Raw genomic sequence first — 144,179 nt, 5'->3', positions numbered from 1 at the left:
CACCGTTTTATTTTATTTCAGGAAAGAAACAAAAACAAATCAGTGTAAAGGGTTTGCCACCTAGGGGAACCTCTGGTCAATTATGAAATTGTTTGAAAGATAAATGCACAATAAAAGGTGGTTCATCATTTCGGTAAATTTTGAAAAAAAGCAACCCCCAAAGTTCTTTGTTTGTACTTGTTAATTTTATTTCAGAGGTTTTATCCCTCTGAAAACAGCAAAATTCTGTGATAAAGGTTCGCCAACCGTAGGGAAACCTTTGGCCAATTTTTTAACTGGTTTAATTGAAAAATGTACAACTTCATTTTAAAAGGCAATTTTTTTATAATTTGGTAGTTGGTAGTTTTTGAAAATTACTCTCCCCCCAAAAAATATTTGGTTAGAAATAGTTTTATTTCAGAGGTTCCATATTTAACTCTTATAAAGAGCAAACTTCAGTGATATGGGTTCGCCACCCGTAGGGAAACCTCTGGCCAATTTTTTAACTGTGTTTATTGACAAATTTGCCACTTCCTATTGGGTGATTTATCAATATCATTGGTTTTATATTTTTAACTCTGAAAACAAAAGCAAAAATTCAGTGACAAAGGGTTTGCCACCCGTAAGGGAACCCCTGGCCATTTTTTTAACTGTGTTTGATCTAAAATTATGCCACTTTAAATTGACATTTGGTAAATTTTGAAAAATAACTTAAGCCCCCCCCAAATATTTTTTTGTATACAAATAGGTTAGTTTCATTTCAGAGGTTTTATATTTTACATGTGAAAACAGAGGAGCAAAAATGAGTGACAAAGGGTTCGCCACCCGTAAGGAAACCCCTGGCTAATTTTTTTTAAATGTTTGGGTAAAAAGCAAACATAGTTTGTTGATGTATCAAAATCTTTACCTCGTATGGATTCATTGCTACTGTGACGGGGTTTTGTTTCTTTCTGTTTTCTCAGCAAGTAGAACCAGTAGACCTATTTTGCTGAAACTTTCAGAGTTTTATTTCATCGTTCTATATTTTGTCCATTAATCATTGACACAAAAAAAACTTAGGCCCTACCTTTTAGGCGTGTAATCACAAATTTGTTTTTTCAATGCTTGGTTATATTTCATCACTTCTTAATTTCATTTTTGTATCTGGTCTGGTTTCAGATTGACAGGGCATGTGCCAAGTGCGGTCACGATGGACCTCATTTCTACACCAGACAAACACGATCAGCTGATGAAGGACAAACTGCTTCTATTTCTGCCCATCATGCAAGTAAGTCAATCACTACTAAAGCCTGGTTCATACTTCCTGCAAATGCATAGTGAATTTCGGCGACATAGCCCTGTTTAGTTAGCGAATGTTTTGAAGGGGTTGAACACAGTTCAACTGTTGCGAATTATTCATTGCGAGTTTGTGACAACAAAATTTGCTTCGCATTCGCAGAATGTATGAACCTGGCTTTAAGCTTGTAGACCCTTTTAGGTTTATCATACAGTTAGGTTCAAAGGTTCATTTTTTATATAAAAGTTATTTTTTTATTTTTTTATTTATTTATTTACAGGCATCAAAAGATTTGAGTACTCCTGAAGAGAATCAACATCTTCAGATCTGTCCACACTGAGAGGAACTCAAGGCAAGAGCTCACTGGAACAAGGAGATGAAATCACCACAGGCGACGACGACAACGACGACCACCTGATGCCAGAGAGATGTCTTACTGATGAGGAGGCCGATTTGTTGACTGTGTTTAGTCATTGAAAAATGCGCAACTTCATATAAGGTGATTTCTAAGTTTTGAAGCACAAGCCCCCAAATGTTTGGTTTTATATCTTTAACTCTGAAAACAAAAGCAAAAATTCAGTGACAAAGGGTTTGCCACCCGTAAGGGAACCCCTGGCCATTTTTTTAACTGTGTTTGATCTAAAATTATGCCACTTTAAATTGACATTTGGTAAATTTTGAAAAATAACTTAAGCCCCCCCCAAATATTTTTTTGTATACAAATAGGTTAGTTTCATTTCAGAGGTTTTATATTTTACATGTGAAAACAGAGGAGCAAAAATGAGTGACAAAGGGTTCGCCACCCGTAAGGAAACCCCTGGCTAATTTTTTTTAAATGTTTGGGTAAAAAGCAAACATAGTTTGTTGATGTATCAAAATCTTTACCTCGTATGGATTCATTGCTACTGTGACGGGGTTTTGTTTCTTTCTGTTTTCTCAGCAAGTAGAACCAGTAGACCTATTTTGCTGAAACTTTCAGAGTTTTATTTCATCGTTCTATATTTTGTCCATTAATCATTGACACAAAAAAAACTTAGGCCCTACCTTTTAGGCGTGTAATCACAAATTTGTTTTTTCAATGCTTGGTTATATTTCATCACTTCTTAATTTCATTTTTGTATCTGGTCTGGTTTCAGATTGACAGGGCATGTGCCAAGTGCGGTCACGATGGACCTCATTTCTACACCAGACAAACACGATCAGCTGATGAAGGACAAACTGCTTCTATTTCTGCCCATCATGCAAGTAAGTCAATCACTACTAAAGCCTGGTTCATACTTCCTGCAAATGCATAGTGAATTTCGGCGACATAGCCCTGTTTAGTTAGCGAATGTTTTGAAGGGGTTGAACACAGTTCAACTGTTGCGAATTATTCATTGCGAGTTTGTGACAACAAAATTTGCTTCGCATTCGCAGAATGTATGAACCTGGCTTTAAGCTTGTAGACCCTTTTAGGTTTATCATACAGTTAGGTTCAAAGGTTCATTTTTTATATAAAAGTTATTTTTTTATTTTTTTATTTATTTATTTACAGGCATCAAAAGATTTGAGTACTCCTGAAGAGAATCAACATCTTCAGATCTGTCCACACTGAGAGGAACTCAAGGCAAGAGCTCACTGGAACAAGGAGATGAAATCACCACAGGCGACGACGACAACGACGACCACCTGATGCCAGAGAGATGTCTTACTGATGAGGAGGCCGATTTGTTGACTGTGTTTAGTCATTGAAAAATGCGCAACTTCATATAAGGTGATTTCTAAGTTTTGAAGCACAAGCCCCCAAATGTTTGGTTTTATATCTTTAACTCTGAAAACAGAAGAGCAAAAATTCAGTGACAAAGGGTTCGCCACCCGTAAGGAAACTCCTGGCCGATTTTTTAACTGTGTTTGATTGAAAATTGCGCCACTTAAAATTCAAAGTTGATTTGGTAAATTTTGAAAAATAACAGGAAACCCCTCCAAATATTTTGATATACAAATAGGTTCGTTTTATTTGAGAGGTTTTATATTTTACCTGTGAAAACGGAGGATCAAAAATCAGTGACAAAGGGTTCACGTCTGTTAGGAAACCCCTGGCCAATTCTTTTTACACGTTTGGGAAAAAAGGCAAACATATTTTGTTGATGTATCAAAATCTTTACCTCGGATGGATTAATCGCTACCGGACAGGGTTTGCTTCTTTCTGTTTTCTCAGCAAGTAGAACCAATTAACCTACTTTGCTGAAACTTTCACTGTTTTATTTCATCTTTCTAACCATTTGTGAAATCGACCCCAAGATGGTTAGGGTCAAAGGTTCATTTTTTATGTAAAAGTAATTTTTATATTTTTTTTATTGTTTATTTACAGGCATCAAGAGATTGAGTACTCCTGAAGAGAATCAACATCTTTGGATCTGTCTACACTGAGAGGAACTCAAGGCAAGAGCTCACTGGAACAAGGAGATGAAATCACCACCGACGATGACAACGACGACGACCACCTGATGCCAGAGAGATGTCTTACTGATGAGGAGGCCGATTTTTTGACTGTGTTTATTCATTGAAAAATGCACCACTTCATATAAGGTTAGTTAGAAGTTTTGAAAAACAAGCCCCCTACTATTTGGTTTTATATTTTGAACTCTGAAAACAGAAGAGCAAAAATTCAGTGTCAAAGGGTTCGCCACCCGTAGGGAAACCCCTGGCCGATTTTTTAACTGTGTTTGATTGAAAATTGCACCACTTAAAATTGAAAGTTGACATTTGGTAAATTTTGAAAAATAACAGGAAACCCCTCCAAATATTTTGATATACAAATAGGTTCGTTTTATTTCAGAGGTTTTATATTTTACCTGTGAAAACAGAGAGCAAAAATCAGTGACAGTCTGTAAGAAAACCCCTGGCAAATTATTTTTTAAATGTTTGGGGAAAAAGCAAACATAGTTTGTTGATGTATCGAAATCTTTACCTTGGATGGATTCATCGCTACTGTGACAGGGTTTTGCTTCTTTCTGTTTTCTAAGCAAGTAGAACCTCTTTCTGTTTTCTAAGCAAGTAGAACTATTTTGCTGAAACTTTCACTGTTTTATTTCATCTTTCTAACCATTTGTGAAATCGACCCCAGGATGCTTAGGGTCAAAGGTTCATTTTTTTATGTAAAAGTAATTTTTTTATATATTTTTTTATATTTACAGGCATCAAGAGATTGAGTACTCCTGAAGAGAATCAACATCTTCGGATCAGTCTACACTTATAGATCTCAAGACAAGAGCTCACTGGAACAAGGAGATGAAATCACCACCGGCGACGAGGACAACGATGATGACCTGATGCCACAGAGATGTCTTACTGATGAGGAGGCCTATTTTTTGACTGGTTTATTCATTGAAAAATGCGCCACTTCATATAAGGTGATTTATAAGTTTTGAAAAACAAGCTCCCCTACTATTTGGTTTTATATTTTGAACTCTGAAAACAGAAGAGCAAAAATTCAGTGACAAAGGGTTCGCCACCCGTAAGGAAACCCCTGGCCGATTTTTTAACTGTGTTTGATTGAAAATTGCACCACTTAAAATTGAAAGTTGACATTTGGTAAATTTTGAAAAATAACAGGAAACCCCTCCAAATATTTTGATGTACAAATAGGTTCGTTTTATTTCAGAGGTTTTATATTTTCCTGTGAAAACGGAGGAGCAAAAATCAGTGACAAAGGGTTCGTGTCCGTAGAGAAACCCCTGGCCAATATTTTTTACATGTTTTTTTGAAAAAAAGCAAACATAATTTGTTGATGTATCGAAATCTTTACCTCGGATGGATTCATCGCTACTGTGACAGGGTTTGCTTCTTTCTGTTTTCTCAGCAAGTAGAACCAATTAACCTTTTTTTGCTGAAACTTTCAACGTTTCATTTCATCTTTCTAACTTTTTGTGAAATCGACCCCAGGATGGTTAGGTTCAAAGGTTCATTTTTTATGTAAAAGTAATTTTATATTTGTTTTGTTTTTGTTATTTACAGCCATCAAAAGATTGAGTACTCCTGAAGAGAATTAACATCTTAGGATCTGTCTACACTGAGAGGAACTCAAGGCAAGGGCTCACTGGAACAAGGAGATGAAATCACCACCGACGATCACAACGACGACGACGACCTAATGCCAGAGAGATGTCTTACTGATGAGGAGGCCGATTTTTTGACTGTGTTTATTCATTGAAAAATGCACCACTTCATATAAGGTTAGTTAGAAGTTTTGAAAAACAAGCCCCCTACTATTTGGTTTTATATTTTGAACTCTGAAAACAGAAGAGCAAAAATTCAGTGTCAAAGGGTTCGCCACCCAGAGGGAAACCCCTGGCCGATTTTTTAACTGTGTTTGATTGAAAATTGCACCACTTAAAATTGAAAGTTGACATTTGGTAAATTTTGAAAAATAACAGGAAACCCCTCCAAATATTTTGATATACAAATAGGTTCGTTTTATTTCAGAGGTTTTATATTTTACCTGTGAAAACAGAGAGCAAAAATCAGTGACAGTCTGTAAGAAAACCCCTGGCAAATTATTTTTTAATGTTTGGGGAAAAAGCAAACAATGTTTGTTGATGTATCGAAATCTTTACCTTGGATGGATTCATCGCTACTGTGACAGGGTTTTGCTTCTTTCTGTTTTCTAAGCAAGTAGAACCTCTTTCTGTTTTCTAAGCAAGTAGAACTATTTTGCTGAAACTTTCACTGTTTTATTTCATCTTTCTAACCATTTGTGAAATCGACCCCAGGATGGTTAGGGTCAAAGGTTCATTTTTTTATGTAAAAGTAATTTTTTTATATATTTTTTTATATTTACAGGCATCAAGAGATTGAGTACTCCTGAAGAGAATCAACATCTTCGGATCAGTCTACACTTATAGATCTCAAGACAAGAGCTCACTGGAACAAGGAGATGAAATCACCACCGGCGACGAGGACATCGATGATGACCTGATGCCACAGAGATGTCTTACTGATGAGGAGGCCTATTTTTTGACTGGTTTATTCATTGAAAAATGCGCCACTTCATATAAGGTGATTTATAAGTTTTGAAAAACAAGCTCCCCTACTATTTGGTTTTATATTTTGAACTCTGAAAACAGAAGAGCAAAAATTCAGTGACAAAGGGTTCGCCACCCGTAAGGAAACCCCTGGCCGATTTTTTAACTGTGTTTGATTGAAAATTGCACCACTTAAAATTGAAAGTTGACATTTGGTAAATTTTGAAAAATAACAGGAAACCCCTCCAAATATTTTGATATACAAATAGGTTCGTTTTATTTCAGAGGTTTTATATTTTACCTGTGAAAACAGAGAGCAAAAATCAGTGACAGTCTGTAAGAAAACCCCTGGCAAATTATTTTTTAAATGTTTGGGGAAAAAGCAAACATAGTTTGTTGATGTATTGAAATCTTTACCTTGGATGGATTCATCGCTACTGTGACAGGGTTTTGCTTCTTTCTGTTTTCTAAGCAAGTAGAACCAATTAACCTATTTTGCTGAAACTTTCACTGTTTTATTTCATCTTAGAGATCTCAAGACAAGAGCTCACTGGAACAAGGAGATGAAATCACCACCGGCGACGACAACAACGATGACGACCTGATGCCACAGAGATGTCTTACTGATGAGGAGGCCGATTTTTTGACTGGTTTATTCATTGAAAAATGTGCCACTTCATATAAGGTGATTTATAAGTTTTGAAAAACAAGCCCCCAACTATTTGGTTTTATATTTTGAACTCTGAAAACAGAAGAGCAAAAATTCAGTGACAAAGGGTTCGCCACCCGTAAGGAAACCCCTGGCCGATTTGTTTAACTGTGTTTGATTGAAAATTGCGCTACTTCAAATTGAAAGTTGACATTTAAATTTCGAAAAAAAACGTAAACCCCTCCAAATATTTTGATATACAAATAGGTTCGTTTTATTTCAGAGGTTTTATATTTTACCTGTGAAAACAGAGGAGCAAAAATCAGTGACAAAGGGTTCGTGTCCGTATGGAAACCCTTGGCAATTTTTTTTTTTAATGTTTGGGAAAAAAAGCAAACATAATTTGTTGATGTATCGAATTCTTTACCTCGGCTGAATTCATCGCTACTGTGACAGGGTTTGCTTCTTTCCGTTTTCTCAGCAAGTAGAACCAATTAACCTACTTTGCTGAAACTTTCACTGTTTTATTTCATCTTTCTAACCATTTGTGAAATCGACCCCAAGATGGTTAGGGTCAAAGGTTCATTTTTTATGTAAAAGTAATTTTTTTATTTTTTTTATTGTTTATTTACAGGCATCAAGAGATTGAGTACTCCTGAAGAAAATCAACATCTTTGGATCGGTCTACACTGAGAGGAACTCGAGGCAAGAGCGCACTGGAACAAGGAGATGTAATCACCACCGACGACAACGACGACCATCACCTGATGCCAGAGAGATGTGTTACTGATGAGGAGGCCGAGCATCCATCCCAGTATGGGTACTTAAATAAGATAAGGATCCTTTATCACTGACAGTGCCATCAAGATTGTCTCAAGAAACAAAATGAGGCTTGACAACAAAATTAAATCTGGTTCCTTTTTGTAAAAACTTTGAGCGTTTCGAGGGGGTTTTGATCGGTACACGGGAACCAGACAAAATGGCCGAACTGTGATAAAGGTGTTTTATAAAACTGTCAGTGTTGCTTACATAAGTTTGCGATAACTCGTGCTTTATAGCTTGTTTCAAAAAATGAGTATCTGAAATTGAATTGTTAACCGTCGTGAATTGTTGTTGTTGGTCAATCCTCCCCTAACCCCTGGGGTGGGTTGATCGATTGAAAGAACGAACAAGAAACTTGAGTGCACACCTTTTATGATAAAAGCCTTCTAGCTCTGGTTAGGATTATGGCTTACTTAGTAACTTATGGGTCATGACAAGACTAAAACTCCCTTTTGCCTGAGAGTTGGTCATTGCACAAATGTCATCCTCGATACTGTTACTACGAAACACCTGATGCATTACGGAGGCAACATTGCCACTGGTCATTGCCTGGGTGCCCCTTGAAATGTTCTTGCAATTGATCCATAGAGGTGCCCTTTACCAAGAAAAACCACCTTGGTGCACTTGCCCTGTTTAAATGACTGAGCTGTCCTTTTCTGCTAGGGGTTTGCGTCATAGCAAACTAGGAACCTATCAACGTGTTCTCTAGCAGTGGCTTACTGTTGTACCACTACCATAGTGCATGACTTTCATCCCTTTCTGCAAGGGATTGGGTCACAGCAAACTTAGTAAAGTTTTACATTAGTGGCTTACTGTTGTACCACTACCATCACACACGACTTTCATCCCTTTCTGCTAGGGATTGTGTCGCAGCAAACTTAGTAACGTTTTACATTAGTGGCTTACTGTTGTACCACTACCATCACACATGACTTTCATCCCTTTCTGCTAGGGATTGTGTCGCAGCAAACTCAGTAACGTTTTACATTAGTGGCTTACTGTTGTACCACTACCATCACACATGACTTTCATCCATTTCTGCTAGGGATTGGGTCACAGCAAACTAGGTAAAGTTTTAGTTTAGTGGATTACTGTTGTACCACTACTATCACACATGACTTTCATCCCTTTCTGCTAGGGATTGGGTCACAGCAAACTTAGTAATGTTTACATTAGTGGCTTACTGTTGTACCACTACCATCACACATGACTTTCATCCCTTTCTGCTAGGGATTAGGTCACAGCAAACTTAGTAAAGTATTAGTTTAGTGGGTTACTGTTGTACCACTACCATCACACGTGACTTTCATCCCTTTCTGCTAGGGATTGGGTCACAGCAAACTTAGTAACGTTTTACATTAGTGGCTTACTGTTGTGTCGCAGTAAACTAAATGTTGAGGTTCATATGTACATACATGACCTTTTCCCCTTCCTACCTGGGGGAAATGATTGGTACTTTCTATTAAAGCACCTGCCGTGTGACCTCTAAACCCTTCCTCTGTGGGGTAAGGTTACTGTAAACCTTCGCGGATGTATGTCAGAAATGGCCACTTGCCATTTTACCTCTGCCCCCCCTTTCCACCTGGGGTATTTGTTGCAATAACACAGTGATAAATCTTGAATCATGTGTTGTGAATTGTTTTTATAGACTAACAGGCCTGTATGCTACTTTTTTGAAAAGGCAAGGGCACCAGAGCATTTTCTCCTTGGTAAAACGCACCCTATGAGGAAATTATAAATCTGTACTGGATCATTTCAAGGGCACCAAGGCAATGACCAGGGGCATCGAGGCTATCGCCTTCGTTGTCTCCGTGAAGTATCAGGCCTGGATTTATTCATGATTGTGCATTTGACTGCATCTGTGATCCAACTTCACAAAAAGAAGAAGACAAATCATTACGTGAAACATTTCGCTTATCATTCTTTGTGTTGGCCACACACGCAAAATAAATTACTGTCAAAGCTATTCTTAATTTTGGCTTTAAACTTAATTTTGGGACAAGAAATACGACAATGCGAAAAGATTTGTCCTTTTTGGTAATTTGGGTCACAACTGCAAAATATTTGTGTATTTTACATAAATTATCTTAACACTTTATTGAGACATTCCCACGAAATGAGTTCACATTACTTTATATACAAAATGCGTACATTTTTCATATAGAACGCTCGACTTTACTTCCCAAAATACAAAATTCTAAATTCTTATTTTTTTTTTTTACTCTCTTGGCAAATTTTTTTCCCGCTACTTCTTTTAAATTTTTGCTCACTTTAAAAACTCTTCTTTTTTAGATTTTTCCCAGAAATGGAATATCTTAGCAAATTTTACAGAAATTTTTGTTTTCCTCTTTAGGAAAACAAAACTTTCTGTAAAATTTGCTTGTGACTCAAATTGTGGGAGTGTCTCTGGTCCTATATTGATACTTTGATGATTGTGAAGCCAAGTACAACTTGCACTCAATACAGTTAATGCAAGCGGAACACATCCAAAAGTTGTATTCTTGGGACCAATCTTCATGACATACAAGTACGCCATCATTTTAACTAAATTTATTCCTTTTTGGCACGACATGTTTGGATAAGTGTGATGCACACCTGTCCAAACTCAAAATGAAATACGAGTACGTCATCAATTTAACCAAATTTATTCATTTTAGGCATGACATGTTTGGACGAGTGTGATTTACACCTGTCCAAATTCAAAATTAAAAAGTACAATATTTTTTACGAAACAGTCACAAACTTCATTTGAAAATGTTTTTTTTTTTTTCTTTGCATTGCTGCGACAGTAATAGTTAACAGTTCTAAATTTTATTGATTTTTTTTTGCATCAGCTGATACAAAAAAAAATCTAATCTCAGAGATAACTTTATTTCAACTCAAGGATTGTAAATGTTGTACTTGGCTGTTTTTATAATTTGAAAAATTATGTAGTAAATTAATTGGTTACCATTCATTAAATGCTGTAGAAAGCACCACTGAACTGTAGAAGCAGCAGAGTTGTGCAAACGTGTGTGCCGGTCGGTGTGGCTAACTACTATCTGGAAAGTGTGACGACCTAATGATCCAAGAGTTAATGGTTGGGTAAGCATTTTATTAAGTGAAATCTTGTTAATGTGGCGCTGGTAGTCTGTCTTACCGGTGTCCTACCTTACATGATTGACAAACTATTTCAACTTTCTCGATCTCCGACAAAAAAACGAAACCTAAGAAAGAAAGGATTTGGTTGCCTGTTGAAGTCTTTGGGGGCCTGTATCAAAAGTGTCAAGGACTGAGGACCATTGCACTTTTTTGCACATTTTTTACCTGATCATTTTGTTATCCTAAGTTGGTACCCGTCTCTCTATACTGTTGCTGTGTAAACGGGTCTACTTTTTGAGCAACTTCTCTACACTGGACATCCTCTTCTGATCTGAGGGAGCCTCTGAACTTGACGGATGACGGAGACTTCTACCCAGATGTTGGTGCGAGGGTCGGAGAAACGAGATTCTGAACATGGCTATTCACATTTCAATCAGGTACTCAGGCTTTTACATTGGTTTCACTTGTGTTAAGAAGTTTTGACTGTATCAAAAGGAGATATCAAAGATGACATTGGGATTGTGTAGGAAGTTAACAGCGTCCTTTGTAGAAGAAACATCGTCGATTAGATAGATGCCGTTGTGCATTAGGTAATTGTGACCGGTTCTATTCTCAGCCACAGTAGGTTGTATGTACACTCCTTCGTCAGTTAGAATAGTGTTTAGATTTTAGATTTAGTTAAAATTGTTGGTTTTGAGTGGTCAGCTTTATGACAGATTCTAACAGATTCTACAGTAGGTATGTTAACGACAATCGGTTGAGGAAATGATTTACAAATGATGTTGACCAATAGACATTGCTTTTTTAACAAATACTGCCACTGTGGTGTTCATGATTTGTATACATTTTTCATAAACATAGTAATTTAGCTGCAGTAGGTGTTTTCAATCCTTCAGGGTATTAATTATTGATAATTGTGAACAGTTTTTACAACTGGTTAACCCTTTTCCAGCTGAACACGGTGACGACACTCAGGCGGTTTACAAACACTCACAAAATTTGTTCAGCCGCAATGTTTGAATCTTGTTTCTCTAGTTATTTAGGCTGTTAAAGTGACAAAGACACTTGGTCATTAATATTTGACAGGTTCTAAAAAGAGTTGGCAAGTTTAAGATATGTAACCCGTAGAACTGTTGGGAACAAATGCAACCTACTAGTTTTTTGTCAGTACAACAATTGTATTTTATTTTATTTTTAAGATCTCTTTGAAACAGACAATTTTTGTGCGATGTCCATCAATAATTTTAATTCTTTTATGGTTAACATGAGAACGTCTCAACATGTACAACAGCGAAGTGTACAATGGATCAAACTAGGTGTTTATTAGCGTATTAGCAGTATTAGTGTAGACTTATTCAGTTAAATAACCTCAGAACAAACATAGTAATTTGTCACATGGCTAGGTAGTTATACGAAGCATAAACACTAGTCCAGTATTAGTGTAGAATTATTAAACAAATAACTAAATTAGTTATTTCTCAATTTGCTTGTTAGATTGATTTTGTTATGAATATTATGCCAAAAAGACACAGCAGGAATAGGTAATCTAAATAAGACGTCACTTTGTTACTTTAGTCATGCACTGTTTGCAGAATCACAGGTGTCTTTCTAGATGGAAAATACACCAAGTTATCAGCGATCTTATCGTCACTGATAAAACCTTAATTTTCCGACATCGACGTCAGAATCATTTTTATGCAAAAACATTGTAGTTTATGATTTGTACGAAATCATTAGTATGCAGTGGTTGGTTTGCAGATTTACATGAAGTTAATCAGTAGGAGTAGTTGTTGATCCTAGATGTTCAATACTTTATTGGGACTTCATCAGCAATTTGTAGTTCCGTAGGATTCGAAACTTTGTTGTACTTAGGATCTTATCGTCTCTGATAAAACCTTAATTTTCCGACATCGACGTCGGACTCATTTTTACGCAAAAACATTGTAATTTAAAATTGGTGCGAAAATCACTAGCATGCAGTTGTTGGTTTGCAGGCTTACATGAAGTTAATCAGTAGGAGTAGTTGTTGATCCTAGATGTTCAATACTTTATTGGGACATCATTAGCAATTTGTAGTTCCGTAGGATTTGAAACTTTGTTGTACTTAAGAGTTTAGAATTTGTTTAGAGATAGGTTAGTTGTTTTTTTCTCAGTCTAGTTATCCTCCATAAACCCAATGTCATCTACAATATCTCCTGTAATGATACTCAATGCAATGAAGATGCAAATCTGATGTTTGCGTATAACCTCATTTTTGACTTTGAAATTTGACTTCATTTGAACGTGTAATCACACACACTGTTAAAATGTTGCGATGTTTTAACAAATCCAAAACTTATGATTGATTTGAAACAAATTTATGAAAATTTGTAGTACTTCTAATGCAAGTGAAACCTATACATTCCTGAGTATGCTGTTCTGTTTTTTGTGCTTGTCACAAAAATTCACAAAATTGTTCAAGTTCAGCCGCCATGTTGGAATCTTGTTTCTCTGATCAGCGCATCATCATCTGGGTTGAAGTCTTCGTTATTCTGATGGTACAGGACTCAATCGGTGACGGAGTGGGAGCGTCCTTTTACACTTCAACCAAAATTCAAACTTGAAACTTTACTCCAAGAACTTAGCGACGTGTTTGCCCGAACAGGGGGAGACGTCCGATGGTACACTTGATACAGATTCATCAAACATTTTAACGGGCAACAGAATCCTTTCCGACTTGTGTTTTGGACTTTGAAAAAAAAATCTTAAGTTTGTTTTTGGCTTCGGACTTTTAAAAAACAATCTTTTTAGTTTGTCAATCATGTAAGGCAGGATATTGGTAAAACAGACTATCAATGAAACATTAACTTGATTTAACTTAATAAAATGCTTTCCTTCCATTAATACTTAGATCATTAAGTCGCTTCACTTTCTAGATAGTAGTTGGCCACACCGACCGGCACACACGTTTGCGCAACTCTGCTGCTTCTACAGTTCAGTGGTGCTTAAAAAAATCAAAAAAATCCCTAAAAAAACGCCTTTTTTATATAGACTAAGTCAGCCAAAAATATTTCTCGTGCCGTTGTACGGTTCGAAATTAACTGCGTAAAAAGTTTGGCCCTACCCCCCCTATTATTAAAATATTGATCAACCAAGTGCACCCCCTATAGGGGTGCAGAAGAGACTGTATCCCAAAGTAATGTACACCAACAATGTAATCAACTAGAAATTTGCACATGACATTTATACAAGACGTCAAATTCAAATTACCATTAGATTATATAGCTAGGTACATCAAAATGGAATACAGCCCCTTATTAAAGGTATCGTCTTATAGCTTGTTGTGACTTTAAATAACAATAAAATGGAGTCCCATTGTGGACTTAGTCATTTTTTGACCAAATCACTAGCCATTGTTTGTACTTAGTAATTTTTTGAGCAGAAACTCATAGTCAATGTTTGTACTTAGTCTTTTTTTGGACTTAGTCATTTTTTTGACAAAAACACTTAGTAATTACTGACTTTCTGTGTCCTATTGTGGACTTAGTCATTTTTTCGACCAAAAAACTAGCCATTGTTTGTACTTAGTAATTTTTTGAGCAGAAACTCATAGTCAATGTTTGTACTTAGTCTTTTTTTTGGACTTAGTCATTTTTTTGACAAAAACACTTGGTAATTATTGACTTTCTGTGTCCTATTGTGGACTTAGTCATTTTTTCGACCAAATCACTAGCCATTGTTTGTACTTAGTAATTTTTTGAGCAGAAACTCATAGTCAATGTTTGGACTTAGTCATTTTTTTGACCAAATCACTAGCCATTGTTTGTACTTAGTAATTATTTTGGACAAAAACACTTAGTAATTTTTGACTCGCTGTGTCCCATTGTGGACTTCAAAAACTTTCCAAGATTGAGATTATAAAGTCACAGAACAAGCTATAAGATGCGGCCTTTTCAGAAGATACAACATTGGTAGTTGCGCTATTGTAAATTGAACTAATAAGTTTAATGCGGGAATTTAGTGAACATGCATTACCTTCGATTTTGGTAAGCATGCAAGTAAACATTCATCTAAATGTCCACTTGATGTAAAAACTGTATTGAGTTAAACAATAAATAAAGAAATTTGTTTTGAAAACGCTGCAAGTTTGAGATAACGTTTTTTGTGTCAAAATTTGTGCACTCTATATGCAGTATATGAATACCAATGTTGTACCTTCTTTATTAGTAAGAAATGCAACCTGTAAACCATAAAGGAGTCAAATTTAATTAGATTTGTTTGAAAAAAAAACAAAAAACGCTTTGATTCTGTAAATATTCTGAGTACTTGTAAAGCACAAACAAATTTGTTGCAAGTTTGCAGAAACCAAATAGTTAATTCATGAGACTAGTTTTTTGTTAGCCATGTGGACTCCTTTTGGATAAAACAGGTTACATTTCTTCCTTGGTTGATCATTTATATTTCTTAGCTATGGTTGTCTTTTGCCAGCTGATATTTCTTCTAGGATATTTTGGGGGTTTAAGTTGAATTTTGAAACTATACACATTTTCAATACTTTAATAAAAACAAGTATGAATTGAAAGCTGTATTTGATTTTTACAAATACAATTTTTGAACTGTGGCACTTGACAAGTGCATTAAAAGAAAAGAAAAGACATTTTGAAATAATTTCAATGAGGTTTTCAAAAAGTAATTGTACATCAACTGGCATATTTCCAACCATCAGTTTAAGCAACTATCAAAATGAATAGTAAGGAAGCAATAGGAGTGCCAAAAGCACCCACAAAAACAAACATTGTTTTAATTAAAACATTAAGGAAACATAACATACAACATAGTCATAATCAAGTTCTTGAGGTTGGGGTGGGTGGGGGTAATGTCTAACAGTGTGGATGCACTAATTGAGTGTTATTGTTTTCTTTCTTTGGAAGACATTTAAAGTTTGTTCAAATAAAGTCTTGAAAATTCAAATAAACAATCTAGTCTGGTTTGCTTATTATTTTTTGATGAATCCTAATATTTTGACAACTATTGGTTCTATGAGCAGCTTATAACTCTGATGCCTTCTTGGTGTTGATGAACCAATTAAAAATAACTTTTAGAAAATAATTAGGGAAGGTTAGGGATACTTTTGGTAATTAATCAAAAAACAGTCTCCTCACTTGGTGTGCCTCAATAAATGCATAAATAACAAACCAATGGAAGTTTTGGCTCAAATGGTCAGCAAAGTTGAAAACAAATTATGAAAAAAAAAAAACCACATTCCATGCATGAAATTGTGTGCTTTCAGATGCATGAGAAACGCTTCATGCCTGAAGCCTTTCTCAGATTCAATTTTTTGGGGGTGAAAAAAAATTACCACTTTCCCTAAAACTACATTTTACCAAGTTAAAGAGTGTTTTTCCAACATCATTATTTTAAATCAACATGACCAGTGCTCCAACGCTTTCATGGTTATTAATTTTTGAAGTAACTTTATAATCAGAACGATCAGATAAAGTGTACTGCTTTTTAATAGGATGGATCCACAATTATAAAGCTAACTTTGTTTTCAAAATCTTTAGGGGGGGGGGGGTAGAGTTATATATTAATCATGAACAGTAATTCCATGTTTGCAAGTACCAAAATACAGTGTAATCGTTCCTTTTGGTGAACGAAGTTGCAAAAAAAAAAAAATGCTCATTCACAGTATTAGGTAAAGACCTCAAGGGTTGTTTAGTATCGAATTGAAGATGCTTAGCCTGTAATACAGGCAGGATGTTTGGCTCTTGAGGGAAAAGTATGAACATTTCATCGAGAAGAAGGGCTGAACTAAATGAAAGTTTTTAATAGAAATTTAAAACTGATTCTTCAGAGCCCCCACAAAAAAGAAAAAGTCATAAATAATGTGGGTTTTAGGAGGAAAACAAGTATGATGGAAATTTTGGCAAATGTGTTGGTATAAATTATTATGGCCCTATCTAATAATAGAAAATCAACATTTTGGTTGCCTTACAGAATGGTTGAGGCTTTGTACCTCAGTGACTGCTGTTGTGGCTGGAAAGACTGCTAAGATGCAGGGAGAGGCGGCATACACTTCTGATGAAAGGGAAACAGTCAGATTCCACGAACTCTGAAAAAGAACAAAATTATATTTAGAGTATGGATGTAAATTAGTGTTCATACAAAATGAGGGGATATAGAAAGTATAAGGCATTAGCAAATTTTACTTCAGGACAGCATGTTCAGGGGCCTTTAAATTGTCTCCACATATACATGACATGTACAGTACTTCATGTCGTCAAATCTAATTCCCAACACACAAGAAAACAATTCAAAGAAAAATATCAAGCGCCCTGTGATGTTACTCTAAATAACACTTGCAGTGAAGGAATGGGAGAAACAAAAAACGCGTAGTACAAAGCGGTAGAATGTCAGCAAAATCGATGTGGGTCAAATGTTTCAACGAAAATATCCGCCCTAACAATTTTCCTCACTTATATTGAGCGAGAACTCAGTGGTTTTAACACAATCTACGTTTCTTCGATTTGTCTTGGGTTATATCATTAGCTGGACAATAATTTGACTGTATTGCCACGGAGGTGGACATCCATGGTATTGCCAAGACAATCTTGTCTTAGAAACCCCCTCAAAGTTCCTCGTTTGCATCAACACATGAATCACTTACCTGATTAAGAAGATTCTATGAACATCCGAGCAGTTATCATCGTGGAAGTTGTTGAATTTTGATGTCGGTTTTCGATGTAAAATGTTGCAGAAAATCTGCTTTTTTACCACACGCGTGGAGCTGCACATTCGATGCCCGCGCTCAAAAAGAAAATGGCCGCGGGGGAGCGGAGTAAAAAGGGGTGCATAAACCTCGTTCCCAGGGGTGCACCCCACCAAACAATCTCCCATAGCACACAGTGCAAAATGCTAAATATTCAAAAATACATGAAAAATACTTAAAAGTCTCACAGCTTTTAACTTGAAAGGGAAAACTATTGATTGACTCTTGAACTTTTATTATCTGCTCAATTTTATATGGGGAGTCCCTGGGCCCGTCGAGTTATTCTCCCTCCAAGTAAAAACACCCCTTCACAGGTCTAATTTTCAAAACGTCCGAGCATCAATCTTGAAAAATGTCCCTACACCTCTCAGCAAATAGGACCATTTATTTCAGGGCCTATGTCATCCAAAATATCTCAAGCTGGAAGTCAACAACCCCAGGTCACAATTGGGCAACATTTTACACTGAAACACTTTCTGGGGGCTCTCAAATCTGTCTAGAGAACATTTTCAGGGCCTATAAAATATTAATGAGCTCGACGCTCTGTTTTCTCCTATTTGGTGGGGTGCACCCCCAGGGGTGATCGATCTCGCCGCGCCATTTTTTCCCAGCATGCCTTGCTCGATGTGCATGCGCGTGACGTATACAAACGGCATCTTTTTATTGGCCGAAATTTGGAAGAATCATAGGGGGTGAGGCCAGCACTTCATGTGCTCTTCATGGTGCAGTAGGCTTTTCTTTTTTTTTTTTTTTATTGAAAGTTGGGGCGAAACTTTAAAAACTATAAGGGGTAAAGTCGAGCATTTATACCAAATATAGCCTTATGATGTTTTTTTTTTCGAGCAAAAAGTTCACAAGGCTACAATAGCCTTATGATTTTTTTTCGAGTGAAAATTTCTCAAGGTATAATTTTTTATGAGCGAAAAGTTCACAAGGCTATATATAGCCTTGTGAACTTTTTAGAGTGAAAAGTTTACAAGGCCTAAGACTTATGATTTTTTAGCACGAAAAGTTTACAAGGCCTTATGATTCGTTTCAAGCGAAAAGTTCACAAGCCTAGTGAACATAAGGCTTTTGAGCTTTGCGCTCGAAAAAAATCACAAGGCTATCGCCAATTATATAATCTTCAATCGAACAAAAATCACAAGGCTATATATATATATATAGCCTGGGTGAACTTTTCGCTCGAAAAAAAAATCATAAGGCATATAGCCTTGTGTTTGCTCGAAAAAGTCTGTAAATATTTGTAACTGCCGCTGCAAATAGTCCGAGAACGTGTTGGCTTAAATATGATAAATTTGCTGGACTTAACCCTTGTGATTTTTTTTTTTTTTTGGCCAAACTTACCCCTGTTTTTTTTCTTCCAATTTTGAGGCTAAAGTATGATAAAAAAAGAACATACCCCTTGTGTTTTTTTCTTCAATCAATCCCTTGTGATTTTGTTCAATATTTGGCAAAAAAAAAAAAATTAAAATGATGAACTGGCCCCCTGTAACTTTTTTTTCCCCATTTTTTTGATAAAAATGCTGGATTACCCCTTGTGATTTGTTCAATATTGGGCACAACAAAACTTCTTCTTGTGATTTTTTTCTATCTGTGCCCAAGATTAATCAAAAATGCTGGAGTTACCCCCTTGTGATTTGTTCGGTATTTGGCAAATAATTGATAGAAATGGCATGCATTTTTTATAAACTTTTTGCAAAAGGGTAGGTTTAGCATTTTTATAATTTTTTTGCAAAAAATTGAAAAAAAGTTCAGCACTTTTATCAAATTTGGGCCTTTTAAAGGCAGTGGACACTATTGGTAATTAGCATAAAACCTTATTTGGTAACGAGTAATGGGGAGAGGTTGATAGTATCAAACATAGTGAGAAACGGCTCCCTCTGAAGTAACTTAGTTTTCGAGAAAGAAGTAATTTTCAACGAATTTGATTTCGAGACCTCAGATTTAGAACTTGAGGTCTCGAAATCAAGCATCTGAAAGCACACAATTTCATATGACATCTAGTTTTTTTTTTTATTAATTGTTAACTCGCAACTTCGATGACCGATTGAGCTCAAATTTTCACAGGTTTGTTATTTTATGCATATGCTGAGATACAGCAAGTGAGAAGACTGGTCTTAGACAATTAACAATAGTGTCCAGTGTCTTTAAACACAGGTTGATGAGGGCGTCATAAATGCACTCTTCCTAAAGTCAATAACCATATATGTATTAAAGGTTTTATGAAGCTTTTAAAAGATCAAATTCTGTTTCCTTTCATCAAAACTCACCACTGAAACAATATTTTTTTAAGCGGCTGGTATTGGAGTCTACAGATCTGACCCCAAACCCAAAGTTCAACAGTGGCACAATACACACACAGTAGGTGCATGTAATACAATACCTGTTGTAATTGTGCCTAAACCATTCTATACACAATACTGGAGCCAGAACACATAATGAATACTAAGCACGGACCTCAATAAAATCTGACCATTTATGGAAATTGTTCAAGTAGGCCATTGATAGATCTGTGTAAAACCAACACACCGGTCAAAGTTCAATTCTAAATTGGGCCACCACCCAAGATTGGAGACAGAAACTTGTGTAAACTTTGCTTTTATCCAGTTTATTACATTGTTTGCTTTCCTTCTTTTGTTGAACTTTATACTGAGTCTACAAGGTACGCCTATGCGCCTACATGATGGCTGTTGGCATATTTTCCAAATTCCCACACTTCTGTATGCATAGAGAGTAGCACCATTGCATTGCTTATTATCACAACCTATGCCCCATTTTTCTCGACTGTAGCAGAGTAAATCGGAACTTAGTGCACAGAAATATTGAAAGGGACTTTCAAAGGTTTTATTTTTTAGATATTATGGGTGTTGGAATTGGTCATGAATCATGTCAGAATGTCCAATGTGACAATAGAGTGTTTAACCATGGAGGTAGAATTAGACCTCCATGGTTTAACCGTGTGTGACTATAGTATTATGGAGCTATTAAGGTGTGACTGGGTGTTCATGTGTAGAACAAGTTTAAAGGGAAGGTACACATTTTGTTAATTACTCAAAACAAATATTAACTTAAAAACTTACTTGGTAACGATCATTGGAGAGCTGTTGATAGTATAAAACATTGTGGGAAACGACTCCCTCTGAAGTGACGTAGTTTTTGAGAAAGAGGTAGTTTCTCACTCAAATATTAAAAGATTTCTGGCTAGAAGTCTTTAAATCCTTTCTGAAAGCACACAAATTCGTCCACACAAGGGTGTTTTTTCTGCCATCATTTTCTCGCACCTGCGATGACCGATTGAGCACAAATTTTCACCGGCTTGTTATTTTAGTGCTTATGATGGCATACACCAAGTGAGAACACTGGTCTTTCACAATTACCAAACGTGTACAGTGCCTTTAAGTCAGTGACTCTGTGCTGTTGCAAAAGCATGGAGGAAATACAAAAGTGAGGGTTCTAATTTCTGACAACCAATAAATTGCATACTTGCTTTATAGGGTGTCTTAAAAAGGTTTCCAATGAGGAAAAAATAAAAAATAAATGAGTGCCAGCATCTAGAGTTCCTTGGTTCAAATCAGTTTTCTTTTTTTCTGTTTCAACCCAACATTATTTTATAATTCATCTTTTCAATCCTATTATAATAATTCAAAGTCTAGTCTGTATGTATTATGAGGAAATGAAATTAGCTGTTGCAAACTGCCTACCAACCAAAAAGGACAGTGTCTACATGGTATATTTGAAAAACATAGTTAAAGATGCTATGTCAGATTTTTTGCCCCAAACATTAAAAAATAGATTTTTTTGAGTGAATGGTATTTCAAAGAGTATCACCCACTCTAACGAAAAAAGTTTAACTTTTACTTTTAATGGTCAGGAACCATGACAAAAATGTAAAACGTTTCTTATAAATCACATAAGAATTGGTCACGTGATATATTGTCGGGATCCCGACAAAAACTTATTCTGAGTATTTTATTTCACTTCTACTAATAATTGGTGAACTTTTTTTGAGCAATGGCTCAAATGAAAGCTTGTAACTTTCTCAACCCCCATCAAAATACCTATTAAATTTTAAATAAAAATGTTTGGGTCAAATCGGCCAAAAATCTGACATTATAGCATCTTTAATGGCCTGACATTTCTTTCCAATGTATTCAAATGACTATGAGCCTGAATTGATCAACACATATCTATAGACCAGGCATATGAACTTTGTTAACAATAAGTTGTACATTCTTTGAGTATTCTGGCAGGCAAGATACTACACTGGTCCTATGGGAAAATTTCCTTTTTTGTCATAATTTCCACATAAGACCAAGAGTTGTGAAATTAAAAGCAGGGGTGGATTTCACAAAGGTAGTCCTAACTTAGGACTAGTCCTAGGCAATGCTAAGAGATAGGACTGGTCCTAAGTTAGGACCAGTAATTCATCCCAACTTAGGACTGGTCCTATCTCTTACTTAGCATTGCCTAGGACTAGTCCTAAGTTAGGACTACCTTTGTGAAATCCACCCCTTTTGAGATGTGCCCCCTTTCATCAGATCAAAAGTTGATAAGAATTAGACAGTGCAATCTCCATAAAATACGATTTTATATTTTCTTCCATTGAGCTGTGTACAAATCTTGCCTGCCGGAAGTCCAGACTCTCTGGCCCTTTTGTAAACATGTGATGTCACAGGTCACATCTTCTATACAAAATTCAAGAAATTCCAAAATGAATTTAAAACTGAAGTAACGGTACAATTATTTACCGAGATGGCTTTAATTTTAAACCTAGTTGTGAGAGTTCCGCATAATGGTTAACTAATTACTGCCGTAGTACGTGCCAACCTGCTGAAGTGTTTAAGTTTATTTTTAACTGCTCCAAATGTCAGATTGAAATTCAGTCCGCGTTCTGGGGCGAGATCATGGAATGAGAATTCCAAGGGTCGGAAATCGAGACACCAGGAAGATCATTTCTACATATGGTAAGACTTTGTGGATGTCTATGAACAGTTTAGAAGTCTTCTACAAAGGACTAAAGAGGTCATCTTTAAAGGACTAAAGAGGCGATTTTTTTGTTTAAAGCACTTCGACAATATTTGTGTTTCAAAACTAAAATTAAAATTGTTTCAACACTAAAATTTCTCTGTACAATACAAACATGTTGGGATTTTGACCAGCAAATTGCACTCGACAAATGCTCGTGGGTACTACACACTTTCTATGGGAGTGTCGTGGCCGAGTGGTTAAGAGCACCGAATTCAAACTATGGTGTTTCTGATCAGCAGAGTGTGGGTTCGAATCCCCAGCCGTGACACTTGTGTCCTTAAGCAAGACACTTAACCATTGCTTCGTCCTTCGGATGGGATGTAAAGCCGTTGGTCCCATGTGTTGTGTAAACGCATGTAAAAGAACCCAGTGCACTTATCGAAAAGAGAAGGGGTTCGCCCCGGTGTTCCTGGCTGGATTGGCAGCATATTGCGCCACAGCACCTTGTAAACCATTACATGGTGCTTAAGGATTAGGTCTTATATCTCAACAAATTCGCCCCACTCCTTGCAGTAATAATACCTGGCGCTTTGTATCCTTTGGCAAAAGGTGCGTTATAAATACGATTATTATTCTTATTATTTTTGCAGTTTACAAAATTACAGCACCTTAGCAAGTAATATTTAAAGGCACTGGACACTATTGGTAATTGTCAAAGACTAGCATTCACAGTTATTGTATCTCAACATATGCATAAAATAACAAACCTGTGAAAATTTGAGCTCAATCCGTCATCGAACTTGCGAGATAATAACGAAAGAAAAAAACACCCTTGTCACACGAAGTTGTGCGTTTAGATGGTTGATTTCGAGACCTCAAGTTCTAAATCTGAGGTCTCGAAATCAAATTCGTGGAAAATTACTTCTTTCTCACAAACTATGGCACTTCAGAGGGAGCAGTTTCTCACAATGTTTTATACCATCAACCTCTCCCCATTACTCGTCACCAAGAAAGGTTTTATGCTAATAATTATTTTGAGTAATTACCAATAGTGTCCACTGCCTTTAAAGGGAAGCGTTGTACCATCATTAAGTTTAATGTAAATACATTTGTGTTGTGTGTTGTACAAAGAGTACCCGAGCCCTTTAAAGGAGAAAGCCGAGTACATTCCCAAAACTCCAAGGTAACATTATATTCTGTCTTTCTGAAACCATTGAGGAACCAAGACACCAAAGCAAAACCAATAAACGCTTGTATTTGCACAACTCTTAAGGATTTAAAGACACTGGACACTATTGGTAAATGTCAAAGACACGCCTTCTCACTTGGTGTATCTCAACATATGCATAAAATAACAAACCTGTGAAAATTTGAGCTCGATTTGTCGTCAGAGTTGCGAGATAATAAAGAAAGAAAAACACCCTCGTCATATGAAGTTGTGTGCTTTCAGATGCTTGATTTCGAGACTTCAAATTCTAAACTTGTGGAAAATTACTTCTTTCTCGAAAACTACGTCACTTCAGAGGGAGCCATTTCTCACAATGTTTTACTCTATCAACCTCTCCCCATTACTCATTACCAAGTAAGGTTTTATGCTAATATTTATTTTGAGTAATTACCAACAGTGTCCACTGCCTTTAAATCGTCATTATCATCGCATAATGTGTAATCTCCAAGCTGTAGTTTAGGAAATGTCCTGGTGTTAAATTCCAAACCACCCCACCCCCTTTAATTGGGTCTGAAGGTGAAGACTAAAGTAAACAAAGACTTGAGTCAGGGCATTTTCAGATAAGTGTTCAGAGTCTGGTTCCAGACCAGTTAAAGGCACTGGACAATATTGGTAATTACTTAGCATAATTGTTAGCATAAAAAAACTTACTTTGTAACAATCAATGGAGAGATGTTGATAGTATTTTATTGTAAGAAATGGCCCCCTCTGAGAAAAACGTAGTTTTTAAGAAAGGGCTCCCTCTGAAGTAACTAAGTTTTTGAGAAAGATGAACATTGTAATTTCTCACTCAAACATTAAAAAGAACTCAGGCTTGAAGTATTTTATTTGGCATCTGAAAGCACATAAATTTGGGCAACAAGATTGCTTTTTTCTTGCGTTAGTCTCTTGCAACTTTGATGATCAATTGAGTCAAAATTTTCTCAGATTGTTTATTTGATGCATGTTTGTTATAGGGATACACCAAGTGAGAATACTGGTTAAACAATTACCAAAGGTGTCCAAGCGCCTTTAAGAGCTGTGGACGCTATTGGTAATTGTCAAAGACTAGTCTTCACAGTTGGTGTATCTCAACATATGCACAAAATAATAAACCTGTGAAACTTTGAGCTCAATCGGTCATCGAAGTTGCGAGATAAAAATGAAAGAAAAAACAGCATTGTTACGCAAAGTTGTGTGCTTTCTGATGCTTGATTTCAAGACCTCAAATTCTAAGCTTGAGGTCTCGAAATCAATTTCGTGGAAAATTACTTCTTTCTCGAAATCTACGTCACTTTAGAGGGAGCTGTTTCTCACAATGTGTTATACTATCAACCTGTCCCCATTACCCGTAATCAAGAAAGGTTTTATGATGATAATTATTTTTAGTAATTACCGATAGTGTCCACTGCCTTTAAGAGCTGTGGAATGTACTTTGGATGATGGTGCAGTAATCTGACATGTGAATGCTGATAATTTTTTTGATAGTAGATGTGTGAAACTCCCCCGAAAAAAATTACTAAACAAAATTTTACAAGCGTGGACTACTAAGATCATTAACACAAAATTAACTGTAAAAAAAGGAAAAAAGGAATGAAACCAAGCATACCAGATAAATATGTGAACGATATTTTCAATTTCCCTATTTTGTGTCAGCTACATGTACATCTGGTCTTAATTAACATGTTGTTATCATTTTATATTCGCAGAAAAAGGCGAATCTTTATACATAAAATATGGAGAGATATATTTTCAGGATTTTATTATTGTTTTTCTTGTGTTTGAGATGATCAATTGAAACATCCACGCGGAGAAATTCATTAAGTGCACATTTTTGTTACTAACAATTTATGGCTCATTCTCAGATTGGACAGGTTTATTGTGACTAATCTTTTTTATTACAACTAGCTGTATAGAAATCCTGTACAAGACGATGAAAGGTGGCAAAGATATTTAATTGATGGCAAGCATCTGATGCCAGATAATGGCTGAAAAGAACCTGTGTATTGTAGCCAGGTAATTGAAAGTGGTCACACTAGGCAGGTTGCTGCATTGGTGGATACAGCCAGCACTGTTTTAAAGGCAGTGGACACTATTGGTAACTACTAAAAATAATTATCAGCATAGAACTCTTCTTGGCGACGAGTAATGGGGAGAGGTTGGTAGTATAAAACATTGTGAGAAACGGCTCCCTCTGAAGTGTTGTAGTTTTCGAGAAAGAAGTAATTTTCCACGAATTTGATTTCAAAACCTCAAGTTTAGAATTTGAGGTCTCGAAATCAAGCATTAGAAAGCACACAACTTCATGTGACAAGGATGTTTTTTATTTCATTATTATCTCGCAACTTCGACGACCGATTGAGCTCAAATTTTCACAGGTTTGTTATTTTATGCATATGTTGAGATACACCAACTGTGAAGACTAGTATTTGACAGGTACCAAAAGTGTCCACTGTCTTTAAGATGACCATGGATTGATTTTTAACAAAACTGAACAAGATGTCTGGATACACTGTCTGTATATAATAACTACATCTCTAAGAATTGTGTTGAAATACTACTGGATCGATCGATATTTAAAGTGTATAATAATTTACCTGTGTAGAAGTTTCACCTTCTTTAAAAAGTCAAAATCAAAGAGATGTTTTTATGAGTCGCGCAATGTACCAAGATCGATTTCACAAAACTCTTCCTAACTTAGGATTAATCTTAGGACTTATTTCATGGGAAGCTTTTTACCATCATCATCTTGAAACTGTTTTGTAAACAAACAAAAAACAATTATGTAATCTACGATACATGTACTAGTTCTTTTAGGCTCATTTTAAAAGCAGTCAAGTTCCCGGAAACATTTTCAATATTCACTGCATAGCTCTCCTTAAAAAAATAATAGTATCAATGACATACTATCAAAGAATTTCTAAACAAAGAGATCAAAAAAGAATGAATTAACCCCGCATAGCGAAACTTCATAACATGAACAATAATAGAATAGCACCGCCCCCATTTGCCGACCTGATGACTTTTTTAACAAAGATGCATTTTGTTGCTTTTTGTTGAATGACTTCGAGATCTATTGTGGAATTATTAGAGTTCTGACCTTCAAAAGAGTTTTGTACGTACACTGCACAAGTGCAATACACATTGGAAGTATCTGCTTCATTACTGGCAGAACCTGCACCCCTTATTTGGTAAAATGGTACATCTCAAAAAACAATATTTCAAGAAAAATAGAACTGCCTTTTTATTCTTCAATATGGGATGGTGAATTGTTTTTGTTCACTCATCTAATAAATGAATATTAGGTTTCCCCTTTTTTTTAACATCATTGAAGAAATGATTTTTGGGGTTGAACAAAGAATTGACTAGAGTGGGATTCGAACCAACGACCTCCGGATTAACGTGCCGGCGCTCTGCCAACTGAGCTATCTAGCCCTATGTTGGCGGTGTCAATTCTTTGTTTAACCCCAAAAATCATTTCAAAATTGACCCAGTCAGTTTCCCTTGTGGTTTATATTGATATCATTGAAGAAACTCAACACTATTTGAGATTTTCAAGTCAGAATCGCGGAAAGATTGGTTAATTTTCAGGGAACTTTGTATTATGTAATAAGGGAGAGATGGCTGCTCTGGGAATAATCCTGATTGAGGGCACTCACACATTACAAACACATTCACAAATAGTTGACATTTCAAATATAATATGAATAACTCCAGATTTATTTGTCCTTCCTTAATTTCACTGTTGGTTATTCATTTGACAGTCCAGTCTGCTGAAATACAGTACCAGTGCAAACATGTTGTATACTCTAAGAATAAAATGGAAAAACAAAAAGCTAAACAAAAAGTGTTTGTGTAAAAAAAACAGTACAAACAATGGTTTGGGAAAAGCAAATTTATTTGAAAAAAAATACACAAAAATAAAAATAACATCCTGGAGCCAGATGATACACCCCGACTCAAAATAGGACCTCCAAATAATGCCCTTTGTGTATGTTTTCACAACATGCAGCTAAAATTTGAGCTAGGATTCGATTTCAAAAAATGCTTAAAAGATTAACCATACAGATAATAAAATTTAATTGCTTAGCAAGTGTGATGTCATAATATAAATCACTAGGGTGAAAAATACTTATTGAACATACAGCAGGGCCCCATTTCATGGTTCTGCTTAGCGCCGAATTCTGTGCTTATGATCTCAATTCTCCGCTTACGTGTAAGTGCCAAATTTCTGCGCTAGTAACGCAAAATGCCTAGTAACGTTGAGTACACACGTGCACAAGCCAAAATTCCCTGCTAACCCATGAAATACGCTTGATGTAAGCACAGAGTTCCCTCCTTCCACAACCGCCGATTCTTTGCTAATGTTAGGCAGAGCCATGCAAATGAACCCTGGATGCGTTAATGTATTAATTTATGCATTTCTTGTTTTAAACAAAAATACTATCTGAAATAAAGAACATTATTTTGCTTTCCGTGTAATTATTTGAAGTAACAAATTGTCTTACAACTTGTCAGTTGCCAAAACGGAGATACAAACATCAATAATATAATTTTCAAAGCAAACATACGATGTACATGTTTATATTTTTTTTTTAATTTTTCATAATTTTAAACATTACACATGGAATACATAAAAGCACAGTAGGATGTTCAAAGCAATTAGGTGTTTTGGGCTAATTTAAGAAATGATATCTAGTGAATACTAATTGTTATTCTTAATTAGTTAATTTACATATAATATAAAGAAGAAAACAAAGACAGATACCTAAATGTCAGAAAATGTGGCAAAGTAAACTAAAATCACAAGCTTTTAGCTATTTCTGTCAAATGTGTCTATATAATGCCAATAAACAGAAGATAAACTAAACAACAGCAAATAAAGTAGTACAACTACATAGACACCATTTCAAAAACTGTGTCCCTCAATTCCAAATAAAATACGCAAAGAACATGAAGAAGGGAAGAGTAACTGGTAACCAAGCACTGCGTCAAACTAAATCTCAAAACAAATGGCGTGCCATGGCCGAGTGGATAAGAGCACATGACTCTGGTGTTTTTGATTGGCCGAGTGTGGGTTCGAGTCCAGGTGTGACACAGGTTTATAGTGCAGTGAAATATAAATAGTGCTAAACTTTTGAAATTGCAACATTATTGTTTAATGCCCCCCAGGTCCACCTATCTAAGAAATATATTACATTAAAGGCAGTGGACACTATTGGTAATTGTCAAAGACTAGCCTTCACAGTTGGTGTATCTCAACAATATGCATCAAATAACCAACCTGTGAAAACTTGAGCTCATTCAATCGGTCGTCGAACTTGCGAGATAATAATGAAAGAAAAAAACACCCTTGTCACACAAAGTTGTGTGTGTTTATGGTTGATTTTGAGACCTAAAGTTCTAAATCTGAGGTCTCGAAATCAAATTCGTGGAAAATTACTTCTTTCTCGATTACTACTCCACTTCAGAGGGAGCCGTTTCTCACAATGTTTTAAACCACCAACCTCTCCCCATTACTCGTTACCAAGTAATGTTTTATGCTAATAATTATTTTGAGTAATTACCAATAGTGTCCACTGCCTTTAAATGACCAAAATAAGCTCTATATAAAGCACAATGGTGACTGAGTGCAAATGTTGTACAGCGATTGTCACAAACACAACTATGACTACTAATTTTCTAGACTACAAGAGATTCTTTGTCAGATTTGCCCGGCCCTCCGACCTTCTGCGCCTGTCCTAGAAATACTAAGAACAGGTGAATGCTGGCCTTGTCGTACGTATCATTTCTAACACGTACCTACAGAGTACGTGTTAGATGTGCATTTGCTCTAATTTTTTATAGTGTTGGATGTTTTCACATAATCAGGGGATAGTACATGTGTACTTTTTTAACAAACAAAAGAAATAAAATACATCCATGTCAAAGTTTAGCAAAGGTTGCAGGAAGTACCTGCAGTTTAAGCTTGGGCGATATCGATTTATTTTATTCACGATATATCACCGACAATAAATCCCGATATTCGATATGATCGCGATTAATTAAATTTGACATCATCAGTCTTCAAACTCCCAGTGAAAGTTGTAGAAGAGCTGTCATCGCATAAGAGAGGTGTTCTAATGACCTATTCTTCTGGTTTTACTCCAAACCACTAGGGTGCAAGATGTCTCAGCTAGGAAATACATCGCGATATTGCAATACTTAATCGATATTGCGATATATCGCGATTATTTTGATATCGGATCGATTTGGTTTTAATATTTCGATTAAAACCAAATCGATCCGATACCAAAATCGTTTCCAAATAAGTATCGCGATAATCCATAACATCGTGGTATCGCCCAAGCTTACTGCAGTTACAATCCCAGAAAAAGTTAGTGGACCAGTCGTGTAAATAAATATGTAGCGGCTGAAATATCAAAGGAAGCAATTTACTAATCCATGCACATGTTTAGTCTAAATAAAACTGACATTCTTATCGTAAGTCTATAAAGAGAGCTCATGAATTAAGAAAGCCATGAAAAAGCTGACTGGATACTTAACTCAACGGTCAAAGCACGCTCTTTTTGTTTCCGTGAAAGTCCAGTGCTGCGAGCATGTGTGACAGATTTGAGCACAAAGCCGCTAATTATTATTATTTATATGATATTAAATGAATCTGTTTGTATGAGGAAAGGTGTTTTAGGGGCATCCGGGCCCAGGGCAACAAGGCAATGACCAGAGACATGCTGTACAAATGCAATGCCAGAGGGATCCGGGCTGAGACTAGGTACACATTTACACCAGGGCAAGCTCCCCCAGAAAACGACCAGGGAGGACGGGGCACCAAGGCATTGACCAGGGGTGCAAAGGTAATTCCAGTAGACAGTGACTCGGGGCGCAAAGGGAAATTGGCCAAGAGCACCCCCGCATTGACCAGGGGTAACCAAGGCAATGGCCATGGGAAATTAAGACAATGACATAGGGCATTTGGGCATTTGAGAAATGCCCTAGATGCATTTTCATGATGCCTACATTATCTGTCAGACCCAAAAAGTAAAACAAGATTTGTGTTCATAGGGACAACAAATGGAAAACATATCGACCTCAACCAAAAATTTGAATATAAAGAAACTGATACTGTATATGTACAATGAGCAGGATACATTATAAGGCAGCATGTCATGCCATTCTAATTGTCAAAGCATGCCACTGCTTGTGAAAAGACTAGCTTTTTCCAGCAGTGCATGCATTTCAGTGACTGCAGTAGACATGTTAGTCTCTGAACTGAACTGAACTGAACTGAGTCTCTCTCTCTCAGGCATATAAAGGTGCTCTTTGTATCAATTTTGTAATCTTTGACCAACCCTAATAAAACCAGCTGCATAAATGACAGCCTCGCCTATAAATTCCATGTACATTGTACCAAAGAGGTGTGATTATTCCCATTTCAGATTAAATGATTTGCCCAACAAATAAAGCCATTAAAAGTCACATTTAAAACTAAATAATAATATTCACAAATAGTGATTCAGAGAGCTTCTTCAACTCCGAGTACAGTCGACATCACATAAATATAAAGGGTGCAATGTTGAATATCCAACCAGGAGCTTGTGGTTAAAAACATGCCCTTGGTTATTCTTTCTAGTCATACAGTTCATTGTTATCAAAGTGCAGTTTCCTCTTTCAATATTTACATAGCTTACTGACAGGCTCGACAGTCACTGTCGACGCTCTACATTTGTGAAATATTGGTTGTTTTGCCACTAGACAAAAAAACACCCCTTAGATTATTATAAAACCAATCAGGGCTGGATTTCAAAAAGAGTTAAGACTAGTCTTATTTCGAGTTAGGAAGAGTTTATCGTCCTAACTTAATACGTTTATTATATCTCCTAGGACTAGTCCTAAGTTAGGACTAGTCCTAACTAGGACTAGTCCTAACTCTCTGTGAAATCGACCCCGGGACCTAATTTCTTAGAGCTGCTTAAGCACAAAAAGTAGCTAAGCACAACAAAATTATGCTTACCAGAACAGGGTTTCCAACCAAAACACCATGTCACATGCACAATTTGTGACTGGTATCCTGCTCATTTCTGCTGAGCAGAAGATGTAAAAAGTGGGACAGTTCTTTTCAGAACTGAGAAGTCTCTCAAGTTCCGAAAATCTACTTTGTGGTAGTAAAAACAAAGTAGAATGAAAAGCAAAACAAGTTCTCAAAAGGACATACGTAATGTACATGTACGTATAGTGTACATGTGTTACCGCAAAACAAATTGATACCTCAAATTCCACATAGCAGAAAATTGCTAAGCAATATTTTCTGCTTAAAGCAGCTCTATGAAATTGGGCCCAGATCTAACCACTAAATGGAAGTTCAACAACCACTAGTCTGGTTCCTGATAACTAGTTCCTATGGAAAGCATAAAATGAAGGTGGGAGTCCGTGCATTTCAGGAAGATAATATTGAGGAAAAAAACCACTAAGTTTCCTACTTGTTTTAAAATCGCATTCAAAGGGGGATCCTCAACTCTTCTTTTGGGGGAATTCAATTTTAGCAAATTCTAAACTAGGGGAGGGATACTTTGGGCTGCACATTTTTAAAGTAGTGTATAATGTAAATTAAAATATTCTGTTAATTTATGGAGGGTGGTCAAAAAAATGCTTAAAAAAGTACTGCGGCTTCACAAACGAATACTAACATTACAAACGGGGCAGTCTATTGCTCAAACGTTAGAAGAGTTTTTCGGTTAAAAATTTCAACCATATTGCTTTCTTTGTCTTAGCAAGTGGTACAAACCTGTGCAGCTACAAAATTCTGAATAATTTTGCAAAAAGCACATCATTCGCTGAGACAGCCCAAAACCAAATATCCAGAGGTTGCTATTCAAACCAAGTTAAGTTTCCTCAAGAAACGAAAAACAATTCAACATTTGTCCCATATAATATTGTTGATTGTCAATTTCAACTCAATGGGTTACATTGCGATTACAATTTGTTGAAGTTGTAGGAATTACGTTAGTCTGTTATTTCAAATTCTTTAAGGAGTACAGGGGATAAAACTGGACAAAGTTTCAGAGTTTATCAAAAAACTGTGAAGTTGATTTTAGAGTCATTTACAATGTACAAGAATAATCCGTTGGGAAAAAAAAGTACAGGCCTGGAATTTCTTGAAGGCCACGGCTTCCTTTGCCCTGGTTTTGGCCTTGGTGCCATTCAAAAAGTTCACATACATTAGTCACCTTACATGTATGCATATGACATCATTTGAGTAGGGCGCCCACATCTAGAGGTCAAAAGGAAGGTGTTCATTGGCCAATCTTATGCGCGTACAAATCAGCGCGTTTCCATTGTTTCATCGTTGACCTCTAAGAGTGCAGCTTGGTGACATCAATACCAAAGGTTTATGGATTTGATGTGCCCCTTCCAAAGTGAAAGGCCCTGGCCTTAAAAAAAAAAATATGAAATTCCAGGCCTTAAAACAAAAACAAATAAAACCAAAAAAACAAAACATCCGAAACATGATCTAGAAGAATAGCTTGCCTTATTTGAGTCTGTAACCTGTTTTTGTCTTGATGTACAATCGGTCGAGTCCTCTCGTCTTGAACCAGCCAAATTCGATGTCTCGGTCCGAATACTTTGTCTCCTGGTACACCTCTTCTTGCTTCCAGTCCTCCAAATAGCGCTTCAAGCGCCCGTACTTGTTCTCCTCGTCTGGGATTTCGTAGCCCTGTTTAAGAAAAAGGACAACTTATTGAATTCTTGCATTGGGGATAAAAATGAACGCTACATTGTATCTAGCATAGGACCGATACTTCATGGAGGCATTGAGGGTGATTGCACCCATGCCCCCTGGCAATTGCCTTGGTGCCCTTGAAATGCTACAGTAGAAGTTTACAATTTCCTCATAGGAGAGAATGTCTTGGTCATGTTGGTGCCCTTGCTACATGTAGCAGTTGAGATAGAAGAGTGAATCCAGAGGGTGGTGGGTTTTAGTTAAACTTTAGAACTTAACTTAATTGCATATTCATAAATACCTCAGACAGTTTCGCTATTCCTATTGGTGGCGAGCGCGTCACGTGGGTGAGTATAAACCTTTGTTTATGACCGGTAAAAAGTGTAAATTCATGGGCGTGAAACGCGACCTTGTCCCTTTTCTTATAAGACAGTTTCTTCATTCCTATTGGTCAAGAGCAACGGCTGAAACAGTTGTGCCACATCACGCGATACGTGCGATGCGCACAGCATTCCCTTATAAGGAGTTGTTTACCCGAGGACGGCGGAGGACATTACCATTTCATAGCTGGAGGGGTGTTGTGTTGAAAGAAATCATTTAACAATTATAATGATTGCATTTATTTTACTTTTTGACCAAAAAGTGATGATGTTTTTGACCGAAAAGGTATTTATGAATGGGAATCAAAGTGTGTTGAATCGGTTTTCAACTAGTGGTTTAAACCCGCCGAGGCCTGGTTCTTTATAATTTACCTCAATTTCGTCTCGGTAAAATTATCAAGAACCAGGCCTCGTTGGGATTAAACCACTAGTTGAAATTCTCTTCACCACACATTAATTCCCTTAATAAAACATTGGGGAGGAAAGCTCATTGGTTTAAAAACCACAAGTAAAAGAGAGAAGTAAATGTGCTTACAGGCTTTAATAAAATTGGGCCAGGGTCTTAAAGTATTCAGTACTTGAACGATCTGATAAACTATAGATGCCAGCCTGCAATACACACTGTGCACTGTGTGGCTAATGCATCTTCAAGGTACACAGTTAACCCTCCTACTGTCTGACCATTCAATGGTAAACAAACTACCTGGGCCCAATTTCATGGCTCTGCTTACCGTAAGCACAGAATCGGCGCTTACGGAAGCGGGGAATTCCGTGCTTACGGCAAGCGTATTTCACCAGGTAGCAGCGATTTTTGACTTCTGCGCGTGCGTACCCCATGTCACTAGGCATTCTACGCTTACAAGGCTAGTGCAGAAATTCGGCGATTGCACGTAAGCGGGGAATCGTGATTGAAGTGCAGAATTCAGCAGTAAGCAGAGCCATAAAATAGACCCTTCCCATGAAATATGTAAATTGCACATAGCGCGTGCGCACTAACATTTTGGTTGGCAAAACTGAGGGAATATCGCCCTGTTTTGTACACGGCTCATGGCTGCGTGACGCAGACGCGATTGCGCGTCTGCTTAGTGCACAACTCTATGGCAATCGCCAGCCAACAGGGTCTGTACGCATGCGTGAAGGTAATTAGCATATTTCATGGGAAGGGTCCATTGGGCCCTGTATGCCAGCCCACAATGTGGTTAATGCGGACGTAGTACTCAGTCATGACAGTACACCATCCTACTGTCAGATCATTCAACAGTGTTCAATGTCATCCACTGTGGTTTTGAATGGTAATGTAGTCATCTTTAATAAACTATGCCAGCCTGCATGCAATACAGTTTAATAGTGTGTTCGCTGGTTCCCAATATATCTTTCGCTGGTTGAGAGGCAATAACAGGTACCAGTTTTCCATGGCCTGCCGGCGATCTCAGATTCGTGCCGCACCGCTCATTGGTTCGTGTACAAACCTGCACGTACACAGTACACAGTACACATGGTGCAAACACGTGCATTGTTTTTTCAGTAGACTTTCAAAAGTCTCCACACGTGTTATCTTTGCTGCAGCAGCAAGCGCATTACACGCAAACATTATTGAACCATACCACTATAAACGCAGCAAGGAATAAATAATAAATAATAATAATGAAAACTTATAAAGCGCACAAATCCACAGAAGTGCTCATGACGCTAAAATACAAACAACAGCATTAATTAATATACAATAACAACAACACAAATTCAAATGTAAACCTAAGTTGAGAGAAATCTAGAACATGTGGTATAGAATACAATAATACAATTATGCAATATTTAAGAAAAAAACATCCTAAAAGGTAACAAAAATAACAATAATTAAACCATTGAATCAAATGCCTGTTTGAAGAGATGTGTTTTCAGTTGTTTTTTAAATTGGGTCAAAGAAACGGATGATTTTACTAGTGCAGGCAGTTTGTTCCATAGACGAGGGGCAGCATGTGAAAAAGATCGGTCTCCCCATGAATGTTTGGAAATGGGCTCAAGAAGGAGGCTAGAATTATAAGACTGGAGTTTTCGAGGAGGATTGTATGAGCTGAGAAGATCATCAATATATGCAGGGGCATTACTGGTGAGCGATTTATACACCAAGCAAAAATTTATACTTAATAAATGAGGCAAGTTTATACATCTTTCGCTGCTGCTGCATGCATGCGCGATGCCAGGAAGACCACAAGCCGTAAACTGGGCTGGACGGCAATTTATTGTTTAGTTTTTAGGTGCCGTTTTTTTCATGAACGCCGTACGTGTGGATCCGCGATAATAACAATTACAAAGGTAAACTGACATTGTCTGACTAGAGAAGAGGGATTAGAGAAATCCAAATGTATACCCGCAAAAACCTACCCCCCGAATTTTATAGCAAATTCACATTGAACTCGGAGACCACAATTTTGAAAGGAAAAAAAAACGGAATTCCGGTTTAAACCGGAAGATTCTCATGCCTGAAACTCATTGGAGTTTTTTACTAAGTGTACATTAGTACACAAAAATACATGTACATATAGGTGAAATAGTAGGCCTGGACCAGAATATGGATTGCATTTGGACTGAAGTCTATGTAACTATTTACATACAGAAAGGCATTGCAGTACTTGAGATAGTAAACAAACTGCTGTCGTTATCTTATTGTTTGATTATCAGTGAACATGTCCCAGACTCAGTGAGACTATGACCCTGCCAGCCCTGCCTAGGTTCTGCTTGGCAACTAGCTCCTTATCAAGATTGACACCTCCGCTCATTAACATTCTCAAGCCTGTTACATGTACTTCACAGAGGCAACGAAGGCGATTGCTTCCGTGCCCCCTGGTCCATTGCCTTGGTGCCCATGCTCTGCGGTTGAAACTTACAATTTTCTTATAGGGTGCCCTTTGCCAAGGAGAAAATGCCTTGGTGTCCTTGCCCTTTCAAAAACCAAAGCATACATGCCTGAATTGTGTTCACGTTTTTTTTCCTGGAGTCAATAGGGCCTTACTACAGAAAGCAAATCTGACAAAATTTCACCAGGTATCCGTAGAATATTATTGTGGTTTCTGGGTCACCGATCAGCAAGACTAGAGCCTAATTTCATGGCTCTGGTGACAGTGATCAAAGAATCTGCGCTTAGGGAAGCAGGGAATTACGCACTTACTTCAAATGTAATTACACTACAGGTTAGCAGGGAGTTCTGCCTGTGTGGTTAAGTGAGTGCACTCACTACATACACCATGTACACAGCAAGCGCAGAAATTTGGCGCTTACCCTGTACATCTAAGCAAAGAATGGTGATCGCAAGCCTAGAAATTGGTGGTAAGCAGAGCCACGATTCATGGCTCAGTAAGCACATCATTTATCTTGTCTGACATACTTTTCGTTCCCGCATTGTGATGTACTTTTTTAATTGCAAATATGGAAATTCACCCTCGGAAATGATCTTTAACCAAAAAAACCTGGCCACACTCCTTCAGAGAAAAAAAAGTGATGTATTTCAGCAAATACATTCAATAAAGTCAAATGGGATCACGGCTTTTGTCTAAGGGAATCTTTTGAAAGACCACCAAGGCAAAGACTAGGAGCAACAGAGGCCACCACGGCCCCAATAGCCTTAGTGACAATCCTGCCCTACCATCCAATCTTACCCTCCCCAGGCATGGAACGTCATCTTTAAAAGGGCAAGGCCATTTTTTATTTTGCAAAGGGCACTTCCATAAGAAAAACTAAAAGTCAGTGGGAACCTTTTGAAGGGTCAACGAGCCAACATCAGGCAAGAGAGGCCACAGCCCCAATATGCCGTATAGCATCTTGGGAATTAAAAATTAGTCGCGCCTAGTGTCGAAGTCACAACATTTTGAGGCGCCACCATGCGAGTAGTAAATTTCACTAGTCGCCCAGGCCTACTTTTAAAGGACCACCAAGGCCAAGAGCAGGGGCACCAGAGCCCATGCCCCCTTGCAAAATAACCCAAGCTCACCTTAAAGATCTTGCCAGCGACTATGACATGATGAAGCCTTGGGAGTAGTCGAAGGTCTGGCTGTGTCAAGTGGTCTCCATCCAGGTATTTCTTTCCGCTTTCTTCCAGCTTGAGATTTAACTTCTCTAATTCTCGGTTGAGGGCAGTCTTCATCTCTTCTTCCTTGTTGGGATTTGTGTTCTTTAAGTACCTGTTATAAAGAGAGGAACAAAAATAAATAATGATGACGTTTTCTATAGCATAGAAACAAAACTGCCCAAGGTGCTTGCTCCAATTTAGGGTGGCACGGTTGGCGTGTGCATAAAAGCGCTCACCTCTCACCAAGGTGACCCCAGTTCGATTCCCGGTCGAGGCCATATGTGAGTTGAGTTGTGCGTTGGTTCTCTACTGTGCCACGAGGGTTTTCCAGACTATCCGGTTTTTCTCCCTCAGGAAAAAATCAAACACTTTCGATCTGGGCTGTGCTCCATGGTCATAATGGGTTGATGTGGGTGGCAGCTGAATGCGCCCTTGCATGCCTGCTTCTCAAACACGTTGTAGCCGCGTCCTTCGCAATTCAGCTCTAGCTGCGAGTAAGGACGATTAGCCCCCCCAAATTATTATTATTATAAAATTACTATTACAATAAAGTTCCTCTTTCAGTGGTGCACAGGAAAGACTGAAAAAGGGAGCTGCATAAAATAAAAAATGTTGGCAACAAGGCTGGGTGAAAGCAATAAACAAAACAGCAGTGAATCTTCTTTCAAACGTCTCAAAAGTTACAACATCGTGAGAAGCTGCTCCCTCTGAAGTAACAGAGTTTTTGAGAAAGAGGTAATTTCACACTCAAATACTATTAGGCATCTGAAAGCACACAAATTTTGGCAAGGGTGATTTTTTTATATTATTCTCTTGCCACTTTGATGACCAATTGAGTCCAGATTTCTTATTTTATTCATGTAGGGATACACCAAGTGAGAATACTGGTCTTTGACATTTACCTGATTACTAAAGGTGTCAAGGGGTGGATTTCACATAGAGTTTAGACTAGTCTTATCTCAAGTTAGGCAAGTTACTCATCCTAACTTGTAGTAGTAGGACCAGCCTTAAAGGAACACGTTGCCTTGGATCGGTCGGTTGGTATTTGAAAAAGCATTTGTAACCGTTTGTTATAAAATGCATACGGTTAGAAAGATGTTTTAAAAGTAGAATACAATGAATTCACACAAATTTTACTCGAAAATGTGTGGGTTTACTTTTAGTTTGCGAACTAACACGGTCGGCCATTTATGACTCCCAATAAATGGCCGACCGTGGTAGTCGACGAGGTAAAAGGAAAACCACGCAATTTCGAGTGATACTTGTGTGGATCATTATATTCTACTTTTAAAATATCATTTTAATCATGCATTTTATAACAAACGGTTACAAACGCTTTTCAAAGACCAACTCGACCAAACCAAGGCAACGTGTTCCTTTCAAATTTTTAATATCTACTACAAGTAGGACTAGTCCTAACTCTTTGAAAAAATCTACCCCTGTGCCTTAAGGATTCTTGACTTACCCTGTGAATTTTCTGTACAAATCGATTCCAACCTGCTGCAAGGCTTTCTTCTTTGGGATAAGACAGGGTTCCCTGAAGACTTGCTCTAGATAATCTACAATGGTCTGGACGTCTGATATGACACGATCGCTAACTGGGTCGACGAGACATGGCAGTTTGCCCACTGTGAAACAAAATATCTATCATTTAAAATAATGCATCCATTGTTGTTTTCATAGTCTGAACTTTCAACACTTTGTGATATTGTCCAGCGCTAGCCAAGACCAAGGGCAACAGAGGACATGGCCTCCATGAAACACCAGTCTGACTAAAATCGGAGCTTTCAGCCGGCCGAAGGATACGCAGGAGCTACTAGGAGCAAGTTCGGGTGGCCTCCATGAAACACCAGTCTGACTAAAATCTGTGCTTTCAGCCGGCCGAAGGATACGCAGGAGCTACTAGGAGCAAGTTCGGGTGGCCTCCATGAAACACCAGTCTGACTAAAATCGGTGCTTTCAGCCGGCCGAAGGATACGCAGGAGCTACTAGGAGCAAGTTCGGGTAGTGACCATTTGTCAACCACTGGTCAATGTTCCATGGTTACCTATGCATTGAGTACCAGGCAAAATCAACCAATGGTCGACTATAGTCGACTAAAGTACAGTCGCTTCTGCTATGATAAAACTTCAATGAACCCATGGTTCATCCATGATCTTTGGATGAATCGAGGGTTATATTATTGCCAACAAGGACTTCCATGCTTGATTGACTGCCAACAGTTGGCATGTTCCAACCCTAACCATTCTAAATGCAACAGTATGCACCAAATGGAAATAATTGTATCTGTTGTATTTGGCTGTCAACTCGGATGTCATTCTTTGACTGAATTTGTTGCATTCACCAGTCAAGTGACTTCATACTGGTGTTGCATTGAATTGTTCTAGTGATTACGACACACACCTGGGCCCAATTTCATAGAGCTGCTAAGCACAAAAATTTGCTTAGCATGAAATTTCTTCCTTGATAAAAACAGGTTTACCAACCAAATTTCCATGTGATTTTCAGGATAGGCAAACAAAAGCTGAATACCAGTAACAAGCACTATGCAACAAACGGAGATTTGGCTAGTAATCCTGTTTTTATCAAGGAAGAAATTTCATGCTTAGCAAATTTTTGTGCTTAGCAGCTCTATGAAATTGGGCCCAGATCAACTTAAAGGAACACGTTGCCTTGGATCGGTCGAGTTGGTCTTTGAAAAGCGATCTGTAACCATTTGTTATAAAATGCATATGGTTAGAAAGATGTTTTAAAAGCAGTACAAAGATCCACACACATTTGCCTCATAATTTTGTGGTTTTCCTTTTACTTTGCGAACTACTGTAATACGGTCGGCCATTTATAGGAGTCAAACATTTGACTCCCATAAACGGCCGACCGTGTTTGTCGAAAAGGTAAAAGGAAAACCACGCAATTTTGAGTGATACTTGTGATGATCATTATATTCTACTTTTAAAATATATTTCTAATCATATGTATTTTATAATAAACGTTTACAAACGTTTTTCAGAGACCAACTCGACTGATCCAAGGCAACGTGTTCCTTTAATGCGCATACATTAGCCGGGCAAACACCCTTGATCAGTCCTAACACAAACAACATGCCTGCACAATGAAACAAATTCCCTTGTTGCATTTTGTTGCATTTGGTATGGTTCTCATTTCAACTATTTTCTGTTGTATTTGATAGGGTCCAACATGTAGAGGGACCCTAATGGGGTTTATGATCTCAATGCATTAATTGAGTTGAATTTTTTTTATTTTAAGAGAAAAAAATTAGCTGTTGCAAACAACTTACCAACCAAATGGACCGAGGGTATAAATGCAAAAAATAGTTAAAATGTTAAAAAATATTTAATGGGCTGACGTTTCGACCCTAGCAGAGTCTTTCTCGAAGGCTAACACACAACAATTTTAAAATACAACATTTCAGTTCACTCAATATTACAGTCTACCATGACTTAAACTACAGTCAAGGTAAATCGTATGTATAACAACACACATCCTGAAGATGATCAGCACATAAGTCTGATCAAAACATTGAGTCGTTAACCAACGTTTTCAGAACCAACACTACTCAAAAGAGATGTTCACACGGTGTTACCGCAAACATCTCTTAGTTACACTTCCAAATTGTAACCTTTCAAATCCTAACAACACACATCCTTTACCTGATAATTTGTCGAACTCTGGTGATTTCTTAATTGTCTCTGTGATAACCTGGAACTTTGCCATTTCATTGACTTCACTCTTAATGGTAAGAATCATATAGATTTGCTGGCAGTGAACGTCGTCTCCTAAGCCTTTAAGATCATCTCCGGCCTGTGGGGAAAAAAACAGTGAAGTGAACAAATGAAGGTTTACCCAATTTACATGTACAATGTCGGTCATCAGTGGTCAGTGCTGTTTTTGGTCATTTTAAAGGCAGTGGACACTATTGGTAATTGTCAAAGACTAGCCTTCATAGTTAGTGTATCTCAACATATACATAAAATAACAAACCTGTGAAAATTTGAGCTCAATCGGTCAATGAACTTGCGGGATATGAATGAAAGAAAAAACACCCTTGTCACACGAAGGTGTGTGCGTTTAGATGGTTGATTTCGAGACCTCAAGTTCTAAATCTGAGGTCTCGAAATCAAAATCATGGAAAATTATTTCTTTCTCGGAAACTAAGGCACTTCAGAGGGAGCCGTTTCTCACAATGTTTTTATACCATCAACCTCTCCCTATTACTTGTCACCAAGAAAGGATTTATGATAATAACTATTTTGAGTAATTACCAATAGTGTCCACTGCCTTTAATTGATGTTAAATGAAATTCAATTGACAATACGCAAGACATGCTCTTAAATGATATCTTCAATTCAATAGATCTGGTAAAATACTGAACACCAGCTTTTTCTGTAGTGTAAAAATGTACATTTCTGACTTGAGTGGTCGAATAACATGGGCAATACAAAAAATTATAATAACAATTTGGGAGGCTAAGTTTTCAAAGTGATGCATGGGTTCCAGGATGTCCATCCAGATAAGCTATTTGACATGTCAAGAAATGTAAAGGGTCTAAGGGGCCATGATCTGAAGATAAACAAGGAACGTAGTACTACCAGAATTCGTCAGAACAACTTCACACAGAGAGTCTGTAATGTTTGGAACAAACTACCAGCTGCAGTTGTTCATTCTCATTCAACTAACATCTTCAAAAATGGCATTGATGAGTACCTCACCAAAAACATTGACATGTACAGTTTTGCAGGATGTTCACCACAGGATATATGGAAATATTAAGTTCATTCTCTTCTGCTCTCACATTTGACTTCGCTACTTCCATTGCATTCAGTGCTTTTGCAGTAAGTTTTGTGTGAATATGGATGGGCGTTTTATAAGGCTTCATTTAGCCTTCATTATGCAGAGCCCGAATCTACAGGTAAACAGGTAAACAGGTAATCATCCTTACTCCATGAATTCGCAGCTAAGAGCTAATTTGCGAAGGACGCGGCTACACAATGTGTTCGAGAAGCTAGTATAGTAGCAGGTATGCAAGGGCGCCTTTAGCAGCCAGCCAATTAAAAGTTGTTCTTTTAAAAAAAAACTCCATCAGAATCAGATAAACTCTTAAATACAAATTAGGAAAAGTTTTCGTATGGCGCCACCACTTTTTCATTCGATATGAAATAATATAGTATCTAATTTACCTCAATGAGATATCCCTTTTTGTAAAAATGAGTGAAAAAGTGGTGGCGCCATACGGAAAGTTATCCACAAATTATTTTGATATTCTAATTTGACATTGTTTAATTTTAAAAGTTCATTGAACCTGCTGCAATTACAAGACATGTTCAGCAGAGGCGACATTCCATTGACAATCACATGTTGGAACACTTCAAAAAGTGGATCCCTTTTTATTTTAACCAAAATTAAATCAGTAAGCAAGTGAAAGGTAGGCCCCCCGGAAAGTTATCCGGCCCCCCTAAATCACCTTCATTTTTTTTTCTCAATTTAGCCCCGAAAAAGTCCGAAAACCATTTTACCAGTGCGGTGTCCGGAAAAAGGGCAACCATTTTGTTAACTTCAATTTCTTGTTTGCCTTCATTATTTTTGGCAAGCTTTCTCACCCAACAAAAAATGCGAACTATTGAGCTAAAATTTATATTCTCGATCACGGGAAATTTCTGACACCTACCCAGACGTATAACCTCATTTGATCCTCGGGTCGTAAGACCTTCTGGACGGCGGGAGGGGCTTCTTCAACGGCGGGAGGCGGCGGCGGCGGTGCATCTGCCTCGGTCGTTGCATTCTCGGACTCGGGTTCATGATTTTCGTCTCCATTTTCTTCAGGGTTCATATCTGGCGAATACGGTGCCGGCAAGTCCTCTTCTGCGACGTCATTTATCTCCTCATTCTCGTAATTACTGTTGTCTGCCATTTTGGCCTGTTTATTATGGAGAACAGCGTATAAAATGCGACTTTTCAGTCAATTGTCTTCGTTGTGATATTTTAATATTCCACACAAAAGTTTCGGTTATGGCGGCTCAATACCAATGCGTAGGCATTGCGCACAATTGATGCATAATAATGACACACGTAGAAAACATGCAGTTAGAATGTGTGGAACCTCGCCCAGGCCAAAAAGAGCAACATTTGGACACGTCTACTTTAAAAAAGGGGGAAACAAAGTATCAGTACGCTTTGGAATAGCTTTAGTAAATAGATTTATGCACTTGAATCTAACACTTTACTTCACAAAAGTACATAATCAATCTAATTTGATAAACAAAATCAATAATCAAAGTAGTTTATAAATCTATTTTCTATTTTGAATGGTACACTCGTACCGGTGTTTACCTTTGCTGTAAATGGTATGGCCTCGTATCAAGTGTAGCTCCAACGGCGCTGCTACTGTGCTGCAATAAGTTGCTAGTCTCTTTTTCAGCCGTTTTTCTACACTAGGCTAGAGTGGCCTGGAAGAACTTACTTTGGATGCCGTTTGCTTGCTTTTTGGTTTTCTTTGTTGACAAAATATAAAACCTTGTAATAACAATACTTGAAATAAGATCACAAATTGAAATTGAGAGGGCTCTAAAAATGTTCTCTTAGAGGCAAAGTTTTGGTTCAAAACTGTGCAAACACAAACTTTTTTTTTTTTTTTTATGAACCGACTGCTGGCATTACAGGAAGTAATCCAAACCCATATAATATACACCACAGGGGAAACTGACTGATGGGTTAATTTATAAATGATTTTTGGAGTTGAACAAATAATTGACTAGAGTGGGATTCGAACCAACAACAATCATTTACAAATTTAATTAGTCAGTTTCCCCTGTGGTTTATATTGATATCTGAAACAAAAAGTCGTATCCCCTTAAGGTGATCCCCCGTTGGGCGTGATCCCAGGCTACACGGCAGTTAATGGTTACGGCTTCTGACTGGCACCCCGAACAAAGATATTGGAAAAAAGGGACACCGCCAACATAAGGCTAGATAGCTCAGTTGGTAGAGCGCTGGCACGTTGGTTCGAATCCCACTCTAATCAATTATTTGTTCAACCCCAAAAATCATTTAAATTAACTAACTAAAATGTGTGTGTTTTTCTACAATTTCCAAGGAAGGTAGTACTATGATTCTCTTCATCCCCTCTAGGTGTTTTTTCCAAGAAACATTATCTTAAAGGCACTGAACAAGCTTTGTAATTGTCAACGACAGAAGTGTCCAATGCCTTTAAGAACCTTGGGTGTCATTATGTTCACCTTCTTATTGGACTTGACATCTCCACTTGAAGTTAGGAGAGGTCTCAGACATTTCAAAGAGTGCTTCAATGGGAGTTGATTTTCTTTATCGAGTTTGGAAGTTCTTGCCTGCAGGGCTCAATTTCGTAAAGCCTGAAAGCACTAAAACTTGCTAACAGAGAAAAGTATTGCTTAACAGAAAAAGGTTTACCGGCCAAAATTACATTAAGTTTACACTGTTGGGACTGGTGCCCCCACTCAATGTTTTGCTTTGCAAAGAAATTTGCAAAGCAGTATTTTCTGATAAGACAGCTTCATGAAATTGGCCCGACAGCTTCCCACAACCTTGCACACTCAGACCAAACAGAAATTGTTTGTTTGTCCATACAGGGGTCCTCAAAGGGTAGGTTGGTCAATTTATTTATCATTGATTTAATTAATTAAGATATTATATTTGGGATTAAAAACTCTTGAGGTTTTAAAATATTAAACCCCAAATCAAAACACAATTACACTTCAATACGTGTATATTGAACTCTTTTATTAAACGTCTTTGAATTAGTATTTAATACTAACAACTGTTCAACTAAAAACATTTTATGTTGTTGAAGTTGAGATGTATGCTTTACTACTGGAGCTACCAGCTAAAGTACTATAGAAACTGTATAGCATAAAGAAGATTGTATAGAAATTCTGCAGTACTGAAATTTCACCAGAATACAAAGTCAAGAATATACAAACAAGTTTATGATTTAAAGACACTGGACACCTTTTGGTAATTGTCAAAGACCAGTCTTCTCACTTGCTGTATCTCAACATATGCACAAAATAACACACCTGTGAAAATTTGAGCTCGATTGGTCATCGAAGTTGTGAGAGAATAATGGCAGAAAAAACACCCTTGTCGCATGAAGTTGTCAGCTGAGGTCTCGAAATCAATTCAATTTTTTTACTGAAAAATTACTTCTTTCTCAAAAACTATGTTAGAGGGAGCAGTTTCTAACAATATTTCATACTTTCTAAAGCTCTCCATTGCTCGTTACAAATCAGTTTTTGTGCTAACAATTATTTTAAGTAGTTCCCAATAGTGTCCAGTGCATTTTTAATACAGTAATATGAAGTTGCACAGTAATTGATAGAATTGATATCTGTTCCCCGATACTTCCTTTGAGGAAGCAAACTCACATGCTGTAAGTTTGTTTTTACTGGATTAACATTACGGAAGAGGCCTACTTTTGTTTCATGTGCTGAACTCCAATCAACCCCTTTGTTTATTTATTAATTCAAAAAGTGACCGCGACCTCATGCTTTGACCCAAGTTGATGGCCCCGCCGGTGCTGCAGGCAGTCGACCAAAAACACAATTTAGTTAAGTAGGATTTCAAAATTTACATGGGGGAAATACGATATAGTATATGGTTTGTGGTAACACCATGTAATGATAATCTCTGAATGAGTTGGGGTGGTTATATAAAAAGAACCGTTGGTTTCAACTCAGCGTTTCGATCAGTATGCTCTCACCGCAAGCTTTTACAACAACATTTCAGTTGATTACTCGTTCAGATTTTAGCAAAACATGTAAAACCCTGTAAGTTCTATACACAGACAGGCCTGATTTACTTGAGCTATGAAACTTTAGGTAGTATGGCTCATGGACTTGGAGTCTACAGTTAGAAAACACATTCTTTATTTGAGCGGAGACATAAAAGGGTCTATGTACTTTTTGTAGGACAAAAAAACACAATGTCCACAGATTTACATTTAACTTACACAGTTTGAAGATATTGATAGTAGAAAGCTTCCCTGAAAAAAGTACTTGCTGAGGTGCTGTAGTTTTTGAGAAATGAGTATAACAATGTCATGTAAATAATTTTGGTCTCAGTGATCGTGAGACGAAAATTATTTTAGCATGTAAAAACGTATTTTCATGACATTGACTTACTCATTTCTCAAAAACTACAACACCTCAGCAACTAATTATTTAAGGGAAGCTTTCTACTATCATTATCTTCAAACGGTGTAAGTTTAACGTAAATCTGTGGACATTGTGTTTTTTGTCCTACAAAAAGTACCCAAGTCCTTTAACATAATTTTGAGGGCTTCCACCTCTAACCACCACACCCCCCCCCCTCCAGTTACACCACTGGCTGTTTGTAAACATCATGTGTTAAAGAGGTATTTAGACAATGGCGATGTCTTTAAACTAGTCTCAATCTCCAGCAGTTTTTTCATAGTATGACATGCCTCTTGCTTTCTCCCCATCTTGGTCAGTAACAGAGCATAGTTGTACAAAGCGTCAACATCATCTGTAATAAAAACAAACAACTTATTTGTTTTTCACAGGAGTTTGGTGAATACTGCCGCAGCACTGATTTGGACAATGGACACCTTTGGCAATAAGCCATTTGCGAGTTAGATTTTAATAACGTCCGTTACAATGAATTGCTTAGTCATACTGTACCGCTTAAATTTGAATTCCTCAGACTATGGAGACAGTTGCTATGTCAAATGGTTCGGGCAAGCGATTGCATAGCAACCTCCAGATGAGCCAACCCTGGTAATATTGTGTCGTACACATCAATTCTGAATAGTGTATGGGTGTGCATTTATGTAACTACGCAAAATCTTGCCCCAATCAAGTGACATAGCAACTGTCTCTATACACGTAGTCTGAGGAATTCAAACGTAAGCGGTTTATTGTGACTAAGCAGACACTATTCAAATCTAACTTGCAAATGACTTATTGTCAAAATCCAGTACTCTCACTTGGTGTAACGCAATTATGTATAAGATAACAAATCTGTGAAGGACTCAATTGGTCATCGAAGTTGCAAAAGAATTAACTTCGAAGGGGAAAAAACTGCGGCACCTCTGACCAAGGAAGTTTTTTGCCATTTCTTTAGTGATTATCAAATGTGTACGATGTTCCCTTTAAACGCCCGAACAAAGGCTGAACAAAACAAAAACTGACAAGAGTGGGACTAGAACCAACAACCTCTGGATTAACGTGCCCGTGCTCTACCAACTGAGCGTGGGAGTGTCGTGGCCGAGCGGTTAAGAGCACCGAATTCAAACTCTGGTGTTTCTGATCAGCAGAGTGTGGGTTCGATTCCCCAGCCGTGACATTTGTGTCCTTAAGCAAGACACATAACCACTGCTTTACATGGTGCTAAGGATTAGGTCTTAAATACGGTTATTAATATTATTATTATTATCTAGCCCTATGTTGGCAGTCTCCCTATTTTTTCAATATCTTTGTTCGGGGGTGCCTTTGTTCAGGGGTGCCCAAATAAAGGGGCAGAGATTGATAATACAATAGAGGGGGTGCTTACCTGGAGTGCACTGTAAGCTTAAGACAAGCATTTGAAATGCTTCAGGATTCTTCATCTGACCAATCAGAATCAGTGCTTTATTGTTGTAGGCTTTGGTCTTGATCTCTAGAAGGCTGCTGCTGATTGGCTCAAGCTTTCGGACTTTTGTTTCTTCGCTAGGACTTGGGTTACTTCCATTATCTTTGAAAAGATCATCACAAAAAAAGTCAAGGATTTTACACAATTACGTTAGTGTTGGGAATCGCCTTTGTTGCCTCCATGGAGTATCGGGCCTGCTGATTGTTTGTGTTGGGGTTCTTTCTCATGCACAAGCTAAAAGACTGATGTAGCCTTTCCCCCCCCCCTTTCTTTCAAGGCAGTGGACACTATTGGTAATTACTCAAAATAAATATTAGCATAAAACATTTACGTGGTAATGAGTAATGGGGAGCTGTTGATAATATAAAACATTGTGGGAAACGGCTGCCTCTGAAGTGAAGTAGTTTTCGAGAAAGAAGTTATTTTCCACGCATTTGACTTCGAGACCTCATAATTAAGAATTTGTGAGGTCTCAAAATCAACTTCGTGTGACAACGGTGTTTTTTCTTTCATGATTATCTCGCAACTTCGACGCCTAATTGAGCTCAAATTTTCACAGGATTGTTTTTTTCAATATGTTGAGATACACCAAGTGAGAAGACTGGTCTTTGACAAATTACCAAAAGCGTCAAGTGTCACAGAGAAATGAGTAAACAATGTCACAATTAATACGCGAAAGTTTTCAATTTTGTTTTCTTAAAAACTTGACAACTAATCAGCTGAAACTTCTATACGCAAATTGTATTTAGTGGTTCATGTCATTGCCCAACAAAATTATCTAAAAAAGGTATCAAACCCTTTCAGGATGTCTTTTCTTAAGTACCTAAGAACGAGTCTATTCTTCTTCTTTTTCTCTTTTGGGAGTCATTCCCCGCCTCTGTAGAAGTCCTCTTGCCTGTCTCAAGACGATCGTCTTCCTTTGAGTGTCGTTCAACACGCTCCTCCTCCTTCCTTTCCACCCCAGCAAGATGGTTCAGTAACTCGTTGTTTATTCGCAAAGCATCTGGTAACTCTTGCTTCTTGATCAGACAGTTTGCTTTTAGTAAGAGAGCGTTCGCAAGGTACATCTTCTGATTAACTTTTTCCGTTTTCTCAGCCTCCTCAGAATGTCTTGAAGCGATTCTCTCAAATCTCACAGACGGGGATCTGAAAGGGAATTCCGATTCTGACATCAGTGTCGATTTTGATATTCTACCGTCCGACGATTTAAAGTTCTGAGTTGTGCTGGACGAAGGAAGCATATTGTGGTCCCTGTCTCCATGACGACTGTTGCTATGGTTACTGGTGCTTGGCAACGCATCTTCTGGGGACTCCAGTTGCCTCCTGGCACGATCTGTTTGGCTGGGCTGAGGCTCAGGTTTGGTCTTTCCCTTGTAGCCCATTTTGGTGAGGAGTTTGTCGAGGAGTGAGATGGACTTGTCGATGTTATTGTTATAGTACAACGACAAAGCTGCTTCAAGATAAATCTTTCTAACAGAGGGGAGACCTGAAGAGCTTTGCAAGCGGCTGGTAGATGACTACAACAGAAAAAGAATTGAATTAAAAATATTAGGGATACCAAGTACGCCCTCAGTGTTCCTTCTTTCTTTGTGACGTGTCGTGGCCGAGCGGTTAAGAGCATGACTCAAGCTCTGATGTTTCTGACAAGCAGAGTGTGGGTTCGAATCCCAGTCATGACACCTGTGTCCTTACATTTTGAATTATGAGACCCACTCTTTTTACACAGCACCATGTAAAAGTTTACAAGGTGATGTGGCGCAATATGCTGCCAATCAAACCAGGAACACCAGGGCGAACCCCTTCTCTTTTCGATAAGTGCACTGGGCTCTTTTATGTGCGTTACACAACGAACGGGACCGACCGCTTTAAGCCCCATCCAAAGGACGAAGCATCATGGTTAAGTATCTTGCTTTAAGGACACCAATGTCATGACTGGGACTCGAACCCACACTCTGCTGAACAGAAACACCGTAGCTTGAGTACGTTGCTCTTTACCGGAAGGCCACGACACGCCACAAGAATACTGTAGTGCTTGTTAAAATCTAAGCTCCATGAGTTTTCTTTTCACCTACCTTGTTGGGTAATAACGAGTCTGCCTCCTCATTCAGTAGCTCCTGGTACCTTTGGACAGCATCACTGTATCTGGAATAAACCAAAGGCATAATGGGAGTTGAGGCATTGCATTGGTGAGGGATCAATATATATCTGGTTTGCCCTGACACCAATGTGTGTATCTACTTGCTGGGTAGATTATATTTGTTTTTTTTAACCAGCAAGTCAAACCACAGAGCATGTCTTAAAGACACTGGACACTATTGGTAATTGTCAAAGACCAGTCTTCTTACTTGGTGTATCTCAACATGTGCATAAAATAACAAACCTGTCAAAATTTGAACTCAATTGGTCGTCGAAGTTGCGAGATAATAATGAAAGAAAAAACACCCTTGTCACACAAAGTTGTGTGCTTCAGATGCTTGATTTCGAGACCTCAAATTCTAAACCTGAGGTCTTGAAATCAAATTCGTGGAAAATAACTTCTTTCTCCAAAACTACGTCACTTCAGAGCGAGCTGTTTCTCACAATGTTTTATACTATCAACCTCTCCCTATAACTCGTTACAAAGTAAGGTTTTATGCTAATAATTATTTTGAGTAATTACCAATAGTTTCCACTGCCTTTAAAGGAACACATTGCCTTGAATCGGTCGAGTTGGTCTTTGAAAAGCCTTTGTAACCGTTTGTTATAAAATGCATATGATTAGAAAGTTATTTTAAAAGTAGAATATAATGATCCACACAAGTATGACTCGAAATTGCATGGTTTTCCTTTTACCTCGTCGACAAACATGGTCGGCCATTTATGGGAGTCAATTTTTTGACTCCCATAAATGGCCGACCGTGTTAGTTCGCAAAGTAAAAGGAAAACCACGCAATTTCGAGGCCAATGTGTGTGGATCATTGTATTCTACTTTTAAAACATCTTTCTAACCATATGCATTTTTTAACAAACGGTTACAAACGCTTTTCAAAGACCAACCTGACTGATCCAAGGCAACGTGTTCCTTTTATTGCTCGCTTGATTGTATCGTCACCAGAATACAGTCACTCCTGTAGAGTGTCAAGGCCAAACGGTTGAGAGCATCAAATTCAAGTTCTGGTGGGTTCCAATCCGTGTCGTGATCCCTTAATCTCTTAATAAAGCCATTGGACACTTTCGGAACAGAACAAAATTAAAAGTTTTGCATTTTGAGATACACCAAGCATGCCAAGTGAGAAGACTGGTCTTTGACAATTACCAATAGTGTTCAGTGTCTTTAAAGCCATTGGACACTTTCTGAACAGAACAAAAATTAAAAGTTCACAGAGTTACAAATAACTTACAGGGTTTTACAGAAGGTAATGGTGAAAGACTTCTCTTGAAATATTAGTCCATGAAATGCTTTACTATTTGATAAAACATTAAAACAATATAAATTCTCGATATCGAGAGTTACGGATTTATTATAAACACCTGTCATGACACCGCGAAACGTGCGGAAACAAGGGTGGGTTTTCCCGTTATTTTCTCTCGACTCCGATTACCGATTGAGCCTAAATTTGCACAGGTTTGTTATTTTATATAAAAGTTGTGATACACGAAGTGTGGATCTAGGACAATACCGTTTACCGAAAGTGTCCAATGGCTTTAAGCAAGATGCTTTGCTATAATTGCTTCTCTCCTTCCAGGGGTATGAATGGATACCTGCGAGTGTGTAAAGGTTGATTTTGAGTTTGAAAAAGCCTTCTGAGCGCACAGCAGCTCTGGTTGTATACTCCCCAGGGAGCTGAGAACGCTTATAGGAATATTATTGACTTAATAACCTGAGCAGCATCCATGGTAAGCCCATTGAGACGTTTTTTGTAAAGCGCACTGAGACGGTTATTGTAAGCGCATTGATACGTGCAAAGCGCATTGATACGATTATTGTGAAATGCGCTATATGTGTAAGCCCTAAATTCAACCACCACTAACAGCGTATTTCTTATAATTTCAGGCTCCAAGGAACAAAGCTCCTTCCAAACTTAACCCCATTTTAACCCCATTAATCTTCATTTAAAAAGCTGCCGTCCAACTTCCTTTCCCACGCACTCCCCATAAGTCACTCCTAGGGTATGTGCACCTGATACCCCAATGGACCATGCACTTGACCGCCACCAACATCTGGTCAGTGACTACACTCCTCCCATGCCCTTAGTTTCATCGCAAGTCCATTCTTGATATAGTTCTGGTTAGCCCATGTGGCCCAGTCCAGTTTCCTCTGTTATGTACTACCAGTCATAGGATAGACTAATAAATTCCTATAATACAGCCAGTATACAGTACGTGTCTGCCTTCCCTCTTTTCTGTCGTCTCGAACATCTTTACTTATCGGCCCACTCACAGACTCAGGTAGCACCCATCAATTAACGTGTTACACTAGTTACAGGTAAGCTTGGGCAATATCGATTTATTTTAATCACGATATATCGCCGACAATATATTGCGATATTCGATATAATTGTGATTAATTAAATTTGACATCATCAGTCTTCAAACTCCCAGTGAAAGTTGTAGAAGAGACAGTTATAGCATAAGAGAGGTGTTATAATGACCTACATGTATTCTTCTGGTTTTACTCCAAACCTATGGGTTGCAAGATATGTCTCAGCTAGGAAATACATCGCGATATTGCGATACTTAATCGACATCGCGATATATCGCGATATATCGTGATATGTCGATTTTTCGGTTAAAACCAAATCGATCCGATATCGAAATCGTTTCCAAATTAGTATCGCGATATTCGATAATATCGTGGTATCGCCCAAGCTTAGTTACAGGCACCTTGAGTTGGAGGCACACAAAGTCATTCTCTGGATAACCAACTCACAGGCACAGAAGACGAGGAAGATCAAAAATTAATTACACTGGGGTGCTGCAAAAGGACACCGGTGTAGAATCACCAGACGAACTGGCCACCCTCATGCTAGCCTGAACATCTGACGTCACACTTCGAGGCTCGTAAAAAACGTCAGAGACCGGCATCAAAACCGGCGCAAATCGGCGTGTTTTGACCTTTGTCCCCATACTGTATATTTCAGATAGAGATACGCAGTCCAATTCTATTGCGGACGTGACAGGAATGAACTGTTTGGGTATCTATGGAAAGCTCATGTCACTGTGCCTGTTTATCCAATATCATTGTATCCAATGGAATCACTGGATCTGAGAGGCTGGGACCTATCTTTGAGGTCGTTCAGACACAGTACTAAAGTTGGATTAACTCATGGTTCAACCCGATCGAGTTCAACTCTGTGTGTCTGAACGGTTCTAAAGTTAGTCCGAATCGAGTTCAACCCACAAAAGATAAACCGTCCAGGGAGGGGGTTTATCTTTAGACCGCTTCTGTGTGTGAACGACTTAAAAAAGACCACATCCGGTTAAACTCACAACAGACGACCCATTGACCTCCGTAATCATTATGTAAACACCCGGTGACCAATGAACAGGCCAATTAACAGGATGGTAGAGTAACGGGGTCGCGTTTGCTTTGACCTCTTAAAACCAAAGATAAACCGTATCGGGTTTAACTCAGTGCTGTCTGAACGCAAGGGGGTTTTATTGTTACGACCACCCCCTGCTGCTCCTAGAAGTTAAACCGGTTCAGGTCTAACTTAGTAAGCTGTCTGAACATACCCTACATTTCTGTGGTTAAAGACAGGCGCCCAGTCTACCCTCATGCAAGACCAAATTACTTCGAGGTCGCCTGTTGGCGACCGAGGGAGTGTAACAGTATCAGTACCTTGTGATATCCAGGGACCTCCTTGCCACTGTATACATGATAAACCCAACGCTAAGAGTTTCTTGACTGAAGCTGAAACAACCATCCGTATGTAATGAGGCGGTTGCTAGGCAACCTGAGATGATGTCATCAGCTCCTTCATCAGAATCTGGGGATGACTTTGTGTCTTTGAGAGTCTAAAAATATGAACACAAAAATACCCAAATTTGTAGCAGGTTTGAGTGCGCCTAGCAGAGTTTCATGTACAATCCAGCTAGGTTGGGTGTAGCTTGGCACACTCGGCTACATCTTTCGAGACCACACCCTTCCTATATCCTAGGCTTGATTCAAGTCTCATTCTCGTTTGAGAGGTCCCTAAGCTATTACCTCAAGGTGCCCGCTCGCCGTCAAAATGTGGTCTCGAGAATGGGACTTGACGAGGTCGTTTCTTACTCTGCACATTGTTATTGGAAAATCTCTGCACGTGGTTATTGGAAAATCTCCCCAAATGGGGAGATGTACAAAACCAATGGGAGCGTGGAAGCGCTGCCCTGCCGGTAAAATATTCATTATACTCTGTGACATCACAGTAGAAGACGTTGTAAGGCACGCGCCTATACGCAGCACGCACGTGGGGCTGATAAACTCATTAGCAGGCAAGGGGGTGTCGGTGTCATAAGTTATAAGTCGTTTGACTTATGCAGTCAGATTTTAAAAGGTATGGGTGTTGAAAGGTTTAAAAGCTTGCAATCTCAGGCCTGGAATTTCATCTTTGAGAGGGCAAGACCATTTGCATTTTGCAAAGGGCACTTGCACTTTGCACTGGGAAACCTTTAAAGGCAGTGGACACTATTGGTAATTACTCAAAATAATGATTAGCATAAAACCTTATTTGGTAACGATTAATGGGGAGAGGTTGATAGTATAAAACAATATGAGAAACGGCTCCCTCTGAAGTAACGTAGTTTTCGAGAAAGAAGTAATTTTCCACGAATTTGATTTTGAGACCTCAGATTTAGAATTTGAGGTCTCAAAATCAACCATCTACATTAAAGCACACAACTTCGTGTGACAAGGGTGTTTTTTTCTTTCATTATTATCTCACAACTTTGACTACCAATTGAGCTCAAATTTTTACAGCTTTGTTATTTTATGCATATGTTGTGATACACCAAGTGAGAAGACTGGTCTTTGACAATTACCAAGAGTGTCCACTGTCTTTAAGTCTATAGGAAATTTTTGAAGGGGCACCAATGCCAATAGCAGGGCCATCACTCTGTGTCCTCTGTGAAATTCCAGGCCTGCAATCTTGACTTACAAATCTTACCTTAAGAAGAATATTAAGTGCCTCAAGCTCCGCGTCATGAAGTTTCAGACGGCGATAAATGAGGGAGACATTGTATAACGGACAGAGGTACGAAAAGTCAACCTTCAACGCTCCTTGAAATATCTGTCTAGCCGTGTAGGATTTGTTCTGTCAAGACACAAGAAAGATAACAATAAAGAGAAACTGGTAAAACTTACTTGGCAATGAGCAATGGAGAGATGTTGATAGTATAAATCATTGTTAGAAACGGCTCCCTCAAGTAACGTAGTTTTTGAGAAAGAAGTAACAGGACAGTAACAAGAAGTAACAAGAAGTAACAAGAAGCAGGACAGTTCTTTTCAGAACTAAGAAGTCTCCCGAACCTCCGTTTATCTACTCCGCGGCAGTAGAATAAAGCAAGACAGTTCCCTAAGAACAACACTTGGCAAGTAGATACACACATGGTGTTACCGCAAACCAAATAATTATACAAGAAGTAACTCGTCACTCAAATATTAAAAGACTTCAGCTGAAGCCTTTTATTATGCATCTGAAAGCACACAAACAAAGTAATGCCACAAGGGTATTTTTTTCTTTCATTTTTCTCTTGCAATAGTGGTGACCAACTGAGAGCCCAAATTTTCACAGGTTTGTTATTTTATGCATTTGTTAAGATACACCAAGTGAGAATACTGGTCTTTGACAGCTACCAAACGTGTCCAGTGCCTTTAACGTGTCCAGAGCCTTAAAGCCATTGGACCCTTTCGGTACAGAAAAAAAAAATAAAAGTTCACAGATTTACAAATAACTTACAGGGTTTACAGAAGGTAGTGGTGAAAGACTTCTCTTGAAAAATTATTATTCCATGAAATGCTTTACTTTTTGAGAAAACAGTAAAACAATATCAATTCTCGATAAGGATTTATTTTAAAAACATGTCATGACACGGCAAAACGTGCGGATACAAGGGTGGGTTTTCCCGTTATTTTCTCCCGACTCCGACGCCCAATTGAGCCTAAATTTGTTATTTTATATAGAAGTTGTGATACACGAAGTGTGGGCCTTGGACAATACTGTTTATCGAAAGGGTCCAATGGCTTTAAGCAATTTGGGGGCTTTTATGGATGTATTTTATGACACAATCAAACTCTTGTATAACCCTTTCAATACCACATTGTTTATTGCAAGCGCTGAACCGGATACCGCATTGTGGACAAAGGTCACAATGCTGTGTACCGTATTTTTTCACACTAAAAAATATATAACGTAATTTGCAGTGTGTACTGTTTTCAATCTTGAATTTCTGTGGGAAGACATTATTGTTTGGAAAAACTTTGTGCATGCAATTTGTAGCATATGAAATAACCTTTCCTACGATGTCAAATTTGTATATTATTATCTTAATTTTGTTTGCAAGATTTCTGGCTAAAACGAATTACTTCTATTTTTATTCAGGATTTCTGTCTCAAAAAAAACGACAAGACTTTCAACCTAATTTTCCTCAAGAAAAGTTTGTAAAAACTACTCAGAAAATATAATTGTTTTTATTATAAGCTTCTATTTCCATTTGTACCAAAATCGGAACCTATTTTGCTGAAAAATCTGTTTTGAAAGTGTTCAGCTACCACGGTCACTTCGACCAGCACGAGTCGGTCGGGGCCCGCCCGCCATGCACGCCCAAGCCCACGGCGTTGAACGGGTGACGTGCTCGGTCCAGTTAGCTACCGTTGTTATATAGTCCGGTTTTGTCATCATCTGACTGCATGTCTGGTGATGATATACCATGATTGGCTGCCAAATGTTCACTAGATTCTCTCTCAGAACTTCCCAAGTCTTTTTATAGAGTCACTATAGGCAAACATATAAGCCAAAACCTTCGTGCAATGAGGAGACATGATGGTGATTTTTGTCCAAAAAAAAACGGAAGCGTGAAATCTTCAAACGTACTTTTCTCAGAAAATCATAATGGCGACCCCCTATACAATACATACCATTGCAATGCTTGGTAAACAAGCAACCCGTCTATATAAAACCTAACAACAGAGGGCGCCAAACAAAATAAATACAATCTCTCAAAGGCAAGGCTTTTTTCTGTCGAGTTTTCTCGACATTGGGACGGAGCGACTACACAACGCACGGTCGAGTTTTCTCGACCAATGGTAAGGAAGCGCTTGCACTGCGCGGTCGAGTAAACTCGACAATGGTATTGAAAGGGTTGAAGTTGTACTACTGATGACTTACAATAGTTGCCGTGCAACAGCCAACCAGGTTGAGCGATTCCACTTTGACACGTTTAGAGATGACATCACAGTCCCTAATGGCCGTCAGAGGCATAAGCTTTTTTATGGAAGATTTGACATGTCCTTCTTGGTACAAGCAAAATCCTTTCAAAGAAAAATTAGAAAACATGACGACTGATTATTTAAGTGGCAAAGTCCTCAATTAAAGACCTATTTATACTTCATGCATGTTGCAAGAGCAAAAAACATTTTACGCTGACAAAGTGAACCCTTCACTGACAACGTTAACCCTTCTACAGTCTAAACCCCGGTTCATACTTCATGCGAATGCGAATTCGACGTGAATTTGACGTCACAACTATTCTTCGCAGCGATATCCGCAAGTGAGTTGAACAGAGTTCAACTGCTGCGAATATTCGTTACGATTTTTGTGACGTCAACATTCGCTTCCCATTTGCATTCGCAGGAAGTATGAACCGGGCTTCACCATTCAATAATATCGGTTGCGGTTTTGCACAGCCTGCAATAGGGCTGTATGCTTCGTTTTTGAAAGGGCAAGGGCACCAAGGCAATTTCTCTTTGGCAAAGGGCACCCTATGAGGAAATTGTAAATTTCTACTTGAGCATTTCAAGGGCACCAAGGCAATGACAAGGGGCAACGGAGGCAATCGCCTCCGTTGCCTCCGTGAAGTATCAGGCCTGTATAATATGGTGAATGCATCTACAGAGACTTACTCACCTTGGATAAATATTCGAATCAAGTTGAGTGGTTCTGGAAGTCCTGATCGGTCTCTGTTTATTTGAGCAAGGCAGCCTTCCCATTGGCCAGTTTGAAACAGGCAAACAACCAATAGGAATTGTGTTAGATCTGCAGCATGGACGCGAGACGTACCTGTGTTAATGGAAAAACAGAAATAAAAGAGACGCATGAGTTCTTTTTGAAACATTTTTTGTTGATGCATACTGACTATAGTCATGATGTTTCGTTAGGCTGGGTCACACTAAACTTATTATCAAAATTCTAGAATTATTCCTAAATAAAATCGTACAACAGGTTATGTCTTGCTAGAACGTATAGCTTTGGCCGGAGAATGTCTGTAATGTGACCCTAGTCAGTTAAATTCAGGGCCCAATTTCATAGAGCTGCTTAAGCACAAAATTTTGCTTAAGCGAAAAAATCCTTGCTTAGTGAAATCAGATTACCGGCCAAGAGTCCACTCAATTGTTATGCTAAATAAACAACAGCTAAATACCAGTCACAAGCAATGTATATGGCATAAAAATTTGGCAAGTAACATGTGTAAAAGAAGCGAGTTATTTTCGTGCTTAAGCAAATGTTTTGCTTAAGCAGCTCTATAAAATTGGCCCCTGGTCATGAGTTGGGTCTGTCTGTGAACGGGATAAACATGCTACAAATTGACCCAGTCTGCGTGCACACAAACATCCCAATGATGCCCCGCTCCTATAACACGCCTCTGGTATGGTCCAAGTACAGCAATTATGTTTGTAATGTCCTTCTCGTTATAAGTACATTGCCACTCCGTCTCATTTCAGGACGGGATGGTCACCCACAATTTTTTAAGGGGGCTCAAAGTTCTGGAGCACCATTTGTGAACCTCCAAACCGGTCCGAGCCTGCCCATGAAGTTCGTAAACAGACCATAAACAGTTGCTACTATGTTTAAGCCCGTTTGGCTAATTTTTTTCTGCTAAGCAGGAAATATTTAAGCAATATTTTCTGCTTAAGCAGCTTTATGAAATTGGGCCCTACAGCCAATTTCACAAAACGCTCGGATTAAACCTATCACTATCACAAAGTAACTTGTCCTAACTCGTCCTAACTTAAGATGGGTTCAATGCGTCCTAATGCTATGAATTCCTACGATTAATGCTATGAAGTCCTACGATTAATCTTAAGTTAGGAAGAGTTTTGTAAAACCGACAGCTGGATTAGCTTTGACAAGGTCCCTTACCATTGTCTTGCAGAGCGTTAACATCCACAGCTAAGCGACCAGTTTGTAGACTCAGCAGTAACACAAGTGAGGAGACCTAAAGAAAAATCACGTCCAAAAACAAAACAACAAACAAACTAAGGCATGGGTTTCACCTTTGATTTGACAAGTGTGACAAAAAAAGTTATCAAAATACTAAACCACAAGGATAACTGTCTAGGTAAACTTTAGTTGAATGATTCGGTGTTGAACAGACAAATTTACTAGAGCGGGATTTCAACCAACCAATTCCTGGTGAACATTTATAGAAATACAATAATAATAATAAAATAATCGCACTGCTCCAAAAACATCAGGTATACTCTACCTTTGATTGAACTTGGATTATTGATGATACCAAAGCCTACATCCGTATGGACTGTACAGAAGGCAACCCTGTTTCAGCCCTAGGAGTAGGTGGCTCCTAGTGGATGATACCCAAGCCTACATCCGTATGGACTGTACAGAAGGCAACCCTGTTTCAGCCCTAGGAGTAGGTGGCTCCTAGTGGATGATACCCAAGCCTACATCCGTATGGACTGTACAGAAGGCAACCCTGTTTCAGCCCTAGGAGTAGGTGGCTCCTAGTGGATGATACCCAAGCCTACATCCGTATGGACTGTACAGAAGGCAACCCTGTTTCAGCCCTAGGAGTAGGTGGCTCCTAGTGGATGATACCCAAGCCTACATCCGTATGGACTGTACAGAAGGCAACCCTGTTTCAGCCCTAGGAGTAGGTGGCTCCTAGTGGATGATACCCAAGCCTACATCCGAGAAGGCAACCCTGTTTCAGCCCTAGGAGTAGGTGGCTCCTAGTGGATGATACCCAAGCCTACATCCGTATGGACTGTACAGAAGGCAACCCTGTTTCAGCCCTAGGAGTAGGTGGCTCCTAGTGGATGTTACCCAAGCCTACATCCGTATGGACTGTACAGAAGGCAAGCCTGTTTCAGCCCTAGGAGTAGGTGGCTCCTAGTGGATGATACCCATGCCTACATCCTTAGGGGCTGTGAAGGGGTAACCCTGTTTCTGCCCAAGGAGTAGGTGGCTCCTAGTGGATGATACCCATGCCTACATCCTTAGGGACTGTGAAGCGGGTAACCCTGTTTCAGCCCAAGGAGTAGGTGGCTCCTAGTGGATGATACCCATGCCTACATCCTTAGGGACTGTGAAGCGGGTAACCCTGTTTCAGCCCAAGGAGTAGGTGGCTCCTAGTGGATGATACCCATGCCTACATCCTTAGGGACTGTGAAGCGGGTAACCCTGTTTCAGCCCAAGGAGTAGGTGGCTCCTAGTGGATGATACCCATGCCTACATCCTTAGGGGCTGTGAAGGGGTAACCCTGTTTCAGCCCAAGGAGTAGGTGGCTCCTAGTGGATGATACCCATGCCTACATCCTTAGGGACTGTGAAGGGGTAACCCTGTTTCAGCCCAAGGAGTAGGTGGCTCCTAGTGGATGATACCCATGCCTACATCCTTAGGGACTGTGAAGCGGGTAACCCTGTTTCAGCCCAAGGAGTAGGTGGCTCCTAGTGGATGATACCCAAGCCTACATCCTTAGGGACTGTGAAGAGGGTAACCCTGTTTCAGCCCTAGGAGTAGATTGTAATTTGCAACGGCCCCTGATAACAAAAATTGTAGCTTACGATATTCACCTTGAACTGGCCTTCAGGGCTTGTGTGTCTGGCGACTTGAATAAAAAAAAACTTAAAAAATTAACCTTTTGTGTGTCACCTCTAGATGCTCTTGACTGCAGCTTTAAGGCTTGGTTGAGAATCTGTATTGCATCTTGATGCTGATGATTGGCCACGTGAGCTAGACTGGCCACACAGCACTCCAGCAACACAGATGAGATTACATCGGCTGGTACTGGGGTAAAATATAAAAAGTAATAAAAGACTTGGGAAAGTCATAAAAAGGTCTGAGTTAGAGGTACTGGACACGTTTGGTAATTGTCAAAGACTGGTATTCTCAATCGGTGTATCCCAACACATGCAGAAAATAACAAATCTGTGAAAAATTTGACTGAATTGGTCATCAAATTTGCAAGAAAACAATGAAAGAAAAAACACCCTTGTTGCACAAATTTGTGTGCTTTCAGATGCCTAAAAAAAGGCTTCATGCGTGAAGTCTTGTGTGAGAAATTACCTCTTTATCAAAAGCTACGTTTCTTCAGAGGGAGTCGTTTCTCACAATGCTTTATGCTATCAACAGCTCCCAATTGCTCGTTACCAAGTAAGTTTTTATGCTAACAATTATTTTGAGTCATTACCAATAGTGTCCAGTGCTTAAAGGAACACGTTGCCTTGGATCGGTCGAGTTGGTCTTTGAAAAGCATTTGTGAACGTTTGTTAAAAAATACATATGGTTAGAAAGATAATTTAAAAGTAGAATACAATGATGCACACAAATGTGCCTCGAAATTGCGTGGTTTTCCTTTTACCTCGTCGCCTAACACGGTCGGTCATTTATGGGAGTCAAATGAATGGCCGACCGTGTTAGTCGATGAGGTAAAAGGAAAACCACGCAGTTTCGAGGCACATTTGTGTGGATCATTATATTCTACTTTAAAATTATCTTTCTAACCAAATGCATTTTATAACAAACGGTACCAAACGCTTTTCAAAGACCAACTCGACCGATCCAAGGCAACGTGTTCCTTTAATGACAAAAGTCAAAAACTCACAGGTTGGTATACAGGGGTATCTTTCCTCACCCTTTACTATAGGATCCCAGGTCGAATCACACTGGGGGGTACTTTGTGGATTGGGTTTTTAGTTCCTTCATGTACATGTACATGCTCCTGCCTGCATGGGTTTTCCCTGGAATAATTGTCTGGGATTTTACTCCCACATCTCAACATGAAACTTCCTTCCTGTTAATCCTGGCCAGCATGAAATGGGTTGTCTCTGTCCCTAGTTCCCTGCTCTTCCGTCTCCCACCCTGTCTTCCTGTCCTTTCCCAATCTACCCTACTCTCTCATCTATTCTTCACATGTTTCTTGTTGTATCCAAACCTTACGTCAGTCATCTTCATTCAGGACCAGTGCTTTAGTTGTCATTATTTACATGTAGCATGTATGCCTTCATGTAGTTCTGTTCAACATATGTTTTTCTTCTTCCTATAACTATAATCTTATTTGCAATTACATGTATTGTTACTGTTCAAGTTGTGAAATGGCCGAATAAATAACAACAATTATAAAATAATGTCTTTTATAACACCCCTTACAAATATTCTGCCTTTTCATTGGTTTAGAGCGCGTCACATGATATGTCTGAGTTTAACTAGACGGCGGCCGTGTGATAGTGCATCGTTTGCCGTGTGATAGTCCGACGACTATCACACGGCGTGCAGTACCCAGATGTTTTTTTACCCACCTCGAACCCAATTTGTTGTGCATCTGTGTAGCTGCAACGCGCGTACGAATGTTACATGTACGAAGATGATAAATAGTCTGTTGGGGTGTTATCAAACAAATATTGACTGCTTTAACTCGAGTGCGCCGAGGGAAAATGGAACGGTCGGGGGATCACCAATGGAGTCGTAGTTTTAACCAGCACTCAAAGCAGTCAATATTTGTATACTATCCATGGGGTTCTAGGCTAGATCACTTTTCTGAGAGTCCTTGGCTTCGCAACCAGAATAAATAATAATCCAAAATAACTTACGTAGGTGAGCAAAGCCGGTGATTTTGATGAGAAGATCTTGTAGCTCGGCTGATCTGTCTTCATTTACTCTCATCGCTGAACACACTGAGGAATGGAATATAACCCAGTCATTCAATCAGGAGGTATAGAGATAAACATTAAAGACACTGGACAATTGTCAAAGACCAGTCTTCTCACTTGGTGTGTCTCAACATATGCCTAAAATAACAAACCTGTGAAAATTTGAGCTTGATTGGTCGTCGGAGTTGCGAGATAACTATGGAAGGAAAAGACACCCTTGTCACACAAAGTTGTGTGCTTTCTGATGCTTGATTTCGAGACCTCAAATTCTAAACTTGAGGTCTCGAAATCAAATTCGTGGAAAATTACTTCTTTCTCGAAAACTACGTCACTTCAGAGGGAGCCGTTTGACACACCAATAAAATTACCCTACCTTTACATACATGTAGAACACTGGCAAATTTTGCACAAAAAAAGAGAGAATTATACTGAATTATTCAAAGAAAGATCAAGAAGACTTTTGAAACATCTCGTAAGGATCCTTACCCCTATGAAAGCAAGTACGGGCAATCTCCTTAATCTGGTTCAAACCGGTTTCAGCAGGATCAGTGGCAGCTTGATAGATCCGGTTTGAGCCGGATCGTGGCAGTTCTCTGGAGTTTAATCGTTGTAGGAGTAATACCGAGGTGTTGAATGATGCAGCGAACTCGACTGGGAGGGATTTCATTGATGAAGGTAGACCTACAAGGAAACAGATGAGAACAAATTTAAGTCTTTGTCGGGCACAGTTTTCGTAGATATGATAAGTTGGGCTTCTGAAGTGACACTCTCAAATTTCTCATGGCTTGCATTGTGGCTCATATTGGATGACAGACAACACCTCCGCCAGACAGCTCGACTGATCAAACAACTCAACAGTTGAGACAGCTCGACTGTTCAGACAACTCGACCGTTCAGACAACTCGACGTTGAGAAAATTCGACAGATGGCCAAGACAAGTCGACGGTTAAACGGTCGACCTCCGACACTGACATGTTTACACAAATTTCCGGTAATTCCTAACCCCAACACTAACCCTAACTTTAACCCTTTACACTAACCCTACCCCTAACACACCCCCCCCCCCCCCCCCCAACTTCCCTGTGCGCACCCGGGACCAGTCGCAACTACGGGACCAGTCGCAACTACGGGACCAGTCACAACTACAGTTTGGACCAGTCACAACTACGGGACCAGTCACAACTACAGTTGGGACCAGTCACAACTACGGGACCAGTCACAACTACAGTTGGGACCAGTCACAATTACAGTTGGGACCAGTCACAACTACAGTTTGGACCAGTCACAACTACAGGACCAGTCACAACTACAGTTGGGACCAGTCACAATTACAGTTGGGACCAGTCACAACTACAGTTTGGACCAGTCACAACTACGGGACCAGTCACAACTACGAGACCAGTCACAACTACAGTTGGGACCAGTCACAATTACAGTTGGGACCAGTCACAATTACAGTTGGGACCAGTCACAACTACAGTTTGGACCAGTCACAACTACAGGACCAGTCACAACTACAGTTGGGACCAGTCACAATTAAGTTGGGACCAGTCACAACTACAGTTTGGACCAGTCACAACTACAGGACCAGTCACAACTACAGTTGGGACCAGTCACAACTACAGTTGGGACCAGTCACAACTACAGTTGGGACCAGTCACAACTACAGTTGGGACCAGTCACAACTACAGTTGGGACCAGTCAAAACTACAGGACCAGTCACAACTACAGTTGGGACCAGTCACAACTACAGTTGGGACCAGTCACAACTACAGTTGGGACCAGTCACAACTACAGGACCAGTCACAATTACAGTTGGGACAATTCACAACTACAGTTGGGACGATTCTAAAGTTGGGGCGTAACATTCTTACCGTGCATCACCGATGTGATTGCGCAGAATCCATCTATTGCTCTAGAGACATCAGGTTCACCATCCGTGGATAACAGCTCCTCCTGCTAACAGAGCGAGAGAAGATATCAACGTGATGAGTCTGAGGTTGAGCAAAGTAACCCCCAACCAACACCATGGCACATACTCTTATTATGTATGTTAAGCCCACCTTGTTCGGCTGCTGTGGCTCTCTTTCAAAGGCACTGGACACTAATTGGTAAATACTCAAAGTAGTTATTAGCATAAAAACTTCTTTAGTGACAAGCAATGGAGAGCTGTTGATACACTGTAGTTTTAAAATAGTGTGAGAAACGGCTATCCCTGAAGTAGGCCTAACGTAGTTTTTGGGAACGAAGTATTTTTCCGCTACAATTATTGAATTTGATTTTGAGATCTCAGAATAAGATTTTGAGGTCCCGAAGTCAAGCATCTGAAAGCATATTATCTCTCATCTTTGACGACAATGAGTTCAAATTTTCACAGGTTTGTTATTTTGTGCAGATACACCAAATTACTTCTTTCTCGAAAACTATGTTACTTCAGAGGGAGCCATTTCTCACATTGTGTTATAATATCAACAGCTCCCTTTACTCGTAATCAAGAAGGGTTTTATGCCAACATTTATTTTGAGTTATTACCAATAATGTCCACTGCCTTTAAAACTTAATAATGGTTTTATAAATACATGTTACATGTATTTTGTACTCAACCCTCATTGTTAAAATGAGATACTTATTTCTTTTGCTTTCTTTGGCAACAAAATGGTAGAATAGAAACTAGTGAAAAAGTGGTGGCAGAATACGGAAGTTTTTCCTTGAGAAGCAGCAACATCCTGCTGCTTCCGATTCTCAAGTAATGTACTGAGCCTGAGTGAAGATTAAACGACATGACACTACTGACAGTGACACTCCACAGTTCAGTTGACACAACAACAAAACACACAGTAATTAAACCATGATTAAACATACTTCTTGAAACTATATGAAGGCTCCCCCTTGAGGAGCCTTAGTTATAGTTGCGATCGTAACTAGGACTAATCGTAACCCTCCTGCTGACGGCGTACCTACGGCGTACGCCGTAGGCAGGAGGGATAGTACGTTATCGCAACTACCTTACCTTAGTTATAGTTTAAGTAAATTAAACACACACCTATTAATGTAGACCAAGTAACTGGGGCGCTGTATTCCTTTTTTGAAATTTTGTCATAATCGGTCATACATCGTACAATTGTAAGATTTATGACAAGTCGATTGTGAATGAAAAAAGGGGAACTTAAATTGAAAAGTTGTCAACAAAAATCACAGTCACTGACTGTGATTTTTCATGGAGGAAGGAAGAGAAGGAGCTCGAACGAAGGGACTTCAAATGTCGAACCTGTAGTACCGCGGTCGTTTAACGACACCTCGTAATCACCCACATACCTAATACAGACAATGGGCGACCTGGCGTATGTGAGTTTGCGCGTGCGAACTTGGTTCTTCACTCAACTATGGTGTCGTATGTGGTATGGATATAAATTAAATAATACAGAAAAAACATAAAAATTGTGCACACTTTCGCCCTCCAAATCGAAAAACACAATTGAACACCACCCACCCTCGTATGCTAATACCCAAATTTTGAACCACCGCTAGTTAGCGAAAGTCACAAAAAATGTAAAAATATGCCATGATGTTTCCGTTATGCCATGATGTTTCCGTGAAACACCACGAACGGTAAATGAACCTTATAAGTTATAATTCACAATTCTTGTCTCCAATGATTCAACTTAACACGAAGGCAACGGCGCAGTCTGTCGGTACCACACCTTCTGTACAAAGAGATCTAATCCTGCTCGTTAATCGGCCGTCCAGCTGGAGGTCTCCTATCTTTTTCCACTGGTCAGACAGGGGCATTGTCAGGGTATTCTTTTGTTACTCTGTGGTTTTGCGGGTCGTTCGAGCTCCTTCTCTTCCTTCCTCCATGATTTTTGTTCATAACTTTTAATACATCACACAGAAACGACCAAAGATTCTTTCTCTATGATTACATGAAGATTACAACAACATGGCAGTTGACACTTGACAGACAACACAACACTTGTTACAAAGCAAACAAAACACACTGAACTGAACAGTAAAAACCAGCAGTACGCAATACAGTGCACACATGGTGCACTCAAAAAGCAGTGACTGAAAAAAGGGAACTTGCTCAGCAACTCACTTTGTAACTGCAGACAAGTAGGTTATTTTCCACCAGACATTGAGCCACACCAGACGTCTTCGATTCTGCAACTGGTATACCTTCCAACAAAGACCTGCAAGTCTTGAATCTTCCTCCAAGGAAGTTATCAATCACATCATTCAGAACTTTCTCCATCTTCGTTTCTCACGGTGCCAGCGCAGAGTTTACTTTTTGCATTTTGACGGCCTTTTGTAACTACCGCCCTCTGTTGGTGAATACCAGCAATTAATATTTTGTTTGTTATTCGGGTTCAACCTGGGGTGATCAAAATCGGCCGTAATCATTATTAATAAATTTTCCCTTACTAGTGTGCCCAACAAAGCCCATGTATAGCATACAGTGAAAAATGCTAATAGATTATCAACAATTAAAAATAAAACAATTAGAAGTCTCGCATTGACTCTTGAACGTTTTTCCTCTGCTTTGCAGCGTGAGCGTCCCAGCGGCCAGAGAAAGTCCCTCCATCCATGGCCGGATATTTCTACCTCCATGGTCCCTCCAAATAAAAATACCAAACGTCCGAATAACATCAAAATATTGTGAAAACACGGGCCAAACACCTCTCGGCATAGGAACATTTCCCAAAATTATATCAAAACTGGAAGTCACCCCCAGGTCACATTTATTTGGCAATTGTTTTATAATGAAGGCCTACTATTACTGGGCCTCTGTTACCCCCCCCCCCCTTTTTATTCAGGCGCTGAAACTTTTTTTAGAGCCTTCCCAAGGGCCTACTGCAAAATTAATTGATGAGGCTGACGCTCCGTTTTCTCCCTATAAAATGATGACCGACTCCCTGTCCGCTGACCACGCCACGGCCCGCTTCGGTCCGTGACCACGCCCTGGCTCAGGTCCTATATCTGGTGACCACGCCCCAGCCCCGCGTCTGCTAACCACGCCTCGGTCCCACTCCTGTCCGCTGACCACGCACCGTCCGAGTGGGGACGCTGTCCGCTGGCCATACCCAGTCCCCATTCCTGTCCGCTATCGCCTCTGTCCCGCTCCTGTCCGCCAACCACGCACCGTAAGTGGGGACGCGTCTCCACTCCTGTCCAATGACCAAAAATACCCAGTCCCCATTCCTGTCCGCTGACCTCGCCCATGCCTCACTCCTGTCCGCTGACCACGCCCCGACCCCGCTCCTCGCTGACCACACCCTGTCTACAGACCACGTCCCCGTCCCCGCACCTGTCCGCTGACCACGCCCCGTCCCCACAAATCTCTCAGTCCGTTTCTTGTTTTCAGAGGAGACACATTGTTACGTTATAAACCTGTAATGGGAACCCGCCAGGTGATGCCCATTTCAAAGCTCTACAAAAACCCGACCCCACTGTCAGTTTGTCCGAAATTTGAGCCATAGAATGAAAATCATACCCCAATAATAACCGATAACGGCAGAAGGGAAGATGAGGAAAAAGGCAATAAAAATCAAATTTACGATTGTTTGCTCTAAATTACACTTAATTGTTGACCAATTATTAATAGTTATACGAACAAATGATTGTGCCTAAAAATAGAGTTTATTTGGATATGATACACGTGGTAATATTTTTTCAGTCATTTTTAATAACCGTAACGAAATTCCCCTTTCGGTTGAAAAGACTTTTTACAACAACTGTTTTTGTTCCACAGAGCAATTTTCACCATTTCACCCTATGGGGGTGGGAGCGGGTTACTGGAACCGGCCCTCCGTATTTCCAAATTATTTCTCGCGTGATTTTTTTTTATGAACTTGAAAAAAAGGTGTTAATTTCACCAAGTGGATGACTAGCACTTTTCCATTATTACGCATGGTAGCGATCTGTTTTTTATTTACATGTCATTGCTTTCCTTAGTTTTCCAACCTGGGCCCAATTTCATAGAGCTGCTTAAGCACAAAATTTTGCTTAAGCAAAAAAATCCTTACTTAGTAAAATTTAGATTAATTGTTATGCTAAGTAAGCAACAGCTAAATGCCAGTCATAAGCAATGTATATGGCATGACATTTTGGCCAGTAACATTTGTAAAACAAGCGAGCTATTTTCGTGCTTAAGCAAAATTTTTGCTTAAGCAGCTCTATGAAATTGGCCCCTGGTTTGGCATGAAAACTCGGGCTGTGACGTGAGCACAATGTGACCCCGGTCCTAATGGTGCTAATGTGGTATTCTCCCCCCCCCCCACCCCCGCCCACCCCCATCCTCCCATAAATTGTGATTTATTGGCAAATCTTATCCAGCGGTAGGCCTACATCTTCCCCCTCAACACAAACATGTCACGCGGGACTCGCGGCTAAATTAACGGTATCTTATTAACCCGTTAAAAGCAGACAACTGAAGAAGACCCGAAAACCAACACAGTGTAAAAAACGTGTAATTACATCAGATATCCATCATTCAGAGAGACTAAGTGAAAATTAATTACAGCGAACGTTATTAAACCGTGATTGATAGATGAGGGATTAGTTATTACAAGTGAACAAAATATAAATGGCCAGCTTAATTACCTCGTACCCCCCCCCCCCCCCGCCTCTCCTCCATTTTGTCCCTAAGTGACAAGTCCACGGTTGGCCAGTTATAGCTCAAGATCAACTGCTGGATGGTCGTATTAGACCGGGGTGTCTGATTCCGTTTTCCAACGCTATAGTACGAAGTGTGTACCTGATATTCTCAGAACAAAATAGGTGCACAAAATGTAGGGACGTTAAACCCTGTTAGACTTCTTCTTTTGGGTCCATCATCTACTCTTCAAAATGTTTGGCCAGCATCTTAAAGTCATCTCGTTGCTGACATCAGGTCTTCTCGAGGGCTGGACATCGTAAGTGTGGCATAGATTGGGGACTTTTACACACGTCCACAAAGTATCTTCCAACGCTTATAGTACGAAGTGTGGACCCGAGAACAAAAACAGGTCCACACAATGTGTGGACTTTAAACACTATTAGACTTCTTCTTTCGGGTCCATTATCTACTCTTCTATTGGCCAGGATTGGGCGCATCTCACACCATCTCGTTTGCTGCCATCAGGTCTTCAATGCATTCAATACTGCTCCTCGAGGGCTGGGCATCGTAAGTGTGGCATAGATTGGGGACTTACTAACTTCCACAACGTATTTTGGACCCGAGAACAAAAGACGTCCACATAATTTAGGGACTTTAAACACTAGTAGGCTTCTTCTTTCGAGTCCATCATCTACTCTTCAAATGTTTGGCCAGGATTAGCCACATATTACAGCCATCTCGTTTGCTGCCATCAGGTCTCGTTTGCTGCCACTCAAGGGCTGGGCATCGTAGGTGTGGCATAGATTGGGGACTTACACACGTCCACAGAGTGTTCTTACAGTGTGTTAAAGATTTTCCGTGTATAGAACAGAGGAATAAACTCACACAGTGCTCCACCATCAAGCAGTATGTGTGGGATGCGAACTCAACAAAAAAACCTGCCCCATCAGAACAAAAGAGGTCCACATTGTGTAGGGACTTTCAACACTCAGTAGACTTAGTGGCGTCCACACTGTTATCCACAGTGTTGGAGAATAGGATTTTCATTGTACAGAAGGAATGACCCACACAGTGACACTACAACACAGAGCTATTTTGACAAACTTTCCATTCTATCACCAAGCAACATGTTGGGTTAAGCAAACTCAACCAACCCACCTCACCTGAACATCTGAACAAAAGAGGTCCACATTTTGTAGGAGCAGAATGTGGACAGAATGTTTAAACACTATGTGGACTTAGACACGTCCACATCGTGTTGAAGAAAAGGATTTTCCGTGTACAGAACAGAGGAATGAACTCACACAGTGCGTGAACTGCAACCATACTGTGCGCTCTATCACCAAGCGGGATGTTGTGGGATGCAAACTCAACAATAATCCTGCCCCATCTGAACATCTGAACACATTCTGTAGGGCAGAATGCGGACAGAATGTTGAACACTATGTGGACTTAGACACGTTCACACAGTGTTGAAGAAAAGGACTTTTCCGTTCACAGAAGAAAGGAAGAATCACATAGTAAGGACCACATAGTAACAGCAACACAGAGCTGTGTGACCAACCCTATCACTAAGCAGAATGTCGTGGGAAGCGAACTCAACCAACTTGCCCCATCTGAACATCAAACTCAGTGAAGAGATCGCATACATGTTCCGTCTGACCGAAAAACCATATATGTTTGGATTCTGTGTTGTGTTGGATTTAGTCACCATACTCTTACAGGGCTTCACTTGTTACGTTTTCTGGTGCGGTGGGTCTAGACTATCCTACCCGACCACTAGACTTTTGTTCAACCAGAGTTTTGCTGAGCTTTGCGTCGTTCTGGGACACGCTCTCAACATCTTGGCCCCGAGCCCGGTTGATCTTCTACCGCCTACCATAGCCTCTGAGGCCCTCTGTCGTTTATGGCTGTCCAGGTTCCTCCTCTGGGGTTTATACAGCGTTGCTCTGCACAGTCTCCTACTCTCAAGTTTTGAACGTTACCTAGCAACCGTGCATCCGATCAAACACAGGACCAGTTTCGGGACCTCACAGGCGACAACTGGCATTGCTATCGTTTGGGTGTACGGGTTTGCCTGGTCATCAGTTCTGATCGCCTATACGACCATCAATCCAGAAACGGGTTTGTGCCACACTTCGGAAGGTCCAGTTGCGATCCCGTTTGGGATCGTACTTAGTCTGTGCGGTGTTTCTCTACCCGCTATGCTTCTCATGTTTTTCTTCTTCAGCATTTTCTGGAGGCTCCGCAAGACCAGCTTGAAGAAAGGAAAAATCCACGGAGCCGTGTTCCGAAAAGCGAAAATTAACACTCTAGTCTCAATGGCCATTGTCTGCACCAACTACCATTTGATGTTTATCCCCACGTATGTGATCTGCTTCTTCAAAATATTCACCGTTCTTGAAGACCCTGGGCCCGTGATTGACATCTCACTAAGGATGTGTGTTGTCATGCCGATTATTTGCGTGTTTTGTAACCCGTGGATTTTCTACTTTAAGAACCCGGGGTTCCGCTATGCTTTTAAGAAGGCTTACCTCTCCGTTCGTAAAAAGTTTAAGAATGAAGTTGACGTTGTTGCATAATGGAGTCCGCAGATTAACTTACGACACCTCGATGTGTGGCTTTTAAGCAAAAAGCAATTTTGTTATGTTCCTTTAAACGTGGATGGATTTCACTAGTACTGAAAAACCACAACAGTGGGTTTCTCCACATGTCACTTTTATTGTATTTTCTTATAGTTTCCCTATAAATCAGCATTACGTTGACTAAAACCAATCTATGAGTATAACTGGTGAATTTAGTTAGCTATGCTGTCATAAAAAGTCTTAACATGTGTTTGGATTTCACCTTCTGGCCAGCGACGAACTAGGGTAAAATGGAGGGGGGGGGGGGGGGGGGGGGGGGGGGGACAAACAGGGGTGCAATATTTTTTCTTAGGCCACTTCTGGACAATCAGAACTATAGATTCCAGGTGCATTTCTAACAAACCAATGCCCCTATTACAGTGCTCTTATTACACCATTTACTAATAGCGTACCTGTCATGAGCAAACATTTTTGTCCGGGAGTGAATGGAGAAAAAGTTTTGAAAACATTAAATTTATCACATTTAAAGCTTATGAAATGTAAAATTTTACTCTGGAAATAGCTTATTCAAAAAGTCAATATTTCAAATGATGGGGGGGGGGGGGGGGGAGGAACGATCCTTAAAATTACGCCACTACTGATGTTTTTGTGGAAAAGGAAAGATATTATATGTTTAGTAACCATTGGTTAATTTGCCTTTAAATTTTGTAGTATTTTTATCTGATATAGGTAAATAATTTTGTGGACCTATTGTTTTAAATATTGTAAGTTAGCAGATAATAAATATGGAGCAAAACAATGTTAAGAATGGTAAATCAAAATTTATTTTGCAAGGGATTAGCAAGATGAGATGACACAATTTTCTCAAAGCTTAATTATTACTTTTTTTTACTTACAATGCAATAGTTACATGTATGTCAATCTTTTAAGGCATTGGATACGATTGGTTATTACTCAAGATAATTGTTAGCATAAAAACTTATGTGGTAGCGAGCAATGTATAGTAGTATAAAACACTGTGAGAAATGACTCCCTCTGAAATAATGTAGTTTTTGAGAAAAAGGTAATTTCTCACTCCAAAAACAAAAGACTCCAACTGAAGCCTTTTATTACGCATCCGAAAGCACAGGCGCAAGTAGGGTATTTTTTCTTTCATTATTTTCATGGAACTGTGATAATTAAGTTAAAATGTTCACATATTTTTTATTTTATGCATACATGTTGGGATACACCAAATGAGAACACTGCCGTCGAACTTAGGATTAATCTTAGGACCTAGGACGATCTTAGTATCCATAGACGTTAGGATTGAACCCATCCTAAGTTAGGATGAGTTACTCACTCTAACTCGAGATAGGATTAATCCTAGCTGGTCTATGACCATTGCCAAAGGTGTCCAGTGCCTTTTCATTTATTTGCCAATAGATGATAATAAAGAGTCGTCTATTTAAGAGTCCGATTTGGTAGGTAGTGCTGCAATCCAAATGGTAAAAATACTTTTTGTATTTTTAAAACTGGTTTTGAGAGTGTTTTAAAAGTCAGGCATGTTCTATGTGCAAATGAAAGTTCGCGAGGACAAACATCTGAAATCCATTGGACCGGCATCGGCAGAATGTTCTGCTGGACCATAACATCATTTTGCCCAGTGATCTCAACATTAGTACGTGTACCTGGGCTGTCCAGTGATCCCTACTTGGGCTATCAAGTGATCCCTTCTTGGGCTATCAAGTGATCCTACCTGGGCTGCACAGTGATCCCTATCTGGAATGTCAAGTGATTTCTATCTGGGCTGTCCCATGATTTCTATCTGGGCTGTCCCATGATTTCTATCTGGGCTGTCCCATGATTTCTATCTGGGCTGTCCCATGATCCCTATAATGGGCTGTCCAGTAATACATGTACATGTACCTATCTTGGGCTATCACGTGATCCTACCTGGGCTGCACAGTGATCCCTATCTGGGCTGTCCAGTGATCTCTATCTGGGCTGTCCAGTAATACATGTACCTATCTTGGGCTATCAAGTGATCCTACCTGGGCTGCACAGTGATCCCTATCTGGGCTGTCCAGTGATCTCTATCTGGGCTGTCCAGTGATTCCTATCTGGGCTGTCCCATGATTTCTATCTGGGCTGTCCCATGATTTCTATCTGGGCTGTCCCATGATTTCTATCTGGGCTGTCCCATGATTCCTATCTTGGCTGTCTGGGCTGTCCCATGATTTCTATCTGGGCTGTCCCATGATTCCTATCTTGGCTGTCCCATGATTTCTATCTGGGCTGTCCCATGATTCCTATCTTGGCTGTCTGGGCTGTCCAGTGATTTCTATCTGGGCTGTCCCATGATTTCTATCTGGGCTGTCCCATGATTTCTATCTGGGCTGTCCCATGATTCCTATCTTGGCTGTCCCATGATTCCTATCTGGGCTGTCCCATGATCCCTATAATGGGCTGTCCAGTAATACATGTACATGTACCTATCTTGGGCTATCACGTGATCCTACCTGGGCTGCACAGTGATCCCTATCTGGGCTGTCCAGTGATCTCTATCTGGGCTGTCCAGTAATACATGTACCTATCTTGGGCTATCAAGTGATCCTACCTGGGCTGCACAGTGATCCCTATCTGGGCTGTCCAGTGATCTCTATCTGGGCTGTCCAGTGATTCCTATCTGGGCTGTCCCATGATTTCTATCTGGGCTGTCCCATGATTTCTATCTGGGCTGTCCCATGATTTCTATCTGGGCTGTCCCATGATTCCTATCTTGGCTGTCTGGGCTGTCCCATGATTTCTATCTGGGCTGTCCCATGATTCCTATCTTGGCTGTCCCATGATTTCTATCTGGGCTGTCCCATGATTCCTATCTTGGCTGTCTGGGCTGTCCAGTGATTTCTATCTGGGCTGTCCCATGATTTCTATCTGGGCTGTCCCATGATTTCTATCTGGGCTGTCCCATGATTCCTATCTTGGCTGTCCCATGATTCCTATCTGGGCTGTCTGGGCTGTCCAGTGATTTCTATCTGGGCTACCAGTGATCCCTATAATGGGCTGTCCAGTAATACATGTACCTAGCTGGGCTGTAGTGGTCCTAATGCTGCCCAGTAATCCCTATTTGGGCTGTACGGTGATCCCTATCTGGGCTGTCCAGTGATCCCTGTATGGTATGTAGTGATTCCTATGCTGCCCAGTAATCCCTACCTGGGCTGTTCAGTGATCTGAATTCCTAAATGGGTAACGTCTCATGTACTCTCTTCTTGCAATCTGCCCATCTCTTCCTCCGTCAACTCAATCCCAAGATCTTTCTTCAAGATGGCTATATCCTTAAGTTGTTCCTCCCTAAGATGAAACGTAAACTCTTGTAGGGCTTCCTTCCGCTCTAAGAAAGCCTGCTCACAGAGGGCCTTTTTCTCCAAGTAGCGCTTGGTTTTCTTCCTGATAAGATACTTTGGAGGCGGGGAGTATGTAATACCGAGCTTCTCCAGTAACCGCTCTGAGAGCTCAAAGTTTATCTTGCGCAGGTGTTTGATGTTTTTGCGACGTCTGTCGATCATCATGAGCATGATTCTTTTGTTCCCTTTATCCTGCATAACAAAAAATAAGATTTATTGCATTGGCTGAAAAAGAATCGCAACTAGTTTTGGTTTCCAGACAGTGGCATGTTAGGCGCTGGCCGCTGGACGTTCATTTGAATAAGCCATTTGCGTGTTCGATTTGAATGTTGTTTTGTACAATGACATGCTCGATCACAAGTCACCCCTTAGGTTTGAATTCCTCAGACTTTAGAGACAGTTGCTATGTCATATGATTTGGGGCAAACTTTTGCGTAGTAACGTAAGAGACGTGAACACACAGACATGTTTATGGTGCAGACCGTGGACTTCTCTTTGTTCTCCCATTTTTCAGATGTCCCCTTTGGTTTTGTACACAAAATCTACCGAGGACTGTCCCCGGTGTGACTTTTTCCCGGATCCCTTTTGTTAATGTCCTCGGTTATCAATGGTAGACATGCCCACACGTACACAATTCTGAATGGATCAGGGTCTGCTCATCTGGAGGTTGCTCCATGTACACAAAAGCTTGCCCCGAATCATGTGACATAGCAACTGTCTCTATAGTCTGTGGAATTCAAATGTAAGCGGTAACTTGTGACTAAACAAGTCAATGGGCCGAATAAATAAAAACTAGCATTTGCTTTTACTAGCCTTTTTTACTTAAATCCTTATAAAAAAAAGTAAGACTTAATTGCTAGTATTTGGTCGAACTAGTGGGTAAAAGCAATGCTTGAGGGACGAGCTTCTTATTGAGATGTAAATAAAACCGACATTTTACTATTACCTGAATAGTTGCACAAGATACTGGGCCGTATAAAGGCCAGCATTAACAAATTTTGATAAGTTTAAGATCAGGCATGAGAATTTGCCCGAATCTCTATAAAATAACCTTTTACTGGAAAAACACTGCTTACTTGAACGGATTAGTAAATGGTCAGAGAAAAGCACAATAGCGGGGTATTCAGGAGTATAACAATAGAGGCATGGACTCGCAGATCAATAGCGATTAACTGAAATGCAGGCGGGGTAGTTTCCACTTAGTCAAGTTTTTGATGGCGGCAGTGGCTATGATGAGGAAACAGCCAGCCTCTCCACGCCAGAGCTCCAGAGATTGGTACTTTTAGAGCAATTAAAGTACATAACAAATTTATAAGTAACATTTGTAGTTGGATCAATAGGCCAAGGGAAAAATAACCCTTTAATACTGACCCGATACCGAGTCTGTTGTTCAAGTAAAATCTCAAGCTCCTCATACAGTAGCTTGTAAAAATACAAGTAATTGCTACAGTATGTTAGTAAAATGTCGTTTTTATTAATAAGTGAAAGGTAACCCCACGAGCAAAATGTTCATGCCTGATCTTTTACTTTTCAGTCTTCTTGCTGATGATGGACCTATAACTTGATAAGTAATTGCTAGTTTTTATTTATTCGGTCCATTGTACCAGACATTATTCAAATCTAACTCGCAAAGGGCTTATTGTGTGTGTACTGTTGACCCAGTATGCAAAAACTGACATTACAGGTTTGTTTGATGAACTGTGTTCAGTCTTGCAGAAATGTTTCAAGTTCAGTGCTGAGTTATTTCACGAAAATTACAAATTTTTTTGTCGACCATGGAATACACAAGATTTTGTTTTAATAAACGATGGAACATGAAAGATTTACTTACCCTTGGGAACTGCTGGACATGTGGCGCTAGATTCCTTATTGTTACCGTGCATTTTGCAACTGTAAGAAAGATGGAAATAACGTCATGTTAAAGACACTGGACACTATCTATAAGTAATTGTCAAAGACCAGTCTTCTCACTTGGTGTATCTCAACATATGCATAAAATAACAAACCTGTGAAAATTTGAGCTCAATTGGAAGAAGTTGCAAGATAATAATGAAAGAAAAAACACCCTTGACACAAGAAGTTGTGTGCTTTCAGATGCTTGATTTCGAGACCTCAAATTCTAAATCTGAGGCCTCAAAATCAAATTCGAGGAAAATTACTTCTTTCTCGAAAACTACTTCACTTCAGAGGGAGCATTTTCTCACAACGTTTTGTACTATCAACCTCTCCCCATTACTCGTGACCAAGTTAGGTTTTATGCTAATTATTATTTTGAGTAATTACCAATAGTGTCCACTGCCTTTAAAGATTCCCGAGAATTTATGGCGAAAAACTGAGGCAGGGTCAAAAGACTCAAAACTGCAACCGTTTATAAAAGCAGTCACAATATACAAAACTCAGCACTGCACAAGGCAGTTTGGGCCTCATAAAACCCAATCCATAAAATATCGCCCACAGCGGAAAGATGGAAGGCGAAGAAAGAGATCACGTGGCAAACCTGACCATTCAGGAACCTGTTTGAGTTACAAGCCCTGTTGAATTTTGGACTCCTCCCCAGCCCCCCCCCCCCCACAAGTTTTAGCCCTGAAGCATCAACCCATGAACCCCTTCTCGTCATGAAATAACGCTCCGAAATTTTTAACTTTTTGCCTGATTTAATGAGGCTAAAAGATAAATTTGTTATGACACCTGCGTTTGTGGAATTACCTGCGCTTGTGGAATACAGAAAAATATAGCGGGTTTGCGTCCCATATCAAACTCAGCTGGTGTGATAATATACAAATAATGAAATATTTTCATTCGTTGAAAGATGGAATGTTCTATTCAACGAGGCGGAGCCGAGTTGAATGGAAAATTCAAGCTTTCAACGAATGAAAATATTTGCACTATTGCACAAATGAAAAAACATTCATTATTTGTTTTATATAACACCCAAGTAGATCTTTGTTATTTTGATTGGAGGATACAACTTTCAAAACAAACAAAGCGTAGGCCTTCAATTTTTAATTGTGAAATTACACCCATTTCTTCTGGGTCGGCCTGTTGGATTCAACAGTGACAATGTGCGTTCTGTACAGCTATTTTAAGACACGCAGACGCCGAATATATGTTCCCTGCAGTAACACTGCTGCGTTACCAAAGACACGCGCACGCAGTGATGTTTTTACTCAGCGTGCAATAGTACTTTTAGGATGGAACGGAAAATGCACGGTGAGTGCTGTAGCGTGCAATAGTAATTTTATTTGCTATCACGTGACGGTCAATCTTTCAATCAAATGGCAAGGATCTGCTTGGGTCAGGGTGTTATATAACATATTATACACATAATGAATGTTTATGAGTGCAATGGTGCGAATATGTTCATGAGTTGAAAGATGGAATGTTTTATATAACATCCAAGTAGATCTTTGTCATTTTGATTGAAAGATACAACTTTCAAAACAAACAATTTCAACTGTAGAAGCTGAATGCTAGTAATTTTACTATGCCTTCTTGCAGTATCACCTGCTGCGTTACCAAAGACACGCGCACGCAGTGATGTTTTTACTCAGCTTTTTCGTTCCATCCGAAAAGTACCATTGCACGCTGCCAGCGTGCAATGGTACTTTTCGGATGGAACGAAAAAGCACGGTGAGTGACTCAGCGTGCAATGGTACTTTTATTTGCTATCACGTGACGGACAATCCTCCAATCAAATGGCAAGGATCTGCTTGGGTGTTATATAACATATAATAACTTACTGCTTGTGAAGAGCAGGTTAGCATGGCTTTCATCTGTTGGATCATGATCAATATCCTGCAATGTGTTTACTTCTTGGAGTTTCTTGATCTCTCGCTGCGAATAAAAATAAATGATCAAAATAAATGTCTCACAATCACGATTAAAGTATTTTCATAGATGTTAAATTTGCATCAGGGATAAAATTGAATAATGTTTGGTTTTACACTTGCACATGTGTGTGTAAGCACTGTGAAATCAGTACTTACCCAACTTCTGTATAATTTTTATTAATTTTTTTAAATCACAGGCATAACTACCAAGGTGGGATTCGAACCAACAACCTCTGCCCCATTCTAGAGCAGATGTCTTACAAACTAGACCGACCACTGAGATTGCGAGATAGCTAGAGGTAGTTTGAATCCTATGTTTTTCATTTTCATTCCCCTTTTTAGGCTTAACATATCAGAGTGTGGGTTCGAATCCCTATGTTTTCATTTTCATTCACCTTTTTAGGCTTAACATATCAGAGTGTGGGTTCGAATCCCGGACATGAATCCCGGTCGTGTCCCTGAGCAAGACACTTCCCTATGATTGCTTCTCTCCACGCAGGGGTAAATGGGTGCTTGTGAGGGCAGAGTTGGTTCTTGTGATGGATTAGCTTTGATGCGCTACATATTTGGCGGTACAGGCTGAATACTCCCCAGGGAGCTGAGATGGTTTATAGGATGATTTAAGGCCCAGTGACCAGGAGTAATAATGTTGAAGCGTGATGAGCGTCACTGCGTGACGGACCTGAGCGCTATATAAATTGCCACTATTACTATTATTATTATAAGCCATGTCATACCAGAATATTAACCAACAGATTGTTTGATATTTATATTAACAAATAAATCTGTGTTGAAGTTTTCTTGTACTTAATTTTAATATTTTGTTCACTATGTAATGTATGATTTGTCTGTGAAGATGCATTCACTGCTCGATATTGTAAGCTAACAAATTGCATATATCATTCGAAACTATAGTGGGAGATGTTTAAAATGGTCAGGCAGTAGGAGGGTTGACTCAATGACCGAGTACTGCGCAGAAGCGTTCACTATAGGCCTGGGCGAATTATTCGAATATCCGGTTAATGGTGAATAGGTTTTCCTATCCGTAACCGCGAATGCCTTTTTTTTCTTAACCGAATATCCGCAATGGGCGCGAATACCTATTTATAAACCGGATAGTTCTGTAATTACAACCAAGTAACCGGATATTCTTTAATATCCGAATATCCGCGGACGTCGGGCGACAACTGATAGGAATGTTTTGTCTGAATCCTTATGAAACTTCTATTAAAAACAGCATAAATTAAGTATTTAACTATGCTCACCTCCGTGAAGAGTTAAAACAATGACATTTCTGACATAATTTGTTCAAAGATTACAAAAGTTTTCCTTCACGTAGAGTCAATCACGATCAAAAGAAAAAGCAAATCGCCATCTTTAAATTAGATCCGGTTATTTTTATGAATGAACCGAGTGACACTGTCTAAAACTAATATCAATCCGCCCATAGGATCTCATTCACAAACGAACAGTGCCCTCTAGCGGCCAAAAATAATAATAATATATTTTTTTTATATATATATTTTTTTAATAGCGCCCTCTAGCGGCGAAAAAAACTATTCAAAAAAAAAAAATATCCGGTTAATTTCGGATAGTTGGCCAGCGGTATCCGAATACCAAAATTTCATTATTCGCCCAGCACTAGTTCACTACATGACATATGACAGGCTGGCATAGCTTATCTATCATTCATAAATACCTAAGACAGTTTCGCTATTCCTATTGGTGGAGAGGGCATCATGTGGGGGTGTTTAAACTGATGATATATCACCATTAAAAAGTGATGAAACATGGGCGTGACGCGCGAGCTTGCACCTGTGCGTATAAGACAGTTTCTTCATCCTATTGGTCGAGAGCAACGACCGGGACAGTTGTGCCACATCACGCGATACGCGCGACGCGCACAGCAATCTCCTTATAAGGAGTTGTTTACACGAGGGCCTTACCATTTCATAGCTGGAGGGGTGTTGTGTTGAAAGAAATTATTGAACAATTTATAATTTTTGCATTTATTTTACTTTTTGACAAAAAGTGTTGATGTTTTTTTACCGAAAAGGCATTTATGAATGGGAATCAAAGTGTGTTGATTCGGTTTTCAACTAGTGGTTTAAACCCGCCGAGGCCTGGTTCTTGATAATTTACCTCGCCTTCGTCTCGGTACCGTAAAATTATCAAGAACCAGGCCTCGGCGGGTTTAAACCACTAGTTGAAAACCTCTTCACCACACATTGCATCATTACATTGAAGAATTGGTCACAAAGTAGGAAGAAGGAGGGTTGAGATTATTTGTATTATTACTCCAAGTCAACTTACCCTGGGTGCAAACTCTAGACTGAAGATTCTCTTGACATCCTCACTTGCACTAAAACAAGAACATTTGACAAGAAATGGTGTATGAATGAAGTCTAGAAAAGGGGTTACGTCGTCACAACGTGAGCTAACTAGTTGTAATTAAAGGCACTGGACACGTTTGGTAATTGTCAAAGTTGTGAGATAATAATGAAAGCAACAAAGTTGTGTGCTTTCAGATGCTTGATTTCGAGACCTCAAAATCTAACTCCGAGGTCTCAAAATTAAATTCGTGGAAAATTGCAGTTTTTTGAAAACTACATTACTTCAGAGAGAGCCGTTTCTCACAATGTTTTATACATGTACTACCAACATCTCCCCATTACTCTTTACAAAGTACATGTATGCTAATAAATATTTGAGAAATTACCAATAGTGTCCACTGCCTTTAAGAAGAAGGTTTTGCAAGGAGTACATTCTGAAAGTGTTGAATATCATTTCTGCTTTGTGTTTTTGTGTTTTGCTTTCCTCTTATGAAAACATCATTCCTGTTATGAAGAGTTATTTGGCCAGTCCCAGCCAGCGACCTTGTTGTAACGGAGTCGACAATAGAGAGGTTTCGCAGAGTCACCGATACTCTTACGTGAACGAATACGTCATAATACGTCACCACTTTTTGAGGTCCATGTGACGTATAACCGTTGTACACAAGTTAGAATAGTCGCTCAAAACGTGAATCTGTCGCCATACACGTAAGTAAACATGAGTATATTTTGTTCATGTTTTTGTAGCGGAATGTTATTTTTTAATGCACCAGGTTTTCACCACGTCTATTAGAGGTATCATACATGGATGTAGTTGGACATTTGTTAACCACCATGCTTCAGAAAAAGAGAAATGGACTAAAAAGTACATGGGTGCAGCCATTTGGTTAATAGCGCCCTCTTGAGCCTCAAGTTGAGGGTATTCGTTAGAATTTTACGAAGCAAAACTACACAGCTCACTTGACGTGAACGCGTACGGTTCGATATCTGTTTGCGTATTCGTATCCGCGACTCTGCGAAACCTCTCTATTACATGGTTGTGTACTTACTCTTCTAATTCCTTGATTTCTTCGAAGCCAGACTGTAACCGGCTTGGTTCCATTCCCATATAACGATCAAATGTTTCTTTGAAAGAATAACAAAAAGACCACCATAGTTTATAAAATAAAAAAAACCATGTAAACAATTTCACATCAAAGCATCTCTCAGCTCTCAGGAAAGCCTTTCAATTCAGTTTATTTAGCCATGTATTTCAGAAATGTTGGTACAGATTCTGTACTTGTGTACAGAATACCCCTCTCCCACCCCCAGAAAAAAATCCTTTGGAAAACCCTGAGTTCTCTTACCTTTTTTTACTCTTCTTGAAAACTTTGATGCTGCCTTGGAAGCATAGGTTCTTACTGTTGAAGAATACGATCAAAAGTGACTTGAGTTAATATTTATCTTACATCGCAGACAGATTACAATGTATGAAGGGGATGCCAAAACAAATTCGGTACTAGGCCTAAAGATACATTTTCTAAAAATACATACATAAGCATTCAAACAACTGGGGGAAAAAAACGCAAGAACACTTGGCCTATTTATTATTGATGACAAGTCAAAATGAGAAATTCTTGCATTTTTGCAGCCCCTTCGAGTTTGATACAATTAAAATACTACCTCTGATTTACCAACCAACCAATCATGCCAGTGCAATAAAAATGTCGATGAAAAAAATTGTAAATTAAAAACGAAGAATTTGGTGGAAAAGTTTCCGTATGGCGCCACCACTTATATTCATTCGATATGAAATGATATACTAAAATTACTATAGTCTCTAATTTACCTCAATGAGATATCCCTTTTTGAAAAAATGACTGACAAAGTGGTGGCGCCGGAAAAGTTTCCGTATGGCGCCACCACTTTTTCATTCGATATGAAATAATATAGTATCTAATTTACCTCAATGAGATATCCCTTTTTGTAAAAATGACTGAAAAAGTGGTGGCGCCGGAAAAGTTTCCGTATGGCGCCACCACTTTTTCATTCGATATGAAATAATATAGTATCTAATTTACCTCAATGAGATATCCCTTTTTGTAAAAATGAGTGAAAAGGTGGTGGCGCCATACGGAAAGTTATCCGTGGCGCCATACATAAAGTTATCCAATTTCGGTAATTTCATTAATAATTTAGAATAAAATTAATTAACTTAATAAAAATAAAATTAAATAAAATTTAAAAAACAAAAATTAATAACTTAGAATTCAACAACATTCAACAAAAAGAAATCAACAAAACAGTACAAGAAATCCATACCCATCGTGTGAGGAATGAACTGTCTATGTTGATCCCATGGTTGATCGAACAACTCATCCTGTCTCCTGAATAACCGACAAGAAGCACCGTTTGTTGCTGCACAGGAATTCAATGCAACATTACCACACACCGCTGGGGTTGTTGACAAGTTTCGACAAATCTGTCGAGATAATCCGCAGCCTTCAGTCGTTAGTCGTCGAAACATTGTTCATCAATATCTTGGATAAGTTCCGTAGATATTGCCTGTGTTTGACACCCTCTAAGGTGATCTGGGGAAGATTTAAAGGCGCTTCAAAATAAGAATTTAACCGAGCACACGAGCGGTGCGAGAGGAGGTCGCCATCTTTGATAATTTGTAGCGCCCTTTACGGTCAGATAGAGCCAATCACATTATACTTTTTAAATGCCAGGGGTGCGTTCCACTCGCGCAAAACCATCGGGCGTCGCAAACGTTCGTTTTCGCTCCGTTACAGATGGTTTTCTGGAATCGACGACGAAGTGAAGCCCGGCTTTTCCCAGCAAGATGTTCGATAAGCATAAATAATTCAAAGGTTCGGGAAAGCGACACATAAGTGTTTATTTCGGGCGGAACAGTAACTTGAGATCTGCTCCAGCAGTGCAAACCTTGAAGTTCGAATCCCACCCATTTTATGAAACACATTGGGTTAGGATGAGGGGTTAGGTTTTGATTAAAACAATATAATGAGATGTGTACACCGAACAATACGTGTTTGTAAATATACATGTAAAGTTTTTCTTTATATCTTTTACGAAAGATACCTGAAGATACTCGTGTAGTGGTTAAGAAATGACAGTTCTAGATGTGGTACGCAACCATTACAGAGGGAAACCCCAGTCAATCACGTGGGGTCTGAACAATCAATCCACACGATTCAAACCTTCATCCCTAGATTTAAACTGGAGTGCACTAATAGTTCCACATGCTAAAGTGTTCACCTTAGTTTGTATTTGTGAATTATTCATGTTTGGAGCATTATTGAAGGGTTCCAACAGCCGGTGTGGACGTTTTTGTTATTGTCATTTATGAGGTAGCGACTATTATAGTGCAACTTTTGACATTGCAAACAATTAATTTTTAGCTCCCCATTTAATTGTTTACATCTGATTTCATAAATATACAAGTCATAAAAAAAGTTAATTATTATCTTCGCAAGCATATCAATCTGAAAAGTACAAATCAGTACTTGCAGTAAGTGAGATAATTATGTCAAACAACAGTACAAGATGAAATTTGAATTATCTCCTGTTTGTAGAACGGAGACCTAATTATAATTTTTCGTTCATTTTGATTTGCCATCATGACATCATTAGATGTCAGGTCACGCGGATTCAATGCTTATAGGTAACCAAAGATATATCTCCTGAACCACGTGTCATCGAATCGTAATGTTTGCTCTTTCTTGTAGCTCTTTGGTCGAACACTTACCCTGCATGTGCAAAAGTTGCTGTATCTGTAAAAACAAATTCCTACGATATGGGTGAAGAGCTAAGCTATTTCTTGATTCCTTACGTTTTCTGGCGTCTTGTTCAAAGATAATTTCGACAAGCGTAATTACACCGATCGAATTCAAAACTTAAGGAGTTTCGAAGCGGCTTGGATTAGTGCACCACTGCATGCAATTTCCTCACTTAAAACGCATGAAAACGGCTTTGATCTGTACCCATAATTTCTCATACATACAGATTTTGGAATCGGCTCGGAAGTGCGCCCACCGTTTTCCATACTTAACAGCTTTTTGGAAGCGTATGGGATGAGCACGCACCGCTTCTCCATGCTTACTTACAATGCCTCGAACATTTTCTGGAAACAGTTTTCTGATTATGCATCCACTTTGTTATTCAGTATGTTGACTATCGCTTGAAATGTGCGACGGCCGTTTCATATAATGCTTGAGCAGCACTTAAAACAAGACATCAAATTGTTCTTTGCACTGATGACATGTCCCCTATACAGCTTATTAATAATACAATGGTCGCTTAGAAACGCAATATGTTTTTTATTCGTCATTGTCGAAAGAACCATAAACAAGAAGACACTTGTGTAGAAAAGGAGTAATAAAATATCAATTTAAGATGTGGTGCGCAACCCTGGTAGAGGGAAACCCCAAACAATCACGTAGGGTCTGAACAACCAATCTACACGATGCAAGGCTTCGCCCCTAGATTTTAACTGGAGTCCACATCAGTAAAGGTCACATGGTAATTTGTGCACTTTAGTTTGTACTGGTGAATTATTCATGTTAGGAGCATAATAAGTAATCAAGGGTTCCAACAGCCGGTGGATGTTTTGTTGTCATTAATTTTTGAGCTAGCAAATTAACTATTAGTGCAACTTTTGAAATTACAAACAATAATAGCTCTCCATTAAATTGTTAGATGTTCGGGCAACAGAGCTTTGTTATTATTTTTGCGTTGTTTTCCTATTTGTTTCTGTATAATTCCTCTCCGCATAAATTTTGTTGTACACACTGGGTTTTGCATTTTTTTTTCTGATTTCAAAGCCCTTCCCTGCCGTAGATGCCTTTAAGTTTTATTACAAAATACGTTTTCAGACTGTCACCAAAACGATTACCTACTTGAAAATAGTATTTGAACAAAATAATAGATAAGTAAGTAAATAATAATAATAATGTAATAAATAACCACATAAATAGATAGCTGAAAAGATAGGCCCCCTACCCGGTAAGTCAAACAACATTAAGCTTAAAAAACAAAACTTTAAGAAATAATGAGTAGTAAAATAATGTTATTAAGCTTTAAAGATAGTACTTTTTTAAGAAACAAATAATAGAAAGTATAATTACTCGAGAAACAAAATTAACTTAATAAATTTTAAACAATAATTAGAATGAATAAAGGAGTATTTAAGAGGCTCTTGAACAAGTTCGCTTATAAATGCAAACGTAAGTTCATTAAATTTCGTTTAAAACAGAGGAAATAATAATAATAATAATAATAATAATAATAACAATAAGAACTAGACATTAAGTGTTTGTGAACAAACACAAATGTTGATTATGTGTTAAAATTACCAAGGATTCTATAACTGAAAACAAGTTTGAAAAATACTGTACAGTGTCTTGAGTTACAGTGCCACTTCATGGGGTCACGGTAACCTAAGGCTAATCTCTAACGCCCAAGGAGTCTGTAACTGAAAAAAGTTAGAAAATCGGTTGTGCAGTTCTTGAGATATGGTGCCACTTCTGGTTGACCCGGAAGTAGAGGTCAACTTGGGGTCATGGATTTTCAAAGTTTATTTTTAATGCCTTAGGAGGATAAAACTGAACAAAAAGGATTGAAAATCGGTTGTATAGTACTTGGCGTATGGTCCCACTTCCGGTTCACCCGGACGTAGAGGCCAACATGGGGTCACGGGTTTTCACAGTCAATATTAATGTCAAGGAGTCTGTAAGTGAAAACAAATTGAAAATCGGTTGAGTAGTTCTTGAGATATGGTCCCACTTCCGGTTGACCCGGCAGTAGAGGTCAAATTGAGGTCACGGTTTTTCAAAATTTTTCTCCTATCCCCAAGGAGTCTTATAAGTACAAACAGTCGACATTATTAAAGAAGAATGTCGTCTTCCTGTGATAATTAATCTTGTGAAGTTGACATCCCAAAAGTAGGATTTCTTTTGTTGAAAGGATTTTACTTGTATACGTTTTGTTAACTAGTATTACATTTCCAATAATATTTATAATATTCATGGTCATAAACTACGTTAAACTAAAATAATGGACGAAACAAAATGTCCCACGTAAAACTCCATAAGGTTTGGAACATAATGGTCCCGCAAGTTCAAATACGCGCGAGACTTGCTTAGTCTACACAGAAGGTAATAAATAATTTTTTACAAGCAAATGCAATCGTACAATAATAAAAAACAAAAACTAAAAATCAATGCAAAACACATGTAGGGGATTGAGGGGCCCATAAAAAGCAAACCTTAACGAGTACGGACCCCCCCCCCCCTTTTTTCTAACGAAGAAAGCAATGTAAGCAATTCTATTTAGTGGGTGTAATCTTATGTAGCGGCAAAGCAATTCAAAATTACAGGAAGAACAAACACAAAAACAGTTAGCGTAAAATAAAACTTAACCATATATTTAAATGAAACAGATAAACAAAATACCCAACACCATAATAAAACATAAAAGGGAACACTAGTTGATTGATAAAAATAAATACTAGAGAAAATGGGCCCCACAACTCTTGCTGGGAAAAAAACCATGTCGAAATATACCATTGTTATCCATTAGAGACGTTTTGTATATAGTCACTTTGGTTGGGGAGCGAGGAATCTAGCAAAAACACACAAAAATCCCATGGCTGGGACATCAGTTTATACACCAGACAAATCTATTATATGGATATTCTTTTGAATATTTTATTTTGTGCATATGGTCCGTGATTCATGGTCCGTTGAATATAAGTGGGCGGTTGTATCAACAACAGACTTTTATCCTTTTGATCACCATCAGCCCCATGTATAATAAACTTCAACGGCTGACGATTGCACTTTTGGTATTGTCATTGTTAAACTCCGGTTCCATTGTGTGCTGTCTGTTACCCTCCTCACATAGATTTTCTTGTGAATAGTAGCTGTGTATGATTCATGGTTCGCTGAATAATGTGACAATAACAAACTTTTATCATTTTGAACTGAATGCTTGATTTATTATCTAGAGGTAAATGCTTGAGGCCAGTAAGAGTGTTGTGCACGTATTCCATGTAGTTTTTGTCGGAAACCGTTCGCTAACAGCCATTTATGTTACCCTTTGAAATAAAATCAGAAAATTTATAAGTTTGCTTGTTGCATAAAGTTAAAGTGAAGATGATGCCTGAATTGATTTTTACGATCAGAGTTGGACTCTAGACTGACGTGTTGGACTCCTTGAACACTCCAAGTGGTTCAATAGGTAGTGCAATTCCAATACTTATGCTGATGTTCTCATGATGTCAGCATCAACAGGAAGTTCCAACAACTTTGTCCCCTTGTACAATTAAATATGCAAATATGGGTCACGTGGTTAATTAATTACGATTTTAAATTTTTGAATTAAGACTACACGTTGAGCATCTTCATCTCTGATCCTGTTGGATCGTCTTTCTCATCTTTAACGTCTTCATCTTCGATCTGTTCAAACTTCTTTCCACATCCTGGAAACGCGACCATTTGGCGAAAAGTCATATTCCTAAAATAAAAAAATCATAAAACAACAAAAAATAGTTTTTGTATAGCGCATTTCACAATCACCATCATTGCACTTTCTTTTATACATTAAATCCCTGGTTTATGATTATATTATATATATTTAGCTATTTACTTGTATTTATACCTTTATTGTTTTATGATCATATTATTTGATGGATCTTATTTTTGAGATTTTAATCATTTAGCTTTTTGAAAGCGCCTGGGAGCATTTTTAATGGATTTGGTGCTAAATAAATGTTTTTTAAAATATTATTATTATTTTTATTATTATTTATTGGACCAATAACATCCCTTTATCATGCTGCCTCCATCCTGGTCTTGTTCCTCGTATCGAATAACAACAATGAATGCTAACAATATTTTTGCAAACATGAACCAGGCTATTCTGTTCTTCGAGCTTCGGTTTGGTAACATTGATATCAATGGGAGAAATTCAAGATGATCGCAGGCAGGGCTGACACTCACACTGACCCAAGACGGATCAGACCCCACGGAATCCATAACCGGGTTGGCATCGGAAGTTCCTTATTTGTTTGGCAGCATATTGCGCGGCAGCACCACCCATTCCCATGGTGCTATGTACAAGGAGTAGGTCTCATAATTCTAAGGTAGCCACAGATACCTTGCGGGAAATACTGTATGTTAAAGGCAGTGGACACGTTTGGTAATTGTCAAAACAATAGCCTTCACAGTTGGTGTATTTCAACATATGCATACAATAACAAACCTGAGAAAGTTTGAGCTCAATCGGTCATCGAACTTGCGAGATAATAATGAAAGAAAAAAAACACCCTTGTCACACGAAGTTGTATGCGTTTAGATGCTTGATTTCGAGACCTCAAGTTCTAAATCTGAGGTCTCGAAATCAAATTCGTGGAAAATTGCTTCTTTCTCCAAAACTATGGCACTTAAGAGGGAGCCGTTTCTCACAATGTTTTATACCATCAATCTATCCCCATTACTTGTCACCAAGAAAGGTTTTATGCTAATAATTATTTTGAGTAATTACCAATAGTGTCCACTGCTTTTAAAGCGCCTTGAGCGTCACCGAGTGACGGAAATGCGCGCTTTATAAGAAGCCACTTTAACTTTTACTCACTTGCCAAACGCTTCCGCCTCCTCCATGGTTTGAGGTAGCTTTGCTCCCAGTGTATCGGGCAGTAGAAGCGTGGAGACACCAGCCAGCAGAGCAAAACTTCCAAATACAAGGAACGGAAACTGGAAGAAAGTGACGTCACCAAGATAGAGGACATACGGGGAAGCAATGGAGCCTATACGGGATACGAAGGAGCCCATTCCTACGCCTACATTCCTGGTGGTACGACAAAACGGAGAACATGAACTACAGATGCATCAGTTTGACCATATCAAGCATTAAAGGGATGCTGCAGTGAATACAAATAAAACAGTTAATTTTGCTGTCATTTATTTCTGATATATGTATTGAACATCAATAACATGTGTTTTGTTTATTCCCGACATATCGGACTTGAGTAATTAGCGAATAAGTCATGCCCCCCCCCCCTTTGTGGATTGTTACCGCCCCCTACCATCGACGTCACGTCGGGAATTCAAACATTATCGTCGGCAAAAAGAGTCTGGTCCCTAACTACACGCGCCTACGTACCAGGCCACACAGTTCACACGTCTCTATATGCACACAGCCAGGGGGCCCGACGGCTCGGGTTACCGACATGACGTCACGTTTATGCAAATGAAGGCTCCCTTTTAGGGGCGGGGTGGGTTATTCTAATCTCTTGAAAACCATTTTTTAAATACTTCCGCATTTAATAAAAAAATAAAATAATAAAAAACAGGTTTAAAAAGTCATGTTTAATCGTTTAAATGAATAAAAAAAAAAACACTGCAGCCACCCTTTAAAGCCACTAGACACTATTGATAATTCTCAAAGACCAATCTGCTCACTTGGTGTATCTCAACAGATTATGCATAAAATAACAAACCTGTGAACATTTGAGCTCAATGGGTCGTCGAAGTTGCGAGATAATAATGAAAGAAAAAAAAACACACTTGTCACAGGGAGTAGTGTGCTTTCAGATGCTTGATTTTGAGACCTCAAAATCATTCTGAGGTCTCGAAATCAAATTTCTGGAAAATGGCTTTTTTTTTCGAAAACTACGTCACTTCAGAGGGAGCTGTTTTCTCACAATGTTTTATATGCTATCTGCCTCTGCCCATTACTCGTCACCAAGAAAGGTTTTATGCTAATAATTATTTTTAGTGATTACTAATAGTGCCCACTGCCTTTAAAGGGAAGGTACACGTTTAGTAACTACTCAAAACAAGTATTAACTTAAAAACTGACTTCGTAACGAGCATTGGAGAGCTGTTGATAATATAACGAAGTAACGTAGTTTTTGAGAAAGAGGTAATTTCTCACTAAAATAACAAAAGACTTCTAGCTGGAAACCTGTTATTCTTATCTGAAAGCACACAAATTCGTCCGACAAGGGTGTTTTTTCTTTCATCATTTTCTCGCAACTTCGATGACCAATTGAGCCCAAAATTTCACAGGCTTGTTATTTTATGGTTATGATGGGATACACCAAGTGAGAAGACTGGTCTTTGAAAATTACCAAACGTGTACCCTCCCTTTAAACTTATAGACATTTTCATTTTACCTGACGGGCGTCGGGAAGAGTTCTATAGTGAAGAGGTAGACAATCGCATACGACCCTGAGATGCACAACTTGCCGATCATTGCGATAACTAATACTAAAGTGGCCGAATCTACGGAGAAAAACACAACTAATTTAAAGATCGGGTGATGTTGGGAAACACAATGATTGGAAAATCAGTAAAAACTTCTGCCCTGCAGCCGAGGGCACCCTACTCCGATCAATGACGTATTGTTTGCAACATTCTATATTATGAGCGTTCGTTTAGCTTCCCTGGGTTGACCCGGTCTTCCCCGGTACATTTGAATAGCTTTGACGGGCTCACCCGGGTCAGCCCCAGTGCCCCCTGCTTGTGGAATGTGTCACTTGGGGGGTGACCTGAGTTGCATGCCGTCACCACGAGAGGGCGAGTGTGATCGTTCGTTTAGCTCTTGTCAGGGGCTCATCCGAGTGAGCACCGCGGGGTAGACCCAGGGAAGCTAAACGAACGCACCCACAATACTAAGCCTTTCTATTGCAAAGTCACACACCCGAGTTTTTGTCAACCGAGGTTGGTAAACTATGGAAAGTCAAATGCAAATCGAAAACGAATAGTCATAGTTTGTATAGAAATGTTACATAAATAAAAAAAAAATATGTTTACACTTTTTGGAAACTAACGAATCAACACATTATAAAAGAAATTTTAGCTAATTTAATCTTTACAGAAAATGTTGAATTTTGTCACAATTTTGTTTTAAAGCCATTGGACACTTTCGGTAAACAGTATTGTCCAAAGGCCAACACTTCGTGTATTACAACTTATACATAATAACAAACCTGTGAAAATTTACGCTCAATTGGTCATCGGAGTCGGGAGAAAATAACGGGAAAACCCACCCTTGTTTGTTTAAAATAAACCCGTAATTCTCGACATCGAGAATTGGAAATTGTTTTAATGTTTTCTCAAAAAGTAATGCATTTCATGGAATAATAATATTTCAAGAGAAGTCTTTCACCATTACCTTTTGTAAACCCTGCAAGTTATTTGTAAATCTGTGATTCTTTTTTTCTGTTCCGAAAGTGTATAATGGCTTTTACACGATTGGTTGTTTTGCAATGGAAAGGTCTATAACAAAACGAATAATATTGACATCCTTTATTTAGGTTTTTACATGCCTATAGTGTAGGCCCTTCATGTATGTAATAGGTCGACATGGAAGTTTACAACACTCACCAGTTGGTATGGCCATCGCGCAGAGCAATGACACGCCTCCTGTCGTCATGAATATGCAAATCAGCCACTTCCGTCCGGTTCTATCCAATAGCAGCTGGCATACAATATAGGCGGGAATTTCGACGGCACCGGCGAGAAAGAACGCCAAGTACGGATCTTTGCCGAGATCCTCCGAGAAAAAGGAAAGACCGTAGTAAACAAGATTGTTGCTCAACCTGCAAGTAAAAGGAGAAAATTGTAGTAATATTAAAGGCAGTTGACACTTTTGGTAATTTCTCAAAAAATCCATTATTAGCATACCTTACTTGGTAACGAGTAATGGGGAGAGGTTGGTATTATAAAACATTGGGAGAAACGGCTCCCTCTGAAGTGACGTACTTTTCGAGAAAGAAGTTATTTTTCCACGAACTTGATTCGAGACCTCAGAATTAGATTATGAGGTCTCGAAATCAAGCATCTGAAGGCACACAACTTCGTGTGACAAGGATGTTTTTTCTTTCAATATTATCTCGCAACTTCGACGACCAATTGAGCTTAAATTGTCAGAGGCTGGTTATTTTATGCTTATGTTGAGGTACACCAAGCGAGAAGACTGGTCTTTAACAACTACCAATAGTGACCAGTGTCTTTATCAAGGGGCAAAAATACCTTACCATAGACCCCTTGCAATAGGCCGCAATTTCTGATAAAACGTGCAGGCGTAGGTTTTCATTGGCTGATAGCTGTTCGCAGTGCGTAATGTGTGCACTTTTCATTGGTCTACATCAAAGATGACGTCATGTGCAATACATCATAGTTGGGCGCTTTGTGCAATCAAAAGAATTTGCCATGAAATGAATTAAGAGAAGTTTTTGAAAGCTCAAAGAGTATAATATAATGGTCTACATAAATAATTGTGTGTGTGTTTTAAGAGCTCACCAAATGAAATAAATGATGAGAGTTTTCTTCCTCATGTTAGGATATCTCATCAGATCAATGAAGGTATACGTCTTCACCGTCTTGGTTTCCATTCCAACGATCTGAAATTAATAGTAGATTTAACACTAGACACGATTGGTAATTGTTATAAAGACCAGTCTTCCCACTTGGTGTCGTATCTCAACATATGCATAAAATAACAAACCTGTGAAAATTTGAGCTCGATTGGTCATCAAAGTTGCGAGAAAAAAAACCTTCTCACACGAAGTTGCGTGCTTTCAGATGCTTGATTTCGTGACCATAAATTCTAAATCTGAGGTCTCGATATCAAATTCGTGGAAAATTACTTCTTTCTCGAAAACTTCAGAGGGAGTTGTTTCACACAATGTTTTATACTATCAACAGCTCCCCATTACTCGTATTCAAGAAAGGTTTCATGCTAATAATTATTTTGAGTAATTACCAATAAGTAATTGCCTTTAAGAATCTTGAAATTTATTATTATTATTATAATTAGTATATATTCGGCCAGTTCTCAGGGAAGTCCCCAAACCTACATTATAATTCTGTATGTTCTAGCAATGCAAGAGGTTGTTGGTTCGACTCCAACCCGAGTGATTTGCCTGCTGTGTTTTATTTTACAAAACCCAAGAAAGTACTGAGTATGCAGTGCTCGATACACCTCAGTGTTATGCAAAACTAACATCTTTTAAAACAAAACAGCAATATACCAACAATATAGGAATTTAACAAAATACCCTTTAAAGGAACATTGCAGAATTGGTTTTTGTCAACAAAACAGTTGCTGGCAGTGTAAGCACTTTATTTAATCCACCATACATAAACCGACAAACCTGTATAAGTTTGAGATCGATCGGCCATCTTCGTCACGAGAGAATAGCGAAAACCGATTACAAATTAATTTTGCATTACATCGATGTCAAAATAAAAATGAATAAAACGCTCACTAAGCGATAAACCCCAAACGCGAGATTAGATTATTAGATTATTTATTCTTCATCAAAATGAAATTTCAGACAGAAATATTTCAAGGGATGTTTTCTGCTATCATCATCATCATTAGACCGTGTAAGTTTGAAATAAATCTGTGATCTTTACGTTTTTTGTTTCTTACCAATTCTTTAACGTTCCTTCAATTAACGCATATCAAAGTATGACCTTACCATTATAAGTAAGCTATATTTTAAGGTTCTCGGCATCGTCAAACAGAAAAATTACTTGACAAGATAAAGGATATTGGAGTGTTTACCTTTTCTCCAGTTTGTGAAGAGTAGTCGCGAAACACACTTTCTGGTATCTTCACTTTGTTTATTTTTGCCGCCTTTCTGACGATCTTCTCTACTTCTGCCGTCTTGCCTTTAGATAACAACCATCTTGGAGACTCTGGAACGATACTGAAATGCAATACAAGAATAAACAAACTAAAAAAACACACGCCAAAAACATCAACAACAACGTAGTGCATTCGACTACCTAGCGCTGTTAAAGGCACTGGACATTTTTAGGAACTGTCAAAGGCAACCTCGGTAGTCTAGTTGGTAAGACACTGCTCTAGAATTGCAAGGGTCGTGGGTTCGAATCCCACCCGAGTAACATGCCTGTGATATTTTTTCACAGGACTCGGGAAAGTACTGAGTATACAGTGCTAACACACATCGGTGTATGGGTAAAAACCAAAATTAATATTCTTTATCCCCGATGCAAATTTAACATCTATTATATCGTTGCGGTATCCGCTGCCAAAGACATAGGATTCGAACTGCCTCTAGCTGCCGGGCAACCTCGGTAGTCTAGTTGGTAAGACACTGCTCTAGAATTGCAAGGGTCGTGGGTTCGAATCCCACCCGAGTAACATGCCTGTGATATTTTTTCACAGGACTCGGGAAAGTACTGAGTATACAGTGCTAACACACATCGGTGTATGGGTAAAAACCAAAATTAATAACAGTCTTTTCACTCGGTGTATCTTAAAGGCAGTGGACACTATTGGTAATTAGTCAAACTAATTGTTAGCATAAAACCTTTCTAGTTGACGGGGAGAGGTGATGGTATAAAACATTGTGAGAAACGGCTCCCTCTGAAGTGCCATAGTTTTGGAGAAAGGAGTAATTTTCCATGAATTTGATTTCGAGACCTCAGATTTAGAACTTGAGGTCTCGAAATCAACCATCTAAACGCACACAACCTCGTGTGACAAGGGTGTTTTTTCTTCCATCTCGCAAGTTCGATGACCGATTGAGCTCAAGTTTTCACAGGTTTGTTATTTTATGCATATGTTGAGATACACCGACTGTGAAGGCTAGTCTTTGACAATTACCAATAGTGTCCACTGCCTTTAACATAAATGCGTAACAAACCTGTGACAATATGAGCTGAATTGGTCGTCGGAGTGGCGAGAAAACAATGGAAGAAAAACACCCTTGACGCACATGTTGTGTGCTTTCAGTTTCTTGAATTGAAGACCCCAGCTGAGGCGTCTCATTTTAGTGAAAATTACATCTTTCTCAAACACTACGTAACTTTAGAGGGAGCCGGATCTTATACCAAGTAAGTTTTTATGCTTATTATTATTTTGAGTTTTTACCAATAATTTCCAGTGCCTCTGAATAAGTGAGGCTTTTTTGGGGGGTAGCAGTCACGTTTCAAGGAAGCTTGTAACATTTTACCTTGTTGCGAGGCATGTTATCACTGCAATATATAGACCATGTGAACTTTGTTTACAATAAGTGCTGTGACCCTGTACATTCTTTGGCTAGTCTGGCAGGCAAGAGACTGCACTAGTATTATGGGAAAGTTGTTATTTTGTGTCATATTTTCCACATAAATCCAAGAGTTATAATAGTAAAAGCTGGACAAGTTTTGAGATGTGCCCCCTTTCATCATATTAAAATTTGATAAGAATTGGGCAGTGCAATCTCTATAAAATATAAGATTTTATGTTTTCTTCCATTAGGCTGTGTACAAATCGTGCGTGCAGGAAGTCCAGGCTCGGTGGCTCCTTTGTTAACCTGTCATGTCACAGGTCACATCGTCTATACATTCTCTCTGCAGTTCATAATCATACCGGCAAACTTACAAATAATAAGCCAGGAATATAATCGGTGGGATGGATATCGCCAACTCGATGGTGTGCCAATCCCGCAGTCTCCACGCTATCAACGCCATAGACATGTACCCAATGGTGTAGAAGTAATCGATTATTATTCCTGCAGTGGCTCGCTGGCTCTTGCCTACCATCTCGGTGGCTGGAAAAGAGAATAGCACACCAAGCATTAAGAACAGCAGAGAGGAGAATACACAGAGACGTAGTCTCGAGCCAAGTCTCTCCAGACATGTTGTTATGCTCTTGCTAGCTCCAAACCACAGTCTTCTCACTTGGTGTGTCTCAACATAAGCATAAAATAACAAACCTGTGAAAATTTGATCTCAATTGATTGTCGCAGTTGCGAGATAATAATGAAAGAAAAAAAAACATCCTTGTCACACGAAGTTGTGTGCTTTCAGATGCTTGATTTCAAGACCTCCAAATCTAACATGTCTCGAAATCAAATTCGGGGAAAATTACTTCTTTCTCGAAAACTAACGTTACTTCAGAGGTAGCCGTTTCTCGCAATGTTCTATACTTTTAACAGCGCCCATTAATTACCAAGTAATTTTCTATTCTAATAATTATTTTGAGTAGTTACCAGTTGTGTCCACTGCCTTTAAGGTGGGAATTTATTTTCCTCTTCAAACAGTTTAGATTGTAGGGTGGAGGAAATTATGCAACAGGTACGGAGTTCAAAGAGACGCAGTGGGTGGAATTAAGTTTTCAGATAATGCCAAACATGGCAATTCGCTCCCCTTTCGCAATTCGCGTGAAGTGTGCTAACCGGGCTTTACAAAACATTCACCTATTACTATGGCAACAACAAATGTTCCAGATGCAGAGACACCGAGCAGGAATTGCATGACACAGAAAAGGGCGAAGTGGGTGACGAACGACGCCCCAATTCCGGCAGCAACCTGGGGAACAATAACACAAAATGATACTTTAGAGGTACATCGCAAGCTGCAAAATTTCACCAAAAACGCCCTGGACACTACTGGTATAGCTACTCAAAATAATTGTTTGAATAAAAAACTTACTGGGTAATGAGCACATTTTCTTTTCTTTCATTATTATCTCGCAACTTCGACGACCAGTTGAGCTCAATTTTCACATGTTTGTTATTTTATGCATGTTGAGATACACCGAGTGAGCAGACTGGTCTTTGGCAATTACCAGTAGTGTCCAGGGGTGGATTTCACAAAGAGTTAGGACTAGTCTTATCTCGAGTTAGGACCAGTTACTCGTCCTAACTTAGGACTATCCATGCAATTTGTATATCTCACATGACTAGTCCTAAGTTAGGACTAGTCCTAACTCTTTGTGAAACCGACCCCCTGGTTCTTTAAGAAGTTACCAACATTGATCCACCCCTGCACTCAACAGAGAGTCTCACACTTACCAGGAGAATGATTGCCAGTGTGAACGACTTCTTCCGTCCAGCAAAGTCAGCGAATTGGCCAAAGATTAAGGACCCCGTCATCTTACCGATGAGGACAAGTGTCTTAGATAACTGCCTCTTTACCTTGTTTTCACACACTAAGTCCCACTACAACAGAAAAGGAAAATAATTTGTACTACAACTAATAATTACCGTATTTATAACGCCCTTTTTGCCAAAGGATACAAAGGACTAGGCGAAGTTTTAGATAAAAGACCTAATGCCTAGCACCATGTAATGGTTTACAAGGTGCTGTGGCGCAATATCCTGCCAATCCAGCCAGGAACAGCGGGGTGAACCCCTTCTCTTTTCGATAAGTGCACTGGGTTCTTTAACATGGAGTTTACACAACACATCGGACCAACAGATTTACGTCACATCTGAAGGACGAAGCAATGGTCAAGTGTCTCGCTTAAAGGAACACGTTGCCTTGGATCGGTCGAGTTGGTCTTTGAAAAGCGTCCCGTAACCGTTTGTTATAAAATAGATATGGTTAGAAAGATGTTGTCAAAGTAGAATACAATGATCAACACAAAAATATGCCTCGAAATTGCGGGGTTTTCATTTTACCTCGTCGACAAACACGGTCGGCCATTTATGGGAGTCAAAACTTTGACTCCCATAAATGGCCGACCGTGTTCGTTCGAGACGTAAAATGAAAACCGTGCAATTTTGAGTGATACTTGTGTGGATCATTATATTCTACTTTTAAAACATCTTTCTAACCATATGCATTGCATAACAAACGGTTTCAAACGCTTTTCATAGACCAACTCGACCGATCCAAGGCAACGTGTTCCTTTAAGGACACAGGTGTCACGGCTGGGGATTCAGAAGTCAGAATCAGAAGTCAGAAGCTTTGTGATTTATATTGAAAAAGAAAATGTTAAGGAAAAATATGATATTTGGGGTTGCACAAAGAATTGACTAGAGTGGGATTCGAACCAACGACCTCCGGATTCACGTGCCGGCGCTCTACCGACTGAGCTATCTAGCCCTATATTGGCGGTTTCCCTATTTTGTCAATATTTTTGTTCGGGGGTGCCAGTCAGAAGCCATACAACCGTTAACTGCCGTGTAGCCAGGGATCACACCCAAATTACGATACAACCTGGGAAGCGGCAGCTAGGGGATCACCTTAAGGGGATGCGATTTTTTGTTTCAGATATCAATATAAACCACAAGGGAAACCGACTGGGTAAATTTGTAAATGATTTTTGGGGTTGAACAAAGAACTGACTAGAGTGGGATTCGAACCAACGACCTCCGGATTCACGTGCCGGCGCTCTACCGACTGAGCTATCTAGCCCTATATTGGCGGTGTCCCTATTTTGTCAATATCTTTGTTCGGGGGTGCCAGTCAGAAGCCTTGCAACCGTGAAGTGCCATGTAGCCAGGGATCACACCCAAATTAAGATACAACCTGGGAAGCGGCAGCTAGGGGATCACCTTAAGGGGATGCGATTTTTTGTTTCAGATATCAATATAAACCACAAGGGAAACCGACTGGGTAAATTTGTAAATGATTTTTGGGGTTGAACAAAGAACTGACTAGAGTGGGATTCGAACCAACGACCTCCGGATTAACGTATAATACTTAACAAATCTAAAAACAAAAAATATGTGAAAAAGGACTGCAGTTGTTGATTGTGTGAACTATTTTTAAAAGGGATTGTTTTCGAAGTAGTATGGTTTAGACAGATTAATTTTACCCAAAACATTTGAATGTGTTATCAATTTCTGTACTTCGGTAAAACGTACACACAGAGACAGATATTGACATTAGTATGATAATTTAAAAAAAAATCAGAGGTTAATCGAACTTTATGACAACAATTAGTAACCTATTGATAGCATAGCTAGATTAGGGTCTGCGAAATATGTTTTCAACAAATTTAATAATAACATGGCGTGTCATGGCCTAGCGGTTAAGAGCACCGGATTCAAGCTCTGGTGTTTGATCAGCAGAGTGCTATGGCGCATACAGTAGCCACAGCCACAGCCAGGAACACCGGGGCGAACCCCTACTCTTTTCGATAAGTTCACTTGGTTCTTTTACATGCGTTACATAACACATGGGACCAACGGGTTAACGTCCCATCCGAAGGACGAAGCAATGGTGAAGTGTCTTGCTTAAGGACACAAGTGACACGGCTGGGGATTCGAACCCACACTCTGCTGGTCAGAAACACAAGAGTTGGAATTCGGTGCTCTTAACATGTCATATTTCCAGGTCAAATTGAAGAAGAACAAGGAGCCATTCCAACATGATTTGTTTTGTCCACATACTGCATCTCTTTGGAACTCCTTGCCTGGTGCATGTTTCCATCCATCCTACAATTTAGACTGATTTAAATAAAGGCACTGGGTTTGATTTCACAAAGGTAGTCCTAACTTAAGACTAGTCCTAGGCAATGCTAAGAGATAGGACCAGTCCTAAGTTAAGATGGGTTACTGGTCCTAACTTAGGACCAGTCCTATCTCTTAGCATTGCCTATGACTAGTCCTAAGTTATTATTATTGAACATTTATTTCATCGTTGTCCATTCTTCTTACAATACATAGATTAACATTACATTCAGTTACACAATAACATGTTTATAAATAATAGATTAATAACAATTAGGACAACAATTAGGTTCAGGTGAAGCCGTGACTTTTGTTCCTTAACCTATGGACAGACGAACACAAAAATAACAGCACCAGCACATATTGTACAAACAATAGACTTGACAGGCAAACACAACAACGGCTAATGTAAGGTGTGTTGAAAGATAACATAACCTAGGCAATGCAGAAACAGTCACAATCTATAAATATCCATCAAGTAGTTGCTTTTTTCAAATTTCTTGTAAAGACAGGTAGAGTAATTGATTTTTTAATTGAGTTACTCAGACCATTCCATAACCGAACTCCACGCTGAACAAAACTCTTTTGGTATAATGATGTTCTTTGGCGGGAAACAAACAAATTTGTCTTTGCAGTACTTCGAGTATTATATGAATGAACTTTTGAAGTTAAAGTGAAAAATGAACTAAAACAGCTTGGTAATGCGTTGGCCATAAATTTATACATAACTTTACCCAAATTAAGATGATAAAGGTCGATGATTTGTAGTATTTTAAGATTGAAAAATAATGGAGCTGTGTGTTCGCGAAAACCAGCATTGGAAATTATGCGAACAGCTCTCTTTTGCAATGTAAGAAGTTTATTGCATTGTGACAAGGAACCACCCCATGTAAGAATTGAGTAATTTAGATACGGCAGAACTAAAGAGTTATAAAGTGTTAGTAAAATATAACCGGGTACGAATTTCCTTAGACGATTAATTATACCAATATTTTTAGCTATTTTACTAGTAACTTCACTAATATGATTTCTCCAGGATAAATGTTCATCAATTTCTAAACCAAGAAATTTAGTGTGTTCCAATTTGTTAAGCCCACACCGTCCAAAACTAGAGGAACAGACTGATTATATCTTTTCTGTGCTGTACAGAATATTATATAATTACATTTCAACAAATTAATACATAACTTATTAGCTTTAAGCCAAGTACTTATTTTTACAAGCTCAATAGTTAAATAATTGACAGCTACGTTAACATTTTTGTGGCTGTAAACTAAACTTGTATCATCAGCAAAAAGACAAAATGATATAATGTCAGAGGTGTTGCATATGTCGTTGACATAGATAATAAATAACAAAGGTCCTAAAATAGAGCCTTGAGGCATTCCACATGTAATAGGTTTCTCTAATGAAGTAGCAGAGTTATATGAGACTGATTGTTTCCTATTTGATAAACCACTCCAGAGCTATACCACGGACTCCACAGTGCTCTAATTTATGTATCAAAATGTTATGGTTAACCGTGTCGAAGGCCTTAGAAAGATCCAGAAATATGCCAATAGAAATGTTTCCGTCCTCAATGCCTTCGAGCAGTTTGTTTGTTAAACAGGATGTTGCTAACTCTGTAGAGCGATTTTTTCCGAAAACCAAACTGAGATTCAGAGAGAAGTTTATGCTTAGATATAAAGCCTATTAGTCTTGCATACATTAGTTTTTCAAAGGTCTTCGAGAATGTCGATAGAACTGATATGGGCCGATAGTTCCCGATAACATTCCTATCACCACCTTTATGAATTGGAGTAACTTGAGCTATTTTAAGACCACCTTTGTTAGCACTACCTTTGTGAAATCCACCCCTGGACACTTTTGGTAGTTGCCAAATACCAGTAGTCTCACTTGGTGTTTCTCATGTGACAAACCTGTGAAAGTTTGGAATCAATTGGTTGTAGAATTATGACAGTAATGAGAAAAATGACAGAAAAAACACCCCACTCATATCGCACAAGTTGTGAGATTTCAGATGCCTTGAATTAGAGACCTCAGCTGAGGTAAATTCAAATAATGAGTGAGAAATTACTTCTTTCTCAAAAACTACGTACTTCAGAGGGAGCCATTTCTCCCAATGTTTTATGCTATCAACAGCTCTCCATTGCTCGTTACCAAGTAATTTTTATGGTAAATGTTATTTTGAGTAATGACCAATAGTGAACAGTGCCTTTAAGAGGAATACCATTGCTACCTTCAGCTCCCCTGATATTTTCATAATCAATAATAATTGTTCATCTTGTATAACCCCATACTAAGAGTGGCCTCGTTTTGGGCGAACTTGCATGACAAAAAGTAATTAATAAATAAATAAAATAAAAGTAAAAACATGGAAAGACCCCTTGTTCTGATCATGCTTGACCCAATTAAGGAAGCTCACCTCAGAAACGGCAGTTTTAGTGTACGAAGTCGAATCATACACCCATTCATCGCATGGAATAGTCTCCCGTGGTTCGTCCGGACTACACTCCACACCACCGGGGCCGATGGAAATGTTGTACCGTCTACAGCTGTCCCAGCTCCCGTCATCTTTCCTCGGCACCGCGCACGACATCAAAGCCTCCTGGGAGGTATTGTAGGTGTACCCATCGTAGAGGCTACAATGATGGTCTGGTGAGGCACTAAGGAAGGTATTACCGAGGCTATGCCAGGCACATGGGATGGCCAGGAGGCATAGAGTGAAATAAACCACCTTCTGGTATCTACCAAAATCGCCTAAGTATTTCAGAGCTTCGTCGAAATGCATGGTGACTTCTAAGTTAGTTACGAGCTGTATATAGCCTATGTATGAACTGAGTGCAGACAGGAAGATCTCACCATGAACACACAGCTGCGAAATGGGGCTTGTATTGTGGCGTACAGAAACTAAGAACCATAGTTTAGTCTACGAGAAATTGTCGGAATGAATGTGATCATGTCGACTGAACGCACTAAGGACAAAGGGCAACACAACGGGACAATGGGCAGCACTAAAATGACGCCCTGGGCTTTTTGTTGTACACACTGAATTTTTTGCATTCCTTTTTGTAAAAAACTGATTTCAAAGCGCTTCCCAGTCGTAGTGGCCTCTAAGTTTTATTACAAAATACCTATTTTCAGACCGTCACCCAAAACGATTACCTACTGAAAAATAGTATTTGAACAAAATAACAGATAAGTAAGTAGATAATACTAATGTAATAAATAACCACATAAATAGATAGGTGAAAAGAGATACCCGATAAGTCAAACAAACATTAAGTTTAAAAAATAAAACTTAATAATAATAAAACTTAATAATAATAAGAAGTAAATAGTAGTAAAATATTATGTTTTATGTTAAATAATTATGTAATAAATAACCACATAAATAGATAGGTGAAAATAGATACCCGATAAGTCAAACAAATATTACGTTTCGAAGAAACACATGACGTCAGAAGGTATACACCTTATCAATGGCGGATTGTTTTCCGTGCACAACCTTAAATACAAGCCTTTAAATTTATTCAATCTAAAAACATCTTTTAAAGGCAGTGGACACTATTGGTAATTGTCAAAGACTAGCCTTCATAGTTGGTGTATCTCAACATATGCATAAAATCACAAACCTGTGAAAATTTGAGCTCAATTAGTCATCAAAGTTGCGAGATAATAATGAAAGAAAAGAAAAAAAAACACCCTTGTCACACGAGGTCTCGAAATCGAATTCGTGGAAAAATTCTTCTTTCACGAAAACTACATTACTTCAGAGGGAGCCGTTTCTCACAATGTTTTATACTATCAACCTCTCCCCATTATTCGTTACCAAGAAGGTAGTGCCTTTAAGATGCGTCTATAAAGTTGCATTTCTTAAAAAATTTAAACCAGTACCACATTCCATAAACGTCAGTGTAAAACAACGGCATGCCGTTTCCGAATTGAATTAAGACTACATGTTGAGCATCTTCATCTCGGAGCCTGCTGGATCTTCTTTCTCATCCCGATCGTCTTCGTCTTTGATTTGCTCAAACTTCTTTCCACATCCTGGAAACGCGACCATTTGGCGAAAAGTCATATTCCTATAAAAGAAAATCATAAAATAACAATAACTATAGTTTTTATATAGCGCATTTCATAATCACCATAATTGCGCTTTTATACATTAAATTCCTGGTTTATGATTATATATATTTACCTGTTTACGGAAACGGGTCAGACCCCACGGAACCCATAACCGGGTTGGCATCTTCGCTACCAACTATTTTATTTAGGGGTTCGCTCCGAAGTTTGGCAGCATATTGCGCCGCAGCACCTTGTATTCCATTCCATGGTGATATGTTAAAGGAGTTGATCTCATAATTTAAAATGTAGTCACACATACCTTGCAGGAAAACACGGTATGTGCGCTATATAAGAAGCTACTTTTACTATTACTCACTTGCCAAACGCTTCCCCCTCCTCCATGGTTTGAGGTAGCTTAGCTCCCAGTGTATCGGGCAGTAGAAGCGTGGAGACGCCAGCCAGCAGAGCAAAACTTCCAAATACAAGAAACGGAAGCTGGAAGAAAGTGACGTCACCAAGATAGAGGACATACGGGGAAGCAATGGAGCCTATACGGGACACGAAGGAGCCCATTCCTACACCTACATTCCTGGTGGTAAAGGAAACAGAGAACATGAGAACATACTGATTCACGAGAACATGGAACATTAAGTACTGATGTATCAGCTTCTAAAAATAATTATTAGCATAAAACCTTACTTGGTATTAACGAGTAATTGGGAGCTGTTGATAAAACATTGTGAGAAACGGCTCCCCGGCAAGTAACGTAGTTTTCAAGAAAGAAGTAATTTTCCACGAACTTTACTTCGAGACCTCATAATTAGATTTTGAGGTCTCGAAATCAAGCATCTGAAACCACAAAACTTCGTGTGACAAGGATGTTTTTTTCTTTCATTATTATCTCCAACTTTGATGACCGATTGAGCTCAAATTTTCACAGGTTTGTTATTTTATGCAAATGTTGAGATACAGCAATTACCAATAGTGTCAAGAGTCTTTAAACTTATAGACATTTTCATTTTACCTGACGGGCGTCGGGAAGAGTTCTATAGTGAAGAGGTAGACAATCGCATACGACCCTGAGATGCACAACTTGCCGATCATTGCGATAACTAATATTAAAGTGGTCGAATCTACGGACAAATATATAAATTATTTGATGATCAGGGCCAAATTCCATAGAGCTGCTAAACACAACAATTTGCTCAGCATGACTTTTCTTCATTGATAAAACAGGAATACCAACCAAATTTCCACGTGATTTTCAGGATTAGCAAACAAACAGCTGAATACCAGTAACAAGCAATACGCAACAAATGAAAGTTTGATTGATAATCCTGTTTTTATCAAGGACGAAATTTCAAGCTAAGCAAATTTCCGTGCTTAGCGGCTCTATGAAATTGGGCCCAGATGTTGGGAAAAAACGATGATGGGCCAATGAGCATCACCCTTTTCAGCCTGAACACCTGACGTCACACTGGAGGCCCGTGAATAACGCCAGAGAGTGGCCTCTAGCCTAGGTCATATTCCCGTCCATAATCACCTTTCACCTACATTAATTTCACACACAGTTGATCGAATCAAACATCATTTACATACACGTACAAGAACTGTATACAATACACAGGACACTGTAGGCAGACAACCGAAAGTGAACCTTCCATATCAGTGTTTTAATTGGTCGGAAGTGGTTTTTGTCAGCTGCACCAACAGTAAAGACAGGGTACCAGTGAGTCTACTGCCCTCCAGCCAAGGGCGCCCTACCTAAATACTTACCAGTTGGAATGGCCATCGCGAAGAGCAATGACACGCCCCCTGTCGTCATGAATATGCAAATCAGCCACTTCCGTCCGGTTCTATCCAATAGCAGCTGGCATACAATATAGGCGGGAATTTCGACGGCACCGGCGAGAAAGAACGCCAAGTACGGATCTGTGCCGAGATCCTCGGAGAAAAAGGAAAGACCGTAGTAAACTAGATTGTTGCTCAACCTGCAAGTAAATGGAGAAGATTGTAGTAAATTTAAAGGCAGTTGACACTGTTGATAATTGTCAAAGACCAGTCTTCTCACTTGGTGTATCTCAGCATATGCATAAAATAACAAACCTGTGAAAATTTGAGCTCAAATGGTCCTAGAAGTTGCGAGATAATAATAACAAACAAACACCCTTGTCACACGAATTTGTGTGCTTTCAGGTGCTTGATTTCGAGACTTCAAAATCTTATTCAGAGGTCTCGAAATCAAATTCGAGGAAAATGACTTCTTTCTCGAAAACGACGTTAGTTCTTAGGGAGCCGTTTCTCACAATGTTTTATACTATCAACCTTTCCCTAATACTAGTTACCAAAAAAACTGTTTATGCTTATATTATTTTGATTAATTACCAATAGTGGCCACTGCCTTTAACAAGGGGCAAAATAATCGTATAGATCCCTTGCATTTGCCGCCAACTTTGATGAAACGTGCAGGCGTAAAAGGTTATCATTGGCTAATAGCTGTTCGCAGTGCGTTATGAATGCACTTTTCATTGGTCTACATCAAAGATGACGTCATGTGCAATACATCATATTGGGCGCTTTGTGCAATAACAAGAGTTTGCTTTCAAATGAATCAAAAGAAGTTTTTGAAAGCTCAAAGAGTACACTATAATGGTTTACATTTGTGTTTTAAGAGCTCACCAAATAAAATAAATGACGAGAGTTTTCTTCCTCATGTTAGGATATCTCATCAGATCAAAGAAAGTATACGTCTTCACCGTCTTGGTTTCCTTTCCAATGATCTGAAATTAATTCAAAAACATTTTACCTGACATAATGCTTAAATGCATCAAATGTTTCTTAGATTGTGTATTCTAATTACGAGATAAAGGCAGTGGACACTATTGGTAATTACTCAAAATAATTGTCAGCATAAAACTTTCTTGATTACGAGTAATGGGGAGCTGTTGATAGTATAAAACATTGTGAGAAACGGCTCCCTCTGAAGTAACGTAGTTTTCGAGAAAGAAGCAATTTTCCACGGATTTGATTTCGAGACCTCAGATTAAGAACTTGCGGTCTCGAAATCAAGCATCTGAAAGCACACAACTTCGTTTGGCATGGGTGTTTTTTCTTTCATTTTTACCTCGCAACTTCGACGACCGACTGAGCTCAAATTTTCACAGCTTTGTTACTTTATGCATAATTATGTGGAGATATATACACAAAGTGAGAAGACTGGTCTTTGACAATTATCAATAGTGTCCAGTGTCTGTAAAGATGCTATGTCAGAATTTTACCCCAAACATTAAACAATTGATTTTTTGAGTGCATGGTATTTCACAGAGTATCACCCGCTCTAACGAAAACAACTTTTACTTTTAACGGGCAGGAACCATGAAAATTTTTTAAAACGTTTCTTATAAAACACATAAGAATTTGTCACGTGATATATTGTCGCTGATATTGAGCACTTTATTTCACTGCTACTAATAATTGGCGGACTTTTTCGAGCAATGAATGGCTCAAATGAAAGCTTGTAATTTTCTCGACCCCCATCAACATACTATTGAATTTTAAATCAAAATTTTGGGGTCAAATCGGCCAAAAAATCTGACATAGCATCTTTAACCTGAAATACTTATGCATCAAACGTTTCTTAGATTGTGTAGTCTAAAATTACGGATTAAGTTGTATGCAGCAGGGGTGTTTTTTTCTTCTTGCAACTGTTTTCATGACCAAGTGAGCCCAATATTTTGTATACAGGTTTGTTATTTTATGTATATTGAGTTAATACTGGTCTTTTACAATAAATAACAGTAACTGTTTAGGTAGGCTGGGTACAGTCGAGGGTCGTAGGCTTTGTCTAAAAATACCGCAAACAATTAAAGGCAGTGGACACTATTGGTAATTACTCAAAATAATTATCATCATAAAACCTTAATTGGTAACGAGTAACGGGGAGAGGTTGATGGTATAAAACATTGTGAGAAACGGCTCCCTCTGAAGTGACATAGTTTTCGAGAAAGAAGTAATTTTCCACGAATTTGATTTCGAGACCTCAAGTTTAGAACTTGAGGTCTCGAAATCAAGCATCTGAAAGCACACAACTTCGTGTGACAAGGGTGTTTTTTCTTTCATTATTATCTCGCAACTTCGACGACCGATTGAGCTCAAATTTTCACAGGTTTGTTATACTATGCATATGTTGAGATACACCGACTGTGAAGACTAGTCTTTGACAATTACCAATAGTGTCCACTGTCTTTAAATATGGCTGATATTTCTTGAGTTTGAATAGTATATGGATTTGTGAGTGTTTACCTTTTCCCCAGTTTGTGAAGAGTAGTCGCGAAATACACTTTCTGGTATCTTCACTTTGTTTATTTTTGCCGCCTTTCTGACGATTTTCTCTACTTCTGCCGTCTTGCCTTTAGATAGCAGCCACCTTGGAGACTCTGGTACGATACTAAAATGCAATACAAGAATAAACAAACTAAAAAACACACACCACAAACGTCAACAACAACAACAACACCAACACGGTGCACCCGATTCGACTACCCAACCCCGTTAAAAGCACTGCGGCCGATTTCACGAAACGTTAGGATTAATCCTAACTCGAGTTAGGACGAGTAACCCGTCCTAACTTAGGATAATAATAAAACAGTATTTATAAAGCGCCAAATTACCAAAGGATGCAAGGCGCTGAGAAGGAAAGAAGAGGGAAAAATACAGAACAAAGATAAAGATGACCAGCTACGAAGAGGCAAAAAGGTGGGTTTTGAGAGCACGTTTGAAGGCTGGGACACTGTTTGAGCTTCTGGTAAGGGTAGGTAGAGAATTCCATAGTCGGGGAGCAGCAATTGAAAATGCCCTATCACCTGCGAGTTTATGGGTTTTGTGAACTGAAAGGGATTTACCAGTAGAAGAGCGAAGAGAGTAAGAAGATGTCTGGAGTGAAAGGAGAGAGGAGAGATAATCCGGGGCACAGTGATTGAGGGATTTATATGTGTGGACCATTGTACGGAATTGAATGCGTTGGGCAACTGGAAGCCAGTGTAGTTGCTTGAGAAGTGGAGATGAGTGAGTGAATTTGGGCAGCTTAAAGATAAGTCTGGCACAGCAGTTTTGGAGCCGTTAAAGGCGGGAAACATCTTTCTATTTGGATACGGAAGTGAAGACAAGAAATTTGCCAATATTTCTCTTCCAAATAATTCAAATTCATAAAGGGTTGAAAACATGAAGCTTGTACTAAAATGATCTTGAAGTAAAGCCATTCCATTTAGTATAAAACTTAAGATGCAGTGTGAAGTATAGACTTCGCAATCACTCATCAAAGCAGAGCTCTCAAACAACAGCTGCCACAGGGCGCCGTATATGATAGTTATACGTAGCAGTCACGTTTCAAGCAAGCCTGTAAAATTTTACCGTATTATATGATATCACCCTCCACGTTTTTAACGTGGCGTGTCACATACAGGTGAGGCTAGTCATTAATGCAATGGACAGTTTCCTTCGGTGGTTTATAATTTATAACTTACAAATAGTATGCTAGGAAGATAATCGGTGGGATGGATATCGCCAGCTCAATGGTGTGCCAGTCCCGTAGTTTCCACGCTATCAACGCCATAGACATGTACCCAATGGTGTAGAAGTACTCGATGATTAGTCCTGCATTCGCACGCTGGCTCTTGCCAACCATCTCAGTGGCTGGAAAAGAGAATAGCACACCAAGCATTAAGCAGAGCAGAGAGGAGAATAAATGTAGACGTAGTCTCGGGACAAGTCTCTTCAGACATTGTGTTATGCTTTTGCTCCAAACCGCTTGGTCTTTTAATTTGTTTGACTTTTGTTTGATGCAAGTTTGCCCCAAACGGGCTGAAAAAAACAAACAATTCTTAGACTACGTAAAAAGCTACTATAAGAAAACATTTGAAACAGTGGGGCTTTATGAATTTATCTTTCTCTTTAACGAGTTTAGACTGTATGTAGGATAAAATCATGCAACGAGTTACAAAGTGGTGCAGTCATGGAATAAAATTATCCATTGTGATACAGGTAAATTTTTAGTTTTACAATATGATTACGTCTGTATACCTTTTTATAATGATTTTTTAGTTCTTAATTAACCCTTATATGCAGGCTCACCAAGGTAAATAAAGAGGGGGGGGGGGATAAAAAAAAACTTGCTTTACTTTCGCAATTCGCGTAAAGTATGCTAACCGGGCTTTACCAAACATTCACCTATTACTATGGCAACAACAAATGTTCCAGATGCAGAGACACCGAGTAGAAGTTGCATGAAACAGAAAAGGGCAAAGTGGGTGACGAACGACGCCCCAGTTCCGGCAGCAACCTGGGGGATAACACAAAAACACAAAAACACATTTAAAGATGTACATCGTTAAACTGCATCATTTCACTTTGAGGCACTGGACGCTATTGGTTACTGCTCAAAATAACTGTTGGCATAAAAACTTACTTGGTAATGAGCAATGAAGACATGTTGGTAAGATAAATCAAAGTGAGAAACGGCTCCCTCTGATGAAGTAACGTATTTTTTTTAGAAAGAAGTAATTTCGCACTATTTGAATTGAATTCGAAACCTCAGCTGAGGTAACGAATTCAAGCATTTCAAGACACCACACAATTTGTGCGACAAGAGTGTTACACTTCCGTTGCTGTCTCACAACATCGACGACCAATTTGAACCAAACATTTTCACAGGTTTGTTATTGTATGCATTATGTTGATATACACCAAGTGAGAAGACTTGTCTTTAGCTATTAATAAAGGTGTCCAGGGGTGGATTTCACAAAGAGTTAGGACCAGTTACTCGTCCTAAGTAAGGACTATCCATGCAATTTGTATATCTCATAGGACTAGTCCTAAGTTAGGACTAGTCCTAAATGTTTGTGAAATCGACCCCTGAACAGTGCCTTTATCCTCCATGATTCAATTGAAAAATTTGAACAAAATACAGAATTGACCAGAATTGACCAAGATTTATTCACCAGAAAACCTCACACTTACCATAAGAAGGATTGCCAATGTGAACGACTTCTTCCGTCCAGCAAAGTCAGCGAATTGGCCAAAGATTAAGGACCCCGTCATCTTACCGATGAGGACAAGTGTCTTAGATAACTGCCTCTTTACCTTGTTCTCGCACACCAAGTCCCACTAGAACATAAGCAGCAAATCGTATGAATAACAATAAACACTCGGAAATCGGATAATAATAATGAACCATTTTTGTAGAGCGCATATCACAATCACAGAGAAGTCTCATAATATGCGCTTTGAGATGAAAACAAAAGAGAAGTAAAAGTTAATAGAGATGTGAAGTAAATACAAAAGCAAAATTTAGTTGATACAGAAAGAAGTACTGAAGGCTATTGCAAAAATAAATGTGTTTTTAACTTTGTCTTAAATAAATTCAATGTTTGAGCTTGTTTAATATTGTCCGGAAGACTAATCCATAATTCTGCTGCTGCAAAAGCTCTGGGCCCATAAAATCTGGTAAAAGTCGAGGGATAAACTAAGAGAGACCTGGATTTAGAGCGGATATTACGAACTGAATGATATTTTTGGATGAGTTCCTGGAGATAGGTTGGGCCTTAAACCTTGCAAACATAAGACAGTTAATGAAAGTATCTTATACTGATTGTAAAGCCTCTTTCACATGAGAGCAATATAGCAAGGGTCACTTGCTAAATTGTAGCATGGTTGTAAAAAATTTCACACCATACCTCGTGTGAAAGGAAAACTATTTTTTGTTCTACTGTTCAAGTTCTCACGCAGAGAAAAACATTGCTACATTTTACAACCATGCTAAAATTAAGCAAGAGACCCCAAACTAAATTGCTGTCGTGTGATTTACACGTGTGTTACTTTAAAGGCCAGGCACGTATGCTTCGTTTTTGAAAGGGCAAGGGCACCAAGGCATGTTCTCCCTGGTAAAGGGCACCCTATATGAGGATGTTGTAAATTTCTACTGGAGTATTTCAAGGACACGATGTCAATGATCAAGGGTTAACAGGCATTAGACACTAATTAAATGGTAATTACCAAAAAATAATTGCTAGCAATTAAATGGTAATAACTAAAAAATATTTGCTAGCAGTTAAATGGTAATTACTAAAAAATAATTGCTAGCATACAAACTTTTGGAGAGCTGTTGATAGTAGAAAACCTTCGTAAAGTCAAATATACATGAGTAACAAACATTATTAGTTTTTTCCAATAACAATTAAATCTCAGTGACTTTTTTTTATTATGCACAGCTATATTGGCGTCTTAAAGGGTATATGTACTTTTTCCTAACAAAAAACACAATGTCCACAGATATACGTTAAACTTACACAGTTTGAAGATTATGATAGTAGAAAGCTTCCCTTAAAATTTTACCAACTGAGGTGCTGTAGTTTTTGAGAAATGAGTAAAAGTAATAATTTTCGTCTCCGTTTTAGCATGTAAAAACGTATATTAACCAGTTATGCTATGGTTTTGGTATAATATCATAACTGGTTAAGGGGATTTTACATGCTAAAATAATTTTGGTCTCATGAGACCAAAACTATTTTGTGACTTGTTTTACTCATTTCTCAAAAACTGCACATCCTAAGTTAGTAATATTTGAAGGGGAAGCTTTCCACTATCATTATTTTCAAACCCTGTAAGTACCCGAATCCTTTAAAGGATTTGGGTACTTTTTCAAAATCAGCACCCGAATCCTTTAAAGGATTTGGGTACTTTTTCAAAATGTCCACAGATTTACATTAAACTTGCAGGGTTTGAAGATAATGATAGTGGAAAGCTTCCTTTCAAATATTACTTACTGAGGTGCTGTAGTTTTTGAGAAATGAGTAAAACAATGTCATGAAAATACGTTTGTAAATGATAAAAATAATTTTCGTCTCATGAGATGAACATTATTTTCAAGACATTGTTTTACTCATTTCCCCAAAACTACAGCACCTCAGCACGTAGTATTTTCAGGGAAGCTTTCTATCTATCATTATCTTCAAACTGTGTAAGTTTAGTGTAAATCTGTGGACATCGTGTTTTTTGTCCTACAAAAGTTACATATACCCTTTAAGGCTGGGTCACACTGTAGCGAATAGGGGGTACGGCAAGCTGCGTTAAGCTGCGATTTGCAATTTTGAATTTGCCGCCAATCATCGTGTGGTGCCGTCAACTGTCGCTAACGAAAACCAGCGACCGTAAACGGCCGCAAAAATCAGTCGCGTCCGTCGGCAAATTTTCAACATGTTGAAAATACTACGACGCCCAAAAAGAAATCTTTGTGATTCCGCTCAGATTTCGTTGGAGAACGCAAGCCTCAATTCATTGACGCAGACGGCCGCAATTATCAGTCGCATGACGTTTCCATGCCGTACGATTCCGTCTCTAGTCGTTTGGAGGTCGTCACAATCTCGTTGATAGTCGTTTCCTGAGTGGATGACCAGGACATCACGTGAGGAGTGGGGACGCCAAACTCGACTATTTATACGACCCGCAACACAGACAGACTTTGACGTCGGCCGTTCAGTCACGTCACGTCGCCTCCACCCACCGTCAGCTGCCGTTCCCTGCCGCAAGCCAATCCGCCGAATCGCGTTCTCACCCGTCCGCGAATTTTGATTTTGCCCCTTTCGCTTTGTCGCCAACGTTTTTAAATTCTCACGTTCGTCACATTCCGTTGGGTATTCGCCGCTATGTAAGCCAGCCTTTAAAAGAGTCGTGCACTATTTTGCTTTGTTTAATATCAGAGGGATAATATGGGTGGGTCTGTTTTTTAAATATGATGTTTACACAAAAATCTGCCCAAACAAACAACAAAATAACAACAATAAACCAACGCCCCCGTAGATATATGGAATGATACAGTCTATGATCTCACAGACAAAGGCTCAGCAGGTTACTGCACTGTAAAAAAAAACTTGTGAAATGTTGAAACAAACAAAAATAATAAAATAGATAACAGCAATACACCAACGCCCCGTAGATTTGTGGTATGATACAGGGTGCGTTCGATTAGCTTCCCCGGGTCGACCCCGGTGTGTGGCGTTTCTTTTTCCAGGACGAACGTGTGCAGATAATTACCCACGTTCGTCCTGAAAAAAAAAAAACCGCCACACACCGGGGTCGACACAGGGAAGCTAAACGAACGCACCCATAGTCGTTGATCTCAAAGACTTTGGCTCATCTAGGTTACTGCACTTTAAAAAAATACCTGATGAAATAAAAACAATTTGTCATGTCACACTCGAAAGAAAAAAGTACCCAGTGTTGCGTAAAAATGTTACTCTTTGTGATGTTCAAAAGGGAATGTGGTGGTTTGAAGGGTAAAACGCTACGCAACAGGGGTTATCGATCTATGCATCAACTTTCTCGCCAAACCCCATAGTGTCAAACTGTACTCACCAAATAGCTACCTTAATACTTGGTAGTTGGGCAACATAACCCGAAGTGTTGAGTAAAAAAAAAATGTGCATTTTGGCCGCAAACACGGACCATATTAAAAAACAAATACCCTGTAATTACAACTATGCTGTTGTAAAAAGGCAGTGGACACTACTGGTAATAACGTTAAATAATTATTAGCATAAAACCGTACTTGGTAACAAGTAATGGGGAGAGGTTGATGGTATAAAACATTGTGAGAAAGAAATAATTTTCCAGGAATTTGATCTCGAGACCTTAGAATAAGATTTTGAGGTCTCGAAATCAAGCATGTGGAAGCACACAACTTCGTGTGACAAGAGTGTTTGTTTATTAATATTATCTCGCAACTTCGACGACCAATTGAGCTTAAAAATTCACAGGTTTGTTATTTTATGCATGTTGAAACACAGCAAGTGAGAAGACCGGTCTTAGACAATTACCAATAGTGTCGCATAACTGGGGGGACAGGTCCTTTACGCACGCTGGACCATTCCTATGGAATCAGTTGCCAAAACACATTCGGGATAGTGGCACCGTGGACACTTTTAAAGACAAATTGAAATTTCATTTGTTTCAAACAGCTTTTCAGTAGTTTATTTTGTTTTCCCGATGTTCACTCTTCCCTCTGTTGATTTGTTTCTGTTTTCTTCTTTTCATGCGCTTTGAGCACCCTGTTAGGTGGATACATGCGCAATATCCTTATTGTTATTATTATTAAAAGTGAGTGAAAAAGTGGTGGCAGGATACGAACATTTTTCCAGGGTCGGTAGAGAACGAGACGAATGATATTATTTTTAAGGATCCTTTTGATAGCCGCCCACTCCATGATGCAGAAAAAATGAGAAGTTTAGCTGTAAGAAAATTGTTCGTCTTGAATAAAACATCGTCTGCATGGTGGTGGCTGGGGTAGTGTGGGAAATTTGAATTGAAGATTAAATCAACACATGTTTTAGTTTAGTTTTATTACGCTTTACACTGGTATACAAATTATAGATAAATTAAGATTCAAAGAATCAAAATAGATTGAAATGAATGTGGAAACTTGAGCCCTTGTTCTATCATGCTTAAACCCCATCCCGGGAATCTCACCTCAGAAACGGCAGTTTTAGTGTACGAAGTCGAATCGTACACCCATTCATCGCATGGAATAGTATCCCGTGGTTCGTCCGGACTACACTCCACACCACCGGGGCCGATGGAAATGTTGTACCGTCTACAGCTGTCCCAGCTCCCGTCATCTTTCCTCGGCACTGCGCACGACATTAAAGCCTCCTGGGAGGTATTGTAGGTGTACCCATCGTAGAGGCTACAATGATGGTCTGGTGAAGCACTGAGGAAGGTATTACCGAGGCTATGCCAGGCACATGGGATGGCCAGGAGGCATAGAGTGAAATAAACCACCTTCTGGTATCTACCAAAATCGCCTAAGTACTTCAGAGCTTCGTCGAAATGCATGGTGACTTCTAAGTTAGTTACGAGCTGCACAGGAATCTGTGATTAACTGAGTGCACACTGTGATCCATGAACACACAACTGCGAAATGGGGCTTTTATTGTGGCATACAGAAACTAAGAACCATGATTAATTCTATCAACCAGATGCTACACAGAATAAATGTTTTCCGGTCTACTGACGTAACTATGTCAAATCACTGTGGCGTATAACCTTTGATTGAGAACTTTGTGATTCTACGGCTGAGAAAAGGCTTTAAATAAGGTTTTAAAAAGAGAGTTCGGAATCTTTAACAAAAAGCTCAGGGTGCCACGTGGGCGTTCTCAATGTGGTGCGGTACTGCCCCCCATGTCCTATTGTGACGGTCTTTTATACTATTAAACTAATGGTCTTTATCCCTGAATGCAAATAGTAGGATGGGCTGAAAAAGGTTGACTCAACAGAGGGCGCTATCAGAATAAATTTCTGTGCAATTTCGTTGGTTGACAGAATCTCCGGGCTCTGGCTGGGAAGTAATTTTTTGAATTCAAACTCACCCAGTTTATTTTCAAACTTCATGGAAACAGTACAGGCTTCTGGTGAGATGCCTGATGACAGAAAAAAAACATAACATAAGCAGGAACACCCGGGCGGACAAATGGACAATACAAAGATGTTAATAGGACGCGGTTTTCAGATTTGTTTGATGTGCTTAAAGGCAGTGGTCACTATTGGTAATTACTCAAAATATTTATTAGCATAAAACCTTACTTGGTAACGAGTAATGGGGAGAGGTTGGTAGTGTAAAACATTGTGAGAAACGGCTACATCTGAAGTGCCATAGTTTTCGAGAAAGAAGTAATTTTCCATGAATTTGATTTCGAGACCTCAGATTTAGAACTTGAGGTCTCGAAATTAACCATCTAAACTCACACAACTTCGTGTGACAAGGGTGTTTTTTCTTTCATTATTATCTCGCAAGTTCGATGACCGATTGAGCTCAAATTTTCACAGGTTTGTTATTGTATGTATATTGTATGTATATTATGATACACATACTGTGAAGGCTAGTCTTTGACAAATACCAATAGTGTCCACTGCCTTTAAAAGGGTCCGCAATTTTGTTGGGTCAACAATTTGGTTTTACAAAATGGCGGCCTGTGTAAGTTAACGAGGTAAGAGGAAAACCACACAGTTATTTTTAGGCATATTGTGTGGCTCATTAAAGACACTGGACACTATTGGTAACTGTCAAAGACCAGTCTTCTCACGTGTATCTCAACATATGCATACAAATTAATAACAAACCTGAGAAAATTTGAGCTCGATTGGTCGTCGGAGTTGCGAGATAACCATGAAAGAAAAACACACCCTCGTTACATGAAGTTACGGCTTTCAGATGCTTGATTTCGAGACCTTAATTCTAAACTTGAGGTCTCAAAATCAAATTCGTGGAAAATTACGTCTTTCTCGAAAACTACGTCACTTCAGAGGGAGCCGTTTCTCACAATGTTTTATACTATCAACAGCTCCCCATTACTCGTTACCAAGTGAGGTTTGATGCTGATAATTATTTTGAGTAATTAACAATAGTGTCCACTGCCTTTAAGTTATACTTTTGTTTTATCTTTATAACCTTGTTTTAATTTCATAACGAACAGCCCACGTTTATTTCAAGCTACATTGTGTGTAACTGCATCGGGGATAAAGCGTAATTTAGTTTGTTTAGAAGACTTTCACAATGGGAGGAAAGGGCAACACCACGCCCCCATTGTGCAGCACCAAATGTCACCCTGAGGTTTTTATTGTATACACTAGATTTGCACCCTTTTTGGAAAACCTTATTTTATAGCCCTTCCCAGCCGTAGAATTAGAAGTTCTATTATACTACCAAGGCTTACGCCACAGTGATCAACTATTTATACCGCCAGTAGACTTGCTTTTTATAGTCAAAATAGCCCGAGGCCAAAGCAACGTGCATGCTTCTCTGCTTTAAAAAGTATCTATTGAAAATACCATACATTCACAGAGGTTTTTTTGGTAAAATATTGTCGTTTATTTCTCTCCATGGTTCATTTATGATTGGCACTATTAACAACAACAAAAGAACGTGCACGCAAAATCAAGAAGTATTAGCTTCACTTGCCAGTAGTTATACCCTGGTCACATACGTGAAACAAGTGGTGTAGCAATTTGAGTGGCCAAACCAAAATACAAATATTAAGCCCCGATACAATTCTTAAATCCTGTTAAAAAAAATAATAAAATCTCAAATCTCAAAAACTCAACGGGGTTTTTCTCCGGGGTCGATGTCGATGCACTCTCATTCCAAATTGACCTGTAGGCCTACCAGACAGATTTAGTTACCCTTGAGTCCCATTAGTACCAATATTAAGGGTGTGTTCAAACTCGTTATTGGGTGAAATTGTGTGTCAAACCAACCGAAAAGTCCCGCCGAAGTTCAAACTAAATGGTTGCCATTTTCAACATTTTTCGTCGTAACGTCATGCACCTCGGCCAGCCCCAAGTGACCCCCATTCTACAAGCAGGGCACTTGGAGCTGCTTTGCCTCTTGTTTATGCACTAGGAAATTGCCACTGGCGTCGTGCTTTTCAATGGGGGATATTTTTTGTTCTAAGTCAGTTTAAAAGTGATTTCTTTTTTGGGGGGTGGCATTTCTAAAGAAGAAAAATTGCTACACGGGTGAGCCCCGCGAATGACGTCAAAGCTAATCGAACGCACCGGGGATCGACCTGCGGAGAGCTGCTAGAAAGCCCACGGCCGTCTCACTCACGTTGCGTGTGCATAAGCAAAGTATGCTGAATGTATTTGTTCGTTTTTTCATACCTCCACTGACGAGCTAACGGTTAAGAAACAAAATGGCGTCGCGTCCGTTCGTAAACGATGCAGTGGCCATACAAAGTAATCGACATTTAAACACATAAACAACCCAATCTAGCCCCCTATATATTTGTAAGTATATAATGACACATCTGGACCCAATTTCATAGAGCTGCTAAGCACGAAAATTTGCTTAGCACGAAATTTCTTCCTTGATAACAACAGGATTACCAACCAAATTTCCACGTGATTTTCAGGCTAAGCAAACAACAGCTGATTACTAGTAACAAGCAATATGCAACAAATAGAAATGTTGTTGGTAATTCTGTTTTTATCAAGAAAGAAATTACATGCTAAGCAAATTTTTGTGCTTAGCAGCTCTATGAAATTGGGCCCTGGTGTTCAGTATTGTTGTGTTCAATCTTCAGTCTGGACACCGACGTTGCAATACGCTGCACTCATTTCCAAGACATCTGCTTTCTCTTGCTGATTCTCGCCATCCTCGTGGTCGGGAACCCGACGACAGTTCGGAAGTTTGAACATTTCGCGGAAAGTCATATTCCTGCCACAAGATAATAATAAAAAGAAGTCAAAACTAAGAACTAGAACTCACAAACTATGCTAAGCCGACATCACTAAAGGACCAACCCCCCCCCCCCCCCCCTCTTATCAAAATCGTATTCTTTGTAGATGGAAATTTGCATCGGGGATCAAGAATATTGATTTTGGTTTTACCAATTTCACACCGATGTGTTAAAAACTGTATAATACTTTGCACTTTCCCTAGCTCTGTGAAACAAATCACAGGCATATTTCTTCGGTGGAATTCGAACCCACGACCTTTGCAAATCTAGAGCAGTGTCTTTACCAACTATCTTCTTTGTCATTCGCAAAAAGGAAGCAAACTTACATGGACATTCCAAGAGCCACACAAACGAAGAAGGTAATTATAATAGTGGCTTCTTATATCCGTCACCCAGTGACGGTTAAGACGCTTTAACATACAAAATTGTCCTACATATGTGGTACTATGTTTGATTTATGAGACCTACTCTTTTTACATGCACCATGTAATGGTTTACAATGTGCTATGGCGCAATATGCAGCCAATCAAACCAGGAACACCGGGGTGAACCCCTTCTCTATTTGCTAAGTGCACTGGGCTATTTTACGTGCCTTACACAACAAACGGGACCAACGGTTTTACGTCCCATCCGAAGGACGAAGCACCGTGGTTTGGGCCTTGCTTTAAGTAAACGTGTCACGACTAGGATTGGAACCCACACTTTGCTTATCAGAAACACCATGAGCATTTAATAGTCCGATACGCTTAACCGCTAGGCCACGACACGTCACAATGGGTGCGTTCGTTTAGCTTCCCATGGTCGACCCCGGTGTGTGGCGGTTTTTTCCCCATGACAAACGTGTGCAGATAATTACCCACGTTCGTCCTGGAAAAAAAAACTGCCGCACACCGGGGTCGTCCCAGAGAAGCTAAACGAACAAACCCTACAAAAGAAAGAACACTGAGGGCCCACTTGGTATCCTTGATGTATGTTAGTGTATGTTTTTTAGTTTACCTAGTGATTATTGAACATCAATGTACATACACGAGGTCATGAACATGAGTGCAACGATGTGTATAGAGTGCCCTCGTTGGTGAAGCGTGAAAAAGCCGAATCTATGAACAATCGGTCTGGAAAAAAACCCCGTTTAGAACGTCTTGCACCAAGACTACTTCCTCCCCTACTTACTTGCCAAATGCTTCCCCCTCCTCCATGGTTTGAGGTAGCTTAGCTCCCAGTGTATCGGGCAGTAGAAGCGTGGAGACGCCAGCTAGCAGAGCAAAACTTCCAAATACAAGAAACGGAAGCTGGAAGAAAGTGACGTCACCAAGATAGAGGACATACGGGGAAGCAATTGAGCCTATACGGGATACGAAGGAGCCCATTCCTACGCCTACATTCCTGGTAGATTTAGAGAGAGGTTAGATTGTTTTGGGGTCGACTTCACACTGCAATAATAGACGATGTGACTAATGTTTACATTCAAACCGCCCTATGTTGACAAAACACTGTACACGTCATGTTTCGCCGGGCAAAATTAAAGACGCGTAGTCATGGTAAGATTGCTGCGTGTACTTTCTAGTTGGCTGCCAAGTCACAAAGGTTTTGCCTGGCGGTATACGCCTTTCTTAATATTTATGCATGAGGTACGTCACAATGCTAATCCAAAAACGAGGCGATCGGCGCAGCCACTGCAAGTGATGGGGAACGTACGCCCATAGCCTCATTTCGGGTACGAGTTATGACGTCATGCATAAATTTTAAGAGAGGCGTATGTGCGCGAATCCTGTTATGGTTTTCGAGTGACGTCAGAAGTAACACATCGTCTATAGACCAGAAATTGACATCATAAGATACTTTTGGTAATCACTCTTTAAAAATTGGCAATACAAACTTGTGGTTTGAGAAGCTTTAAGCAGCGTGTACCGCGACGATTTAAAAGATGGGATTTTTGGTCGTGATTTGTCATATGACAAAAGAAGAAAAAGATGTGCAAATGTTTAGTTTTTTAAGCATTCTTACCGTACAGGTGTCGGAAACAACTCGATTGCATACAGGTAAACAATTGCATAGGATCCTGAAATACACAACTTGCCAATCATTGCAATGACTAAAGTCACCGTGGTCATATCTATAAAAACAACATAACAAAAAGTTGTTTTAGATTACTTTTCAATGTGAGTTTACCCCAAAACAAAGGTGAAGACCACTTCTGTATAAGGGGCTACGATAAGAAAACATTTAAAGGCAGTGGACACTATTGGTAATTACTCAAAATATTTATTAGCATAAAACCTTACTTGGTAAACGAGTAATGGGGAGAGGTTGGTAGTATAAAACATTGTGGGAAACGGCTACATCTGAAGTGCCATAGTTTTCGAGAAAGAAGTAATTTTCCACGAATTTGATTTCGAGACCTCAAGTTTAGAACTTAAGGTCTTGAAAACAACCATCTAAACGCACACAACTTTGTGTGACAAGGGTGTTTTCTTCTTTCATTATTATCTCGCAACTTTGATGACCGATTGAGCTCACATTTTCACAGGTTAGTTATTTTATGCACATGTTGAGATACACCAACTGTGAAGGCTAGTCTTTGACAATTACTAATAGTGTCCACTGCCTTTAAGATACACCAACTGTGAAGGCTAGTCTTTGACAATTACTAATAGTGTCCACTGCCTTTAAGATACACCAACTGTGAAGGCTAGTCTTTAACAATTACTAATAGTGTCCACTGCCTTTAAGATACACCAACTGTGAAGGCTAGTCTTTGACAATTACTAATAGTGTCCACTGCCTTTAAGATACACCAACTGTGAAGGCTAGTCTTTAACAATTACTAATAGTGTCCACTGCCTTTAAGATACACCAACTGTGAAGGCTAGTCTTTAACAATTACTAATAGTGTCCACTGCCTTTAAGATACACCAACTGTGAAGGCTAGTCTTTGACAATTACTAATAGTGTCCACTGCCTTTAAGATACACCAACTGTGAAGGCTAGTCTTTAACAATTACTAATAGTGTCCACTGCCTTTCAGATACACCAACTGTGAAGGCTAGTCTTTAACAATTACTAATAGTGTCCACTGCCTTTCAGATACACCAACTGTGAAGGCTAGTCTTTAACAATTACTAATAGTGTCCACTGCCTTTAAGATACACCAACTGTGAAGGCTAGTCTTTGACAATTACTAATAGTGTCCACTGCCTTTAAGATACACCAACTGTGAAGGCTAGTCTTTGACAATTACTAATAGTGTCCACTGCCTTTAAGATGCACCAACTGTGAAGGCTAGTCTTTGACAATTACCAATAGTGTCCACTGCCTTTAAGATACACCAACTGTGAAGGCTAGTCTTTAACAATTACCAATAGTGTCCACTGCCTTTAAGATACACCAACTGTGAAGGCTAGTCTTTGACAATTACTAATAGTGTCCACTGCCTTTAAGATACACCAACTGTGAAGGCTAGTCTTTGACAATTACTAATAGTGTCCACTGCCTTTAAGATACACCAACTGTGAAGGCTAGTCTTTGACAATTACCAATAGTGTCCACTGCCTTTAAGATACACCAACTGTGAAGGCTAGTCTTTAACAATTACCAATAGTGTCCACTGCCTTTAAGATACACCAACTGTGAAGGCTAGTCTTTGACAATTACTAATAGTGTCCACTGCCTTTAAGATACACCAACTGTGAAGGCTAGTCTTTGACAATTACTAATAGTGTCCACTGCCTTTAAGATACACCAACTGTGAAGGCTAGTCTTTGACAATTACCAATAGTGTCCACTGCCTTTAAGATACACCAACTGTGAAGGCTAGTCTTTAACAATTACCAATAGTGTCCACTGCCTTTAAGATACACCAACTGTGAAGGCTAGTCTTTGACAATTACTAATAGTGTCCACTGCCTTTAAGATACACCAACTGTGAAGGCTAGTCTTTGACAATTACTAATAGTGTCCACTGCCTTTAAGATACACCAACTGTGAAGGCTAGTCTTTGACAATTACTAATAGTGTCCACTGCCTTTAAGATACACCAACTGTGAAGGCTAGTCTTTAACAATTACTAATAGTGTCCACTGCCTTTCAGATACACCAACTGTGAAGGCTAGTCTTTAACAATTACTAATAGTGTCCACTGCCTTTCAGATACACCAACTGTGAAGGCTAGTGCCTTTCAGATGAAAATAGCTATGGGGAGCTGAAGGTTTAGGAATTGATATTGCTCCTAAAACAGTCTAGATTGTAGGGTGTAGGGAAACATTGTGATAGGTAAGGAGTTCCAAAGAGATGCAGTACGGGACACAGACATAAAGAACCTATAATGTCTGTGGTACGGGAATAGAACTGTAAAAGGAATGTCTCTTTTGGAACAACTGTTTCAGGTGCCTTATTTATTTTTGGCCGAATACTCATATACACTAAAAACAGATTCTTCTTTTAATTTGCATATTTAACATACATGTTTAACATACCTGTCGGTATGGCCATGGCGCATAACAACGACACGCCCCCAATGGTCATGAATATGCAAATCAGCTTCTGCCCAATGGCGGCTGGCATACGATACAGTGGTATAGCCATGGCGCAGAGCAATGACACACCCCAATGGTCATGAATATGCAAATCAGCTACTTACGGTCGACTCTACCCAATAGCAGCTGGTATACGATACGTTTAACATACCTGTTGGTATAGCCATGGCGCAGAGCAATGACACGCCCCCAATGGTCATGAATACGCAAATCAGCCACTTCCGTCCGATTCTGCCCAATAGCAGCTGGCATACGATGTAGGCGGGAACTTCAACAGCACCGGCGAGAAAGAACGAGAAGTACGGATCGTTCCCGAGATCCTCCGAGAAAAAGGACAGCCCGTAGTAAACTAGATTGTTGCTCAACCTGGTGGTTTAAGGATTTATGCGTCCAAAAAGCTTTGTTTTGTATAAACAGGTGTGAAACTAAACACAAAGATAAGCTTTCGAAAACGACGTTTTCTTTTGGGCCAAGAAACTTAACCATTATAGTTTTTTTTCCTATAGGGCAGTAAGATTGGTAGTGCACGTTAAAGAACTCCGAACATTTCTGGTTAAAAGCAGGCATCCTTTCTTGGTTTCTGCAGGCTTATCAGCTTCAGTGAGGATCACTTTTGAGGATCTTTGTTTTCATAACCAGGGCCCAGTTTCAAAGAGCTGCTATATAAAGCAGATTCATTAAAAATGTATGCTTAGCAAAACTGAGCACGATAGAAGTCACAAACGGTACACATACAAGTTAATTTCAACTGGTAACCTTGCTTTGGCAAGCATACTTTTTCTGTGCTTAGCAGCTCAATGAAATTGGTCCTAGTTTAAGAATCTATAAAAAGATCTACAATAAGAACAACATTTATTATAATGTTCTGTATTGCACTTTATATGTCATAGCCAGAGTAGGAAAATAATTATTGCTCACCAAATGAAGTATATAATAATAGCTTTTTTCCTCAAATTGGGATACCGTAACAAATCGAAGAACGTGTACGTCCGATCCACTGACGTCTTCACCTGTATAAAATACATCAAGGCTATACTCTCAGAACTATATTATGGAACGGTTATCGTGTACGTACCCGATAAGGTTGATTTTGTTGTATTCATGTGGAGACATTACGCCTCCGTACAGAATTACATACACTCTGGGAAAAACAAACCAAACCGGGTCAGAGGGGCTGACCCATTTCTTGGCCAGGTTGACCCTGAAACTGGTTACTTTGACCCAATCTGGGTTTATTTTGGCACATATTCCGGGCACTGCTAAACGCGAATTGGTCTGGCCCCCTGGGATCGGAGTCCGGGTTAATTATGACAAGGTTTTTTGAAATTTCAATCAAACTAACTAGATTTCAAGATGTTGTGACGTTGGACCTGTTCAACCATTCTTGAAAAATAACTCAGGTCTCACTAGGTCATATCGTAGCTCCCAAAACAACGTATTGCCCTCTGTTATTTGTTATTCTATTTTTTCTTCAAGTTATTCATGCCGCTTGTCTTAGCACCTTACTGAAGGCAGTTGAAAATCGCTTGATGACATACTATTTATAAATGTTGTTAATTGCCTGGGGCCAATTTCATAGAGCTGCTTAAGCAAAAAAGTTGCTTAAGCACGAAAATAGCTCGCTTGTTTTACACATGTTACTGGCCCAAATTTCATGCCATACACATTGCTTTTGACTGATATTTAGCTGTTGTTTACTTAGCATAAAAATTGAGTGGAGTCTTGGCCGGTAATCTGATGTTACTAAGCAATCTATTAATCTAGGGATAAAACAAAGGACAATATTGTTGATATAGCGCTAACCTGTTCTTCATCCTTGGTTTCAAGAGGTTCATCTTTGAAGACACTTTCTGGTATCTTCACTTTGTTTACTGTTGCCGCCTTTCTGACAATCTTCTCGGCCTCTGCCGTCTTGCCTTTAGATAACAACCATCTTGGAGACTCTGGTACGATACTAGATACAGAAAGACGGATTTATCTGACATGCATGCAGTCTAGGTACTAGATGAGGTTTTTCAGATTTCAGCTCAAGTCAGTGCAATGGGGTGCATGCACCCTATATTGGGAGAAAACAGGGCGTCCACCTCATTAATATTGTGTAGGCCTTCAAAATATTCTTGATTGGATCAAACACAAGGAGTAAATTGACAGCACTTTGCCCACATGTGACCTCTGAGTTGTTGTCTGCCAACTTGAAGTACTTTGGATGACATAGGCCCTGAAAAAATTGTCATATTTGCCAAGAGATGCAGGGACATTTTTCAAGACTTGTGCTCGGCCGTTTTGAAATGTACACGATGCCAAAACTCGTATGAACCGGGTTTTACAGGCAGTGCCCAATTTCATGGCTCTGCTTACCGTAAGCAAGGAATCGGCGCTTACGTAAGCAGGGAATTCTGTGCTAACGTCAAGCGTATTTCACGGGTTGGCTGGGAATTTTGACTAGCGCGTGCGTACTCCACGTCATACTGGGCATTCTACGTTTACACAGCTAGCGCAAAAATTCGGCGCTTGCACGTAAGCGGCGAATGGTGATCGTAAGCACAGAATTCGGCGGTAAGCAGAGCCAGGAAATTGAGTCCAGAGCATAAAATTGAACTCGTAATTTAAACTGATCACAACTTACAAATAGTAGGCCAGGAAGATAACTGGCGGTATGGAAATAGCTAGCTCAATGGTGTGCCAGTCCCGTAGTCTCCACGCTATCAACGCCATAGACATGTACCCAATGCTGTAGAAGTACTCAATTACAATACCGGCGGTGGCACGCTGGCTCTTGCCTACCATCTCAGTGGCTGGAAAAGAGACTAGCTTGGCATTAGAGGGGGTTAAGCAGACATAATGAAACTTCTGGGCCCATTTTCATAGGGTTGCTTTTAAGCACGGAAATATGCTAAGCACAGCAACATTGTGCTTACCAGCAAATACCAGCCAAAATAGCTTTAACGGTGGTATCTTGCTTATTTTGGCTAAACAGATAATGTTAAGCAGTAATTTCAGCGAAAGCAGCTCTATGAAATTTGGCCCGGGTCCGAATGACCCTGATTCTATGTTGAGGGGGAGGGGGGGGGGGCTGTGCTAGAAGTCTGTGCCAACACTGACAAGAAAGTTTGTTAAAGGGATGGTGCACGTTTGGTAATTGGAATTCACTGTTTGTTTCAGGCCTATAGAGTTGCAGATACCATGTAACTAACTTGTGCACAATTAATTTCAAAAGTAGTTCCGTTTTTTAGATATTGCCGAGAATCTGGAGCGGTTATGTTTACTCAGGAAGAATGATCATGCAATTTGGTGTAGACAATCTGAGAAACGAATTACTATCATTCATGCTTCTCAGATTCAAATTTGTGGGAATAAAAAGTTTTATATTTGTTTCCATTATCGCAGTACTTTGAACAGAAAAGTTTCTTAAAACCAATAAATTTTACTTTTCAAAGATGTTTCACTTCTTAACAAGTAATTTGTTGATTGCGAATAATTTGCAGAGTTATTACCAAACGTATACAAAACCTCTAAATTTACGTAAAATTTGAGTCAACACCCCTTTTAAAGGCAGTGGACACTATTGGTAATTACTCAAAATAATTATTAGCATAAAACCTTTCTAGGTGACGAGTAATGGGGAGAGGTTGATGGTGTAAAACATTGTGAGAAACAGCTCCCTCTGAAGTGCCATAGTTTTCGAGAAAGAAGTAATTTTCAGCGAATTTGATTTCAAGACCTCCAGTTTAGAACTTGAGGTCTAAAAACGCACAGAACTTCGTGTGACAAGGGTGTTTTTTATTTCATTATTATCTCGCAAGTTCGATGACCGATTGAGCTCAAATTTTCACAGGTTTGTTATTTTATGCATATGTTGAGATACACCAACTGTGAAGGCTATCGTTTTGACAATTACCAATAGTGTCCACTGGCTTTAAAACTAGTGTCTGGGTCGCCCAACTAGTAAATTTGAATGTCCTGAATTTAACCGAATACATTGTTTAATAGACAGCGAAAGAACCATAATGCCCCAGCCTTTATGAAAAAAAACCTTTACAAGATAAAATCTACTAATTTGATTTGTGTATAAATTAAAAAAAATATATCACCTATTACTATGGCAACCACAAATGTCCCAGAAGCAGAAACGCCGAGGAAAAACTGCATGACACAAAAGAGAGTAAAGGTGTGTACAAAAGATGCCCCGGTGCCAACGCCAACCTATAGTGGAAATTTAAAAAAAAAAATTATGGAAAGAAAGGAGGGAAAACATGGGGTGGATTTCACAAAGAGTTAGGACTAGTCTTATCTCGAGTTAGGACCAGTTACTCGTCCTAACTTAGGACTATCCATGCAATGTGTATATCTCATAGGACTAGTCCTAAGTTAGGACTAGTCCTAACTCTTCGTGAAATCGACTCCAGGAGCCGATTTTACAAAACGTAATAATACTGTTATTATAATAAGGTGACTTGTTGCCTCCTGGGTCTAATTTCAACGAGCTGCTAAGCACAAAAATGTGCTTAGCACGACATTTCTTCCTTGATAAAAACAGGATTACCAGCAACTTCCGTTTGTTGCACATTGCTTGTTACTGGTATTCAGCTGTTGTTTTTATCAAGGCAGAAACTTCATGCTAAGCAAATTGTTGTGCTTAGCAGCTGTATGCATTTGGGTCCTGGTCGAATCTCATGCAAAACATTTGTTTTCTTCCAGAGAGTCAATTATACATTCAAATAAAGCTTACAATATGAGGTTTATAACTACTGGGAAGTTGTATATGGGTATACAACAGTTTAAAGGCAGTGGACACTACTGGTAATTACTCAAAATAATTATTAGCACAAAACAACACTTGGTAACAAGTAATGGGGAGAGGTTGATAGTATAAAACATTGTGAGAAACTGCTCCCTCTGAAGTGACGCAGTTTTAGAGAAACAAGTAATTTTCCATGAATTTGATTTCGAGACCTCAGATTTAGAATTTGAGGTCTCGAAATCAACCATCTAAACGCACACAGCTCCGTGTGACAAGGGTGTTTTTTCTTTCAATAATATCTCCCAACTTTGATGACCGATTGAGCTCAAATGTTCACAGGTTTGTTATTTTATGCATACGTTGAGATACACCAACAAAGACACTGTATTGGGCTGACATTTTGATATAATTTTATGAACATTCATTGTATATTTCACGACCATTTTGCCAACATTCGTTAAAAAACACACAATATATTTGATTAACACTTACCATAATGAGTAAAGCGAGTGTGAACGCTTTCTTCCTGCCGGCGAAGTCAGCGAGTTGACCGCATACCATAGAGCCAACCATCTTCCCAGCTAGAACCAGGCTCTTCGAAAGCTGACGTTGGGCATCATTCTCACAAACAAGGTTGAACTGTCAACATGAAAATAATATAATGTCATAAAAGGTAACACTTTATTGCCCGATAGTGATAATAATTATTATAATAATTGATTAATAATGGTTAAAACCATTCCTGTATAGCGCATAACACATAGTAATAAAACATGTCCCTAAGCGTTCTTGAGAAAAATAAAAAAAAAATAAAAAAAACAGAATATACACAGACAATAACAATACCTATTATAATATATTATTATAGGTAAAAATGTAATATCATAATGTTGAAATTCCCGTATGAAATATCGCTATGTCCGTTTCAATAAAACATGTTTGCTTAGAAAAAGTCTTGTCCAACGTAGTATTGGAATAGTCCCAGCAATTCGGTAAAATCTTCCCTTTAAGCCTTACTTTTGTCAAATTTTGTAGAAAAGTAGAATCTCAGTTCAACAATTCTTTTGAAGGAACAGTTATGACCTACTTATTATTTCTAAACAATGTTTCGTCTTAGTTCTTATTGTTCATAATGATAGTCACAGGTTGGACACGTGTGTAGAAGGAATTTACACATATGAATAATATCAAATAGGCCTACATATAATAAGGCAAACTTCGCAAAACGCATTGCAGTGGTCGCGATCGATCACGGCGTTTTTGGAGGATGGCTCAGCGAGATCGCACCACTGGGAACGAGGTTGCGTTGAGAGAGCAGCATCATGTGACGCGAGGTATACAATGACATAAACACGCAAACAATCATTACAATGAAGTTATCATCGTTTGATTATTACTATTTATCACCGCTCTGTACAAACATTCGATTAGACACAGTTTGACAATCAACTATAATTATGTCCAAAGTCCAAGTAAGAAAGGTGGTTGAACAATAATTGCTGACAGGTCACAGGTCACGTAAACATAGACCGGTCCCGAGGTACTGGCTTATGTATACACCTTATATACGACGAGTTTAACAGAGAATATTCAAAACCACGAAGGCGATGTCAAAGGTGGTTATAATGTTGGTTCACGGCAGATCTCTGACGTATTTCACGACCCACGGATTGAACAACATGATAGATATTGTTTTGTTAAGTTTAACCCTTACACCGATGTGTGTTAGCACTTTATACACTCAGCACTTTCCCGAGTCTTGTGAAACATATCACAAGCATTTCACTCCGATGAGATTCGAACCCAGGACCCTTGCAATTCTAGAGCAATGTCATACCAACTATAGACCACTGAGAGTGCCAGCAGCTTGAGGCAGATCGAATCCTATCAGCAGCGGGTACTGCAACGATTTTATGGTAAATTTGCATCGAGGATAAAGAAAGCATAGATACTGCGAAACCATTAACCGCGTCACAATGTAAACCATGCGATAAAACATGATTTGTTCTATAAATACATCTGCTAGGGGTAGGTCAATGGCTTCAAAGTATGGTTTTATTTACTTTTTGATATTTTGGAATGATTAGACACAATTAAATGAGTCTGGGATATCCGATGGTTAAAGGGTTTCCAGCCAGCGCCGGCGTTAATTTAAAGGTGACACAACACATGTTCCGACATTGTTCCGATACCCTACAGAAATACATGTTCCCAATTCTATAGTCTCAATGTTACAACGTAACGGTTGCCCCAACCCTAACCATCACCCCAACTCTAACCCTTCTAGCGTGTAGATCACGATGCGTTATCAGGGCATATCTGCAAGCCTGTAAGCATAAAAACTTGCTAAGCACAGACAAATCTTGCTTAACAGAAACTAACTTCCAGCCAGAATTCCATAAAGTTTACATAGTTGCAACTGGTACCCCACTCATTCTTTAGCTTAATGGAATTTGCTAAGTAAAATTATCTGCTTTATGAAATCAGCCTCATATAAACATACAACAGTCACCGATTTATAGGTCCAGCTGAGAAGGAACACGTCAAAAGAAAATTAATATCGAACCAAATTTTAGCAGGAGGAAATGAGGGCAATGTTTCATGTTTAACATGATCGAGTTTGTTGTTTACTAGCTTACCTCTGTTACCGCAGTTTTATCGTAAAAGGTCGAGTCGAACACCCATCCCATATCACATGGAATAATCTCCCGTGGTTCGTCCGGACTACACTCCACACCACCGGGGCCGATGGAAACGTTGTACCGTCTGCAGCTGTCCCAGCTCCCGTCATCTTTCCTCGGCACCGCGCACGACATCAAAGCCTCCTGGGAGGTATTGTAGGTGTACCCATCGTAGAGGCTACAATGATGGTCTGGTGAGGCACTGAGGAAGGTATTACCGAGGCTATGCCAGGCACATGGGATGGCCAGGAGGCATAGAGTGAAATAAACCACCTTCTGGTACCTACCAAAATCACCCAAGTATTTCAAAGCTTCGTCAAATTGCATAGTTGCAAGTTACCAACGTAACCAGCAACAGCGTACCGTGCAGGTTTTACATGAAACCCGTCGAAAGAGTTCAGAAACGGTCGTGTAGCGTCAACTTTACGTGGTCCAGTAGCTTTTTAGTGGTAGGCCCACCAATGACGCTTATGTTATAGTTTTTATCTGTCTTTAAAATCGTACATCAGAAAATATTGACTCGTTGATCACGTGTCGCACAAAGGTTTCTATGCAAGCCGAATGTATTTTTGGTGTATCTTTTATCCGGCGCGGTCTCCACGTAAAATCTCACGGCCGTAACATAAAGTTTGGGAAATGTGTTTAGCTAAACATCTCAAATAATTTTGTTGCTTTGCTTTTAATAACCATCGGGGAAAATCACTCGTGAACTCATTATTAACGTAAGGTAAGTTCTATGAAAGGCTCTTCCAATACCAAAATAACTTAAAATTACTGGATTTATATAGAGCCAATGATGCAAGGTGCTTAATAGCAGGAGAAAGGAAAGACCAAAGGAATGGGCCCGGGAAAACTCAGCTTCAGAGAAGCCTTGATTCAGGGCTGTTGGCGTGAAGTGCCCCGGCCGGTGTGGCACGAATCGGCAACAACTAGTGCAGTGCTATACACGAACAACGTATACTATATATTATATGCACAGTACATTGTACAGCGAGAACAGTAGAGAGAAGTCGTGAGTACGGTCGTGTCTTTCAACCTCGTACGAGTCTCACATACAATAAAGTAGGCCTACATTAATAAAACAATAACTATTATTACGCAATTAAATAAACCAATTAATTAGGTTAAACAATTAATGGTAAGCATAAAGGTTTGATTATGTTTAGTTGATTTGAAAAGTAGAACATAAGCTTTCACAACTGCCCAAACGGAAAATTTTGTAAAAGCAAAGAAGATGTGTCATCTCATTGATACAACTGTGCCGGGAGATAAAAGGTTTGCTTCGAAGGAGATGGAACAGATTCAAAAGTACAAAGACCTGGCATGGCCAGGGAAATTCTTAAGATTTGGCAGGTTAAAGTGAAAGTATTACCCGTGGTGGTTGGAGCGCTCGGCACCATTCCGGAAGCACTGGGGGACATTTCTAGACGAAACGGGAACTAATGTGAAGAAAGATACGTTCACCAGAAGGCGGCAACGGCGGTTCTGTGAACAGCAATGCTCATACGAAGGCCTCTGGGTGAAACGGGACTTTGTACAACTCGAAACAAAGGACAATTTGATCACATGCTTTGTTTTTGAAAGGGCAATGGCACCGAGGCATTTTCTACTTGGGCACCATATGAGAATATTGTCAAATTCTACTGGAGAATTTCAAGGGCACCAATGCTATGGACAGGGGAATCGAGGCAATCGCATTAGTTGCCTCCGTGAATAATCTTCTTTTGCATGTTGTGATACAATTAATTTTAAGGTGCGTCATAAATTATCAAATCCATAATTGGGCAGAATTCCTAATTCTCCACGATGTTGTGCTCAGGAGCGAACGGGCAGTGTGTGATATTCTCCGCTCCAGTCTCATCCACACTTGGGCAGTATTCCTAATTCTTCACGATGTTGTGCTCGGGACCAAACGGAAAGCGTGTGATATTCTCCGCTCCAGTCTCGTTTACGACTAGGATGTTGAGTTCCCTGTAGCCTCCCGCTCCAGGCTGACCCTCTGGAATGGTTATCATCGGTTCCATGGAGACAACCATGTTGGGCTCAAGGACTGTTTCAATATCCTCACGAAACTCCAAACCTACAATGAAAAAAATATATATATATTGTGGTTTATAAAAAAAAAATTACACTCCACATTTCGTGACGTTTCTCGCCTAAGCTAAAAGAAGCACCCCAAACTATGGTGTGTCTGATCAGCAGAGTGTGAGTTCAAGTCCTAGTCATGGCACTGACGTCCTTTGGTACTAATACCCTATGCGCTTTGTCCTCCGGATGGGACAATAAGCCGTAGATCCCGTGTACTAGGATTGGAAATAGAAAAAGTAATAGGACACGGACCACTTATCATGGAAGCACCCTTGCTTTACAGACCTCTTTCCCCGGGCTTGCGACCTACAATGATTAAGCTCACTAATAATAATGCGGCATCCTTTCAATACCAACAAATGTAAAAAAAAAAATCTTTGTTTTTATTTTAATAATTAGATCATTTCTTTACCTGCCTCCCGTCCGTAATAATGGCACATTACCCCGAAGGTATGTCCGTAGCCGAAAGTACGATACTTCAACAGATCGTACTTCCGGTAGATCTCATTGAGCTCCAGCGCGACGTCCTTGCATTTTACACCGGGTTTGATGAGCTCCATGCCCCGTCGGTGCACCTTGCAGTTGATCTCCCAGAGACGGAAATGCTCGTCTGTGGCGTGGTCGAGGAACATGGTACGCTCCAATGATGTATAGTAACTGGGATAAACAAATATGTAGCCACTTTGAAAACAAAAAGGGGATGAGTGGTAATTCATCAAACCATTTTACAAATGCAAACAGTGAGGTTGGCTGACTTTACTAAAACCTCGGCTTAAGACTTGATTTCAAATACCGTTCTCATGTGAGAGGTCCCTGAGCATATCGCGCCAACAAGCAGACAAGCCGTATATAGCAGTGCGCCCTTGCCGTCAAAATGTGGCCCCGCGTGCGAAACAGGTTTGGCAATGCAGAGCCTCACAAAACAACAATTTTCTGGCGATGGCACGGGATCGGGACTTGAGTCAAGTCTAGCTCGGCACGGTCTCCGGCTCCGGCTCCAGGCTCCTTCTGCTAATCTTCAAACCACTGCGTGCAACACAAAAAGTGTATGCTTGCGGCAAAAAGCGCGCCCTCTGTCGAGTTATCACGTTACCTGGCGTTACGAGCATGAAATAGTGACGTCTTGGACCAAGACAAAGGGTCTAGAGATTGCAACTCACCCACTGATCATTGGAAACATGTTGAGGCTCACAATGTCTCCACTCACAAAAGGTCTGGTTGTGACAGAGTTATGAGCACCGTCGGTGTTTATACCACCTTGAACCCAAGACCAAGCTAGGGTAACAGACAAAAACGGGAATCTTCGTTAATGGCGGTAAAAGCAACCGGATGAAAGTCTAAGTATTAACTACTATAATGAACCCGATATTGAGTCAACGACTCGTACAACACCTAGCCTCAGTCTGCCATGTTGTTTGATAGATCTTACCCCACCAATGCCAAAATATTCATTGACAGTTGTCAAATGGCAGTGTTTATCCCAATGGGAGACTTTGAAGCTAGGTGGCAGCAGACTTACCAGGTAAACTTCCATTGTAGGTGTAGTTTTGAGCATGCGTACATTACCGAGAACAATGGATTTTACCTGGTAAGTCTGCTGCCACCAAGCGTCCCAAAAGTCTCTCATTGGACTCTTGCACACTTCAGATCAAACATGTCTTTATTACTCACTGTCTCTCAGTTCCGTATGTGGATACGTCTTCGCAATCTCTCTAACCATCGCCCCCTGAGCCGCCATTGCAACCTCGTACTCAGGAGTACCTGCAGCCAACGCCGCGCGCCCAACGTCCCCGCCGATGTCACCGACCCGAGCGCTCTCTCTGATCAGGGCTATCTCCTCTGGCGATTTGATCATGCGCATAAACATGCTGGGCTCAGCAATGTCGATCACCTGAGCACCCGGGACGGCATTTTGGAAGTTCTTGAAGTCTTGTAGAGGAATATGGTCGAACTCACATCCTACCTATAGTCGAGAGAAAACAGTGAAAGTTGTCACACGAGACAATTTACAGGCAACTAGTTCCTCAAGGCATTTCAAGAAAGGGCATTCACATATGAATGTTCTCAAATTTTCTTGGGGATCGTAAGACATTGTTTGCAAAATTAATCCGAGGCACCAAAGTGGTCATGTAACATGCACTGCAGTCGGTTGCTTTACTTGCCTGTGGAAGTTGCCCTGTGTGACAAGGCCGTAATGTTAATAGTCAATTTGCATTCCTAGATCCAAAAGTGATAGTCGGGGACACAGACTTCGCAGTTGCTGCACCGCGCTTATGGAACGCGCTAGAGACAAGTCTTTACGTCATTGGCTGTGTTTAAACGCTTCTTCGAGGCACATTGTTCCCAAAACTATGCTAATTTGCTCCCCTCTTTGTTTATCTTCATGGCTTGTCGCTTGTTCATTGTTTTATTGCTTTTGGTTCTTGTCTTGCCCTCCTTTTGTTTGTGTAGGCGCTCTGTTCTTTTTATTTATGTATATATACATGTATATATATAATTGATTTTGGGTTGAACAAAGAAAAATTTACTAGAGCGGGATATGAATCAACGACCTCCGGTTTAACGTGTCAGGGATCACACCCGGGTAACGATACAACCTGGAAAGCGGCAGACAGGGGATCACCTTAAGGGGATGCGACTTTTTATATCAGATATCAAATAATAAACCACAAGGGAAACTGACTGGGTACATTTTTAAATGATTTAGGATTGAACAATATATATATTGTAGGGTGGATTGAACAATATATATTGTAGGGTGGATATGTGCGCATTACAAGTCTTATCATTATTATTTATTATTATTAAATGCATTCTATTATAGGCATGTACATACACGAGACCGTGACGTCTGCTTTGTAGCTTAACTCATCTTTAAACTTTTATTCGGTTTCTTTAAATGGGTTGACATTATGTTTTCGACATGGCGCCTGTGCACAATTTGCTATTGAAACTAATATTCTGTTTTGTTTGAACACACCTTCCCTTTGACGTGCCCGAGTTCCTGTTCAACAGCTCTCCAATAATTCCCGCTTTGCCAATCGGTGTAGATGACTGTATCTCCACATTGATTCCTCCTGAGAAATTGAAAACTTGTAAAGGTGATCCAAAGGAAATGCATACCAATTGTTTTAGGAAACGTTCAGATGTTTTAATTCATACACATTATGTAGCTGTACATACGCATTAAAGCTAACCCGTGGACATTTCATTTCAAAAGTTGGTCGCGTATAATTATGCGATATCGCCGAAACTCCTGAGCGAATATTGATGAATTATCCGTACATTGATACACAGTCTGAGAAGCATTTACCGCAGCCGATTTTACGAAACACTAGGATTAATTCTATCTCGAGTGAGGACGAGTATCTAGTCCTCAATTAGGATTCATTTTTACAGGGCAAGGTTGGGACTCGTCCTAAGTCCTAAGTCATATCCTAAGATTAATCCTAAGTTAAAGGATTCGGGTACTTTTTCAAAATGTCCACAGATTTACATTAAACTTACAGGGTTTGAAGATAATGATAGCGGAAAGCTTCCCTTCAAGTCTTACTTACTGAGGTGCTGTAGTATTTGAGAAATGAGTAAAACAATGTCATGAAAATACGTTTGTAAATGACTAAAATAACTTTCGTCTCACGAGACGAAAATTATTGTCATTACGTTGTTTTACTCATTTCCCCAAAACTACAGCATCTCAGCACATAGTATTTTCAGGGAAGCTTTCTACTATCATTATCTTCAAACTGTGTAAGTTTAGTGTAAATCTGTGGACATTGTGTTTTTCGTCCTACAAAAGTTACATAGACCCTTTAAAAAGAGTTTGGTGAAAACGACGTCCGGTAATACGTTACCGATTGCTTCTTATATTTAAACATCATAATATTCATGACCGTAAGTTTCAGAGTCATTTTTTTTTTCATAATGTGCAGAAATTAAAAATTTAAAAAGGGTTCATCAACAAAACTATCCAGAATGCATTTTATTGCAGTCGTCATTTCCTCTTGCTCCTATTTGCAACGGTAACTGAATAATATTCAGTTACCGTTATACATACTATGTATGAAGTATAGTAAAACAGGGTTGCTTTCGTGTGACTAAAAAAGTTGATTATTACCTCCCCTTGGTATTGGAAGTTGACAAACTAGTTTGTCAACTTCCTCGGGGAGATAATATAGACTGTCACCCTCAAACCATGTTATACTTGTATAATATGTTTGTTCATTACTTTGAGAAGCGTAACACCCGTTTTAGACAGGCGCACCAAATAGATTAAGAGCGACTCTGGGTCGACCAAAATAGGTTTTGGTTTTAGACAGGCGAACTTAACATAACATTTACAGTAGGTTCGTCTCATGGCCAGATCGACGTCTGAAACCAAGACGCCAAAGTCAGTCCGAACGACTGCAACATTCGAGCTTTCAACTTTCAACCAGTAGAACTTTGCATGTACTTAAATCAGAATTTAGTTCGGTGCGACTCTAGGGCGCCTGTCTGAAACGGGGTGTTACTGTGGTTTCTTCTGCACCGTGTAATTCCCGGGGTTGATCTCGCAGCCCTCACAGGGGCTCTGCACTTACGGCTTTCCATAGTTTTCCAATCTGGGTTGGCAAAAACTCGGGCTGTGACGTTGCAAAAGAAAGGTCTATAGCATAGTCATGAGTACGGTCGTGTGTCTCAACCTCGTACGTGTGGCTCTAACAACACTTAGAAACATGGAGGCAGAAAAGTACTCTCATCCGCTGTACACGTATTATATGCACTGTGTTATGTATGGGGTGCGCTGGCCGAATTCAGTGATGGGGTCTGGAATTTTGCAGGTCGCGGCTGGCTGTAGCGCCTTGATCAAGGCTAGCCCTAGGTTGGCGGTCTACCTATTTTTGTTCATTCTTTTGTTTGACGGTTTATATAGTATGGTTTATATTATAATAACATGACACTTGTCAGAACTTACCAATAGATGGCGTCATTTGTTCAGTATTTACGAACAAGGGGGGTGTACCAAATCTTTTTTTTTTAAATGTTGGTCACGGCCAACAAAAATGATTCAGCAGGTTCTGTTATATGAAACTCAAAAGTTCACTCAGTCCCTAATCGTGTATCACACCGTCAATAGCACTTGTTAGAACCAGCAAGGACAAAGCCACATTGTTTAGTAAACGGACAACTTTACACCATAGGGCAAGGACGTTTACACAAAGCAGGGTTAAATCCATGTTTCGCTATTGAAAGTTTGTTTTGTCTTTCATTATTTTCTTGCATAACCAATTGAGGCATTTGTATGACCAATAGAGGCATGCATATGTTGGATAAAAAAGGTTTTTATTAGCGAAACATGGACCCTGTTTTGTGTAAACATATGTCTACTGACCTCTCATTATAATGACTATTCGGGTTTACAATAATCTAACAATTCAATTCAATAGCAGGCCCCGTAAAGCGTCATTTTGGAAGGACCAAGGTCCAGTGCCAAGGACACCAAGGAAATTTCTCCTTTGAAAAGGGCACTTCTCCTTGGCAATTACTGAACGTCGCGTTTCAAAGGTTAGGTCACACACCAATTTCCATACAAACTTACTTTGCAAGATTAAAGTCACCTGGAAATAGATTTTTTTTCTTTCAAACATAAGAGTATATGCTTACGAACAATAAAACAATCTTTTTAGTAATTGTTTGTCACGATTTATATGTTTAAAAATATATAAAGTTGTTTGGGGGGTTGACTCCGCCTACCCCTTTTGTGACGTCAATCGAGGCAGACTTTGCCTGCACGTGCAAAGTACATGTACGTCCAAGTCGTGAGTTGGTACATTTCAAAAAGTGATTTCTGCATTCAGCAGCAATACAACTTGTCGGCATTGCCGGAAAAAACAACAATTTTTTTTTTGGAAACTTACAAACTCACGACTTGGTCCGTACATGTACTTTGCAATTGTGTTTACTCTACGCATTACAGGCAAAGTCTGCCTCGATTGACGTCACGAACAGCGCCCTCTCGGGTCGGGGTCTACTCTTTAATTTGTAAATAACATAAGAACTGATTTTTTAAAACCTTAGTTAACCGTTTATTCACATTCTACTCATCAAAACACATATATTAGTGACAAAAGCTTTATTTTGAAAAAATACCACTTCCAGGTGACTTTAAAGGAACACGTTTCCTTGGATTGGTCGAGTTGGTCTTTGAAAAGCGTTTGTAAACGTTCGTTATCAGATGCATATGGTTAGAAAGATGTTGTAAAAATAGAATGACATGATCCATACAAACATGCCTCGAAATTGCACGGATTTCCTTTTACCTCGTCGACCATGGGTTTAGAAATAACACGTCAAATTTTTGACTCCCATAAATGGCCGACCGTGTTAGTTCGCAAAAGTAAAAGGAAAACCACGCAATTTCGAGCCATGTTTGTGTGGATCAGCAGCTGTTGACAGTATGAGGATATTGTAAAATGTGTACTGGAGCATTTCAAGGGCACCAAGGCAACGGCAAGGGGGCATGGGGCAATCGCCTGTGTTGCCTCCGTGAAGTATCAAGCCTAGCCTGCGCGTGCGCTATCAATCATGGAGCAAAGTTAGCGTGAACTCATGGAACGCCCCTTTGTGCACTCTAAAAAATAAGGGTAAATATTTGTTGGGTAAAACTGTTGGGTAAATAAAATGTGTACTTATTACTCAATATTGGGTAAAACTTAAAATTTCACAGTACATCGTACTTGTTTAAAATTGTACCCACATACAAAAGGTTAAATATTACACACAGTTGGGTTAGAACTCGGTACGCTTTGGGTTTTTGCCCATCCGATGTGCGAATACTACCACGTCGCTGTGCAAGTCGAAACGGTATTGATACATCAATGTGCAGTTTTAGCACCGAAAACGGCATTTCGTTGCCACGAGGTGTGACATTGCTCACTCTCTTCAAATCAAAGATGGACGTGGTCATCAGAGGACGCTTGGTCGAATGGGGATTTGAAGATTTGGTGGAGGTGTTTGAAGGTAAGTTTGTGAAATCTATACATGTGGTATTTGCTCATAGAGTGCTTGTATGTGTATGAAAATCATAAGTTAGTCTACATAAGTTAGTTGTCATATAATTACGCACAGCTATAGTTAACGTTGTTGCCCGGCCCGCCATCCCATCATTACACATTTCAGTAGGCCTACTCGTCCGTCAGACAACTCGACAGTCTGACAAGTCGACCGGTCAGACAACTCGACGGATTGACAGGTCAAGACAAGTCGATCGGTGGGAATAATATAGTGTTTAAGAAAAGTTTTAATCTGTCATCGATAGTCTCTTCAAACCAACAGGATTTCAACTCCACCGTCGACTTGTCTTGGCTGTCCATAGGGCTGTCTCGCCATGGAGGAAGAATTTCTTCTTTCATGGTCTCACTGACGACTTGTCAAACAATAGACCTTTATCATGCTGCCGCCATCTTGGTCATGTTCCCTGTATCCAATTACAGTAATGAATGCTGTTGTGCATTGTTCAAAAAGGAACCAGACTATTTTTTCCTTCCAGCCTCAGTTTGGTTATTGATTTAATGGGGAAAAAGTCAAGATGGCTGCACCATGGGTCTATTAAATGTGGTCATTGATCAGAATAAGCCTTATCGGAATCGGGCGCGCATTGCATTGTGGGGAGGGATTTTTTGAAAAGTTTTTGATTAGTGTGTACAAAGTCTATGGGGGTAGGGAGACGATGGCAAACAAATTGTATTTTTTGCACAACAAGTTTTTTTTTAAATTACAAAAAAAATTGATGATAAATAGAACACAATTATGATTAAAAAATAGGTAATTTGTGGTTTTGATGTGTTTGAAGTGTATGGTATTGTTATTGTAAAGGTAGTTGGGTACCTATCAGCTACCATCACAAATTCAATTTCGACAACATTCCCTTTCTGCACTGAGCCTAACATTTGTACTATGTCCCATTATTTTGTTTGAGATATACATCTGTAATACATTTTGAATTAATGATAGTGGTAGTTATTCATTTCCTTTTTATTTTTATAACATTTAGAGGAAAGGATGAACCTAGCCTTTTTCGTGCTTTCTGTGATCTTTGAAGGAAGGAAGTCATACACTAAAGGAGGACGAGCATCAGCAAAGGAAACACTTGAGTGTTTCATTGATTTTCAGAAGGTATGAAAATTGTTTTAAATATTGTCAAAATACATATCTGATGGGCAGATATGGCTTTGTTGTGAGATTGAGTGAGATGTCTGTCAACTCTTTAATACCAACAGTCCAACAGTGAGAGTTGTTTTTTCTCAATGCTGCATCCTTCTTTTCTTGAAGCATGACCCAAAAATTTAATTTTGTTTCTGTCAATCTTGAGAAAATCATTGGATTTCATTGGAATTCCAAGATATTAACATCTTGCGCCACCACCACATCTCTAAAGCTCATTGGGTTGTGCTTGTGTTTGCTCTTCCGACAGCCCATACTGTCTCTGGTCCAGGGAAGATGAGGATTCATGGCATATAGATTTTAGTACCCTTAGATAGGCCTCTGTCTTTCCAGATGCCAGCAAGGGCAATGAAATTCAAAAGCATCAAAATATGGTAGAGTGGCTTGCAGCTGTGCTATTTCAGCATTAATGCTCCAACTACACCTAGAAGCTGTCTCATTTTGTGACAAAGTGAATGTTTGAAAAATTGTCATTTGTTACATTCAGCTAATTAGTTTTCTCTTTATGTGTCAATTTTGTGTTTCAGGAAGGTGTCAGTGTCGAGGAAATGAACACTGTAACAAGGACTGCTTACACACACATACATTTAATGCTCATTCAAATGTAGAACCTTGATTAGTGAAATGGTATTTTAACAGTCAATTTAAAGAAAGTAAACACATCATTTGAGTACGCAAAAGTGTTGGAAAAATAAACAACGGTTATGAAAACACTCCACAATCAGTAGTCCCCCAATGTTCAGATTTGTTCAAGATATGTTGGTTCATCCTGTGCCAAATTTGGTGCTTTAATGAAGAAAAAAAGGTTCCCGATTGAGTATTTGGTTCTTCAAATATAATTGATTGATTGATTTTTCTTTGATTTCTTTTATTTATGAGAATAATTGCTGTTTGTTGTAAAAATGTTCTGACATATTATGTAAAATTATAATAAAATCAACAGCTGATTATCATGTGCAATGACAATGTGAGACTTGTGAGTCAGCATCAGTATCAGTAATGGCCCTGTTCGATGGTTATGAGCATGCATGTACATGTACAA

At 39.2% G+C, this 144,179-nt stretch overlaps 8 protein-coding genes and 2 non-coding genes across 16 annotated transcripts; 1 reads left to right on the top strand and 9 right to left on the bottom strand.

The window, feature by feature from the left end:
* Nucleotides 1–33,125: 33,125 nt before the first annotated feature.
* LOC117296469 (chloride intracellular channel protein 4-like) lies at nt 33,126–44,006 on the bottom strand. Its single transcript, XM_033779413.1, has 5 exons — nt 43,584–44,006; nt 41,569–41,719; nt 39,363–39,525; nt 37,820–38,009; nt 33,126–33,448 (listed from the first exon to the last, which is right to left on the bottom strand). Exons 1-5 carry the CDS (start codon nt 43,824–43,826, stop codon nt 33,263–33,265), a joined length of 933 nt encoding a protein of 310 aa, XP_033635304.1. The 5' UTR covers nt 43,827–44,006; the 3' UTR covers nt 33,126–33,262.
* A 3,157-nt stretch (nt 44,007–47,163) lies between these two features.
* On the bottom strand, nt 47,164–67,895 carry LOC117297063. 2 transcript variants are annotated; one of them, XM_033780190.1, is made up of 14 exons: nt 67,702–67,895; nt 65,480–65,564; nt 64,092–64,286; nt 63,546–63,629; nt 61,595–61,743; nt 59,857–59,932; nt 58,624–58,776; nt 57,886–58,028; nt 55,666–55,812; nt 54,360–54,535; nt 50,611–50,680; nt 49,362–50,055; nt 48,461–48,640; nt 47,164–47,434 (listed from the first exon to the last, which is right to left on the bottom strand). In XM_033780190.1, exons 1-14 carry the CDS (start codon nt 67,855–67,857, stop codon nt 47,289–47,291), a joined length of 2,454 nt encoding a protein of 817 aa, XP_033636081.1. In that variant the 5' UTR covers nt 67,858–67,895; the 3' UTR covers nt 47,164–47,288. The 2 variants fall into 2 exon arrangements, with proteins under 2 accessions (XP_033636081.1, XP_033636082.1); XM_033780191.1 differs by having other exon boundaries at nt 65,480–65,561.
* A 3,885-nt stretch (nt 67,896–71,780) lies between these two features.
* On the top strand, nt 71,781–72,782 carry LOC117296612 (adenosine receptor A2b-like). Its single transcript, XM_033779632.1, has one exon. It carries the CDS (start codon nt 71,781–71,783, stop codon nt 72,780–72,782), a length of 1,002 nt encoding a protein of 333 aa, XP_033635523.1.
* Nucleotides 72,783–74,127: 1,345 nt separating this feature from the next.
* On the bottom strand, nt 74,128–84,975 carry LOC117296895 (28S ribosomal protein S15, mitochondrial-like). Of its 5 annotated transcripts, none has more exons than XR_004519812.1 (8): nt 84,636–84,975; nt 83,681–83,734; nt 83,384–83,459; nt 82,315–82,363; nt 79,912–80,005; nt 78,003–78,061; nt 74,721–76,363; nt 74,128–74,523 (listed from the first exon to the last, which is right to left on the bottom strand). XR_004519812.1 is itself a non-coding variant. In XM_033780001.1 (7 exons), the coding sequence occupies exons 1-7, from the start codon at nt 84,838–84,840 to the stop codon at nt 76,022–76,024; spliced, it is 879 nt and encodes a 292-aa protein (XP_033635892.1). In that variant the 5' UTR covers nt 84,841–84,975; the 3' UTR covers nt 74,128–76,021. The 5 variants fall into 5 exon arrangements, 1 of the variants encoding a protein (XP_033635892.1); XR_004519811.1 differs by having other exon boundaries at nt 74,128–74,720; nt 74,819–76,363; XR_004519813.1 differs by having other exon boundaries at nt 74,128–75,089; nt 75,287–76,363.
* Nucleotides 84,976–89,719: 4,744 nt separating this feature from the next.
* LOC117296611 (organic cation transporter protein-like) lies at nt 89,720–104,483 on the bottom strand. The gene is made up of 10 exons (XM_033779631.1): nt 103,967–104,483; nt 99,154–99,300; nt 98,557–98,668; nt 97,740–97,908; nt 95,913–96,057; nt 94,643–94,743; nt 93,725–93,939; nt 92,512–92,620; nt 90,969–91,181; nt 89,720–89,849 (listed from the first exon to the last, which is right to left on the bottom strand). The coding sequence occupies exons 1-10, from the start codon at nt 104,330–104,332 to the stop codon at nt 89,720–89,722; spliced, it is 1,707 nt and encodes a 568-aa protein (XP_033635522.1). The 5' UTR covers nt 104,333–104,483.
* On the bottom strand, nt 100,117–100,189 carry Trnah-gug. The gene has a single exon. It is a non-coding gene; the product is annotated as a tRNA-His (tRNA).
* Trnah-gug lies at nt 100,429–100,501 on the bottom strand. Its single transcript has one exon. It is a non-coding gene; the product is annotated as a tRNA-His (tRNA).
* Nucleotides 104,484–105,363: 880 nt separating the features above from the next.
* LOC117296865 (organic cation transporter protein-like) lies at nt 105,364–117,744 on the bottom strand. 2 transcript variants are annotated; one of them, XM_033779958.1, is made up of 10 exons: nt 117,127–117,744; nt 112,624–112,770; nt 111,814–111,946; nt 111,132–111,300; nt 109,912–110,056; nt 108,289–108,389; nt 107,386–107,600; nt 106,634–106,742; nt 105,986–106,198; nt 105,364–105,626 (listed from the first exon to the last, which is right to left on the bottom strand). In XM_033779958.1, exons 1-10 carry the CDS (start codon nt 117,490–117,492, stop codon nt 105,497–105,499), a joined length of 1,728 nt encoding a protein of 575 aa, XP_033635849.1. In that variant the 5' UTR covers nt 117,493–117,744; the 3' UTR covers nt 105,364–105,496. The 2 variants fall into 2 exon arrangements, with proteins under 2 accessions (XP_033635849.1, XP_033635850.1); XM_033779959.1 differs by having other exon boundaries at nt 111,835–111,946.
* A 2,981-nt stretch (nt 117,745–120,725) lies between these two features.
* LOC117297090 (organic cation transporter protein-like) lies at nt 120,726–133,174 on the bottom strand. The gene is made up of 10 exons (XM_033780224.1): nt 132,806–133,174; nt 130,659–130,805; nt 129,517–129,628; nt 128,052–128,220; nt 127,229–127,379; nt 126,344–126,435; nt 125,577–125,791; nt 122,898–123,006; nt 122,064–122,276; nt 120,726–120,871 (listed from the first exon to the last, which is right to left on the bottom strand). Exons 1-10 carry the CDS (start codon nt 133,172–133,174, stop codon nt 120,727–120,729), a joined length of 1,722 nt encoding a protein of 573 aa, XP_033636115.1. The 3' UTR covers nt 120,726.
* Nucleotides 133,175–133,542: 368 nt separating this feature from the next.
* On the bottom strand, nt 133,543–138,056 carry LOC117296610 (creatinase-like). Its single transcript, XM_033779630.1, has 5 exons — nt 137,916–138,056; nt 136,607–136,898; nt 136,096–136,210; nt 135,348–135,592; nt 133,543–134,927 (listed from the first exon to the last, which is right to left on the bottom strand). The coding sequence occupies exons 1-5, from the start codon at nt 138,054–138,056 to the stop codon at nt 134,728–134,730; spliced, it is 993 nt and encodes a 330-aa protein (XP_033635521.1). The 3' UTR covers nt 133,543–134,727.
* Nucleotides 138,057–144,179: the final 6,123 nt, after the last annotated feature.

Source organism: Asterias rubens, chromosome 11 (genome assembly GCF_902459465.1).
Source record: "Asterias rubens chromosome 11, eAstRub1.3, whole genome shotgun sequence".
Lineage (NCBI taxonomy): Eukaryota > Metazoa > Echinodermata > Asteroidea > Forcipulatida > Asteriidae > Asterias > Asterias rubens.
The sequence above is the reverse complement of the archived record's forward strand: the minus strand, read 5'-3'. Positions and strand labels throughout refer to the sequence as shown.

Excerpts from the sequence above, each read along its gene's own strand:
- LOC117296612 (XM_033779632.1), top strand. The coding sequence starts at position 71,781 with ATGTCGTGGGAAGCGAACTCAACCAACTTGCCCCATCTGAACATCAAA.
- LOC117296895 (XM_033780001.1), bottom strand. The coding sequence starts at position 84,840 with ATGTTTCGACGACTAACGACTGAAGGCTGCGGATTATCTCGACAGATT. Across the intron at positions 78,062-79,911 it reads TAACCTGCTCTTCACAAGCA|TTGCAAAATGCACGGTAACA; the intron begins GTAAGTTATTAT and ends TCTTTCTTACAG. Across the intron at positions 76,364-78,002 it reads ATGTCCAGCAGTTCCCAAGG|GATAAAGGGAACAAAAGAAT; the intron begins GTAAGTAAATCT and ends TTTGTTATGCAG.
- LOC117296610 (XM_033779630.1), bottom strand. The coding sequence starts at position 138,056 with ATGCATTTCCTTTGGATCACCTTTACAAGTTTTCAATTTCTCAGGAGG. Across the intron at positions 136,211-136,606 it reads ACATACGGAACTGAGAGACA|CTTGGTCTTGGGTTCAAGGT; the intron begins GTGAGTAATAAA and ends CTGTTACCCTAG. Across the intron at positions 134,928-135,347 it reads TTATTACGGACGGGAGGCAG|GTTTGGAGTTTCGTGAGGAT; the intron begins GTAAAGAAATGA and ends TTTTCATTGTAG.
- LOC117297090 (XM_033780224.1), bottom strand. The coding sequence starts at position 133,174 with ATGCAATTTGACGAAGCTTTGAAATACTTGGGTGATTTTGGTAGGTAC. Across the intron at positions 123,007-125,576 it reads CGCCATGGCTATACCAACAG|ATATGACCACGGTGACTTTA; the intron begins GTATGTTAAACG and ends TTGTTTTTATAG. Across the intron at positions 120,872-122,063 it reads GAGGGGGAAGCATTTGGCAA|GAATATGACTTTCCGCGAAA; the intron begins GTAAGTAGGGGA and ends ATCTTGTGGCAG.
- LOC117296865 (XM_033779958.1), bottom strand. The coding sequence starts at position 117,492 with ATGCATTTCGACGAAGCTCTGAAGTACTTAGGCGATTTTGGTAGATAC. Across the intron at positions 112,771-117,126 it reads CTAAAACTGCCGTTTCTGAG|TGGGACTTGGTGTGCGAGAA; the intron begins GTGAGATTCCCG and ends CTTATGTTCTAG. Across the intron at positions 106,743-107,385 it reads CGCGATGGCCATTCCAACTG|ATTCGACCACTTTAATATTA; the intron begins GTAAGTATTTAG and ends ATTTGTCCGTAG.
- LOC117296611 (XM_033779631.1), bottom strand. The coding sequence starts at position 104,332 with ATGCATTTCGACGAAGCTCTGAAATACTTAGGCGATTTTGGTAGATAC. Across the intron at positions 99,301-103,966 it reads CTAAAACTGCCGTTTCTGAG|TGGGACTTAGTGTGTGAAAA; the intron begins GTGAGCTTCCTT and ends TTTCTGTTGTAG. Across the intron at positions 93,940-94,642 it reads CTCATCATTTATTTCATTTG|GTTGAGCAACAATCTTGTTT; the intron begins GTGAGCTCTTAA and ends TTTTACTTGCAG.
- LOC117297063 (XM_033780190.1), bottom strand. The coding sequence starts at position 67,857 with ATGGAGAAAGTTCTGAATGATGTGATTGATAACTTCCTTGGAGGAAGA. Across the intron at positions 64,287-65,479 it reads AATCACATCGGTGATGCACG|GTCTACCTTCATCAATGAAA; the intron begins GTAAGAATGTTA and ends GTTTCCTTGTAG. Across the intron at positions 50,056-50,610 it reads ACTCGTTATTACCCAACAAG|TCATCTACCAGCCGCTTGCA; the intron begins GTAGGTGAAAAG and ends TTTCTGTTGTAG.
- LOC117296469 (XM_033779413.1), bottom strand. The coding sequence starts at position 43,826 with ATGGCAGACAACAGTAATTACGAGAATGAGGAGATAAATGACGTCGCA. Across the intron at positions 41,720-43,583 it reads AAATGAGGTTATACGTCTGG|GCCGGAGATGATCTTAAAGG; the intron begins GTAGGTGTCAGA and ends TTTTCCCCACAG. Across the intron at positions 39,526-41,568 it reads AGAGTTCGACAAATTATCAG|TGGGCAAACTGCCATGTCTC; the intron begins GTAAAGGATGTG and ends TTTGTTTCACAG.